General features: G+C 40.7%; 1 protein-coding gene across 6 annotated transcripts; it reads left to right on the plus strand.

The window, feature by feature from the left end:
* Positions 1–26,131: 26,131 nt before the first annotated feature.
* On the plus strand, positions 26,132–104,587 carry GOLIM4 (golgi integral membrane protein 4). Of its 6 annotated transcripts, none has more exons than XM_080654234.1 (16): positions 26,190–27,017; positions 67,987–68,061; positions 69,237–69,286; positions 70,846–70,899; positions 72,121–72,271; positions 77,693–77,775; positions 78,316–78,399; positions 80,746–80,904; positions 83,256–83,579; positions 85,053–85,312; positions 85,769–85,851; positions 88,314–88,423; positions 91,747–91,914; positions 92,243–92,311; positions 102,194–102,274; positions 102,859–104,587. In XM_080654234.1, exons 1-16 carry the CDS (start codon positions 26,831–26,833, stop codon positions 103,009–103,011), a joined length of 2,091 nt encoding a protein of 696 aa, XP_080510360.1. In that variant the 5' UTR covers positions 26,190–26,830; the 3' UTR covers positions 103,012–104,587. The 6 variants fall into 6 exon arrangements, with proteins under 6 accessions (XP_080510363.1, XP_080510360.1, XP_080510361.1 ...); XM_080654235.1 differs by having other exon boundaries at positions 85,769–85,848; positions 102,859–104,581; XM_080654237.1 differs by lacking the exon at positions 78,316–78,399 and having other exon boundaries at positions 26,132–27,017; positions 102,859–104,581.
* The last annotated feature ends 39,592 nt before the right edge of the window (positions 104,588–144,179 follow it).

Here is a 144,179-nt window from a genome sequence, read left to right on the forward strand (position 1 = left end):
AGGGATGTCCGACTGCCGGTTTAGGCCCGATCCCTGTAAACTGGCAGTAGGGCATCCTTCCAGGGGTCCCAGATTGGAGAGGGTGTGGGCCGGGCTGAGGAACAACCCCCACACCCGTGCACAAATTTCATGCACCGGGCCACTAGTTTAATAATAAAACCTTTTTTCGCCAGGCAGTACCTCTTAATATTTGGCATATCAGTGTTAAAAACAAAACTTGAGGACATGGTGTACTAAGTGATTTAATGCATTATCTGTGGAAATAATTCAGCCATAATTAAATTATTCACTATTAGTCCCCTCTCCCCCTTTTACCACTTGTTGTGGATGGAACTATATCTCTCCGAAAGATATGTTGATGTTCTAACCCAGCCTTCGGCAAACTACAGCCCGTGGGCTGGATCCGGCTGTTCTATCTGCTTCTCTTGCTCTCCCCTCCACTCCTTTACTTTGAATTTATATTAGTTCACACAAACACTCCATCCATGCTTTTGTTCCGGCCCTCCAGTCCAGTTTAAGAACCCATTGTGGCCCTCGAGTCAAAAAGTTTGCCCACCCCTGTTCTAACCCCTGGTTACCTGTGTTTGTGACCTCATTTGGAAATAGGGTCCTTGCAGATATAAATTAAGATAAAGTCATACTGAATTAGCGGGAGCTCTAAATCCAATCACTGGTGTCCCTATAAGAAAGAAGAACAAAGGATACATGGACATGCAGAGCAGAAAGCCAGGTAAAGACAGAGGTAGAGATGGGGGGGAAATCCAGCTGCAAGCTAAGGAATGCCAAGGATTACTGGCCACTGTAGGAAGCTAGGAGTGAGGTATAGAACAGATTCTTCCTCTGAGCCACCAGGAAAGAACCAACCCTGCTGACACCTTGTTTTTGAACTTGTGGATTCCAGACTGTGAAAGCATAAATTTCTGTTGTCTGAAGTCATCTAGGGTGTGGTACTTTGTTACCTCCACTATTGGTGTTACTAGGAAACTAATATACCATCATACTCCTACTTGGCTTTTTATCAATTTTCTTTGTTCTTAAAATTTTTCTTGGCACTTTCTCTCCAGTCTAGCAACTGTGGATTGGGAAAGGAGGGGTTTGAAGTCCAAAAGAATTTGAGCCTTGACAGGCTATTTTAACTCTTTGAATTTAGGCAAGTTACCCAGATGTTCTGAGTCCCTATTTTCTCAATTATAAAATAAAGAAACTTTCATTCATCGATTCATCCATTCCTTTGACAAGTACTGATTGAACAGTAATTATGTGCCACGCCCTGTGCAGGGCACACAGACAGATATTAAGTAGGCAGCTATTTAATCCTGCAAAGGAAAAGCAGATGCTCAGAGAGGGCATAACCGGACCATATAAGCTACTATTGGAGGTGATAGTGAGGGTTAAATGAGAAGACTGTGACTGTATTTAATAATGTAGACCTCAGAAAAAGGTATTATTAGCAACAGGATCAGATGGATTGATGGGAGCAAATGTCTATGTTACCACTGGTTAACCTGGTAATTATTAGGTTCGAAACAATTGTTGGTGGGGTTTCAGAAGACTGACAGGATAAACTGTTGGAGGATCATTAGAGGGAATAGAAAGCTATGAGGGGTTTGTAAATATATTCACAAGTATTCAACAAAGTAAACTTGGTCATGCTCCTCACAAAGTTTAGCCAAAGGCCATGCATCACGTATTGTAATTGACTAAACTATGTTTATAATTGTTCTTTTTTCTCGCCAAAAGGAGATAAAATGGATGTTTCTGTTGACTCATTAAATGATATATAAAGGAAATGTCAGAATATCAAGAACAGGAAGGCAAAGTAGCTATTGGTGTTATATTGGCAAAATCTGTACTAAAACAGAAGAGAATGAATTATGTTACATTAAATATCTCTGCAGTCATGCAGATGTCATAACTTGAAAGTTCAAGTCACTGGTACCTGCATGACGAAGATGCAAAAAAATCCTCCTCAGTAAATCTGCCAGGGGGTCATCATCTGATTTCTATGGAAACCATGCAGCCTTTGGAAAGACCTTTCCTCGGCATTCAGAAGACTTGACTTTTCCACTCCCATAAAGCAGCCACGAATTTTTCGTGCAAGGACTAGTGCTTTCCTATTAAAGTTTTATGAAGTGACCTAGAGTCCTCTTCTTTCAGAGACCAGGCATGCAGCTACTCTACATTAAAATTCCTAACACAGAAGTTCATCCTCTACATAAAGACTATACTGGATTTCAGAAAGAGCCAGAGAGGGAGATCTGGAGTCAATGAACAGTCAATCTACAGCCCAGCTCTTCTACTTTCTGGTTTCATGGGTCCATAACTTTCCTCCTCACTTTTTCCTCCCAAAGTAAAAAGCAATTGACATGAAAATAAATACTGAAGTAATGATAATGTGTGTTTGTGTAAATAAATACACAAAAGCATATATTTCTGACTATTACAAAAATGTTTGGGGGCTACTTTTTAAAATATTGTTTATAATAAAAAACAGACATTCTGCTATTACAGGGCTTATATCAAGTCCTACAATATATTGCAGGTTTTATTAAGTATATTACATTTTTAATATCATACATTAAGGTTTTAATGTCACAACTAAATTTTTTTCATGGTAGGAATTTATTTTTATAAAACCAACCCAGACTGGATTTCTTTCATCTATTCAAGATTCAAAGAATTATTCCCCAGACTTTGCCAGCAGTAGTTCCAAATAAACTACCTAATCAGCAAGAGGAGATTTGCTTCATGGACTCCAAGGTAATTCTGGCCAACAAACTTCACATATAATGAGCATAAAAAAATTGTGAGGAAAATATAGTGGCATAAATAGTAGTTGAGTTATAATTATATCTACCTAGAACCATCTCAATTATATTCATTAATTATAAAATCACCCACATTTTCAAAGCTTTCCTGCTATCATATCCTGATCTTTAAATTCCTTTGACACTCCATGGCAGTTCTCACAGGGTTTTGTCCAGCTAAAACTGGAGTGGGTCCATGTGGTTTGAATATGATTGAACAATAAGAGACAATTTGAGGGCTATAGTTTACTCAGAGATGGCAAATGTATATGGACATTGAGAGAAACCATAAAGAATCACAACAGGATCTAGGAGAAACCAGACACATATGCATATTCACATGCACACACTTATGTCCATGCACTTAAGAAGAGATGTAAATATCACATCAAATTATTTGTTCCAAACACCTAACTTCAATTATAAAATGTTAGTGTTGAAAAAGGCATCAAAGAGCATCCATCTCATTTTTCTTATTCTACAGTCATCTTAGTAATTTCTGGATGACTTGATAAACTACCATAAATTGGGTAGTTGCCTAAACAACCCACGTTTCTCACAGTCATGGCGGCTGGAAGTCCCAGATCCAAGGTGTCCGCAGATTCAGTTCTGGTGAAAGTGTGTTTATCTGGTTTGCAGTCTGCATCCTCACTGTGTCCTCACGTGGCACAGTGGGAAGGCTCTGGGGTCTCTCTATCTGTCCTTATAAAATCATTTAATATGAAATCATTTAATCTCCACAAAGCACTATCTGAAATCATTTAATCTCCACAAAGCACTATCTCCAAATATAGTTACAAGGGGGGCTAGGACTTCAACATATGAATTTATGGGGACACAAACATTCGCTCCATAACAACAGGTATGAAACCAAAGGCAGGAAAGGCAAATTTGCTTATTCAAGGTCACAGAGTGTGCAGAGTCCGTTGGAGATGGGCAAGCCAGAACCTGAAGAGACCGTGGTCAGGACAGAATCCTGGACGTGGGTGAGCTTGCAGAGGAGGAACCTGGCCTGGGAAGATTATGCTCCTGAAGAAAACCCTCCCCCTTTTCTCTTCTTTCTGTGCTCCAGGTGCTCATCAGCCTGTACATCACCAGTCACCGAGGGGCACCTCACAGTGCTCTCACTTTCAAAGGGTTCACATTTGCTTCTTTTTATTGGAAACCAGCAGATCAACGAACAGAAATTCCCAGCAATTCTTTACTCATCGGTGTACCTCCCACAGTTGTGAAGACATGCTTATTTTACTTATTTGATTGCATGATGAGAATGCAGTTTTTTTCATTATTTTGATTACTTTTTTCTCTTGTGCCTTAAAATGCTGCATTCTTCAAGGGGAAATGTAATTGCAAATGTATATAAATAAACTAGAGTTTTGATTTAAATGCCACCATTAAGGATTTTTTCTATCCTCTACCCAGGGCTGTTTTCTGTGTTGTTGTTATTTTTCATTCAGTATCAATATAATAAAATAAAGGCAGAGGGCTGGCGTGTTTGGGGGCCCTTTGGCCTGAAAGGTGTCTTGTCTCACTACTTTTCCTCCTGAGGCCTGGGCTTTGCAGAGGACAAAGTAGATCTGGAGTTTCTCTTCCTTCCCCAGAGTCATTATTATCCGAAGAGCAAAGAAAATCAAGCAGAATATTGCTTCGCCACAGCACTTCTCAGTCTTTCATGCTTGTTTCATCTTGTGGCAGTGGTGGCATCTTTCCAGGCTGTGGGGAAAATAGGCTCTTACCTGGAGTGCTTAAGTAAAGAGTAACTTATGGATACCAACACAGATGAGTGCATAGGAACCAAAAATAAATAAATAAATAAATAAATAAATAAATAAACAAACAAACAAACAAACAAACAATAACTAAAAGAAGAAGCCTTTAGGTGTGCTCCCAACAATAAAGTTATTATTCCCTTCAGGGCCACCCTAGGAAACATCTCTCTCAGGTGCTTGTCTCTGAAATCCCACACCTTCTACTGCTACTTCTCCCAGCCCCAGGTTACTCCTCCACGAAGCAGCCTGTCTCTGGTCAGCCACCACTGAAGATTCGAATCAGAAGCATAGAAGATGTGTTATTTCATGAACTCACATCAGACATAATTGCTCCCTGAAGATGATCAAATCTGAGAGCGGTTTAGCTTCAGGCTGACCATACAAAGTCAATATAAAAATGCCTGTCTGGTGGCAAGGGGAAAGAATCAGCCCAGCTATTTTATTTTTTTCTCAGATGTCAGAAAATGACCCTTTTCACATTTTTTTTTATTTGAATACATTTTAAGTGGAAATCTTTCTAGAGTGCATAACAAGGTTTCATGACTCTACTGATAGGGCAAACAAAGCATAATTTAATTTGTTACTGATCTCAGGATATCAAAGTGGGCCCTGGTCTTCCAGATGAAGACTTTTTAATTTTTTTGTCAAAGAGCAACGTGGCTTCTCCTCAGTGAACTGTGGCAAGCCAGGCAGTTCCTAGGTGGAAAGGGCTTCTCTAAATCTGGGCCAGTAGTCATCAGACACTTGGCACCAGAATCTTCAACTCGGGTCCTGACATGACTGTTCTCAGAAGTTCTGGGAAAGATTTCTATTTAACTGCTGCAGAGTAGACTTGGCATGCACCACAGCTCCACCCAGAATTGCAGATGGGGCTGTCTTGTGATTCTGTAGGAAGTCTGCTTCTTTCCTTGGCTTTTGCTGCACAGTGTGTCATTTTCTGCCCACAACTTGATGAAAGAGAATCTCTCTGAGCTCCTCTCTGAGCAGGTGCGTGCCATATAAAAGCAAGGCTTCTCAGTGCCAAGTATAACTGCATAAAAGGACAGATAATAAGATGATCTTTTTTCTAAGTATATTTTTAGTAAGACAATCCAAAGACTGAATTCTACCTTCAGGCCTATAGCTATTTCAAGTAAATGTAATCATCACTATCCTTGAATAAAATAGATAATTATAGGTTATAAACATATTTTAAAATACTAAAGACTAATTCAAACTCAGTCATAGTAATGACTGTTCTATGATTTGTGCAAAGGGTTAACATTTGAAGAATACAGATACCATAAACAATGAGAAACTAAGAAAATTACCAATTAAAACCCCTTCACGTACCCCTTCATATAATTGGCTAGAAATATGCTTTGCTGACAGATGCTGATAATGATATTTGAGGAAACATTATGAACAAGAGATTTGCAAAGGTGTCTGCATTATATACTAGCTTCAATTTTCTTTTTAAAATACTAGGAGAGAGCAGGTTTTTGTGGATGACCTGCTGCTCTCCCATACTGCCGGCAGTATTGGAATAAACTTGCATAAAGGATTCAACCCTGTCTCTGCTTAATTGGCTCAAGTAGTGCCAGGGAGCAAAAACCCATTGATTGTCCGGTTACACTAATGCCTTGATAGGGCCAGGCCAGATGATTTCATGGGCTTATACAGCCATGGACTGGATGTTCCAATCCCTATATAAGCAATCAATGTCTGGTTCATACTGTTGTCCTTTATCCTGGGGCTTCACCAACCTCTCACCCACCTAAAGCTGTGGTTGTTCTATCTCTTTGGAAAGTTTTCCTTATGAAACCCTCCCAAATTTCCTGAAAGATACCACAAAATTATCACATTGAAGATGTCCTATATTGCAATTGAAAATAATTCCAGCACAAGGTATCAGGAAACTTTCAAGGTAACTACTTCCTTGATTGTTTATAAATATGTCAACTTCTTGTCACCATTTTTTCCTAAATATCAAAGTAAAAATATCTTTCTTGTAGAAATTGACACTTATTAGTAAAGACTGTGGGTGTTTTCTTTTTTTTTTTTTTAATATGTTTTTATTGATTTCAGAGAGGAGGAGAGAGGGAGAGAGAGATACCAGTAGAAACATCAATGATGAGAGAGAATCATTGATCCGCTGCCTCCTGCATGCCCCACAATGGGATCGAGCCCGCAGCCCAAGCACCTGTCCTTGACTGGAATGGAACCTGGGACCCCTCAGTCCGCAGGCCAATGCTCCATCCACTGAGCCAAACCGGCTAGGGCTAGGTGGGTGTTTTCTTAGAGTGCATTGTGACCAGACTAAGAACAAATTAACGTTGTAAGCATAGATCAGCAACGACTTCAGCATTTTCCAACAGTGATTATACCAACCTACCACAGGCCCAATTCACTGTATACTGTTCTTCTTGCATTCAGAAAATAAAACCAAGGCCAACCACTGACAGGGTCCTTAGCAGCCAGCAAAGTATCTAGCTCAATTTGCTTATCTGGGTGACCTTGGGCAAGTCATTTAATCTTCTACACCCTCCCTCTAAGGAGCAGATGATAACACTTGGTCAGAACACTGAGTGAGACAATGCCTGTGTCCTATTCAAATTAACTGCCACAACCCGAGCACTGAGGCCCATAGGTTGTAAAGGCAAAAGCCTGCATGCCCTCCAGGCTCAAAGAAAAACTGACCAAAAGAGAATTCTTTAAAAAGAGAATGGCCCAGCTGGTGTGGCTCCGTAGCTGAGTATCAACCTATGAACAAGGAGGTCACGTTCGATTCCTGGTCAGGGCATGTGCGGGTTGTGGGCTCGGTCCCCAGTGGGGGGCATGCAGGAGGCAGATCATCATTGATGTTTCTAGCTCTCTTCCTCTCCCTTCCTGTTGTAGTTATATATAGAAATGTTTAAAAATGCTTTTAAAATGCCTAAAAATGTTAAGATTTTAAAATATAATAAAATAAAATAAAACACTAGGAGTATTTTACAATACTTTGATCCTCTTCAAAATCCTGTTATGGCTCCCTTTCCCTAATGAAGCCCGTATGTATTATTTTAGTATTTTTAAATTTATCCACTCTTCAGCCCCAATTTGTCTTTTGAATTTAGCTTCTAATCCTCAGTATACAAAAATCAATACTCTCATATTATTAGACAGCTCATCATTCCTTGAGAAAGCCTTGCACTGTCCTTGGGCCATTTCTAATGTCCCTTCTCCATGAAACCTCTGTGAGCCCTCCAAACAAAAGAGATGGGTCCTTAATCTGAACTTGTGCAATCCTTTGTGCTTCCCATGTGGCATTCATCATGTATTGTATTATCATCTGTATACATCTTATCTCTCTTACTAGACTTTCATGTAAGTTGAGGGCAGACTGCATCATCTGCCCATATGGACATCACCTACAATATCAAACACAGTGATTTGCTTACTAGTATACAAAATCCTATCTAATAAAGAGGGAACATGCAAATGGACCGTCATGCCACCACAAAGATGGCGGCACCCATAGCCACAAGATGGCGGTGCTCAGTCCCCTCAGCCCTGCTAGAATCCCCCAGTCCTTTCAGCCCAGCTGGGTGGGGGGGGGGGGGGGCAGCAGGCACATGGTGTGGCTGGACCTGCCCTCAGCCCCCTAGCCAGCCTGAGGAGCAGGCAAGCCTCAGATGGTGGCTTCCCAGATGCCCAGGGCCACCAGAGGCTCAGGTAACCAGGGCCGGCAGTGGCAGCAGCAGAGGTGTGATGGGGGCGTCGCCTTCCCCTGATCACCGGGTCACCTCCCACCCCTGAGGGCTCCTGGACTGTGAGAAGGAGCAGGCCGGGCTGAGGGACCCCCCCCCCCCACCATCCAGTGCATGAATTTTCATGCACCAGGCCTCTAGTATAAGATAATCAAATGATATTACATATATATGATTCAGGTCTCTTTCAGGAGCACAATAACAGAAACCCAGTTCAAACTAGCTTAGCTACTAAAAGGGAAGTTTATGAACTCATAATTGGTCTAATCAGGATGCAGCTTACCTCAAGTGTAACAGGATTGAGGAACTCAAAGAATGTTATTAGAGTTCTCTCTCTTCATCTCTCTGCTCTTTCTACATCTTTTTGCCTTCATTTCTCAGAAAGATATTTCTCACATGGTGGTCAAGAAAGGCACCAGCAGCCTCAGGTCACATGTTCAGGGGAGACAACCATTGGTTCTGCTTGCGTTTCATAAAATCACACCAGATACATAATGAAAACATAGTTTCCTAATGAAACTCAAAAGCGAACTATAAGAGTGCTTTATAGTAAACACAACTACAAAATTACACTACGAATTATAAATTAACTTAAGAATCTTACAGATTAATATAAGGGTTAGCTTTATCATTTTCAAATTTTAGTGAAAATATCAAATCAAAAAGCACATATTATATGACTGTGTATTGCTCAAGTAATACAAATGATATAAATAGAGCCAAAGTATCAATCACTGAGGAATCATAGTCTAATTGGTGGTTGATAAAACTGTTGCATGACAAATGAATGAATATAAGACATGATATTAACCAAGAGCTGCATAGATTATAACCTTAGTAATAACTCAGGAAAGAAAGGATGACTGTGAAGTAAAAGAATCATTGAAGATTTTTTGGAGGTGGTGACACTGTTTTGTTGAATGACTGATGAATAGGTTTTGAATTGCTGGAAGATAGTACAAAGGAATGAAGGTGAAAGAAAAAACAAAATGGTGGAGAGGTCGACATTCTATTTATAGAGACATAATTGTAGACAGCAGCTCACAAACAGCAATAAGAGCAGTCTGACTCAACAGACCTATGGCATTGGCTGCTTGAAATAGATAAGAAGCCTACTCAAACCTTACACACTTTGTACCAGCAGAAAACTTGTGGGTCAAGTGAACAATATCCTAACCTGAATCATAAAAACAGAGTCATGGCCTTTCAACCAATTCTCAAACTTGAATCAGTTTTCAGGTACAAAACTCCTTAAATAGAGAGGAGGCTGGGACCCCTTGAGCATAGAAGCCTGAATACTGCCAAGAATTATACTGTTAACATTTGTCTAAGCCTTTGCCAAAAGATCAATAGCATTTTCCCAGGGTAAGGAGTCCCAAACTGTCACTTTGGTCCACCAGTCAGGGAAAGGGTTTATGCAAGTCCAGGAGTCTGGAAATTTTAGTTCAGGTCCCTTTCACAGTGAGCCCAGAGGTTCCTTGAATACATCTGTGGTTACTAGCATTTTTCCAGTTCTTGGAATGCATAATTGGAGTTGATATAATCAACAGTGAGCAGAATACACACATTGGCTCCTTAAACTGTGGAATGAGGACTATTATGGTGGGAAAGGCCAGGTGGAAGCCACAATAACTGCCTTAACTAAGAAAGTAGTAAATCAAAAGCAATACCAATATTCCTGGAGGGATTGCAGACATTAGCGCTACCATCAAGGATTTGAAAGATGCAGGAGTGGTGAGTCCCTACCACATCCCCATCCAATTCACCTATTTGTTCAGGAGACAGATAGATCTTGGAGAATAGAAGTGTTGTTTTTTTAGCTTAACTAGGTGGTGACGCTAGTTGTGACTTTTGTACCAGATGTGGTTTCATTGCTTGAGCACATTAACACCTCCCCTGGTATCTGGTATGCAGCTATTGACCTGGCAAATGAGTTTTCTTGATGCTCACTAGGGAAGACCACTGGAACCACTTTGCTCTGCTGGAAAGGCCAGCAATACACCTTCACTGTCCTACTTCAGGGATGTATCAACTCTCCAGCCCTATGTCCTGATTTAGTTTGTAGGGAACTTGACATCTTCCCCTTCCACAATATATCATACTGGTCCCTTACATTGATGTCATTATGCTCACTGGACCTAGGAACCAAAGGTAGCAAGTACTCCAGACATTTTGGTAAGACATTTGTGTATCAGGGGATTGAAAAACAAATCTGAGAAAAAGTCAGAAGCCTTCTCTCTCAGTGAAATGTCTAGAGGTCCCATGGTATGGGGCATGAAAAGGTAAACATTCTAAGATGAAGTCTAAGTTGTTGCATCTGGCCTCTCCTACAAATAAAAAAGAGGCACAGTGTCTAGTGGGTCACTGGATTTTGAGGCCACGTATTCCTCATTTGGGTGTGTTATTCTGGCTCATTAACTGAGCAACCCCCAACGCTTCTAGTTTTAAGTGGAGCCCAGAACAAGACAGGGCTCTGCAACAGGCCCAGGCCACTGCTTAAGCTGATCTGCCACTGGGGCCATGTGACCCAACAGGTCCAACGTTGCTTGAAGTGTTAACAGCAGAGAGGAATGCTGTTTGGATCTTTCAGGGTGTGCCTCTAGGTGAATCCTGGTGTAGACACTTAGGATTTTGGAGTAAAGCTCTGCCATCCTCTGCAAGTAACTACTCTCCTTTTGAAAAAAGCTCTTAGCCTTCTACTGAGCCATAGTAAAAAATGAATGGTTAACCACGGACCACCACGTTACCATGCAACCCGAGCGGCTCATCCTGAACTGGATGTTATCTAACCTACCAAGCCATAAAGTTGCCATGCACAGCAGCACTGCCTCATCAAATAGACGTGGTAATATATGTAGTATGGTTTAAATTTATTGACTCATTTATATCTCAGAATATGGTCCATCTTGGTAAATGGTTCATGTGTAATTTTTTAAAAAAAGTGATTCTATTGTTAGGTGGCAACTAAGGTTCTGAAAATATCAATTACATAATGTTGTTTGATAGTGTGGCTCATGTCTTTCATATCCTTACAGATTTTCTGGCTACTTGTTTTATCAGATTCTGAGAGGAGAGTGTTGAAGGCTCCAACTGTAATTGTGGATTTGTCTACTTCTCCTTGTTCAATTTGTTTTTGCTTCATGCATTTAGAAGAGCTGCTGTTAGATGCATAAACACTTAGGATTATTCTGTTTTTGATAAATTGACCCTTTTATCATTATGAAATGTCCTTCTCTATTCCTGATAGTGTTCTTTTTCTAAAATCTACTTTGATGTTAATGTAGCCATTCCATCTTTCTTTTGATTAGTGCTCTCATGATGTGTTTTTTTTTTTCTTGTGTGTGTGTGTGTGTGTGTGTGTGTGTGTGTGTGTGTTTTGGTTATTTAACCTTTTTATTTGGAGGCAATTTTAGATTTACAGAAAAGTTGCAAAAACAGTTCTTGTATACCCTTCATTCTGCTTCCCCTAATGCAAACTGTCTGTCCGGCCTGGCAGTGTTGTCCCCTCCATTACGGAGATGCCCGCTCCACCTGGAGTCCTCCCCTGTGCTGCAGCCTTCTCTCCCGCAGTAGCTAGAGCAATCATCAGCTTTACGTCTTTGGTTTCCTCCCTTTGTAGGATTACTTTTGCCTGATGTATTGAGTCTGAACTATTGTTTCAAATATTCTGTAGAGGTTTTTAGTTATTCCAGGCTATCCTGTAAATCTGGTCCTCTTATGTATTATTTTGAACCTTGCTTTTGGTATTTTTCTCACTTAGCATTCATCATATCACGAAGTACTCTTCGAGAACACCAGTTTGGCAGATATGTCAGTGGTTCACTCATACTTGCTTGGATCCCTTTACCATTTCCTTTCCACAGGCTTGCACTGGGCCTGCACTCCCACAGCAGGTACCTGGACCTCCTGAGGCCACAAAGGGCAGGGGAATTCCTGGGAATTTACTTGCCTCACCCTAGCCCTTAATTAATGACTTCATGAAGCAGAAATAGAAATATGCCAGCTCCCTCACTCCTGATGGGAACTCTGAGGTATGCCCTACAAGCTCTTAGAGAGACTGAGCAAAAGTTAGTATGTATGGGACTACTTGTTTGCCCTTCTTTTGCTACTATTCTGATTTCCCACAAGAATGCTTCCTAATAATCTCTTTAACACAAATCCTTTTTTTAGGGTCCCTTTCTGAGGATCGCAAGCTAGAACAACCAGTTGTAATGAAAATATTTTACTTTAGCCACTTATATCAGCTTATTTAATGTTTCCTAGTAGTTCAGCTTGTACATTTTTAGTTGTTTGTATATATTTTTACAATAACAAGCTTTGTAATGATTATCTTTGGATGCAGAATGTTTTCTTGCGTTCTAGATTATTTTCTATGTATAGATTCCTATAAGAGAATTTACTAAATCAAAAGGCATGAATATTTTATGGTGTTCATTCTATAGCGCCAATTTGCTTTTCAGAAATATGTATCAATTCCTAGTTCCCTTTGTAGTGAATTTAAAATTTTTTTGTATCACATTAAGCCAATTTTAATGAAAACTGTAAAAACCCTGCTAATTTTATTAGTTATGAGATTATTAGTATTGTTTTCATTTCTTTAATTACTGAGATTGAATGCTTTCTCACATATATGCTGGTTGTTTATCTTTTGTGAATTATATTTATGAAACTTGCAACTTTTAAAAATTATGTTTTCTAACAATTTACATACAACTATAAAACTTAAAGTTTTTAAATCTATGTAATTTATGCAATGTAATCTATACAAATATTCTCTGTATGTTTGCTTTTAAAATTTTTTAGTAGTTTTTAAAATGATTTTAAAGTAATTCAGTCTAATTATTTGTTTTCCTTTGTGATTTCTTCTAAGGCTTCCCTACTTAGAAAGTTGTACTACATTTAACATCAGATAAATTTTATCTTACATTTTCCTCTAGAATTTTTTCTTACTTTTCTCTCTCTTTAACATTTATCTTGTAAATTCCCTTGTTATTTTCTTTGATATGGCATAGATCAAAGTCAGACTTCATCTGTTTGCCAAGTTTATTCTCTCACTCAATAAAAATGTATTTGGTGTTTACTATGTATCAGGCACAGTACTATACAGGATTGGCAGAAGCAAATGTTGAGAGGGTTCAGAAGTCACATCTGACATCAGAATGCACTAAACTGATTTCCAATGAGATGGTGGAGGCAGAGGGGAGGAGGAGATGTGTGGAATGGCAGCCCAATGTTGGGGATGTTGCCCTCCTTTTCATAACTTGATATCAACTCTCTCCTTAAAGAAAAACAGATCTTATGGTAAGAGATATATTCAACAATGTTAAAAACTGCAAATGTACAAAAAGCACCATTATTAAAGGGAATAAACAGATTTGCCTGAGTTATTTAAAATATCCTTTTCATCTAATTAATTAAAGTAATAAGCTATAAAATATTTTCTATAAGTATTTAACATGATTGTAATCATATTGTCTGTATGATTTTACATTCTACTTTTTCCACTTAACATTCTAAAACATTTGCATGTCATAAACCAGTAAACATCTTATTAATAATTACATATAAAAGGTTTTAAATGCACCAATTACTCTTTTCAAAGCACAGTTAGTTTTTATTCTTAAATAGATATTGCTTTTTGACTCATTATAATACAATCATGCCCATTTTTCTAGAGTACACATTTAATCAAAGTGAATTATTACAAGCACATACTACCTTAGGCCCTCAAACAAATGTCTTTATCAATTAGCTTGGCATTTTTTTCAATTTTTTTCTCTTTAGTAACTCTTAAGATCATCCACTCAATGATTTATTGAGCCTCTAAAACAGAAAATAAACTGTAATAGGGCATTGTCTTAAAATATAATGTTCCATACATCCTAATGACTGAGGCAGACTGTCAGAGCACAGCCAGAATACTGCTGCTCTGTGTCCACATTTTCTTCGGAATTCTGCTTGACTAAGCCAACTGTCAGGACAGGTTCCTTCTTGAACCCTGTTTGCTACACTAACTGTCGGGTCTGAGCCCCTCTGCCAGGGTCTGCATCTTCTTGGACGCAGGGTCTTAGATGAAGAAGCCATGAGAAGTTGTGGGTGTATAAGAATGAGTCTTTATTGTAGGAGCCAATGGCCATATAGCCATCAGACTAAACAGTTCTTCACAGCAAAGTCCTCTATAGGCAGCTGCACAGTGGCTAGTTAACAACTACATCTTTCCCACAAAGCAGCAGTAGCCTCTGTGCCTACAGCTATTACTGAGCAGCTGCTCACTGCCTCTGTACTCACAGCCTCACATAGCAGCAGCACCTGAGCTCTCTGCTCTCGCCTCTGGCCTCTCCCTTCTCTCCAGACTTTTCCTGCACACACAGTAGCTACATCCTCTGAGCCTGCCTTTTCTCCCCAGCTTCTCTAGCACACTCTAGCTGGTTAGTACCACGTATCATACATTTAGACAAAACGTATTATACATTTTAACTTCAGAAAGGCACACGTGTGCAGTATACCATGAGATTGTTATCCTTGCACCTGAATGTGGTATCTTAGCCTTGAACATTCTGATTAAGATTCCCATGTTCAGAGTGGCCTTGGCTGTCCAGCGTACTATCAACAAGGCCTTTCACACTCTGAGTTACCTTGGCTCATCTGGTGACTCTGACATGGTTCCCACACAGACGCTTCTTTGTTCCTTAGAATCTCTATTTTAATGTAGCATTTTATATCTGTAACTTAGCCCTCTCTACTAGCTCCTTTCCAAAAATTCTTAAGTCTATGCTAACCTAAAGACAGAAACTAAAACAAAATCCTAAAACCAAACTTTCTCTCAATCTAGAGTCCTCCTCAGGCTACACTCAATCTATTGTATTTCTCAGCCAAATATATTAAGAGTCCACCTTTCTCCTCCTCTTCCCTTATTTGCCTGTTATTTATTTATTCCCCAGTCTACAGCATTCTTCCACCTCAGTCCTAATCAGTTAATCCTTCAGTCTTGTTTTAGGCTTTATTTTTACTTGCCATCTCTGTAGTTCTATCAATAACACTTGCCTCTCTAGTCAAAGCACACTCTTCCCCCTACCTTTGATTTCCCTGTTACTTCTTTCACACACCTTTTATTGATCACATACTTTTCTTTTACCTCTCTTTTGGTTTGAATGTATGGTAGAAACCCTTAACTCCAGTTAACCAGCTTAGTGGAGTTAGTTAGGGGCAGCTGTTCCTTTCTCGGTAAATCAGTCCATCCCACCACACTCAGTGTGAAAACCCTTGGCACATAAATGAACCTCTGATTGGCCTGGGCATGCCTACTGAACTGTATGCTTTATTAGAGACAGGTGATTTGTTCTAAAAATTGTTTTGCAATTGCACTTGATATTTTAATTATGTAATTGTTAAAATCAAATAGTGTGTAAATTGATGAACTATGAAGGTGGAAAAAGGAGTTGTTTCCATAAAAATTCAGGTAAGTACTATGGAAAGGCTCCATATTGGCTGGTAGTCGTAAAAAATAATAGCAGTCAAATTAGGTGAACAACAAGGCCAGGAAAAAAAGTTCCTCAAATCTAGACCTACGTATTTTTACATTGAATTATCTTTCCATGCAAGTGTCTTTAAGTTCTTGCACCATTCAACCAAGCTGAAACAGGAATCTGAATAATGCTCCTGGTGCAAAAAAAAAACAACAAAACAACAACAACAACAACAACAACAAACTGAGCTCCAACTAGGAACAGATCCACACACAAAGCAAAGACCTTGTCCTGACATCAAAAGAAAATTCAAGGAAAGTGTTTATAAGTTTTAAGGTGTCTATGCATTGCTTTTATTGTTTGCAGTCTTAACTGATGCTACAGATGAACCCAATTGCCTTGTCTATAAAGCCTCCTTCTCTAGAAGTATTTTGATGATATCATAGAGCTTCTTTCCTTGCTCTGCTCTCTCCTTGAGGAAATTAATTTCCAACCAGAGCTTTCATTTAGTAAACAAATAAGGATCAAATCTTCAAGCTCTTTGCAGGGAGGGTCATGGTTCATTCATTACCACCTCCCCCACTTCCACTTTCCTCCTTGCACTGTGCCTTGCACACAAGTAACTACTTTAAAAAATTGTTGAGATTTAAAGCATAATAAAAACATTAGTCCATAAATTACAACTCAAGAATTAGGAATCTGGCTTGAGCAAGTGTATTACAAGAAAATTCCTTTGTTTTGAAGTCGTAATTTACCCCTTCCCAACAACTAAAGGAAAAAAGCTCAATTAAAATTTATGGTTGGAAAGTTACCATTTTAAATTGGGTAGCTGAAGCAAATTTAAAAACAACAACTGTAGTTTTCCAGACGCATACAGACAGGTTTAGGTGGACAACAACAAGTACCACTATATCATTCGGTTTTGTCTACATGAAGTCTGAAGTTTTGCTTCTCTCTCAGATCCAGTGGGCTTATTTTCTCTGAGCTAGGCAGGACAGATGTGATTATCTCTTCCATTTACAGGTGAGAGAACTAATGGTCCTAATAGTTGCGGACTTACTTTGGAACTTAGAGTTTATGACGTCAGTGGGTACTAGGTATCTTGTGTCACTTTTTAAATGTTCCTAAGCCCCTTTACTATCAGGCAGAAGTAAAAAGTCAGACCCCCCTACCCACAATTATCACTCACCTGTTCACTAGGTTGTCTAGGATTATGCCATTAGAGTTCAGTTTGATTTAACACATTTTGCCACAACATTCTTAGGAAGAATAATGTTGATAACTCATTCTTTAATATCTTCCTATTAATTAATACATATACAAAATTTGTTTTTCTTTGATTAAGTGGTTACTTGAAGAAAAGGGCAGCAATTGGCATTTTGAGGTAGGATTACTTATATTACCTTACTTTGTCTTCAAGAAGGAAAGCCCAATGTGTATGCATGCATGTGGCTGATGGACAGTGGGGGGCAGAATCATAGATGAGGATTCTGGAAAACCAAAGAGAATTACTAGGATATTGGATGCCAGGAGTTGAAGAGTTGAACTGGAAAATACAATATGAAGGAGCAGAGTAACCCCAAACAAATGTTTCTATGTAACAATTTTAATTTGAGATGAATTTAATGGTGAGGTAAATTCATCTTATTTGATTCATCTTATTTTTTTTAAAATATATTTTATTGATATTTTACAGAGAGGAAGGGAGAGGGATAGAGAGCTAGAAACATCGATGAGAGAGAAACATTGATCAGCTGCCTCCTGCACACCTCCCACTGGGGATGTGCCCGCAACCAAGGTACATGCCCTTGACCGGAATCGAACCCGGGACCCTTCAGTCCGCAGGCCGACGCTCTATCCACTGAGCCAAACCGGTTTCGGCAAGATTCATCTTATTTTTTATTTGAAAGTTTTCTCCAGTTTATTTCTAAGTAGAAATATTGATAGTCCCTTTGTTTTAACTCGAAATGTTCCGAAAACCAGAGTATAAAGAATGTTTATAAAGCAGATTATGAGATCCCTTAGGAATAGTTCTGAAATTGAATACTGAATTTCTGACCCAGGAGTTAACATTTGTTACATCATAAATATGACCAGCCATGCCTCATGACAATTAAGTCATTATTATAAGTACCTATCATATAACATATTAAAGTTATAATACCAATTCTATAAAATGGTTATGGATAAACCAAGCACATCTTTTATATAAAGGAATCCAATAAACTCTACATTTGGCAGGGGGAGGGCGGGAGCGGGAACCATTAAAAATGTCATGTTTCATTGGCTGCTGATCTTTTCCATGGTCTCCCTGAAGGCAGGGAGCAAGGAGCAAGTAAAAAGCTGCCTGAATGAGCCAACAGAAGATTTGGGAAGTTTGTTTCACTTCTGAGTTTCACATATGGTCCTTTTCCATTCATTCTAAAATTCTAGGAAACTATTTTCTAAAATTAATATGCTAGTTATTTCATTACATGCTAGCATAATAATGGTTTGTTGTGGAGCGAGCGCGAGTGAACGACCACTGAAGTCCAGACCAAATTAAAATTTAGGGAGCCTTTATTAGCCGGCCGGCTGGCCGGCTGCTGCTCTGCCTTTCTTCATGCAGGGAGTCCAGAGAGCAGCCCCGACCCTTTGTGCAGGACCACTTTTAAGCACATTAACTACATCCTGTTTTTGCAGAGCAAGTAACCCAAGACAAAACAGTTTTTCCTAAGCAACGTCAGGATCATGCCATTGACGACCATGTTATTCACAGGGTCATCCTGTTCTTCAGAAAGCTGACAGTGTTCTATGAAAGAAGGCCTACGTGCTGGGAAGGAGCCATGAGACCGTATCGCAAGGCCTGGCCTGGTGTCAGCACTGACAACTCTATCTGGGGCATGGTCCATGGCCTCTCTGGAATGGTAGTAGTAAGCATGCTCAAAAATTTCCACTTTCCAACAGGTTAAGCAACAAATTCAAAATAATTTCTTGTGCCACCTTACAATTCAGAAGCATTTCAGAATGTGCTAGATGGGCCTGTTTTAGAAGGTTATTAAAGAAGTTTAACAAATGATAGATCCCGTTTCTTTTGTCTAGCTGTACATCTTATGGTAAGCGGGGCCTTCTAAATCATTTCCCCATTACCAAAGTAGTTCACATTCAAAAGGTATTTATTAGTGATGTCGAAGGTAAGGTTTTTCTTATTGAAAAGCATTTTACAAATAAGGACTAAACATCAACTTTCCCCTTTACTCTCTAACTCCTTAATGTTACAAAGATGACAGTTTAGAGACGGACCAAAGTAAGGTACCAAGACACGTAGAGTGGGGTTCAATTACTTGTTGTTCATTTAGCCAAAGGCCTACCTTTTACTTTGTTAATGTTAACAATTACCACCAGATCATTAGCAAAATCTTGTGAAAAAGGAGTCTCAAAACCCCTTACCCAGAATCCTCAAAAAGAGAATACTTTAATGTAGCTTCCTTTTGTGAGAAATGCTCACCTGTCCGAATTCAAATTCTGGACTCAGAGACAGAAGTATGGCCAAAACGAGACTTTTAATACGTTCTCGAAAGCGGTGTCTGTCCGGTTGTACAGGCACATCTGGATCAGCGAGCACAGCCTATGTAGTCAGTCCCTCCTCCAATTCCTCATTGCCTGAGTACTATGGGGTCACCTGTTTCCTCATACGTGGAGTAGGTCTCGCTGTCTCCCATTGGGCCATTAAAAAAAAATTGGGCTGAGGCCTTTTCTAATTGCTCCACCCCTCCAGCCCCCCTCCCCCCGCCTCTGCCCCACGTCTTAAGGCAGGTGCCTCTGGGTTTCCACCATGATGCTGGCCCACGTGCACAGTTCCTTGCTCTTCCCTCCTCCCTACATTGTTTGCTCTGGGGAGATTCAGCAACCGTTTCCATCAGAAGCCAACCTTGCTGGAGATGGATCACTGAGGCCCACGTCCTACACTTTACCAATCAACACAGGTCAGGCAAACGTGGCAAGGAGAAGCTTGTGTGTTAATAAGTGATAGTCAAGGGAGAAGTGACAAAAAGGCAGAGATAAAGAGTGGAGTTTCCTGAAGAGAAAAGGGGAGTTGGTCTCGGCAGTTTTCACATGAAAAGGTTAAAACTGCTTTATTAATACTGAAACACCATTTAAAATTTTATTGACTTACTTTTAATTGAGATATAATCAACATATAACGTTAAATTAATTTCAGGTGCACAACATAATGATGCGATATATGTATTTATTGCAAAATGATCACCAAAATAAGTCTACTTAACATCAATCACCAGACATAGTTACAAATTTTGTAAAAAATTTAATTAATGTTCATCACCTTTTCTTAGATGTTGACTTCTCTTACAAATTAAGAAAATATTGAATTTTATTTGTAGTAAAGAGTTAATTGAGAAATTTCAGAAAATGAAAATTATTTACTCTAGGATCCTAAATATTATTAATTTAAAATGACTCATTTTTACAAATTATGTACTGGCTATATCCCTTAGCCATATTTTTCTTGCTTTCCTCTCTTTTGAAAATAAACAAATTTTACCAGAATGACAAATTTACTGAAACTGAAGAGAATGCTGAGGTTCCCTAATGTTGCCTTAGCCCTTCTCAAATGTAAGACCTTGAATCTCTTTCATTTCTGCCTACCTTAGAAATAAAATATCAAATTGGTGATATTCTTCAGGACTTACAAATTTTAAATTATATATATTATTAAATACTAGAGGCCCAGTGCACGAAATTCGTGCATGGGGGAGGGGGTGTCCCTCAGCCCAGCCTGCACCCTCTCCAATCTGGGACCCCTCGAGGGATGTCCGACTGCCCGTTTAGGGATCGGGCTTAAACGGGCAGTCGGACATCCCTCTCATGTTCCAGGACTGCTGGCCACCAACTGCTCACCTGCCTGCCTTCCTGATTGCCCCTAACCGCTTCTGCCTGCCAGCCTGATCACCCCCTAACGGTTAGGGCCTAACCACTCCCCTGCCAGTGGTTAGGGCCTAACCACTCCCCTGCCAGCCTGATTGATGCCTAACTGTTCCCCTGCCAGCCTGTTTGCCCCTAACTGCCCTCCCCTCCAGGCCTGGTCACCCCTAACTGCCCTCCCCTGTCAGCCTGGTCCCCCCAACTGCCCTCCCCTGCAGGCCTGGGTCCCTCCCAACTGCCCTCCCCTGCTGGCCTGATTACCCACAACTGCCCTCCCTTGCAGGCCTGGTCCCTCCCAACTGCCCTCCCTTGCTGGCCATCTTGTGTCCACATGGGGGCAGCCATCTTGTGTGTTGGAGTGATGGTCAATCTGCATGTTACTCTTTTATTAGATAGGATAGAGGCCTGGTGCACGGGTGGGAGCTGGCTGGTTTGCCCTGAAGGATGTCCTGGATCAGGGTGGAGGTTCCCTTGGGGCATGGGGTGGCCTGGGTGAGGGGCCTGTGGTGGTTTACAGGCCGGCCATGCCCCCTGGCGACCCAAGCAGAGGCCCTTGTATCTGGGGTTTATTTATCTTCTACAATTGAAACTTTGTAGTCTGGAGCGGAGCCAAGCCTTCTGCTTGCTCCGTGGCGGCAGCCATTTTTTTGGGGATTTATGTATCTTCTATAATTGAAACTTTGTAGCCTTAAGCGGAGGCCTGGGCCGGCCAGGGTGTGCAGAAAGCTTGGCTTCCTCCATCACCGGGGGCAACCCTAGCCTCCTGCTCTTTCCAGCTCCGTGGCTGCCGCCATTTCTGTTTGGGTTTATGTATCTTCTATCATTGAAACTTTGTAGCCTTGAGTGGAGGCCTAGGCCGGCAAGGGCAGGCGGAAAGCTTGGCTTCCTCCATCGCCAGGGAAACCCAAGCCTCCCTCCTGCTCTCTGTGGCTGTAGCCATCTTGGTTGAGTTTATTTGCATATTCGCTCCTGATTGGCTGGTGGGCGTGGCTTGTGGGTGTGACGGAGTGATGGTTAATTTGCATATTACTCTTTTATTATATAGGAGATGGCAAATAGAAATAGAATTACATGATACTATTATTAAAATAATAAAGAAACAAAAATAAAATAAAACTAAAATAAAATGAAATAAAACAAAAATAAAATAAAACTAAACTAAAATAAAATAAAACAAAAATAAAATAAAACAAAAATAAAATAGAACTAACAATGGATGTGGCAAGACTGGTATAACTAGCCCATTTATTACAAGCTCTACCCAAAAGCAATCTTATGTAAATTCAATTTATAGGCCCTGGATAGCTTCCCCCATGTTGGTTTCCCAAAAGATCTCTATTGATATTTTCAAGAAACTAGCAGCATACTTCACCTTGGAAAAGTAATATAAAGACACTGCCATTAGTGTTTTTATGTACTTCTACATATCCTTCTTGAATTTGAAATAATGGATAAGTTCAGGTAATAATTTTTGTTCTCTTTCAAATTTTATGACTAAATATTGAGTTGTGTTTTATGGCCCACATTTATTATTTTCTGTACAGCCAGCCAGCAGCTTTAGGCAAAGAATACCTATGGAGTCTGGAATCAGATGCAAAGAAATCAGAGGTTTAAAATGAGTAATCACGTATTCCGGAAGCATAAGGATTGTCCAAAGGTTCTGAAATACAACTAAATACTGCAAACTGTATAATATATAAAAAATAATTTCTCAACCCTCTGTACAATTTCTTATGCTTTTATGACTAGGATAGTTTTCTATTTAAGTATGGTCTCGGATTGTAACTATAAAACTTTATTTTCTCCCGAGTAGTTTTGGGAGGTTTTTTGTTTTTTTTTCTGAGGGAAGAGTTTAGCAAATTGTACTCTGGCAATGGTAAGGAAATTTTAGTTATGAGGAATTTAACAAGGTCACAGGAATGATCCAGTCTTGGTTTCTAAGAGTCAAACTAAAAGAGGGAAATTTAAAGCAGTAAATTCAATAACAAGTAAGGCTGGTACCATAGTCATTAACTAGCTAATATTAATAGCTAGAGGCCCAGAGCATGAAAATTCTTGCACCGGAGGGGGGTCCCTCAGCCCGGCCTGCCCCCTCTCACAGTCTGGGAGCCCTCAGGGCCAGGAGGCGACCTGGGGATCAGGGGAAGGCGAAGCCCCCAACACACCTCTGCTGCTGCCACTGCTGGCAGCGCAAGCCTCAGCTGGCCCTGGTTACCAGAGCCTCGGGCAGCCCCCGGGCGGCTGGGCAGCCGACATTTGAGGCTTGCCTGTGCTTCGGGCCAGCCCTAGGTGGCTGGGAGGCTGAGGGGACTGGGGGACTCTGGAGGTAGGCGCCCCGGCGGGGCTGAGGGGACTGGGCGCTGCCATCTTGTGGCTGTGGGTGCTGCCATCTTTGAAGGTATGACAGTCAATTAGCATATTCCCTCCTTATTGGCTGTGGGTGCTTCTATCTTTGTGAGGGTGTGGTGGTCAATTAGCATATTCCCTCTTTATTAGATAGGATAGGTAGGAAACGAAGGGAAGGCCAGACATTATAAGCATGGTCATCTGGGCAGCTTCACCAGGAAACTGCCTTTTCACACTCCCCAGAGAACCACTTGTCCATTCCAATCACTGTGTGTGTGTGTGTGTGTGTGTGTGTGTGTGTGTGTGTCGTGGAGGGGGGAGTAGGCGGGTGTGGGGGGGGTCAACAAGGAGGAAGTTGGGCACATGCGCAGTGAAGTCAGGTGATGCAGGGAAGATGCTTGCTTGTCAGTGTAACCTGGGAACAAAGATCATTGGCTATGAGGGTGGACCCCAATAGAAGCTTGAGAAAATTTAGGGATACATAGTCCAAAGACAAGGGCATGCTCTCTGTCTTGTTCCCTTTGCTTTGCTCTTGCTTCCTTGCACTCCCTTGTTCCACGGCCCATGCTAACCTGCCATGTGGCCCTAGAAGCCACATGGCCTAGGGTGATGCAGACCCCACACACAATGGACTGCAGCTGGGAACATAAGCTAACCTAGCCACATGCTGGGCTGGGCTGGACTGTGCACACCCAGAGCAGAAGCTCTGGGCAATGGCTTTGACCCTAGCCCTGCTGAAGACAAAAGGGGACATTTTCCAAGGTGGAACAGAGGGAGATGGAACTTTGGAAACCCAGGGGTTTAATTCCAAAGAATACAGCTTTCCATGAGACCACATCCTGCCATGGGGGTCTCAGGAAAATCTTATTTCTGTGGCACCCCAAGAAGTCTACTTCCACCAGCCATGGGGATCTCAGGAAAATCTTATTTCTGTGGCACCCCAAGAAGTCTACTTCCACCAGCCATGGGGGTCTCAGGAAAATCTTATTTCTGTGGCACCCCAAGAAGTCTACTTCCACCAGCCATGGGGGTCTCAGGAAAATCTTATTTCTGTGGCACCCCACGAAGTCTACTTCCACCAGCAATAGGGCAAACACAGAGAGCACCCCACTAATAACAAGGCTACATAATATTTACATGACAGAACAAAACTCTTTTTAGAACTTTTTCTTTTTAATTTTGGTTCTCCTTTTAATGGCCCAGATACAAGTTGTTAATATAACTTGTTTAAAACGAATGAGAACCTGGCTTCTATAGGAGAGAGACAGGGGAAAGGCAGGATTCTGACCTGGGTTCGAATCCTATGAGCTTCTAATTCTCCGCATGACCTAGAAGGTGCTAGAGCTATCACAGTCACTTTGAGAAACTTTGGCTTCTTTATTTGCCAAAATGTGAACCTTAATACATATGGTCCTTGACTTATAATAGCCCTTGACTTACAAAGTTTTTCAACTTAAAATCGTTTGACTTAAGACTTAGGATTTTTTGACTTTACAATGCTGTGAAAACCATATGCATAAGTTACATGAGATATTTATACTGTTATAAAATAGACTTGGTGTTATATAATTTTGCCCAATTTATCTGAGATCTTTAGGCTAATGTAAGTGTTGGGTAAGCACATTTAAGTTAGGCTAGGCTAAGCTATGATATTCTGTAGGGGAGGTGTATTAAATGCATTTTCGACTTAAGATCATTTCAATTTATGATGGGTTTATCAGGACATAATCCCAACGTAAGTTGAGGAACATCTGTACTTAATGTGTCTGTGACAAGTGAGACAATGTATGTGTACATGAAAGCATTTTGAACAATATACTGTAAGTTATTTATTAGGGAAAAGCACATGCCACCTACACTTAGTTTTCATGGTAGTTTAAATTTATGTCACAGTCTAGTTAGGTTGTAAATTCAGTTTATTTTTATGGTTTTTAGCATCCTCTAACTTCAGAGCCAACCTAAAAAATCCTGCACCAGGGACTGTCTTTATGTTGTATTTGGCTAAACAGATCTACCCTTTTTTTTTGAGCACTCACTGGCTATTACTGATGACTAAAATCTGGTTAGAATATCTTTAAAATTATGTAGTAGGTAATAAATTCCACGACACTACTGAGGCGTTTGAGAAATAATTTACTTTCTTAGAATTCAGGTCAAGAGCCGAAACAAAATTATTTATGCATAACCTCAATTTTCCCCTCTCAAGTACACAGACAGAACAAATGCACTATGGATTTTCTTTGGAGAGGTTTGTGTTTATTATGTTTATTTTACTTGTTTTTACATAGGGAACCTTTGTTGGCCTTTAAAATGTAATTTAACAATGTAACTGATGTGGTGGGTTCCTTTTTTTTGCCACCAATAAAACAAACGCATATGACAAAATGAATGTGTACTCATTTCAGCCTGTAAGATTTGTTTTTAAATTATTCTATTTGCAGTCATGGGGGGGGTGGGGGTGGGGGTGGAATGAGATCATTTCTTTCCCGTCTGCCAAAGACAAGCTGTTTTCCCCACCCCACGTGGACAGTTGAGCAGTAAGTCCTAGCGCGCTAGAGTGCTAGTCTACCCACTAGTGCCCTGCCATCTGCGGGCACAAGTGCATTCGCACTAGTAACACTGGATGGGGCAAGACTCAGCTTGGCATCGCCTGTTCCACCAAGAAGACTGTGCTGACAATGTAGCTATCCCTTGTGTCTACTCTATCCCATCTGCCCACTGGATGGGGAAAGAAAGGTCACTCCATGGAGTGTAGTTGCTCTCATCCACTCTCTCCATTTATATACTTTGAGCGCTGGATCACACACGCACTCACATGCACACTCACACACGTGCGCACCGTACCTCACCCAGTTTCAGGCCGGGACACGTCCGCGGCGCACCCCAACCATCCAGCCCCAGGTTCCGCCGCCTCTCCCCACCCACCCGCACTCCACGTGGGCGCATCCCGGCGCCAAGCGGCCTCGCTGCCCACCAGCCCCTCGCTGCCCCGCAGTGGGAGGGAAGGCGCGGCCCTGGGGTCGGACGGACAAAGCGGGCGTCCAATCGAGCCCGGCACTGCTTTCCCGAAGGGAGGGAGGTGCAGCTCGGACGGGCCCAATGAGCGGGGAGCCCGAGTGGGACTTCCTCCGGGAATCCCGTTGGCCAGGCTAGCGGGGCTGTGGGTGACACGTAAGTTGGGTGGGAGGCGGCGGCGGCTGAGGCTCCGCAGCCCCGTCAGTGACAGCGGCCCGCCATCCCCCAAACCTGGGCGGGCACCCAGCCCCCACTGGTCACCCAGATCCCGCGGGCCGCGCGCGGAGGCGCCGCCTGGAACCCGGGTCCTTTTGTTGGGCGCGCACCCCCTCCTTTTGGTGGCAACAAAGTCGCGCAGTGGGAACCGCCGCGAGGGGGCGGGGAGCGGTCAGGGCGGGACTCCGAGTGCCGCCTGGGGCAGTCGGGCCAAAAAGTGGGGAGCAGGAAACAGTGCAGGCGCGCCGGGGATCGGCCAGGACACCCTGCTCAGAAGTATGCGGAGGGCCCCCTCGCGGGCCCCGGCACTCGCGGAGAGCCAGCCTCGCAAAAGTTTGGCGGCGGCCGCCCCGGCGGCGTCGATGGCTGCGCGCCCCGCGGCGCGTGGGGGCTGAGCGGGCGCCACTTCCCCCTCGGCCCCGCTTTTGTGTCTCGCGTCTCCTCCCTATGCTGCGCCCGGCCACCTCCTGCAGCGGCCGCTGCTGAGGCGCTCGCTCGGGCGGCGGGAGGAAGGGCCGGCGGCGGCGGGCACGGCCGCGGCGCGCGGTCCGGCGGGGACTATGGGAAACGGGATGTGCTCCCGAAAGCAGAAGCGGATCTTCCAGACGCTGCTGCTGCTGACCGTGGTCTTCGGCTTTCTCTACGGCGCGATGCTCTACTACGAGCTGCAGACGCAGCTGCGGAAAGCCGAGGCGGTGGCGCAAAAGTACCAGCAGCACCAGGAGTCCCTTTCCGCCCAGTTGCAAGGTATGGTTAACGGGACGCACGCGGCCAGCGGCCAACTTTGCCCCGCGCCTCCGCCCTGGCTGGGAAAGTGGCTTTGGTGAGCAGTTGGCATTGCGGGTGCCACCTCTGACCTTCAGGGACATCGGAGGCGAGCCGTGCAGGGTCGCTGAGCCCCGAGTGTCAGGGGAGATGACATCCCCGTCGTCCGGGTTCTAAAGGCGGTTCCCTTTGAAATGGGTAGCGCCAGCCCCTGGACCCGCTGGGCATAGGATGGGCGGGCGCACACCGACTCCTGTCTTCCAGCACTTACCAAAGGCCCGGCGCAGTCGGGGCAGGCAAGCCAGCAGCCCTCGCTCCCCTTCTGCCAGCCCATCCCAGAGGGGCATGGTTCCCTGGTTCTAGCCACTTGCTTTTCATTTGACGTTGTCAGTAGCCCAAGAAATGGGGAGTTTGGCAGAGATTCCTCAAACTGTGCTATTTTTTTCCCAAGGGAAACTAAGCCATAACCCAGCAGCCCGAACTAATGGCCCCTAGTCCCATGGAAGGCTAGTTTCTGTTAACTTAGTAGGGTGGACTTTAGAGGTATTGGGAAAGTCCATACTACCACCGTTTACCATCCTGCAGGTATGTTTTTCGGGGGAAAAATGTTTGTTTTCCTGAGTAACATTTAGTTTATCACAGAGGTAGGGGTGTGTGTGTGTGTGTGTGTGTGTGTGTGTGTGTGTGTGTTTTACAGTTAGCTTTGGGAAAGTCCAAGAAGAGAAATACAGTGTTTTCACGTTACCAGACATAGCAAACACAACTTGAGCAAGACCTGCAGAAAGACTTAAAGTTCTATCCTTCTCCTTTCAAATCTCACTTAATGTAAATTTCAGAAACATAAATGATGCATGACTGTACAGTAACCACCAAGTTGTCTTCTTAAGAGCATAATCATCCTGTACGTATATTTTGAAAGCTTTTACTTGTACTTGGGTTAGTTTTCAACACTTATGCAGCCTTCTCTCCAACCAAAATAATAATGAAAAGCTGTGTGTAGTGAAATGTTGACAGTCTTTGCTGATAAGGCACATATAGCTTATTTCATATTACTGTGAGGATACGAGCCGAATAGATGTATCTGTCAGTGTGTCTGTATACAAATATAAAACAGATGCCTTTTCGTTACTTCAGCTATTTTGAGTGTTTTCTAGTAAAAAAAAAAAAAAATGAAGATGAGTGAATGATACACGGCCGATTGCTTGGTCTTTTTTGCTCTTCCCAACTTAGCAGACAGGAAAGTATTTTTAGCTTCCTGAAGCTACACAGCCACAGACAGTGAAAATATGTGAGCTGGGCTTACTTCAAAAGGAAAACCTATTTTGGTACACTCTTAACTTAAAAATTTTTTTAACTGTGGACATTTATCCATGAATAATATCGTTGGTATTCAGAGTATGGATATATATTTATTTACTTATTTATTTAGATGATACCAGGGACTTCCCTGTGAGGTTCAGTGCAGTTAGACCAGGGGGACATTTGTCTGTCTAATAGTACAAAGGCAGGGCTGGATTTTTACACTCATGGCTGGAAGGGACTTGTGTGGTGAACTCTGGGAAGTTGTTGCCTTGGTCTCTTACTTTGGGAGACCCATGAGAGCAGGTGCTATCATGTTCCTCAGTACATCCTCAGCCCTGCACAGTGCCTGACACTCAGGAGGGGATCAATATATATTCATTGAGTCAACCAATAAAATTATCCTAAGCCGTGGTGAGAACCTGAATCCCAAGCACATTAGTCTGCTTTCTCGGGCTTCACTTCCCAGTCTCTGCTTTGGAAAAAAACAAACACATAACGGCCACAAAATATTTTGCCCCAAGTAGCGCATTTGCCTCAACTGCCAATGTTGAAACTCATTGACCAAGCCCCTGCTTTCTGGGACATGGCCTTTATTTGCAGCATTCCATTTTGAAAATCAGTTTCAGTGTCTTTTCTTCTTGTGTATGCCTTCTTTCGGTGGTAGTGGGGGGGGGAGTGGTCGTAAGTGGTAACACAAGACAGTTAAACTGCACAACATTGGCTTTGCTGCAGAAGAAAAGATGTAGCTAGTGTGAATGACTTGCCTTACAGCCCATTTCTTAATTTTACTCTTTTACCATTTCCTCCTGAGTTGTGGTGCTGCAACCATTATAACATGATTAAGCATGAAGAATTGTTTCCCAAGCAGGCTACAGTGTACTCTTTTTAAAATGGATTCCCGATTGACTTCTGTAGCATTTATTTTGCATTTCACATCTGCAGGCCATGTAATGAAGCTTTTCTGACGGTATGCAGGTTTGCTTCCCTTTTCCAATGACAAATGACATTTTACTCAGCAGTGCTATGTACCACCTGCATTTGTTTTTAGGGCATTAAACTCTCTATTCTTAAGACTTGTTTAGTTCCCTGAGATCTCTTGATCTGTCTTGGATTAAGATCAGTGTTAATTATGAGTGGCCTTCTATAAAAAGCATGACTCTTGAGCCCAGCCGACATGGCTCAGTGGTTGAGTGTCGACCTATGAACCAAGCACATGTCTGGGTTGCGGGCTCGATCCCCTGGCCAGGGTGTGCAGGAGGCAGCCAATCGATTCTCTCTCATCACTGATGTTTCTATCTCTCTCCCGTCCTCTCTGAAATCAATAAAAATACATTAAAAAATATATGACTCTTGAAATGTTTCTGTAGTTTGGCCCTATAATCCGAAGGTACACATTTGTTAAGTGACCATATTTAGGATGTCTTCACTTTAAGAATGGGTTGTACTCCAGAGTTTATTTTGAAAGGCGGTTACCTCTAACACCTAGTGCAGTGGTCGGCAAACTGCGGCTCGCGAGCCACATGCGGCTCTTTGGCCCCTTGAGTGTGGCTCTTCCACAAAATACCACGGCCTGGGCCAGTCTATTTTGAAGAAGTGGCGTTAGAAGAAGTTTAAGTTTAAAAAATTTGGCTCTCAAAAGAAATTTCAATCGTTGTGCTGTTGATATTTGGCTCTGTTGACTAATGAGTTTGCCGACCACTGACCTAGTGTATTTTTTTAGTAGAACAGTTCCTTAAGTAGGAGATGGTAGGGTGCCATGGGGGACGTTCCAAGCCTAGGCAACCCTCTCCCCACTAAATATAAATATATCTATGTACTGATCTGTCTGCCATCCATACCGTACCTTAATGGTGCTGAGGAGTGGGGCAGAGGTTACATATTGTTGGCAGAGGCAGTACTAACAACTTTTGACCAGCATAGTGTTTCCTTAACCTTTTAAACAATTTTAAGCTCCTTTCAGGTGGGCCATCCACGCACCATTCTCTCCGCCTACACACAGTGTTTCTCCGTTTTGACTGGCCATTAGAATTACCTGGGCAGCTCCCAGACCAATCACATCACAGTCCGTGGGGGTGGAGCCCCCCTGGCACTCTCCCCAGGTTATTACAACATGCTGCCAAGTGGAGCGCCACAGCTCCATAATCTCAACACTGAGCCACTTTACACAGTTACTGTACCTGCTTGGCCGCAAAGACACTTAAGGCTTTTTTTTTTTTTTCTTTTTCGTGAGCATGTGATTCAAATTGTAGTTCTGCAACTTTTTATGTGAATGTGGGCCTCATTTTTCTTATATACTGGAGATTAGAATGACATATTTCATAGGGTATTGTGAGGGTAAAAGAATTAATCCCTATTAAACTGGTAGCATACTTGGCACATGGTAGGTACTGCTCATTGAAGATAGGTTGTTACTATAGACCCTGTCCCTGTTAGATGTAAGATATTTTATCTCTTTCTCTTCCCAGGTTTGTCATGGGTAAAATTTTTTGAAGTTTACAAAATTTGTTTTCATAGTGAGCCACCTCTTTTTATTGTACGTAAATGAATGAACATCGAAGAAAGCAGGTGAACTGTCAGAAATCTGAGTACTTTACTCTGGAAAAGGGGCTTGGCTTAACAATTTAAACTTGGAATATGGTTACTGATTAACTCTTCTGTGTCATTTCAGATTGGGAGAGGGTGTAACTGCTAGAGGTAGGCAATAACCTTGTGCAATGAGATCTGGGAGTGAGATAAAAGTTCAAATGTTTTAAAAGTAGCAGCAGCCCTGATCTCTGTAGCTCAGTTGGTTGGATTATTGTCCCATACACCCAAAGTGGCAGGTTCCATTCCTGATCAGGGCGCATACCCAGCTTTCAGATTCGATCCCTGGTTGGGGTGTGTATGGAAGACAACTGGTTGATGTTTCTCTCACATCGATGTTTCTCTCTCCACCTCTCCATCTCCCTTCCTCTCTCTAAAAATCAACAACAAAAAAGTAGGAGCAAAGTGTCCTTCATTCCTAAAACACTGTATGACATTATTGTAGTGCTCTTGGCCTTCCCAGTGATGACTTGAAACCATCAAGGAAAGGTTTAGATAATGTGTTCTATGCTTCTGTTCCAGATAAGTCCAGGTAAGTGTACAGCAACAATTTAAAATAAAAAACCTTCAGTGTTTCTGAGGTTATATTGTTTTTTTCAGTTAGTTGCCCTTTGCATTATGTTCTCCTAACAGGCAGGATGGTCTGCTAGCCAGAGCCTGAACACATTTTATTGTAACTGGTTACTTTGTTTTCACCTTACCCTGAATCTGCTTTAAAAAGGAAAAGAAAAAAAGAGAGAGAGAGAGAGAAAAGCAAAGAAAAGAGAAAAGGAAAGGAAAGGAAAGAAAAGAAGAAAAGAAAAGAAAAGAAAAGAAAAGAAAAGAAAAGAAGAAAAGAAAAGAAAAGAAAAGAAAAGAAAAGAGAAAAGAAAAGAAAAGAAAAGAAAAGAAAAGAAAAGAAAAGAAAAGAAAAGAAAAGAAAAGAAAAAGAAAAGAGAAAGAAAAGTCTCCTTCAGCTCAGAGCCAGGCTTTTTTAATTCTTTCATCTCTAGTGCCTGGTGCTTGGCAATATAGCAGGTGCTCAATAAATAGTAGGTCTGTGACCTTGTGGTATTTTTTTCTGCCAGTGAATGGGCTTTATATATGTTGGGCAATTAAGTGTAGTGGATAAGAGCTGAGGAGTCAGCACTTGAATTTGATTTCTTGCTCCCACCCCCAATAGCTGTGTGATCATCTGCAAGTTACTTAACTTCTCTGTGACTCGTTTTCATTGTATGGAGTAATCAGGATAATAGTGCTTATAATAGGTTATTGCAAGGATCAGTAGTGTTAGTCAGTATAAAATGCTTAGAAGGCTGTACTCTGTACTTTGGACTATTGGGGAACCTCATGTACCTTAGAATGGTTCACAGACCTCAGTAATTTAAACCCACAGGGGTGGGCAGTGTGTTGTAGGTTTACTCATTTTCAAGTGCAATGTTAGATAGTATCTAGTAAGTAAACATTTTCACTGAAGTATATCTTGCAGTTAAAAGGAGTTATTTATCAAGCTGTATTTGTTTAATTCTGTTGTGTTTTAAAAAATAGAACAGATACTCTCTCCCATTTTTTTCGGGTGTAGGGGGATGGGAGGCAACCTAATTTTTGAAGGCCTTGCTTTGGCAAGGCTGAAAAAGAAAATAGAACAGAAATACTTTCTGGGCTCAGTAGTTTTTATTTGTATGTAAAACCCTGCCTTAAAATCCATTTCCTGAATAAAAGACAAAAACTTCTAGACACTTTTTGAAAAATGTCCTCAATTACATATTCGGTTGAATATATGTAATTTGCAGAAATATTCTATTCCACACATTGCACCTGCCTTAGTCATCCCCGTAAATGGGAACATGCCACTATTGGTTGACATGTAAGATAATGTAAGAAAATTGCTCATTATCTGTGAACCTTTAGCTTAAGTACCAGCTGGGCTGAAAACCTTACCTTGAAATTAAAAAAAAAAAAAAAATCTCCTGCTTTTCCAAATGCAGTTTCTCATAGGACTGAGGTACAAGGCCAGGTTTCAGAAACTTTAGGAATGAGTGAACTGGAGTTGAGGAAATGACGACTGAAGCTGCCGGGGACCAAAATACAAAGGATTTGAGAGAAATCAGAAGAAGGGAGAGAAAAAAGGGGACTAACATCAGTTTATGATTTTCCATGCATTGAGGCATTCTTGCTCACATCTCTATGTCCTGAAAAGAAACAGGGGTTAATGAAAGGAGAATGGGTTTGGCATCAGATACAGTGTGAATGCATTTCTGGTGTTTGCCAGTAGAATGACCTTGACCTCTCTGAACTTCAGTTTCTTCATATTTAATTGGGGATAACAATGACTATCTTGCACACTTATATGGGTTAGAAATAATACACTTAAAGTGCACAACTTGAATGCTGGAGGGAATAACAATGACAATTATTGGGTGACCAGGACTACTGTTGCTGGATTAGTACCATGCTGGTTATTTGGCCATCGTTTGCTATATCTAGTACAGCAATTTTCAGCCTTTTTCATCTCATGGCACATATAAACTGATCACTGGAATTCTGCCGCGCACCAAAAAAATATTATATTTTTTGTCAGTCTGACAGAAAAATAGGTATAATTTTGATTTTCACACTGGGAGGCTATTATTGTGTTGGCTGTTGTCAGTTTTTTATTTGACAAACTAAGGGAAAAGAGGTCTGTGCCCCTGACTAAATAATAGTGAGGTATTGTATGTTTATTTTTAAATATTAGTATTACTTTTTAGAGAAGGAGGAAGGGAAAGAGAGAGAGAAACATTGATGGGCTGCCTCTCGCAAGTTCCCTACCACGGATTGAGCCCACACCTGGGGCATGTGCCCTCGCCTGGAATTGACCTGGCAACCTTTTGGTGCAGGGGACACACCCAGCCAACTAAGCCACAGATATTGCATGTTTTAAAAATTCTTGCGGCACACCTGTTGAAAATCATTCTGTCCTTTCTATTGTTTTGGCCCTTTTGGGGGGAAAGAAAAAGATCTGAAAACATTTTACATGGTTGCAAGTAAGAGTTGCTGTTTTTATTTTGACCACTAAATGTTATTTTATCATTCAGAACAAAATGTTTTTACTTCTTTTGCCAGTCAGTCGTTTGTGGGTTTTGGCTTTGTTAGGCGTGAAAGTTTTATATGTAATATAACTTTATTTTTATTTTTTTAAATATACTTTATTGATTTTTTTTTACAGAGAGGAAGGGAGAAGGATAGTTAGAAACATCGATGAGAGAGAAACATCGATCAGTTGCCTCCTGAACACCCCCTACTGGGGATAGTGTCCGCAACCAAGGTACATGCCCTTGACCGGATTCGACCTTGGGACCCTTCAGTCCGCAGGTTGATGCTCTATCCACTGAACCAAACCGGTTAGGGCTGTGATGTAACTTTATTAATAAAATGGCAAACTATATTGTCCTCCTAAGCTACTGTTATTTGAAGTGACTTTATTAAGATAAAATTTTAAAATTCATTTTAAGGAATTAAATTATTTTAAGTACATAGCGTTTATTGATTGTCTACTGTGTTCAGGTACAGGCTTTTTCTCATTTAACAGTGACACAAGCACTTTAATGTGAATGAGCAATCTGAGGCTCAGGGAGGTTAACTTGCCAGTATGAAGGTCAAATCCAACGAAACAGCTTAGAATGCTAATGTGACTTCCTAGCTCATATTCTTTCCTCAGTTCTCCATTGACCTCAAAAAATTATCTTAGTGTCTCATGACAGTATTGCTGGTTTTGAGAAAGTAGGTTAGGTGAGTCATATGAGGATTCAAGATAAAATTTAGATCAGAAGTAACAGGTGTGATTATTTGATTTCCAGAGTGTAGGACTTTTGCTTCTGTTATGAAAGATGATTTTGGATGATACTGAATTGGTTTTAGGCGGCATACAGATGCCACATAAAATAACATCAAATCATATAATAAAAAACTGCCCTTTTGAATTCCCTTTCAGTGTGTTCTTGACAAATCAAGTAGAAACTCTCAATTTGATTCTAGAACCTCTCCCCTAGATAGAGTTGCTCATTTGTTTTTTTCAAAGAGAACAGATTTCAGGGAGCCAACAGCCCGATAACTAGAATTTAATAATTGTTTTATTGCATGTAACTTTTACAGTTACCATCCATGAATGCCGTGTAAGTCAGGTTTTTCATTTATAATGTACTAGCATAAAGTTTCCTTTTTAGAAGTTTATTGTAGGGGGGAAAAATACAGGTTTTGTGTGCCTGAAGTAAGAACTCCTGTTGGGAGTACCTGCATGAAGGTTAGGAATGCATCAGCTGTTCAAGTCTGCATCTTACAGTTAAGAAAACAGTCCTGAAGCTGATGAGTCACTTACCATGTGTCTCAAGTACCCTGACTTCCAGTACAACGTGGCACTCCGCACGGTGCTCTGCTCTCTCTGGACAGACCAGCAGCACCCAGGCAGTCAGGACAGAAGTGGGAGTTGCTATTTTTAACAATGCTGTGTCTCTCTGAATGGCATATTTGTGTTCTTTGCTTTTCTTGGCCTGGGAGTGCTTATCCAGAGGACATGTCAGTCATTGCCCTTCACTAATAAGCCTCTCTAAATAGGCTCATAGCCTGGAGGGACGTGGGCATGAAATAAATTGCTCTTTATAACAGTGTGACATTTAAAATATATATATTGCTTTAACAACTTTTCGTATATAAAATGTCACAATATGATAGTGAATAGAAAAGTAACAGATACACTGTTATTCTGCAGAGTAAGGCATAATAGAATATTTGAATGACACCATTTCTTTTCCTTTGAGAGTAAGCGAATTTAAGAAAACTCTATAATTATTTTAAGAGAGATAAACATTTCTTTTCCCCATTTTGCATCCCATTTAAGCCCCTTTATATAGAGTTTTTGTTACAAACAAACAAAAATCTACAAATTAAGATATTTCAGAGAGCTTTGACATTGCTTGGATGCTCTGGACAACAGCTTGATGCTATAATATCAAGATCCTGAACATACATTAAAATTGAGTAGCTGATAATTACTTGATTATCTAGTTTGGTTAGTGTAGAACAGTTTATCAAGTTTTACATTGTTAAGATTTAATAATATGAATCTATAATTTCTATTATATCAATCTCTTAACCTATTAACAAACATTTCAAGGGGATTTTTAAAAGGACTTTATATCCTTTTTAAAGGTTTGAAACTATTAAAACATGTTAAATTGTACTGATGTCACACATCACTTTTATTAGAAGATGAAAAATAAATTATCTTTGCTATATAGTGAGCATCAGCTCAAAATCCAGAAGTCATCTAAGTTTGATCTGGATGTGGGTGAAGCTCCTTGGGTTTAATTTCTACAGCACAGTTCCTCTTCATCTGCAGGCCTGTGAAACTAAGGTGTCAAGTATTCTGACCTTGAAACAACCAACATACAATGGGGTGGGGCGGGGGGGCAGGCGTAAGATGCTGCCATATTCTTGTTCATCAAAGCAGAAAATCCAAGGTATGGTTCATCGCAATTCAGAAATCCAGCTAAGCAAATACATGGTCCTTGCGTAGATTTTCAGGCCTGGGAATAGTTTTCCATGACTGTTTATTCTTCTGTTTTGGCTATTGGTTCCACTCTCTGAATCATCCTTCCTTTTTCATGGAAGGTATTATGTGCCTGTTTCTGAGTTTTCTCAGCCTGCTTCCTGCCAGTAGAACTTTTGGGATCTATGGCCCTTTTGCATCCAGTACTATCGCTGTCCCTCTCAGTCCAAACTGGCAGTTTCTGCTGATAAAATGCTCTCAAAACTTTTGTGGGTCTTCTGTGAAACTCGTTGGTGCTTACTCTGTTAGACAAAAACCACACCCACATATTTGTTGTAGGTAAATTCTTCTCTACCTTGGGCTTCTGCTGAGACTAAGGAGAGACCACACCCTTTATCTTCCCAAAGGCCTATTGAAAGGACCTGCAAGTCACAGCCTTAAACTTTTCCTGTGGTCTGGCTGAATCATTCTCTGAGACACCACATTTCCAAGCTCTTAACAAGGATTTCAAAAGCCACACTGTCCATCTCATCTTTAGATCATGTTCTTTTTTTCTGACAGTTCCCTGGATTTGATCTTTGCTTGGAAGCTATTTCTTAATTTTAGCCTTGTTTGTAGTCAAGGGAGGTTGAGAAAGCTCAAAACCATCAAGTCCTGCCTCCTTTCTGTTTAGTAGTCCTTCCTTCTCACAGTTTACTGTAAGTAACAAGAAGAAACCAGGTAGCATCTTCAACATTTTGCTGGGAAATCTTAGGTAAACCACCCAGTTCATTTTTTACTTCTCATATACCTGCAAGCGACTGCTAGTCATGTACCTATAAGGAAGTGTGGGTATTGGGAAGCCTTCTGCCACTACATAATTTCCAGCTTCCAATAAAATTTTCTTCACTTTCATTTACGCCTTTACTAGCAATCCTTTCAGAGCCAGAATTCTGTGGACACTGTGCTCAAGGCACCTTATCCTCTACTTGCACCCCTCGTAAGGCCCACTACACAGTCCCAGTGCTGCTCCCGCCTTTGAGATATTGGTTGCAGCAGCACTTAACTTCCAAAATCTGTATTAGCTACCCTGTTGCATAGCAACAGAAAAGGAAGCTCTTTTCTGTTGAAACTGTCCAAGGCAACAGCAAATCATTCCCAAACTAAATTTCCTTAAAACAGCAAATGTTAATCTTACAATCTCTATGGGAAAGGAAATTGGGCTTAGCTGGGTGATTCTCCCAAGATCTGTCATGAATGTCACATGATAAAGCTGCTGATTAGCTTTGAAATCTTCTCAAAACTCAACTGGGATTGAAGAATCTTTCAGAATTCACAATATGGTTGGCAGGCCTCAGAAGGTCTGCTTTCAATCCTGCTCATCTGGGACTTTTCGCTGGACTTTCCATAGCACCAGCATGGAACTTACAACATGAGAACCCAAGATGAAAGGGAAAGTATTTTAATAACCTAATCATCTTGAAAGTGATAAAGCATCACCGTGTTATCATTACCAAAGTCCTCACAAGCTAACATTTATTGGACACTTTCTATGTACCAGGCAACTGTTCTAAATCATCTTGGATTATACAACCTAATGATTTTGAAAAAATGTTTTGCTACATATTAAAATGTGATTTACCATTTAATTTGAAATAGGAAGTGGCATTTGAAATCATGGCCTCCAGAAGGAAATTGTCTGGTGTCTAAAGCATCTTATCTGGAGGAATTAAGATTCAAAGAGAGGTCTAGGTAACTTTCTGAAGTACAACCCCAATTTGTAGGCTGTCAAGAGAAATCCCAAAGTGGAAGGTGTCATGTCCTTGGGGAGTTTCAAAATCCATTGACAAAATATGAAAATGTCCCACTGCTACAAAGGCCTGTATTTCATTGGCAAGTAGGCGGGAATGCAGTGCAGTGTGTTAGTTCATACAGTATTTTCACATGCTTCTGAATGTTCCTTTTGACTTTATAGACTGCGGTCCTTGGTAAAGACCTTGCTATTTAATAGAAGATAATTTTTTATGGAGTTTTACTGGTCTTGGATAACAAAACCTTTTATTTAAAGAAAGTGTAAATGGAATGACAATTTCAACTTGTTCATTCATCCATACTTTGAAAGTCAAGTTTAAAATATTGCAGTATATGAGTATTCTTTTGTGATATTGATAAAATAAAAATAGAGCAAAAAAGCATATTATGAAAAAGTCATTACATGTTTTCTGAACAATTGTAATTTCAAATTCATGGTATGACCTCACTCTTCTAAACATATTTTAGTAATTAGAAATACATGAAATAAATATTTCTATTTTCCTTTTGACTGGGCTAAACATATTTCTACTAGAGGCCCAATGTGCGAAGATTCGTGCAAGAATGGGCCTTCCTTCCCCTGGCTGTTGGCACTGCCTTTGCTCCGGCTGGAGCTGCCTTTTCGCTCCGGCCCGGCCGCCTTTCCGCCTTCCCACGCTGCCCAGAGGCCCGCCCTGCCCCCAGCCACTTGGCGCCTGCATATGCAAATAAACCTGCCAGCTTTGTTGGGTTAATTTACATACTCACTCCTGATTGGCTGGTGGGTGTCACAAAGGTATGGTCAATTAGCATGTTACTCTTTTATTAGTGTAGAAAAGAGATTGGGAATTGGATAGAGAATATTTTGTCAAAATGTTTGAGGCTATATTCCATTCAACAATTAAGGAGAGTTCTGTTCTTGTCAGTGAGAAGTGACTGTTGAATTTCTGTTGAATCAGTGATTGTCTCTCTGCCCCACGCCTATCTGTGTGGGTGCCAGGTGACTGCCATGATATTCATGGTTACTTTATGTTACTGTGGACTTCTCTTGGTGATAATCATGTGGATATCATAAATCTCCTGTGACATGTGGTCTCTGCTCTCCGTCCCCAAAACCAAAAGGGTAAAAATTCCCTCTATGTTTCACGCTGTAGTGCTAGTGTGCAGTGTGATTCTTAGGGAGATTTACAGGTTAAAATTTTGTTTTTTATGTTTTTTATTCCCTGGATTGATTAGGGTCCAAATGGACTGAGCTAAAGGAAGCTCTTTTCTGTTGAAACTGTCTAAGGAAGCAGAAACTAGGAGTTAGCTAGAATGATGGTATGTGTGAGTATACCCTAAGAAATCTTCATCTGTGGTCCCACAGTAGCAACACTTTGAGTACAGGTTGCACCTTTAAAGAAAGACTGCTTTGTTGTATTTTTGGCCTCCAGCTGTTCTTACAACTCATTCCTAAGACCACATTGTGGGTCTTGTCTCTGACCTTCTCTTCCTTTAGGGTGGCATTTTCTATTTGGGATCCATGGGGGTCCATGAACTTCCTGAAAATATGTCACTTTTGTATATGTGCCATCTTCTAAGACAGAAGCCATAGCTTTTATCAGATTCTCAAAGCCTCAGTGACCTGAAAAAGGTTAAGAACCACTGCTTTAGGGCAAATTCCTCTTTCTGAGGTATTTTTAAGTCCACCTTGGAATTTGACCTCCCCTGGTCCTATCCCATGAACCCTTTAGAAATTAGTTGGGTTTGTAATGGGGTAGCAATAGTCACTACTGTTCCCTTAAAGCTCTAACCCACACCACCCCCTCAAATTTAAGAAGAATCCTAATTAGGGACCTAAATGGCATTTAATAGTTGCATTTTTTAGAATCCATTAGTAATTGCTTCATAAATACTAAAAAGTGCCTTGCAATTACATGAGAAATTTATACTTTTCAAATTTCTTTATATTCATGATATCTCCCCCCCCCAAAAAAAAAAAACACACAAAAAAAAACAACACAACAACAACACTGTGTTATAGAATAAAGCAAAACATGCCGTATTGTGACCAGTTTAAATTTGGGGAAACGGAAGTCCCACAGCCAGCCAGTGCTACACTTGGTATTGATGCTCACATTGCTTGAATCCTAACTCAGGGCCCTGACTAATCCTCAGTTTCCAAGGCTCCCTTGCCCTGGAACTCACTATAATGAGGTTTTAACAGTAATCATCAAACAGTTTCTTTCTGACTTTGCTCTTGGAGAGAACTCAATCCTTTACAGATTCTGTCAAATAGTCAATATTCCCAGTTGGTGACTCACCTGGATTAGAGAACTGGTCTCCTGCGAGTCTACCTGCCAGCCCCCACCTCTTCCCATCCCTATGACCAAGGAAGGTGCTAATGGCTGCTCAAGCTACTCCTTCCTGCTGCAGCTCTATAGCTTTGTATGTCAGTAGCTTATTCCTTTTTGGATCGCACACGCCCTGCAGGATCCTGGAAGGCTCCATGGAGATTGGGTTCCCCTATATTAAGATTAGTAGTCACTGTGGTTAACTGGGCTTTCCCACCCTTTCCATCTATCTCTCTGGCACATTGTCCTTGATCCAAAAGTAGGGGCTTGGGTGGTTCTTTACCTTGGGGTGATTTTTTTTTTTGGACTCCTATACATGCTGGGGTGTAGACAGGGCTTAAGCTCCTGCTACTTTCACCACAGGCTGTCACCTCCTGATAGCAACTGTGGCTTCATCCTGACTCTTGAGGGGACTTTGAAGCTCACCACTCAACTGATTCTCCAGCTGTGGTATTTAGTTTCCAGATGTAGAAGTCAGATCACTCCTAAATAAATCATAGATTGGTGGGGCGGGAGAGAATGTTTGTAGAACCCAGGTTGCAAAGAGCAGCATATGGTTATGTTTTGGTTTGGACTACACAGCACTCTGAAAAATTTCACAGTAGTTGTCTACAAGGAAAACGATATTTTATGTAAACATCCGATTCCCGACTTTGAAGTCATAAGATCCCTGGACACTGAGCTGCATTCCTGCATGGTGAATGGCTCACATTTTGAACGGAACATGTGGGCTTCACTTGGCAAAAATTCTAATGGGATTCTTTATCTTGATTAGCTTCTTTGGTTTATCAATGAAGAAAGCGAGCCTCAGAAAGATAGAATGACTCGACATCTGTGCTTTCCAGTGTAGCCTTGGCCACGTGTGGCAAAAGCACTTACAATGCAGCTAGTGTGATTGAGGAACTGAATTTTAAATTTTAATTAATTTAAATTTAAAAATCAAAACAGAAGTATTGTAAAATATTTGTCTGTCCAACACAACTTTATTGTTTTGGTGACACTACATTTCCGTTAACTGTTGTCTTACAATAGATATAATTAGTGGATTACACTGTTCAGATACTTTCTACTTTTTTAAAATTTGCGACTGCTAGAAATTTAACAATTACGCATGTGATTCACAGTGTGCTTCTATTGGACAGTGCTGACCTGGCAGAGCCCACAGATGGCTGGTGGCAGGTGTGATGTTTGTCCGCAGATACCCACAGTTATAACCATATTTTTTCTCCATGACGAAAGTGTTACTCAGCTTTCCTTTTAATCCTCAAAACATTTTCATTATAATATACAATCTCACAAACTCCTGTAGGAATTTAGTTTTCCTCATTTTTATGTGGCATGATACAGAAGTGATTTTATGTAAGAGAAAATTCAGCTTTGTGTATTACCAACTACTATATAATACAGGTAATTTTAAAAGTAAAATTAATATTCATGATACATATGACTACTTTTAATTTTTAATACCATTAAAATAACATTGTATTTGATTTTGGCACAGATGTATAAGAGATGTAGTCTAAAATTAGTTACATATTGTAGCTTTAAAACTAGACAAAATTAATTTTAGATCTAATATATTGTGTTCTTATATTTGACAAGATAAGAAGGAATCAAAAACTTCACAAATAAAACACTGGGTATGAGAATAACCCAGTCAACTCTAACATTTCCTTTTTTTTGACATTTTAGTTATGGAACTATGAATTGTAACATATATACATAAAAGTGCACAAATTGTAACCATACAGCTTGATGATTTTTGAAAACATTTGTGCACCAGCAACCTGCTCAAAACACACAACAATACCAGCACCCTGAAGTTCCCTTGAACCACTTCAGTCACTGCCCCCACCTCCTAAAAACAATCACTGTTGATTAATTTTACCTGTTTTTGCACTTTAGCTAAAGGAAATCAAATAATATATACTCTTGCGTCTGGCTTCTTTTGCTTAATATTGTTTGTGAGATTCACCTGAGCTGTTACGTGCATAGATTGTTTATTTCTATTAGTATGCCATTGTGTAAGTCTATCACAATTTATCCATTCTACTATTGATGGACATTTGGGTAATGTCAATGCCTGTTGTTTTGTTCGTGTGTGTGTGTGTGTGTGTGTGTGTGTGTGTGTGTGTGTGTGTGTGTGTGTGTGTTTATTTCAAGGATTAGCAGTTTCTTAATGAACTTGATGGCTATTTTGAGTAAGGTAATACAATTTAAGGACTGTTTTGAGAGCATTTTCAAAATTGTTACCTTATTATTGCCCCTCTCCTAGTACTAATGTAATATCCTTATCCTGTCTGTATGTGTATTATTAGTATAAATTTAAAAATATGATCCAAAATAAAAATAATTAAAACTTAATGTTCAAAACACAAGCATTGGTATCATTGTTCAGCCAATGATAAGCTGCCCTAGGGCCTGCCCAGATATGAGCTGACTTTTCTCTCCACCATCATTCATGCGCATTTGATACATTCTTTTTCCATTTGTATTGTGTAAAGCGGTAACTTTTAAAGTAATTTATCTATTTTAAAAGAAATTACAACAGGTCCAGTTACTGCCTTTGGTTAAATTTATTTCCTGACGCATGTTCACAATCCCCCTAGTTTGGGAACACTGCTGTCACTGGAAGGATCCCGAGTATAACTGAGTACTCAGGAGGAAAATTATGGAGCGAACGCAGCACCTGGCGGTGCTTAAGCTAGCCTTGAGAGCTCTTCTAAGTTACAGTTTTGTGAGTTTAAATTCTGAGCTGCTAGCTTAGATGAACAATAGTGAAAATAAGAATTACCTGTAGTGACTCATGCTCAGCAATTTGTTGATACACAGTAAATTTCACAGCATAGTTTTGCTTTATTGTATACAAGTGGCAAAAAGGGCAAAATGTTCTTGGAATTGATCCATGAAAAGCTCCTAAATATTGCCTTCATAACCTGTGATAATTGAACTTGTGTTAGGCTACAGTTTGTCTTCATACAAATTATGCTAGAAAACACTAATAAAATATTTGTGTAAGTGAAAATCTATCCCTTTTTACATGAACAGATTTCTAAATATTTAGGAACATAAGAAGGAAAGATAGCCTCCTAGCTTAATGGATGATTCTTATCTATAGATTCAGGCAGGCCCTAAAAGCATTAGTGCTCAAAAGCAATACAGAGAACAGACTGACAGCTGTCAGAGGGAAGGGGGCTGTGGGAATGGGTAAAAAGGTGAAAGAATTAAGCCAGGAAGGAAGGGAGGGAGGGAGGGAGAGAGGGAGGGAGGGAGGGAGGGAGGGAGGGAGGGAGGGAGGGAGGGAGGGAGGGAGGGAGGGAGGGAGGGAGGAAGGATACCATGGTGATTACCAAAGGGAAAGCAGGGGTTGGTGGAGGTAGAAGAGGGTATAGGGGGGAGAAATAGTGATGGAAGGAAACTTGATTTGGAGAGGTGAACACACAATATAATATACAGAGGATGTATTACAGAATTGTATACCTGAAGCCTATGTAATTTTATTACCAATGTCACTCCAATAAATCAATTAAAATTATACTTATTGAACTCTTTCTTAATTCAAGAATTTTACTAATTCATACTGGCTCCCCCTCCCAGCACTGGTTAGTTCACACCTGTGAAGTTTTGAAGGGAAGCTATTTAGAAACTGCTCAAAGAACCAGACAAGTGGCTTTGCATTATATCAGATATTTAAGGAGGTGCTTTACTTTTAGTTCAATTGGAGGACTGGTAGGTAAATTGTAGAAACATCTGAGGTTACAGAATTATAACTTGGGTTTCTTTAAATATGGCTTATTCAATATTATAGTTTGTTTCTGGAAATTAGACTTCAGTTATAGTTTTTTTCTGTGACTTTTCTTTAAAAAAAAACCTCTTTATTGAAAAGATTTCTGATTCTGTTTTCTAAAATAGAAGATAGCTAAGGAAATTACTATTAGTTTAGGACAGGTAAATCAACAAGATGTGATTTGATGCAGTTAATGTTACATGAGTAGCCTTATAAAGGTACAGAGCATCAATATATTAGTTATTGCTTTGTAACAATTTTCAAAATTTTAGTGGCTTACAGTAATAAACATATTAATGTTCACAGTCTGCAGTTGGCCATTATGGACTGGGCTAGTCTGGGCTTAACTTGTCTGGCCCTAAGTATAGACAGCAGGTTTTCAGTCTCAGGGAGACTCCAAATACCTCATTTCTGTGACCAGTGCCAAAAGGGGGCCCTTCTCAGAGTCCACTCTGAGAAGGAGCACAAGAGGGCGAGTGCTGTCATGCGCTACCTTGTAAAGCCTTGCCTTGGAACTGGCTCACTGTCATTTTTGTCTACATCCCATTGGCCTAGCAGTCTTGTGCTTAGTCCCAACATTAATGGATTGGGATGCTGAAGGATACTCTGCCCACAACAGGAATCATAATAGCATGAGTGACAGGGTGTGGGTATGTGAGGCATGAAGAATTTGGAAGTTTAGCCCCATCTATCTTAGTCACTTTCAAAATTAGTACAGTGTGAAATAAAAGAAGAAAGCTAATTTTATTTGAAGAATCATTTTACAGTGATTTGATATAGACCTTTAAAAAGATTGACATAAGATGTTAGCCATATTTGTATTGTCTTGGCAAAGGGTCTGAGTTTATAATGAAGAAGCACTTAGCATAAATTGTAAACAAAGGCAATAAGTAAACATGTCCTTTTATTCAACAAACTTCCCCTGAAGCACCTACTGTCCAGAGACTTTGTTGGGATATAAATTTTATTATATAGGTGCTGGTATCAAGAGATAGAATTATGACTCTGCTCTGTCAGTAACAGAATAAGTAGAACTTCTCTATCAAAGTATTTCAACGTTCATGGTGCTGATGTTAGCAGCAAAAGTAGATGTGACAGAATGTAGGATTTATTTTTATATAATAATTTATGTGGGTAAAATAAAAAAAAAACTAAAACAACTTAGAACGTGGACCCATGGATGGATTTAGGCATTTAAAATTTTGGGTAGACTTCTTGTGGACCTATGTAATACTTTGCTTTTAAAAAAACTGGTGTCATCCTAACTGGTTTGGCTCAGGGGATAGAGCGTCGGCCTGCAGACTCAAGGGTCCCAGGTTTGATTCCGGTCAAGGGCATGTCCCTTGGTTGTGGGAACATACCCAGTGGGGAGTGTGCAGGAGGCAGCTGATAGATGTTTCTCTCTCATCGATGTTTCTGACTCTCTATCCCTCTCTCTTCCTCTCTGTAAAAAAATCAATAAAATATATTAAAAAAAAAAACTGTTGTCACTGAGATTGTTTTGTAAAAAAATTAAATGAAAAATATTTTTTCCATTAGTATTTATTTGAAAGTTATATTATCTACTATGGCAACTATACATGTTTATACTCAAAGCTTGTGGTGAGGGGGACTGGAAAATTGGTAGAGGCAGATATCCTGCCTATTATCTTTTTACCAGTCTGTTTTTTTTAAAACTTATCTGATTTTAGGCATTTCTTTAAAACACCCTTACCTTTCAAGTTGTATATTTATTAATTCCTTCCTTTTAATGTGAGATTGTGTGTTTGTATGTATGATTGTGTATATGTGTGTGTGTGTGGCTTCTTTAGTAAGATAGTTATTATGAGCCTTCTCTAGTAAGAGAATCCTAATAGTAATTTGTTTATATTTTCACCTTTTATAGTATGATTCTTCTTGGCTTAACTTGAGCATATCAGACATTTCTACTAAACATGGGAAGCTGAAGGTGGGTCCCTAGGTACACAAGTCTGGCTTTGATTTGGAATTGGATCTTTCCTGTGAGTTGTCCTGGCCTGCTTTTGGTGCATAGAATAGAAGAAGCAGTGGGAAGAGGTAGTTTTGTTTTTTGTTTTTCTCTGCCAAGTTCATTTCTGTGCTTTTTGTGAACAGTGCCTGCTCAGAAAATTTTCAGAGTAGGAACATGTAGATTCTTGTTAAGACCTCGTAGGTGAAACCCGTGAAGTCAGCCAGCTCCTGGTGTAGTTGTTTGCTCTCTAACTTAAGTAAATACTTCTTCTCATTAACTTGTTCCTTTGGAAATATGTTGATGTGGGAAGAAAATCTGGCTTTGGTTTCCTTGTCTCTGTTTTATTACTTATTTACTTTATTTATTTATTTTACTTTGCTAGTTCATTACTTAAACACTTTTTTAAAAAAAACCACACAAAACAGTCTGGTTGGCACCAATCAGAACAGACACCAAGTAGAATATTTCTCCTGCTTAATTCTTTTATAAAGAAAAAAGCCTTTTTTTTTTTAGCGCCCCCCCCCCCCAGCACTTAACTACAAGAGGTTATGATTTGTAGCTACCACACCTAAAATTATTTTTTGAATTTTGAGTAATGTCTCAGTAGATCATATCTAATTTCCCCTCTTTCTTGGTCTATTCTGATGTTATTCTGGTCACTCAAAAACCGGAATCTACTGGCATGCTGTAGGCTACACAGCTATTTTTTCATATACTAGTAGTTGTGTTGACTCTACTTTCAAGATGTATATCCTGAATCTTACCAGTCTACGCATATTTCTATTTCTAGCATCCTAGCCTGATGTACCGAAATCTCTTGACCAATGGCAGTAGGCTTCCACCTGGTTTTCCTGCTTCCACCCTTACCTCCCACAGAGTAGCCAAGTACTTTACAAAGATTATTCTTTGTTGAGTATTAATTGGGTAACGTTATTTCTCGTCCTCTTTGGAGGAAATTTTAACTCACTTGTTTTAATTCACCAAGAATTAAAGGCCCAGCTGCGTGGGCCTTTTAGCTGTCTCCGTGGCTCCCCACGCTCACTCCTGTCTCAGTCTATACCTGCTGTGCTCTCTTCTCTGTCAGGAAAGTTCTTCCCTGAGATTTCATCACTGGCTCCTTTTTATTTCTGCCTCAGCTCAGATTTCAACTCCTAGAAAGGCAGCTGCATAACAAATGACCCCAAAACTTAGCACTTTCAAGCAGCCAACCTATAAACATTAACTATTTTTCACAGTTTTCTGAGGATGATGAATCCAGGAGCAGCTTAGCTGGATAGTTCTGGCTCAGGGTCTCTCATGAGGCTGTAACCAAGTAACCAAGTGGTTGGTTGGGCTGCTGTGTGGAAGGACGGAGTGGGGGAGGGGGGCTTCTTTTGGGGAGGGGATCACTTCTGAGCTCAACTCATTCTCCGTGGTAGTTGGCTGGCTCTGGCTTCCGTTCCTCACTATTGGCCCAGTACCTCAGTTGCTCCCTATAGAACACCCCTCCACAGATTGCCCGGTGTCCTTATGACAAGGCATCCAGCTCCCCACAGGAAGAGCCCAACACAGAAGACACAGTCTTTTATAATCTAATCTTGGGTGTGGCTAAGATGCTGTTAGTCACAAAGACCAGCCCTGGTGCGGTGTCGGAGTATGAATACCAGGAGGTGCGGATTGTAGGGAACAATCTGGAAAGCTGTCTTCTTGATGTCTTAGGATCAGTACAATTATTTTGTGCTGTAATATTGTGTTCCTTGTAGCATGTTCAGAATGTAAGAAGGAAAGGAACCATATTTTGAACAACAACAACAAAAATCAGAAAACCACTAAGCAGAAATGGTAAATTACTTAGTTATATATTTTTAAAGATCATGTTGCTAAAATATATATGAAATTGTGTTTCATTATATGTGGTCCGCGTATTTAGAGGAGTTTGCCCACACATTAAATACCCCTCAATCAGTGAATCTTTGAAATGAGTTCTCTGAATAGTGATTATTTTTTCAAAGCATTTTTCACTGTTATCAGCTTCTTACTAAAGACATTCTGTCTCCCTTTTATTAAAGCTGTTTCATCTAATTTTTCTGTGGACTTGAAAGCCCAATAACCAAACTTTATAGAACTGTGTGCAATAAAAATAAATATTATTCTGTACAAAGTTTTCTTTTTGAGTAATTAAGTTTTAAGAGAGGTTTTATTTTTAGTTTAGCTCTTTGTGGCCCATTTGTGCCTCTTTCTGGTACTCACCTATGTTTTAACAACTCTTAATAGACAGGATGTTAGGTTTTTCTATTGAACTTTTGGCTCTGTTGAATATGTCATGGTTGGCTTTGAAGTCAGTCTGACTCACACGTCTGCCAGATTCTCACTTTATGTCTTGAAACAAGTTGTTGAATCTTTCTGAGCCTGATTTAAAAAAAAAAAAAATAACATCTTCCTTACAGAGTTGGTGTAAAGAATAAATTAATATGTTAAGGGCCGAGAATGTTACCTAGCATTTTCTTTCCTACTTTTCTCCTTCCCCAGTTGTTTCCCATCAGGTGGAATGGACTTCACACTCTATCATTTAGTGCCTAGTGACAAATGCCATGGACACCCTGGCTCACCTCCAGTGATGTAGGGTGGGCTGGGAAGACCAGGCCTGCCTACCAAGCTTGGGTCTCACTGCAGACTGGTGCCAATAACTTAGCCCTCTGGAAAACCCAGAGTCCAAAACTACCCATAAAAATACACCTACTTTCTAGGTATCCTTCAGAGATATGATGCCCACAAGCAGGTCTAACTGCTATGTGGTATTTCACTCCCTGCCTGGGGTTGGCAACAGCGGAACTCAGAGGCACCTTGGAAAAGAATTAGGCTGTGGGGGTTTGGTGGGGTAAGGGTGGGGGAGGATGTTTCAATCACTGTAGATACTCTAAGTTAACAAAACATTCAGAGCAAGGAATTTTTTAATTAGAGTAAGTTCTACAACATCCACGTAATTACAGTTTTCCACGCCCTAACATTCTTTTTTTCTCAGCTTACCCACCCTTGTGACTCATTCAGTAGCAAAACCAGCGAAATCGGCATTCTCTTGTCACCGAGTAAAAATGGGTCATCCCCTGCTCTCCCAGCTTCTCTGGTATGCTACCCCTGAGAACCTCATTTCAGTTTGTACCTCTTCCTGCTGCCCTATGCCCTTGTTTTCCCTGTGGTCTGGTTTCTCCTGACCATTAGGAACCAGTTCCTTTCATGGACTCAGGCTGCTTTCTTTGGAATGTTGCATTTCTTGTATTTAGTCATCATCCATGCCTTGAGAGTACTAAGATTCTGCCTGTTTCTTGCTTTAAATTCAACTGAAATTCACCAAGAATCTATTACATGCCCTGCATTGAAGTAGGCCCTGATACTTACATTATGGGTTAGAAGAATGAGGCTCAAAAAGATTGTGTCCAGAATGACAAACATATTAAAATAGAGGCCCGGTGCATGAAGTTCGTGCAATGTAGGCCTTCCTTCCCCCAGCTGCTGGCACCGGCTTCCCTCTGGGCTTCCCTCGCAGCCCGGCTTCGTCCCAAAGGTTGTCGGGAAGGACGTCCGGTCTAATTAGCATATTATGCTTTTATTATTACCGATGATAGAAGGAATTTAATGCAAATCTGCCAACTCCAAATTTAGCTGTTTTTCCAATTTATCACAACTCCCCTTTCCTCCAGGTATGCCAAGGCATTGAGAAACATTAATGATGTCAGCTGGAAGGCTTCATTGGTTCATGCTTGAGTCTATGCCACTGGCCATCACCCCTCCTCCAGCTAGGGGGACTGCTGAAAGCAATGTGTGGCAGATGTGCCCCTGGTACCAGTTTCTGGGTCCACTTTGAGTCTATAATGCCCCTGGCTTATAGGATAGAGAGAAAGCTGTCATCTTCAACATTGATAAAAAAGATTAGAAAAAAGGATTGGTCTTAAAAGTTGATTTAGCAAGTTAGAGTAGGAAACCTCCACTCACTAAGAAGACTGAAATTATTATTAAATATAACAAAGTGTGGGGAACTCCCCGACTTCATTAATTTATATATGGATTTAATACTAAATCAGAAATGTGTTACATTAGAAGAGCTTTCCCTTTGACATGATAAAGCCTTATGCTTCTGTCTAGAAAGGTCACATACATTTTTTCTTTTTTCTTTTTTTTTGAAAACTTTTTCAATAACCTTAATGAAAATGAAGGTAGTTTCCATTAGTTGAAAAACTGGCCTTTATTGATTAATTGCATTACTGGAAAAGAATATTAAAAATCATTCATCTTGGGCTTCATAGTGTGTTTTTAGAATTTACCTTTGAAATTATATTTCATGAGGTTCAAGATTACTTTGGAGACTTTAATGAAGCCATAGTGTGAATGCCCAAGGCAGGAAGATGAAGAAACTATGCACCTCCCTAAAATTTGAAATGACTGCAGACCTGGGTTTAAATATGGACTCCAGACCCATGCTGGTAGCTCACTTGGTTAGAGCATTGTCTTATACTTGCTTTCTGGATTTATGAGTCTAATGAGAGTATCTATACTGTGTCTAGTACCTGGTAGACATTTTAAAAAAGCCAACCATACCTACCTACCATTTTCATTAGTTAATACTTTTTAACTTCTAGAAAAAGAAAGTATTTATCATACTAATGGTGAGTTAGTAACTTCATCTTTCTGTACAAAAGCTTTGTAGTTGTGAACTAGCTACATTGCATAATTGCCTTAAATAACCCTAACTTAGAAAATAAAAATAGAGATGACATAAAGCTCTAACGATACCCTTTTAAGATCTCCATTAAGGGAAGTTTAGCATATTATAAGACATGATGTTTTTAACAGGCATTTTTTATTTCTCTCATGAAGTATATTTTGGAATGATCTTTGAGAGGCTGCTGTTTGAACTGTTAATTCATTTTTACTCAAAGACTGTGAACATCAAAGCAGCAAACTCAATTAAGTGAAATAGTCAGGAAATGGAATATTCTCATGAATTTAGTTGTTAATATTAAACAGAAAACTTATTACCTTCTCCAACCATATGGTTTCTGGTCTCTTCTTAAGTCATTCCATTGAGTTAGAGTTTGTATAGAAAGCTCTGTGCCAAGTGTTTTTCTAGAAAATGAAAGGGAAATAAAAACATTCTTAAAATTCTTTTTGCTTCAAGTTATATTACTGAAAAGCATTCCAAACTGTATTAATTGCTTTAGCTCATTGGTAAGAATGTCATTCAGAACATCAATTTTTTTTCCGGTTCTGAAAATGGAGATTAGATCTGAAGAAGATTCAAGGAAGTATATAGGGTGGGGCAAAAGTGGGTTTTCAGCTGTGAGTATATGAAACAGTTTATTTTTGTATTATTATTTATTAATTATTGTATTATTTTCCATACAAACAACTGTAAATCTACTTTTGCCACACCCTGTATACAATTCTATTTTTAACCTCTTTAAAATTTTCTAAACTGTTTAAGTTGGTATTTTGCATTGTATTCTTATTCCATTTTGAGTTTTGGACAATTTATATAAAAAATGGATTAAAAAAACAGAAACAAAGTTTTCTTTTTGGGTTTAAAAAATGTCTCTTATTTAATCAGCATTGCAGTATCTTATTGTGTATACAGAAAACCTAACAGAACTTTTTAAAACTATTTTATTCTACAAGGATTTCATATGTAAATAGTAAATCACATACCTGTTTTCAGAATTCAGAAAAAAATGCTCTGAAGAATAGAACCATTCACAAGCCAAATTTTAACTTTTCTTTCCTGTTTATTTTCTTACTCAGTGTCGAAGAATGAACAGTTTGAATCACAGTAATTTTTTTGTTGGTTTGCTTTCAGTTTTTTTCATCACAGTCAGGAATGTAAGCCTAACAGGAAAATGCATTCATGGATAACCAATATTTGTTTTATCTTACGTAAATTCCTGATCACTGACTTTGTAAGGAACATCTTGTGAAAGTTATTTAACTCTATACTGAAATATTATCAGATATATATTTTCATCACATATAGATCATATATATAACAGCATTTTAAAATACTGTGCGATAAGCGAATGGCTAAAGAAAGGTTGCTAGTTTTCTAAAATTACATTTCACACCCTGCACCCCCCACAAATGTAGTGCCCAGTACCCCAAAGCAGAGGGTTTTCCTGCTTAGAGCCACATGGGTTCTTCTGAACAGACCATCAGGACAGTATTCATTTTCTATAGCAAATATGAGGAAAGGAAAGAACACTGTAGTCTTATTGCAAAGAAGAGCTTAAAAATGTCCAAAAAGTGCAAAGAGGATGCAGGATATCACTAAGAATGCCCATCAAACTGGGGAAGAAGGTTTTAGACATCAGAGTTGACTTTGTCCCCACAGTTTGTCATCTTTTTTACTTCCCTCAGTGGTAACTGTAAGGAGGTAAGCTGTTTGGGGGCGGAAGGACAGAAAATGTCAGGGGAGTAAGCAGTGGTGGTGGAGGGTCGGCTGGGATTTAGGTCTTAGACCCGTAAATGATGGTGAAATAGACCTTCCCAGCAGTAACCTTCTAGCTACCAGCCACTTGGGTATTGCTTAGATTACTCTTTACTCTTCTCTGCTATGCATACATCTTTATCACACTTTAAACATGTCCCACACGGGAGGCATAATGGGCTCCTCACCCCATCCTCCTTGGTCCTGTGTCCACCTTTTTCACACAGCAGCCTACGCCAGAAATATTTGCACCATCCTTGGATCCACTTTCATAGTGCACATGGGACCAGTCACTCAGGCCTTTTGACTTCATTTCCTTAAATATATTTGCTTCTGTGCATTCCTCTCCGTCTGTCAATGATGACTGCATGTGCTTAAATATTATAGGGCAAGGTTCTCTTCATGCTGCACAATCACCCCCCAGAACAGAGGAGGCCTCGTTGTATTGGAGTCAGTACAAAGCCTGTGCTATTACTGGGTGCTTTCCCAACTGCTTCATTTTAAACAGCAGAGCACTGTGTGAGGAAGACACATGAGCCCAAAATGACCTCACTTAATGTGGTTAGATATTTATGGAGGCCTCCTGACAAAATCCTTTTATTTTTAAAGGATGCAGTCACATTTAAAATTGCATGGGCATTTTGTCTCTGGAATGTGTCCTCACAATTGCAAATGCAAAATGACTTTATTAAAAAATCTTTTTACAAAAACAAACAAAACCCCACAAAACAAAAACACGCCCATACAATCAGCAATTAGGGCTATAGGAAGCATTGATGTGCACCTATAAGGACAAGTGAAAAGTAACCTATCGTAACTTTTACCAAATATCTGTAGTTTAGGACATTTGCAGTGATGGTAGCAGTGAGAATGGGCATGCTACAGACATCCATCAGAGGAGGGACTGAACACCCGACCTGAGGTGACCTGCACACGGAGGTCGGACGTGCAGGGGAAGAATTTGAATCAAATTGTTTGGGGAGCCGAAACTGGTTTGGCTCAGTGGATAGAGCGTCGGCCAGCGGACTGAGGGGTCCTGGGTTCGATTCCAGTCAAGGGCATGTACCTTGGTTGCAGGCACATCCCCAGTGGGAGGTGTGCAGGAGGCAGCTGATCGAGGTTTCTCTCTCATCGATGTTTCTAGCTCTCTATCCTTCTCCCTTCCTCTCTGTAAAATATCAATAAAATATATTTAAAAAAAATTGTTTGGGGAGATGTGGATGGAGAAAACACATGTCTAAATATGTTTTATGTTCTATTTTACTTATGCAACTGGAAAGAACAAATATCATGATCTCATGACACAATTGTACATTCAGAGAAGTACGTGCATCATACGTATATGGCTCAGTGAACTTGCACAAACAGACCGTGTAGACTGAGAATCAGAACATCACCAGCATCCAAAATGCTCCCTCATGCTCTCTTCCAGTCCTCGCCCGCCTTACTGCCACTGCCACGTGCTCTGGGAACCGTGCCCTGTCTCCTAGCATTGCCCATTAGTTCTACTTGTGTTGAACTTTTATAAGTGAAACCATTCGGTAATTACCATTTTGCTCTCTGGCTCCTTTCCTCATCATTATGTTTGTGAAACTCACCTATGTTGTTACATCTAGTTTGTTCACATTGTTGAGTGGTATTTTATTTTTTGAACAACCACTACTTACCCATTTTGCTATGGTAGATGTTCGTCTTTCCAATTTGGGACTATTATGGATAATGCTATTCTTAAGATTCTCCTGTGTGACTTTAGGTGACTAAATGTTAGGCGTTTGTTTGGTACATACCTAGACCACAAGGCATTTCTTCCTCAGCTCTGGCAGATACTGTCAAACAGTTTTTCTAATGTGGTTTTACTTATTTGCACACCCATCAGCAAAGAGGAGAGTTCTTCCCCCACATTCTTGTCGACTCTTGGTATTTTCTGTCTTTTTAAATTTTAGCCATATTGATGGAAGCCTAGGTACTGAATTATGATTTTAATTTGATTTCCCTGATGACTAATTTTGATGACCACTTTTTCATATGTTTAATTTCCATTAGGATATCTTTAAGTGCCTACTCATACTTTTATACATATATATGTATTTTAATTTTTATTGAATTTTTAACAGAGAGGAAGGGAGAGGGATAGAGAGAAACATCGATGAGAGAGAAACATCGATCAGCTGCCTCCTGCACACCCCCCACTGGGGATGTGCCCGCAACAGAGGTACATGCCCTTGACCGGAATCAAACCTGAGACCCTTCAATCCATTGGCCAACGCTCTGTCTACTGAGCCAAACCGGTTAGGGTGCTACTCATATTGTTTTCACCCCCTACTCTTTTTCACTTCCCTAAATTTTGTATATTCCAATCAGAAAAAATAACTTTTTTATTGGCTTGTCTTATTGGCAAAATTGTTATTTTCTTATATCCAGTCAATATGGAAGTTTAACTTTCATGTTATTTTATTTTAAGTTATTCCAGTGACCTCCTGGCTAATTAATCAACTTCTACTCACTCTAAGACTCTCTACCCTGTCTTCTACTCGACCCATCAAGTTATTTTTTACAGCCATGCAGATCTGATCAAGTCAATTGCAGTCCTGTCATTTTCTCCTGACCCTGATTCTCACATTCCTATCAACCCAGCCTAAACATAGTGTTTCCAGAACTTTCCTATAAAAGTTCTCGGGAGTGAGTACGGCACATTTGCTAAATATTCAGATGATCAAGTCTCTTCCCTGGAAATTCTGGCTGAGTAGATTCTGGTTGGACCCCAGGAATCTGATGGGAACAAGTACTCCAGGTTATTCTTCAGGGAGGTGTCAGGACCACCATAAACAGGTCCTTCTGTCACTGCCTCAGGCCTCTTACCTGTTGTCTCTCCCCATATGGATTTTCTCTGTCCTTCCTCCATTGTCCTCCTCTTTTAACATCCACTGCAAATGTCACCTCTAGCTTCTGTAGGCTGAGTACCAGTAAAATTGCCATCAGCAACTACTTATTCCTGATCTTTCTCACAAACCTGTTCCGCTGTGGCCTTCCTTATCTCAGCTGCCAAGGGTCACTGGTGTATCTTCAGTATAAATGCAGAAGGCCCTGTCCTGTCATGACTTCAGGCCTGGATTTCTGCAGAAGCCTGCTACTAATTCGTTTCCCTGCTTGCATCTTGTACCAGTCTGTCCGAGTGATGATGATTTTAAATGCCGAGTCAATGTCACATGTTCCTTCTCAGAACACTCCAGTGGCTCCCCGTTTCTCCAGAGGAAAAGCCAGTCTTCACTAGGTTCTAGGAGGCCTATTGCTATCTGACCTCTTCACCCTTTTACCCTTCCTGGCTCACTCTCCCTCAGCAACCCTGGTCTCTTGCTGTTCTTAGAACACCCCAGATATACTTGCATTTCAGGGCTTTTGAATTACCTGTTCCTTCTAGCTGGACCGGTTCCCCCAGATGTTTGTAGCACTAACACTTTCACTTTCTTCAAGTCTTCGCAGTGCATCCTGCCTTGACCACACTATTTAAAAATGAATTCTGACCCATCCTTCCCACACCTCCAATTTCTTATACCCTGCACTTCCTCCTCCCACCATGACCCTCACTGGTTTCTAATATACTATTAATTAAGTGTATTATTATTTATATCTGTCTGCCAGAATATGAGCTCTCCAGAGAAGATATTTCTTACTGTTGTGCTCATGATGTATAAAGTGAGTGAGGAATATTTATTTTATTTGTTGAATAAAATATTCAGGATGTGATATATAAGAGAGCTTACATAGTATCTCTTTACAAGCCAGATTTCTGTGGAACCTTTTATAAGATACTAAAGGCCCGGTGCATGAAAATTCATGCACTGGAGGAGGGGTTCCTCAGCCCAGCCTGCCCCCTCTCACAGTCCGGGAGCCCTCAGGGGCGGAAGGCGACCCGGTGATCAGGGGAAGGTGACGCCCCATCACACCTCTGCTGCTGCCACTGCTGGCAGCGCAAGCCTCAGCCCTCCCTGGTTACCTGAGCCTTGGGAGACCCTGAGCGGCTGGGCAGCCGCCATCCAAGGCTTGCCTGCACCTCGGGCCGGCTCTGGGCAGCTGGGGGGCTGAGGGGACTGGGGGACTCTGGAGGCAGGCATGTGGAGCGGCCAGGCCTGCTTGGGGGTGGGCCCGGCCTTGCCGCGCACCTGCCGCTGTGGCGGGGCTGAGAGGACTGGGTGCCACCATCTTGTGGCTGGGGGGTGCCACCATCTTTGAGGGTGGGGCAGTCAATTAGCATATTCCCTCCTTATTGGCTGTGGGTGCCGCCATCTTTGTGACAGCATGAGGGTCAATAGCATATTCCCTCTTTATTAGATAGGATGTTGCCTGTTTTCATATTTTGAAATAAAAAGTTGTCTTCGGGAGTTTGGGTGAAGCTGGGATTGCTGGTCTGGTCTGAAGGAGAAGCCAGCGGTAGTTCAGCTCTCTCTGCCCCGGTCATGGGTGTTCTCTGGGTTCAGGTTTATTCAATATAAAAACCTCTTAGGGATTGCTACTGAAGTACTAGATTTTAGGTTGTTTCCTCTTTGCTGGCATTCCTAGAGAACTTATGAAAATTAAATATCTTTTATGTTTGCTTCAAGCACATACATTATGAAAAGTATGTGCATAAATTCATAGTCCCATTATAAAACTCTGCTTTTGCATATTTTAGCCCTTCTCAAGGGCATTCTTGTACATCCTTGCATTAATTCTGGGTGACCAGAAACCTAACCCTCTTTCTCTCTCATGCTTTATTCCCTGAAATACTGTGATGCTGTCCAGCTGAAATTTGACTACTAGATAAGAAGAATAATACTGTACAGGGTCTATTTATATACATCCAATTTTAGAATAAGTTTTGCTTCTATTACTGTGAGTCCTTAAATTCCTAATATATATACATATAATTTTATATGTATTTTTTGCTTTATGGAGTGCAGCATTTTTATGGGACCGGAGGGTATTTTTCCTCTCAGCTTACAAAGAGATTATGTTTAAAAATCTGTTGACTCAGCATGTCATTATGCCACCCCAGCTTCCCTAACCTCTGGTGATCTCTAATTGTCTCCTTACTGTTTTACCTGTTTTAGGCTCTTCCTACAATCTGAATTTATTGATTGTAAGCTTTTCCTAAGAGTAAATCCTACACTTTAGTGTCTCCCAAGGTGCCTGGAACACTACTGGGTTGTAATCTGGGCTGTAATATAATAGCTCTGAGCAGCTAAGAGAATAATCCTTTCATGAGGAGTGAATAGATTTCATCTCATAATAATGATTATTAGTGGCTCACCACTTGAAAGCATGCCAGAAAGGGGCTATATGAAGCTATATGGAGAAATATAGCTTAAGTCAACTCATATAATACTTGTTTCAAAAATCCAAATCTCAATTAGATTGTGTCATGAGGGAAAGCCTGGGTATAGTTTTATCCTAAATAGAAAAGGCAGTTAAGCACCAATTCAAATCATAGTTAAAATTTACATTTAAATGACTTTGTCAACTGTATGCATAGCAAACTTAAAAATAACACTGGTGCGAACTATTATAGGAACTTTATTGTACAATAAAAAAATACTTCAATTGCCACCTTGTAGAAAAATACCTAATCAGACTGTTCTTTGGTCTCTCGGCATTCTGAGAGCTATATTTCAGGACTACTCTTTAACTACGGCTAATCTTGTGAGCCTATACATCAACAGATTAATTTATGTTTAATCTCTATTTTTTATCTGTTTATTCTCTGGGATATGTGATACTAATTAGTTAGCAAGTATGGAAATTCAGTTGAAAAATGCTGGGACATAAAGGATGGCAGGCAAATGAGGAAAAGAATGAAATTTTTTCTTTCTTTAAAAAAAAATCTTTATTGTTGAAAGTATTACATATGTCTCCCTTTTTCCCCATTGACCCCTTCTAGCCCACCCTTGCCCCCTGCCCCAGACCTTCACCACCCTATTGTCTGTGTCCATGGGTTATGCATATATGCACACAAGTCCTTTGGTTGATCTCTTCCCACCCAGCCACCCTCACCCTGCCTTCCCTCTGAGATTCCACAGTCTGCTCCATGCTTCTATGCCTCTGGATCTATTATGTTCATCAGTTTATTTTGTTTATTAGATTCCACATATGAGTGAGATCATGCGATACTTGTTTTTCTCTGACTGGCTTATTTTGCGTAGCATAATACTCTCCAGGTTCCTCCATGCTGTCTCAAAAGGTAAGAGATCCTTCTTTTTTACTGCTGCAAAGTTTGCGGGGGGGGGGGGGGGTGTATATATCCCACAGCTTTTTTTATCCACTCAGTCTACTGATGGGCACTTGGGTTGTTTCCAGATCTTAGCTATTGTAAATTGTGCTGCTATGAACACAGGGGTATTTCTGGTTTCTTAGACCATAGTCCTAGAAGTGAGATCATTGGGTCAAATGGCAGTTCCATATTTAATTTTTTGAGGAAACTCCATATTCTTTTCCACAATGGCTGCTCCACTCTGAAATATTTTCTAAATGCCCTCATTCATTTAACAAGATTATTGAATACTACTGGGGAATTAGGAACTGGGGGATTGGGACTGAAGTGGTAGTGAGGTTTTGGGATATAGAAGAAAAGGAAAAAAGAGATAACCAATCCCATCCTTCAAGACATGTATAGTGTTTGTTCATTCATTCATTCATCCATCCATTATCTATTGAATGCTTACAATTTGCTGGGGACACAGTGGTGAAATAAAACAAACCAGAAGTTCTTGCCCTCACTGAGCTTATATTCTAGTGGGATAGAAGGGCAATAAGTAAGACAGATCAGTAAAAAATATTATAGAGTGTTAAGTGCTAAGGAGATAAATAAAATAGGAAGGGAGATTGGAAGTGTTGAGGGTGGGAAGGAAGCAGGTTGCAATTTTAGATAGGTTGTCCAGGAGGAACTTGGTGAGAAGGTAAAGACCTGAAGGAGGTGAGGAGGCCAGTTGCACAGGTATCTGGAGAAGGAGCAGTGGAAGCCCCTGGAAGAGGCGGTCCGAGGAGCTGAGGCGAAAGTGGTCCTGACTTCTGGGAGGACCGGGGCGGCTGCTGGGGCTGGAGCAGGATGAACACTCGGGTGAAGCCCTGAGAGGGCTAGGTCACTGGTTAATGAGCGCCATTGGAAGGTTCTGCCCCCAGGCTTGGAATGTGACTATGTAATTTAGTAAAGGGAGTGAACCATAAAAAGCCTTAATTAATAATTAAATTCAGCTATAAATTGTCAAGCAGACTGGAAAGGTTGAGTTGTTCTGGAAGATGTACAGCTGGGATTGCGTGAGAAGTAAAAGCTGAATTTAAGGGTCTAGGAGTTGTGTGTGAGGGGTTATGGAGACGGATGCAGTTTATGTGAGATGTTAGGAAGATTTCCTCAGAACTCAGGGAGACTTTATGGGAAGAGTTGGGTGGGGAGACACCGAAGACAGCCACAGGGGAGCCCTGGCCAATCACAGGGCTGGAGGCAGGATCCAGTGAGGTCCTCAAAATGGTATTAGTCATCTCCCTTCTTTTGTCTTTTACTTATTTTATGTCGGTTGTTTTCTAAGGAGATCTGTATTCCTTCTTAGACTTCTTATGAGGCAAATATGAAAGAAAGAAGAAAAGATAATTGGAAAACTGTGATATTGTCTTCATGCTAATGACCAACTCATTCTAGAGGGAAGCGGGGTGGATAGGTGGCTGGCCTTCACCTCACTTCCGGAAGTTAGAACACAACCGAAAACTGCTTTGGACTATAATAAATAGCTATGATTTTAGGCCTACAAAATAAGACCTCAAAGTACTATATTGATTTTAGTTTATTTTCCTTTTTGTCATCTCTCTTGCTATCCTCCTTAAAAATCTCACCCACAGTGATCAAAAGCACAAATTTGTTGATTATAATTTTTACTAGAGGCCCGGTGCACGAAATTCGTGCACAGGGTGGGGGTTGTCCCTCAGCCCAGCCTGCACCCTCTCCAATCTGGGACCCCTCTGGGGATCCTGCACCCTCTCCAATCTGGGATCCCACTGGGATCGGGCCTAAACGGGCAGTCGGACATCCCTCTCACAATCCAGGACTGCTGGCTCCCAACTGCTCGTCTGCTTGCCTTCCTGATTGCCCCTAACCGCTTCCGCCTGCCAGCCTGATCACCCCCTAAACACTCCCCTGCCGGCCTGATTGATGCCTAACTGCCTTCCCCTGTAGGCCTGGTCACCCCTAACTGCCCTCCTCTGCAGGCCTGGTACCCCCCAACTGCTCTCCCCTGCAGGCCTGGGTCCCCCCCCAACTGCCCTTCCCCGCAGACCCAGTCATCCCCAACTTCGCTCCTCTGCCGGCCAGGTCACCCCTAACTGCCCTCCCCAGCAGGCTTGATCACCCCCAACTGCCCTCCCTTGCAGGCCTGGTCCCTCCCAACTGCCCTCCCCTGCTGGCCTGATCGCCCACAACTGCCCTCCCTTGCAGGCCTGGTCCCTCCCAACTGCCCTCCCCTGCTGGCCTGATCGCCCACAACTGCCCTCCCTTGCAGGCCTGGTCCCTCCCAACTGCCCTCCCCTGCTGGCCACCTTGTAGTGGCCATCTTGTGTCCACATGGGGGCAGCCATCTTGTGTGTTGGAGTGATGGTCAATCTGCATATTACTCTTTTATTAGATAGGATAGAGGCCTGGTTCATGGGTGGGGGCCAGCTGGTTTGCCCTGAAGGATGTCCGGATCAGGGTGGGGGTTCTCTTGGGGTGTGGGGCGGCCTGGGTGAGGGGCCTGTGGTGGTTTGCAGGCTGGCCACACTCCCTGGTGACCCAAGCGGAGGCCCTGGAATCTGGGATTTATTTATCTTCTACAATTGAAACTTTGTAGCCTGGAGCGGAGCCAAGCCTTCTGCTCGCTCCGTGGCGGCAGCCATTTCTGTTAGGATTTATATATCTTCTATAATTGAAACTTTGTAGCATTGAGTGGAGGCCTGGGCCGGCAAGGGCAGGCGGAAAGCTTGGCTTCCTCCATTGCCGGGGAAACCCAAGCCTCCCTTCTGCTCTCTGTGGCTGCAGCCATCTTGGTTGGGTTTATTTGCATTTTCCCTCCTGATTGGCTGGTGGGTGTAGCGGAGGTATGGTCAATTTGCATATTACTTTTTTATTAGATAGGATTATATGTCAAATGATAAAGTTACTTGCAAATCTTAATATTTTCACAAGTTGAATTGTGTGACTTTCATATCAAGCCTCAGTTGTTGTTTTTTAAAATAAAGATAAAACCTTATGTTATTGTCAGGATTGAAAGCAAAATTCCGTGGGCTGTTGCTTCTGCCAAAGAAACATTGCTCTTTCTCTGGCTTAAGGTGTTAAAACACTTAGCAGTGTTTTCTGTCTAATTTTAGTGTTGCTTTCTAATTCTGATTTGGAGCAGTTTACCCGAAATGTCATGGATATGTATTTTGCCCATAAGTGGATGTATACAGCTAATTTCTCTGTGACTTTCAGAGGGAAGTCAAAGTTAAAATGGAAAATTGCTGTAAAAAGCTGATATGTTTTCACACTCTTGAAGGCTTTACAATGGAATAAAACCTCTTTCCATTCTCAGCTGCACGGAAAATATAAACTCCTTTTCAGTAAGCAGATGATGAGTAGTATGGACTTTCCTCTTTTTCCCGTGAGTTCTCATGATTCAAATCCTGTTCCTGTTACAGTGTTATTCTGCACTAAGGTCTTCAGTGCCCAGATTGAACGCTGGTGTTTTTATACTTAGTTTTCCTTAAACTTGTTTGGTGCTGTGAGAATATTCACTATATACCACTTTTTGTTACAAAGGTTATAGCAGTATTAGTTCATCTTGACTGATGCCCTTGACTTCAGAGTATAAATAGAAAAAAAAAGAGATAGGTGACAAGGATTGATTAGCGATCCTCCTTCTAAGCGAAACTATAAACCTGTCTGGATAAATCACTAGCTTGAAAGCCTGGAGAATGCATCTTAAAAGAAATAAGGGTAGTGTGTGTTTATATGTGTGTGTGTGTTTAATTGATAGGGAAATTTTCTAGAAGAGCTGCAAGGACACAAAGATTCTGTCTGGTTTTACTGTCCTTCAATTTTTATTTAAAATATTGGTTTGTGCCCTAACCAGTTTGGCTACGTGGTCCCAGGTTCGATTCCAGTCAAGAGCATGTACCTTGGTTGTGGGCACATTCCCAGTAGGAGGTGTGCAGGAGGCAGCTGATCGATGTTTTTCTCTGATCGATGTTTCTAGCTCTCTATCCCTCTCCCTTCCTCTCTCTCTACAAAATCAATAAAATATATTTTAAATAAATAAATAAATAAATAAATAAATAAATAAATAAATAATAATTGGTTTGTGAGTTTTACTAAGCTATTAGAATGATTATTTACTTTATCTTTTTTTAAGTGGAATTAAAAAATTTAAGAAAACTAAAATCAAGATCTTTTCAAATATATATATGTACATATATTTATTTTATTTTACTTTTTTATTATTAGACTTTAATTTTAGGGTTGAGAGGACCCATTTGAATCCTCTCAGGCACTTTTAAGCCATCACAGCAGATAAGTGAAAAAATATTTTACTATTTTTTGGTATTTACCCCATGCTGGGCAGTGTTCTAAGCACTTGACATATATTAACTTATTTAACCCTGACATCCATCCAAAGAGACAGGTACTGTTATTACCACCACACACCATATAAAGAAACTGAAGTACAAAACTCAGTAACTTGCCCCTTAAGGAATGGATCTGGGATCTGAATTCAGACGCCAGAGTCTATGCTCTCAACCATTATATTACCGCCTGCCTCTTTCCTTCTCCCCTTCTTTCTGGAATTTCCAATTCCAAGGATTTTCACTCTCACTGTCTTTTACCTCATGTGGATTCCTCGGCTCCCAATTTGGGGTTCTTTTTCAGCCTATTTTTCTTTCTCTGGCCTGATGAAGAACCGAGCTTCAACTTCCCACCAGCAACTACTGCTTTCTCATCTTCTTCCCTGGGGATCGTCTCCAACTCTCAAACCATTTTTGCATTCTTAAGTCATATTACATTAGGACGAGAAGCTGGTGCTACAATAATGGCTTGACCAGTTCTGAGTAAGATAATATTAATTAATAGATAATTACTTCATGGTTTCAACATATATCCTCTATTCCTGTTTAGCACATCATTTCTTTCTACTACATTTACAAAAACACATTCTCTTGCCTTAGTTTTTTGTGACGCCATTTTTATTTTTTTATTTTTTTGTATTTATGAATATGTCTTAGATGTCCCAAGAGCTTTGTTTTTGGACCAAAATCCACAAACGTGGTCTCCTCTTTGTGGACATCATAGAGCATCTCTTCAGGTGATTTATGAAAGTTTATAACTGTGTATCCTAGGATCTTCTGGCTCTTGAGACACACGGCTGTTCATATGTTGAGTGTATAAATTCCCATTTAAAACTGTCAGAGACAGTTGTGTGATTCAGGATGACAAATGGGTACTGTGGATCAGCTCTTGGCACGTTATCTTCCTGACTGCATTGCAGGGAAGAGGATAAAGAAAAGAATGGAGCACCATCTCCCACCGCCCCATACCCAGTGCCCTCACCCCATCCCCCACACTCCCTCTCTGTTTAGTGTAATCTACTCCTCTCCTATTGAAAATGAAATCATACCCATGAGGTTTCTGCTTCTGAAGACAAAGATAATGATTAAAGAGTCCCATATAGCATTGAGTTTGCAATAGTGAGTTTACAGTAATCGCTGCTGTATATTAAACAAAGAAGAATTTCACAGGATTGAAATTTATGAATGCAGCTTCCCCCCTCTGTCTTTCCTCTTCCATGATATATACTATATAAAATCTGAGGTGGCTGGGGATGGGTGGTGAGCAGTCCCCTCATATATATGTTCTTGAATATACTTCAGGTTTGTTTTGTTTTGTATTGTAATGCCGGGATTCTTGATCCAGCGTCTAGAAGGGTTCAGGAATCTGGAGAAGCGCTGTGTGTACATTAAGAGTCCAAAGATGAAACATAATTTTGGAAGGCATTTGGGGGGCCAGAGGAGCTTGGCTGAAGAAACCAAGTTCTCCCTTTGTCTCAGGACCCCTTGCTTTTTATTCACACAAATTGTCCTAAGGCAAGGTAGATATACACTTCAAAGGTCAGGGTTTAGTCTACAGAGTCCATTGTCAGATTGGTGAAACTGCCTGTGGCTATTCAGGTATTTGGCCAGGAGGAGGCAATAACATGTAGATTGAGATGCCCTTAGCTGTCAGGCAGCAAGCAATCCTTTATGCATCCTTTTCAGGTTTGGGGAAATGCTCTCAGCCATCTCCAGATGATTCAGCCCTGCTGACATACTGGAATTGGCTTCCGGCAGTTTTGTTTTTTTTTTAATTATGGGTGTTTCTAAGCTGAAATTGTTAGCCCCTAATGGACCTGGCATCCTCAGGAGCCCCTGGGCCCAGGAACCCCGGCTGCCCCTTCAGTTCCATTGGATCAAGGTCTTGACTACTTTGCCTGTTTCTTTCTTTGAAAGGAGTGCCCATGCTTGCTGAAATCGTCTGTAATATGTCCAATTAGTGCACCAAAATTCCCTTTTCACTGGCCCATTTATGTTCTTGTGACCGTCTACCCAGAGGAACTTTGGCCAGTGGACTGGAGTTGAGGGTGTGTTTTTCTTCTAGCTGGGGAGCTTAGGTATTCCTGTGGCATCCCATCCTTGCCTCTGTCATGTTATATCATGACAGCACTGTAATCTGTCTGTTTCCCTGTAAGTTTCCAAGACTGTGAGCCTGCAGTTCGGGGTTTGGCTTTAGTTGTTGTTATAAAATAGCACTGATCTTTGTTCTCCCTGCTTCATCCCAAACATCATGCAAGATGGTACTGTTGGTATCAATCCAAGGAAACTCTTGTTAATAGGATCCTAGAAATCGCTGAGGGATTTAAATACAGATATGTCTGAACAAACGTGATTCCTCAACAATGGACTTGCAGCCAAGCATTTTGGAGTGCAACTACCTTTAGTCTAATTTCATACTTCTGTGCCTTTCTCCCTGTGATGTCTTCCAGAAGTGCCTTTGACCTGGGCTGCTTCATCTGTCGCTTCACTCTCAAAGCAGCCAAGAGTTCACCTCCTCTGAGAAGCCTTCCCTCACCCTTCATCCCTCTCCCATCCAGAGCTCATCCCTGTCTTTCTCTGGGTTTAAATTTACTTTTATTATGCCACATGTATTTAGCTCTAATTATTTACAAATTACCCAACCCATCTCCCATGTTAGACTGCGCATCTTGGGGCCAAGGCCCATGTCTATTCGTTTTGCATTTCTACTGATAATGTGGTTCCAGGTACATAGTAGGGGCTAAGTAAATGCGGAGCTGTGTTAGATTCCTTTATAATAGCACAGGAGTGGGGTGGTGAATAGAATAGGAACTCAGATGGAGAAAAGGATTGGCGCAGCGGTTATTGTAATGACCAGTGGAGGGTTGAGGGTGAGGAGAAAGATGAAATTGGGCAGGCATGCTATCAGAGATGACACCATACAGGTTTGGGTGGTGTGGACAGAGGTGTTAGCAGAGGTGTGAGTAGAAGTAGGGGCTGTGGTAGTTGTAGATGGACCCCTGGGAATTGGAGGTTTATATGAGATGACAAGACAGGATATGTGGTATGGGGAGAAGGTGGAGGACCCAGGAGTTGATGGCCATGTTGGAGGTTGGACAGGAGTAGCTGGTAACTGGCAGCTGTGACAAGGGAGAAAGGGTGGGAAGAGAGACGGGAAATTCCTTCAGCGGCAAGAGATTGTAGCAGGTGTGTGTGGGGACGTTGCTGTGACCTGGCAACTTTGGACGGCCAGTTGTGTTGGACAGGTGTATAAGCTGTTCATGGTCGGTCAGTGATTAATGATTAAATTGTATCTTAGGTATTTGTGGTGAGCTGGGGACTGGTAAAAGAACCAACTGGCAGGCTTGGCTTAGCTTGCCAGGGAATAAGATCATATGTGGCCATAATGCTGAACAAACAGGAATCAAATGGTACATCCAAAATTTTACTTATCCTCTCCTTTCCCGCCATTGCTTGCTCAAACCACTCTGTGGGGTTGCATTTCAGTCCCCAGATGAAATCTCTGCCTGACTTAATTTCTTCTTAGCTTCTCTCAGATTAAAAAATATATATATTTCTTGTGTTATAATTATGTAGTGTAATAAGTATTGCTACATCAGTAATCACATTACAATCTATAAATGTATCAAAGTAACACTGCTGTCTACCTAAAACTTAACCAGTGTGACACATCACATTTATTCAATAAAAATAAACTTTCAGTAACTTTTATCCATAGACACAGTCTAGGCTTAGTAAGTATCTGGTCTAGTCCCGTGGGACACCGTATGTCATTCATGCAGAGGTAAACCCTCTCCCTCTCTAGCAGCTCCTTTTTGCTGGAGTGTGAAGCCCGTAGCGGGGAAGAGAGTTCTGAGAGTCGTGTTCTTCCTGGTTGTCCTCTAACACCTCTGCTCTTCCTCTCCTACTCACCAGGCAAACCCTGGTGTAGGCAGGGCTGAGAGAGTGCAGGAAGGTCACAGCACGACATCGCTCCGGCATTCGTTTCTTCTGGCCAAGGCAGCTGTGAGCCTGACTTGTTCTTTTGTGGGCAATTCTGTAGGTTCTTTGGAATGTCCTTCCCTCTTTCATTTCTGCGGCTCTTTCCCCTATGTTTTCCTTGATGTGGGGACATACACCTTCTTTCTCATTCCAGGGGTGTGCTGCTGAGGTTTTCTGACCTGCACACAGCAACCTTAATTCAAATTCAGATCATGTTGGCTTGGCAGTGATATCTAGGTGGAAACACCCTATTAGGAAATACTCAAGTGCTTAAGAGAGAGGCAGGAGTTAGAAGTACACATGTGCGGTGAATGCTATGCAGATGGTGGTTGAAGACATGAGAGTGGACATGGTTGCCCAGGAAGAGACATGGAACTTCACAGAGATGCTCATTTTAGAAGCAGGACAAGGAAAAGGAGCTGGCAAAGGTGGCCACAGCCCCTTCTGGAGTACTGGTTCTATAAAGGGGCACACTGTACAGGGGTCAGCCCAGAATTCTGTTGATTATTGCATCTATTTTTTACCCAAAATGTGGAAATTATACATACATAACATTTTTATTTTCATGGTGAAAAGATCTTAAACTGTTTCCTGTTATCTTAAAAAAATGATACTAATTTTACTTTAGAATTCTTTTTCTTTGAAAATAAAATTGAACTCTTTTATCCCGCAGTTGTGTATGAACACAGATCAAGATTAGAAAAATCCTTGCAAAAGGAAAGACTTGAACATAAGAAAGCAAAGGAAGGTAAGTAATGAAGCATCGTCATGTATTTGTTTTACAATTTTTTTTTTTTTGCTAAGAAATTGATATTAACTCAAAGTCAGTTTTATAGGTAGACAGAGATGTCAAGCAATTTGCTGTGCCTTGTGCATTAAAAAAATTTCTGCTCAAGACTGGATTTAGAATCTTTCAGTGTGTGCCACCTTGAGGTAGTTCATATATTGGTTATATATACCATTTCAGAAATAAACAGCTTTCCACTTGAATATTATACACATATGTTACTAATACCTGGAACTTCTATCTACAAACATCCAGTATGCATTGTCCAGAACATGACAAATTTTATATATACAGATGCACACACACACATATACATATACAAATTTATAACATAATAAATTGATCACATTCTATGATATCTTTTCAGTTATGAACCTGTTTTTATCTTGTGAGGGCTTTTATTGGACAGCTGATTGGTTCATTTAGAAAAAAATAAAGCATAGGCTTTCTATAGCTTATGATTTAAAGTTATCTGCATTTTTATGTTTATTCACATTTTGTGATAAATCTTGGGATTGAAATTAGGTGTTCTGTATAATTAACTCGGTGGGTAGAGGAGGGAGAACACCGGAGGGCACTATTGATTGGGATGTTTTGCTGACCCTCGGATTAAGCCTGTGTGAAGAACAGGAGTTTAACAGCACTCAGATGCTTTGATCGGATTTGGATTTTTCTTGTCTTCAAACGCAGAGTGATTTTACAGGGCCATCTAGTGGATAATATGCTTTCGGAGCCTGAAAGATGGTATTCTGAGTGATTTCAGTGCCATCTAGTGGGTAGTAGTAAATCATCTCTGTCTTTAGATGTGCTGCTTGTTTTTTTCCACTTTAATTTAAAGGCTAGTTAATTACAGAGTGTGCATTCTAAATGCAATTTTAATCTGTTGGTTTAATGTAGATATTGTTGGTGCAAGATTTACAGCTTTAAGGTAAAGAGGAAAAACATATAATAGGTTTTCAACTTTTTCTAAAGTATGGAGAGGCAAAATAAAGTATATATAACTCACCAAGTGGACTGTTTTAAACCTAGAACTTTTTGTGTAAATCTTAGTAAAGTTCGCCTTTATTCTTTTGGATGTTTCAAAATTTCACAAAGAATGAACTTACTTTCTATTTCTTCCATTTTGTATTTTCTAGATTTTCTTGTTTATAAGTTAGAAGCACAAGAAACACTAAATAAAGGAAGGGTAAGTTGTCTTTTTAGTTTTTATTTCCTGAAATTTAGGAGAGAAAATTGTTGCAAAAGCTTTTTCTTTGTTGATCATTCGTATTGTAGGGCTGAAATACATTGGCCACCAAACATATTTAAGAGGGAGACTTTAAAAATTGTTCTTTTAAAACCTATCTTTGTTTATCGCAGTATTTATGATAGCAATGCATTGGGAATAGCAGCTTAATCTTCAATAATTAAAAAACATTATTTTTATTCATTTATTTGTTCATTTGTTTCGAATATTTCTTTCCTATAGAATGTGATATTTATTTTGGTTTGCGTTTGCACAGTACTGTGCTGCTCCTGTGTACCCAAGTGCTCTTCACTCTCAAAGCTAACCAGGAAATCACCACCTCTGAGAAGTCTTCCCTCGCCTCTCTCCCATCCAGAGCTCATCCAAACACATTTGTCGAATGCATAAATGAATAAAAATGATATTGGCCTTAAAAAGTTTTCAAGTCCAAATTAACTGGAGGAAAAATAGTCTTTCTCTTACTCTAAAAAAAAAAAATAAGCTTTAGTTGAGTAAAACATTCATGTTTTGAGGTCTTAAAACTGAGAAGAGTCAGTTCGTTGAGTAGCTGGGAGGCTATTACTTGCTTTAAAAGCTCTGACCCAAACTGTGTGCATTCTGTTGTGCATTTTATACGGTAATTTCACTGTAACTTAAAGTAGTAAAGCAATGAAATAAAATGATAAAGCAAAAATGCAGTTTATTTTAGAAGCGGTACAAACTATGAGCTGGGAAATTATTGAAAGCGTGTCCTTATGCTGGCCATGCCATAGGCCAGGAGATTGGCGTGGTAGGTATGACACAGCATGGGAAAGAAAGCCCTCAGATGTCTTGTGTACTGGCTGGTCATGGCTCCCAGGACAGTGGACCCGCATGTGAAAGTGTCCCACTGGGATCCAGTGATCTGCTCCTGGAACATGGATCCGCCGTAGGCTCAGGCTCAAGTTTCAGCCCTGGCTCTGCTCCTGAAGGAAACGTCGGCCCTTGGTCTGCTCCTTATCCTTTCTAATTCTCACTCTGTGCAATGGAGTCGCACTGAGATAAAGCAATGGATGGAGAACTTCTTGCCCTCTGAAGCTCAGGGAAGGAAAGCAGCTTGTCTCTCCCCTCCCGTGAGCCAAGCTAAGCTTGTGAGACCTGGTCCTTGTTGGTTCAGCCCCACCTGCCCTTGGAGGTCCGGCACAACGTATGATTATCTGTCTTGGGACAAGCTCCTTCGTACACCTGGGCCTGAGCTCTTCTGAATGAGAGAGTGGAAGTCTTCTCCAAGCTGCTATTTTATGATTCCATGTCCTCTTTGTCATTACTAAAACTTAGCAAACTTGTGGAATGTTAAAACGTTATTTCTGCTATTATATAAGGAGATGGTCTCAAGAGACATCCTGGTTCAAGTGTAAATTCATTTTAGCATACACAAGCGAAATAAATGAAATTCTGTCATTAAGACTTTAAAGCTGTGTTTAGTAAAAGAGCCAGATTTTTAAAATCTTTATGTTAACTATTTTCTTTTCACTTTACAGCAAGATTCCAATAGTAGATACAGTGCATTGAATGTGCAGCATCAGATGTTGAAAGTGAGTGATTTAATGTTGTTCTTTGGGAATGAGTGAAAGGATTAATTAAGTAACTTAAGTGATTAAGGACAGTTACAGAAAGTTGATTTCTAATATACTATGGTATTTTAAAGTTATATTTAGCTCAAAATGATATGTAAGTATAATGCCCCATCATATTTTTACCTTAAGAACATATTTATTATACATTTTCTTATAAATCAGACTCTCTGGTCAACTACTGTTTTTGTTTTTCTCTTTATTCTTCAAGGCTTTTTGTTTGTTTAATTTTTCATGGTGGTTTCTCTTAGATATTTTCTTTATTTAGACACACTGCAGGCAGTAAACTATTCAAATGCCTCATTTGTGCCACTAATATTTAAAAAGTATTTTTACCGACCTCTTTGAGAGAGAGAGAGAAACATCGATTGGCTGCCACTTATATGCACCTGGACCAGGGATTGAACTGCAAACTAGGTATGTGTCCTAACCGGGAGTTGAACCCACAGTCTTTTTGGTATATGGGACTTTGCTCCAACCAACTGAGCCACCCAGCCAGGGCAGTAGGGCAAGTACTTTTTATTGAAACCAGAATCTTTTCTATGATCAAGAAAGCAGTACCTGAATTACAGCAGATAACCTTTCACATGAAGCATTTGGAGACTGTAGAATCTATGTAGATTGTCATTATAGTGTAGTATTATAATGAGGGGTAAGATAAATAAGAATAATTCCGTATATAGTCAATTAATGCTTCCCCAAAAGGGAAGCATCTTTTTTTCTCCCTTCTTTAAACTGGCTTACCAGGAAGGCTGAAAATCAAAGAAGGGAAATAAAAAATGGTTTTAGGAAAACAACAGATTGAAAGAGGAAGTCTAGAATATCCACAGAGGGTTAGTTTTTCCATTAGCTTTACCTTGTTTCCAGACTAATTTGAGTGCCTGGGAATTTCCCCATATCCCTCCCTTTTCCATCTCTCATGCTAACTTCTAAGTTCTTATTGTTTCCAGTGATGTTAAAAATTAGGAAGAATATTATTTTTGGCCATGATCCCAAACTCATTATTTGAAATGTAATGGAAACAGAGGTGAGCTGCCCAAATTAAAAGCAACCTGAGGAACATGAAACCTCCTCCTTCATTCGTTCTTTCTTTCTTGCAAGGGAAAGACTATGTTGTTGGGAAATGGACTCTCTTTATAATTTAGACAATCTCCATTTTTATTCAAAGTCTCATTTTTGCAGAGTCAGCACGAGGAGCTAAAGAAACAGCACAGCGACTTGGAAGAGGAACACCGCAAGCAGGGAGAAGACTTCAGTAGGACGTTTAATGACCATAAGCAGAAATACCTGCAGCTGCAGCAGGAGAAAGAGCAGGAACTTTCTAAGCTGAAAGGTATTTGGAAATCTGCTTCGCCAGTTCATATGGAAATAAGTGCTCATAGCAATGTTTCAGTAGAACAACAGATTTTTGATTTATTTCTTGTTTGCATGGTGGTTGGTTTATCTGTATTAAGTGGTCCTTTCCTAGCCACTTACTTCTTTATAACATTCCACATTTATCCGTATCTCTTTGGTTTGTTTAGGGAAGCAGAGAATAGTTAGTGTTTTTCAGTGGGCACATTGGCCAAATTGGGTAAGACAGTTCTTGCGTGTATGTGTTGCAAGACATTTGGCATCTCTGACCTCAACCCACAAACTGCCATCCATCCATGCTCCCCAGTCCTTGCAATGATCAAAAATTGTGATGGTGAAGCATTTCTTAAAATCTTCAAGGGGAAGAAAGACTTCTGAGTGGCGGTTCATAATAGCTTGCCATAGCTCAGGCTCTTAGAGTCCGCCTGCCCCGGTGAACCTTGGACTCTTCAATCACTAGCTGTGTGATCACGGGCCAGTTGTGAAATCACCACCAGCTTCCTTGTCCTCATCTGTAAAACCGGGATGTTCATACACAGTATCAGCCTCGTAGGGGTGATGTGAGGATTAAATAATTTATGAAAAGCTCCTAGAACAGCTATTGGTCTGTGGTAAACCTTCAGTACAAATAATTGCCATCAACATCAGCATCAGGTATTTTCATAGTAATATGGACAAAATGTGTCACTTCTCCAAGTATTTGTGAGTTTTGGAAATGAGAAGTAGCACATTCAGTGATTAATAAATATTAAATAATATTAAATTTAAGTAAACTATTTAAATAAGTTCAAAGTGTGAAAAATGGTTTAAAAAATACATGGTATCTCCAAAAACAGTGGTGAAATCTGAGTAAGGTGTATACTGTAGTTAATTGTACTTGTGCCAAACAATTTCCTGGTGTTTGGAGTAGTATCTACATTTATATACAGTGTGATCATTGAGAGAGGTGGGTGGTGGATACCTTGGACCTCTCTGTGTTTTTTTACTTTTAATATTTTTTATTGATTTCAGAGAGGAAGGGAGAGGGCAAGAGAGAGACAGAAACATCAATGATCAGAGAGAATCTTTGATTGACTGCCTCGTGCACACCCCACACTGGGGATCAAACCTACAACCCAGGCATGTGCCCTGACCGGGAATCGAACCATGACCTCCTGGTTCATAGGTCAATGCTCAACCACTGAGCCATGCCGGCTGGGCAAACCTCTCTGTTTTTTTATGCAACATTTTGTCTGTAAGTAATTCAAAATGATGTTTCAAAAAGGCTCATAGGAGGAGTTAAGTAGCCACTGAGGCAGATTACAAAGGGCTCAGGTGGTCTAGAGAGTTGGGCTGGGTGTCAGCAGATGATCCCCCCGAGGTGTAGACATGTAGGAGCTTTGGCTTCTTGGTGATGCAGCTGGTGGTGAGGGGTCATTAAGATAACAAAACAGCATGCATCTATTTGACAGACCTGGAGCAGTTACTCTCTGCTGCTACGGTTACAGTGCAGATGCAAGAAAAAAGGGTCCTCGTGCTTTCTGTCTGTCTTATTGTGGCAGCGAAGATTGAATGGGGGAATACAAAATAATAATGATGATAATAATAATCCTATATAATAAAAGTCTAATATGCAAACCGACTGAACAACGGAACGACCGGCAGAACAACCGGTCACTATGATGCACATTGACCACCAGGAGGCAGATGCTCAATGCAGGAGCTGCCCCCTGGTGGTCAGTGTGCTCCCACAGGGGAAGCGCCACTCAGCCAGAAGCCGGGCTCACGGCTGGTGAGCACAGCAGCGGTGGCAGGAGCCTCTCCCGCCTCCATGGCAGTGCTAAAGAGCAGCAAGCCAACCAGTAAGGAGCAGCGAGCAGGCAGGCAGTAAGGAGCGAGTGGTCCTGGACTGCAAGAGAGTGCAGGCTGGGCTAAGGGACTCACACACTATCACCCCCACCCCACAGACCCCCGAGGGTGCAGGAGAAGGGTGCAGGAGAGGGTGCAGGCTGGGCTGAGGGGACCCCCTCCCTGTGCACAAATTTCATGTACCGGGCCTCTAGTAATAATAACCAATCACATGAAGGAAGAAAGATTGAGTACAAAAGCCCTCATAGAAATAGTGTAAAGCAAGCATGTCAAACTCAAAGGCTAACAGGGCCAAATAAACAAGGTTTAAGTTTATGTGGGCCGCAAAACACAAAAGCTTCAATTTCCATAGAAACATAGGTTTATTTCGATAGAGACATGCTGAATACAAAGGGCTGAAATAATTGAATAATCATTAACATAAAATAATAGAACATTTTAATAAAAATTAATATTTTTTCTTGAACATTAACTTACCAGACACTGAATTAACTGCACAAATTAATAAGCGTAACGCAAATAAACCTATTTTTCTTGTTCTCCGAAAGTGAAATATTTCCTGTTGCGTGTACCAAACAAGTCAGTCCAAGACTAATGACGTGGCAAACCACACCTTTCAGTGTTGAGGGAAGAGACTTTGGCATAGTGGATACACTGTTTAGCATTGTGGATACAATTTAGATACATTGAGCTAAGCTGAGTAAATATATTAAATTATACTGATAATATATAAGTAGGTTCTTTAAGGAAAAAGAAAGAAATTTCGTAGGTGCCTGACCTGTGCTTGGCACACTTTACATAACTAGTTCATATAATTTTAGCAGTATTCCTAAGGACAGGTTTTCTTATGTCTACACTGTATTTACCCCTTTATTTGAAACAAAATTCATGTGTAGTACAGTTTTAACAAATTATATATAGAAGTAAGAAATAAGAACCAAGGAAAATAGGCGGACACATATGTGAGTTCTGCATACTAAGATAATTGAAGCCTAAACTTCCTGGCACCCAGGACAATAGGGGAAATACGGAAAGTTATAGAGGCTCCTGTTATTAGAAAGAGAGAATATCCTGATACCTTAGGGGGGTGGGGAGCAACATCCTGATACCTTAGGGCGGTGGGGAGCAATAGAGACAAAGTGAGAGCACGAGAGAGAGAGAGAGAGAGAGAGAGGGAGGGAGAGAGAGAGAGAGAGAGAGAGAGAGAGAGAGAGAGAGAGGACACTCTGCTACCAATTAATTAATTTCTGGGAAATATTTCTCAAAGAGACCTTAACCAAGAGGTGACAACACCCTGATGACACTTTTGTAAGTAATTTTCACACAGCAGTTTTGTTTGGTTATGATCTTTGATAAAGCTTGGAATAGTAAGTTAAAGGGATAGATGCAGCTCAGTAGTGGCAAACTAAGGTGTGTAGTCCAAGTGGTCTTTGTCGTCTAGAGGAGAGAATTTGGAATTCCTGGGGAGATGAGCTGATAGCATATAAGCTTAGATAATTATTCTTTTCATTTGCATCATCATAATAGCTGTCACTCAACAGATGTTTACCATGTGCCGGAACTAGGTGAGACTCTTCATGCAATTATCTTATTTAATTCTCATAACAACCTGTGAGGCAGGTGTTGTGTTGAACCTAATTTAACAAATGAAGAAATTGAGACTGGCTAATACAGCAGAAGCGTGGGCGCCCCTGCCATTGAGTTTATAGTCTGTAAGTGCTTTAAAAGCTAGCAAAGTTTGGGTGCTTCAAGTGTGTGTGTTCCTATGTGTGTAGACTGAAGTCCCATCCAGCCAGGGACACGTCTACAGTCCCATTGGATCACCAGTGGTCCTGTTTTGACCTTGAGAAAATCCGTTATTCCATGTAGACGGACAAACCAATCACTGGCCACATTTCCCACCTTGTTGTTGATCTCTCCCCCAAACCCAGTCACAAATCTAATGCGCAGGAGACGGCAGGGACGCCTAAGGAGTGAAGATGAACAGAAAAGATGTTGAATACTGGCGACTGGCACCGAGTGCCACATGGGAGAGTCAGGGTTTGTCTGCAGGGGGGTGGCTGCCCTTGAGGGGCAGTTTGCTCAGCATAGTCCAGTTGGCGTCTGCTGCCCCAGTAGCTCCTCTTGGAACATGAATTACACTGAGTGGCCAGATTATTATGATCTCTGAACGCATAATAACCTGGCCACTCAGTGTATATCCTATATAATATAAAAGGCTAATATGCAAATTGTCCCCTTGACCAGAAGTTTGACCAGCAGGCAGGCCAGCCAGCTGCCCATGTCCCCTCTCCCTGGTCAGGCTGGCCGGACCCCACCCATGCACAAATTCATGCACTGGGCCTCTAATACACACACACACACACACACACACACACACACACACACACACACACTGAGTGGCCAGATTATTATGCGTTCAGAGATCATGATAATCTGGCCACTCAGTGTATATGGTCAGCCTGCCACTGCCCAGCTTTCATTGAGCATTGCACATGAGAATCGGCCTAATGTTACCAGAGTGTCTTGATTTTGTAAATAGTGATGACTATTCAAATGTGGAAGATATATAAGCCAACATTGCAGCGGCAAAAATAATAATAGTCATTGTGGCTGCCAATTTATAATATCTAATGTCCAGATACAGGATGTGAGAGAATTGCCAAGGAGGTAAGAGCAGTAGGTCTAGCCAGGGGTGGGCAAACTTTTTGACTCGAGGGCCACAATGGGTTCTTAAACTGGACCAGAGGGCCGGAACAATAGCATGGATGGAGTGTTTGTGTGAACTAATATAAATTCAAAGTAAAGGAGCGGAGGGGAGAGCAAGAGAACTGGATAGAACAGCCGGATCCGGCCCGCGGGCCGTAGTTTGCCCACGGCTGGCTAGACTCTGCAAGTTGCTAAGGCTGTATCCTGAATAGTAGGGCATAAGATTGGGGATGTTTTAGGACTTCACTATGATTGCTATTGTCGCATCCTGGAAAAACTTCCCTAGAACAGAGAATTTGGATCAGACAAGTACTCAGTGGTAGGAGTTGAGTAGGAGAACAAAAATGTATTTAGAATTTTCAACAGTTAAGTAAGATTTCTCTCTGTCTCTTATTTCTTGAGTTGCCTTTATGTTGAAATACCTTTTGGGGAGGTAGAAATGATTCATGCTCTGAGAAATAGGGTTTGTGCTTTTTGATAACTGTGTCCTAAATTTCTAAAGAGACTCACATCTTAGACCACCCCTGCCCATCACATTTTATTCCTAAGGGCTTGCTAATTAACAGAAATACTTCATTTTTAACTCCCGAGTAATTAAACATTCTTTACTTCTACAGTGTATAACCTGTTTACACGTATTTAAACTACTGAACCAGATTGTATTGGGATATCCAACTGAATCCATGCCCTAACAGTATAATTTCTGTTGACTTGGAATATTATATTGTTAAAGTTCATAATAAATCTTAAAGCAAGTTGTGTGAAGTTTCAAATATGAAAATATTAGAATCAAAAGCCTAAAAATTCTCAGGCTTTATGTATGATTTTTCTTTTTCTAAAATAGAGACCGTGTACAATTTGAGAGAAGAGAATAGACAACTAAGGAAAGCACACCAGGACATACATACACAGCTTCAAGATGTCAAGGTAAAAATCTAACCATGCATTTGACAGTTTATTGTCTGCCTGATTTACTTGTGGAATTATTTAAAAGTCATTTCATGATTGACCTGCTCTACAAATCCACATGGTTTAATTAGGGCTTTGCATAAACTGCAGTGTGCCCATTACTTTCACCACTTCCGCATCGTAAGCTAAAAAAAAGATGGTCTGAAAATCCAAACATTTTCATCAGTACTGAAATGATTCTTTTGCTAGATGGTTGCATTTTAATATGCTTTTTTTATCAACAAAGGTTTATTAACATTGAAAGATTTGTTCCTTTGGTTTTGATTTCCTTGTAAATTATTATGATATTTGGGTAGCACATTCTAGATTTTGGAATACTGCCTTAATCATAGTCGTCTCTCTACAGCGATTTTGAAACTTAACAAATGCTGTGACAACAAACAGAGAAATAAACAAATAGGCAAGCAAGCAATGTTTGGGTGGTCATACCACTGTCAGCCAAAAAAGAATTTGCCTTAGAATGTTAAAACTCAACATGTAAAATTCTTTTTTGTGTAGCAACAGCATAAGAATTTACTCACCGAGCATGAACATCTTGTAGTGACTTTGGAAGACCACAAGAGTGCACTAGCGGCTGCACAGGTTAGAAGAGTAGCAGCCTCTTTCGGTTCTTTTTTTCAAGTCTGCTTAACATTTCTGAATTCCTCTGTGCATGTAGTCTCCTAAAAGCCAATCTTCAGTGAGTTCCTTAGGACCAAGCTATCCTAACCCTGAGGATCATGCATGCTTTCAAAATTCAATCAAGAGCATATTAAATAAACCTTTGACTATTTTTTTGCACTGATTGTGTAGCTCACATGACTGTTTCTACCCTGCGTCAGCCCTTCCATGCAGCATTCTCATTGTTTAAATCGTAGAAGTTATTCTGTACATATGGTCTCTTGCCACTGCCTGACCTGTGTTGACTCCTGCTTTAGAATTTATAGGATTTTTAGGATGTGAGCTACCTAAATAAATTATTGTCAGACTATTTCATTCCTCCCTTCCTTGCTGCCAGCATATCAGCCTACACGCACTCCTTTTGGGACTAGGCTGATGTGTTGTTGGTGAAATGACAGAAATAAAAGATCTCATGTCAATAGAGAAGGAAAAACAAGAGTTGTAAGTTGCATTTGTTCAGAGCCTGGAGCAGTCCCCGGCACACGGCAGGCTCTCTCATAGATGTTACCCAATGAACAGACAAACCCTGGTGTTGGACATCTTATTAAGGCAACGCCCTACGGAGCGGTTCACTAGCAGAAGTGAAGAGTGGGATTGGCTGGCTCAGTCAGTATGGCTTTTCAATCATTAGGTCTTCACTTTTCTTCTCCTGGAAGAAGTAAGAGGAAAGGGCAAAGGAAAACCAACCCTCTCCCACTTATTAGGAGACCGTGTATTATCTTTTCTCTTTATAAAATTATTACAAGTGTAGTATGGTGTGTCCTGGAGCCTGCACGTTTAACCTGACCCTCCCATGAGCCCTAATGCACATTAATGTTTGAGAACCACAGCATTAGTGCCATCAAAAATTACATATTTAGGAGGAAGAGAAAGAAGAAAGGCTAGAATGCAGGTTTGTGTATTCCTCCATATTTACCTTAAAATATTAAAAGTATCTCTACGTGGATGTCACTTGTTTTTTTCTTTGACCTCCAAAGTTGGTTGGCAAGTGCTGTGATAGATTTCTGGCCTACGGGCCACTGTTAGCCGAATGGCACACCTTTGTACAAATTATAAAGACGCACTCCGGTGAGAGACTTAGGAGGCAGACTTCTTCACCTTATTTTATTGTATTTCCCCCATCACCATTTGCCCCTCTGTACCCCCCGCTTTGTGTGGATTAGACAGAGGCAGAAAGGCGCCTCCTCTCCCTGGGGTGGGAAGCACCGTGCAGATGCTTGGGCAACAAGAGCGCCAGCAGGTTCTCGTCTTCAGCACCTGCTCTGCGGTGCACCCCGAGCGAGGCGGCCCCATGCAGGAGGCTTGTTCAGAAAAACACGTCTGTGTTTTGTGTGTCTGTGTGTGTGTACGCACAGCCTTTCTGTTTTAGGGTAACAGTGTTGGTGCATAGGATGAGCTAAGTATAAATTGTGTCTATTCGTTTTCTTAGTTAAGATGTGATTTTTTTCTGCCTTTTTAGCTCCTTATATTAAAAATAATTGTGCACACATACCCCACCACATATACACACAAATATATCTAAAAGGTATACTCCTTTTTCTACCTACATTAGTGCATTTATCACTTTATTTAAAAGAAAAGTACATTCAGAATTGAGGAATAAAAATCCAGCCTCACTTCATATTTGTGCTGTTTCTTTCCAAAAACCGCAGAGCACAATACACAATATTGGAAGTGTTTTGGAGAGTAAGGAACCCTATTTGAGCAAAAAGAGGGTGGCCTGGGTGATTACATATATATATATATATATATATATATATATATATATATATATATACACACACACATATATATATATATATTATATATATATATATATTAGTATATTCAGTTACTTATCTTAAACTTATTTTTTTTCCAATGAAAACTGTTACTTGGAAAATATATCTGCACCTGTATTTATAATTATGTGAATTTTTAATAGATTTTTAGATGCTATAAAACTGATTGCAAAGGTGTCTTCTAATAATGATATTTATACTAGGAAATTATTTATAAAAATTCTGACTTTGTTTAATGTGGCATGGGAAACTAACATCTATCTTTGATATTTTTTTCTCTGTTCCCTGTAACTAATTCTAATTTGCATGTGCTTTAAAAAGGTTAAGCATGTCCAAGTAAGAATAGCTAATGCATGGAAACAACCTTCATATTTTTTTCCAACTTGTATTTAGGTATAATATTTTTGGCGAGTCTTCCAGTGAACCCTAATGCCCATCCATGAGTGATATCTTTTTCCTCTCTTCCAATTGTGCAATTGCTATGCAGACTCAAGTTGCAGAATATAAACAGCTGAAGGATACTCTGAATAGGATTCCCAGCTTTCGAAGAGCAGAACCGGCAGAGCAGCCAAGTGTTACTCATGTGGCACATTCCCCACAAGGCGACACCACAGCACGGGAGAATCCAGCCCGGGAGCCGCAGGAGGTAAGGCTGGTAACCCGAGGTCAGGCCCCTGTCCCCGTCAGGCTGTCACCAGGTGAACTGCGCTTCCTGCACAACAGTGATTCCCAGATCACAGTGTATGTCAGAGCCCCCAGCAGGGCTGTTAATACACAGGTGTTGGGGCCCAGCCCAGGGTTCAGATTCAGATAATTGAGAGTGAGGCCTGATGATTTGCATTTCTCCTCCTCCTCCTCCTCCTTCTTCTTCTTCTTCCTTTTTTTTTTTTTTTTTTGTATTGATTTCAGAGAGGAAGGGAGAGGGAGAGAAAGATAGAAACATCAATGATGAGAGAGAATCATTGATTGGCTGCCCCCGGCACGCCCCACACTGGGGATCTAGCCTGAAACCTGGGCACGTGCCCTGACCAGGAATGAACCGTGACCTCCTGGTTCATAGCTCGACGCTCAACCACTGAGCCATGCTGAGGATTTGCGTTTCTGATTCAGCTGGGCTGGAAGCAGACTTTGAGAACGACTGCAATGCTTTCTGGGAAAGACACAGTGGCTCTGACTTTCTTCATGTGGGTTTATTTGTTTGAAAGGAGCTGCCATGGCCTGAGATTTTAAGGTTTCTTGTTTTTGGAAATGACCAAGGGTATGAGTGCTAGTGTCAGGATCAACTTTTTTGTCTTCTGGTTCTTCACGAAAACTAAGCCTTGCTTAAAATGATCTTCCAAGCAGGACCTCAAAAGTAGTGGCACCCTAATCATTAAATCATACAAGTTGACTTTGCAGTCACAGGTGTGACAAGAAGGGACAGGGTGGTGATCTTTCCCCCGACCAAGCTGTTAACAGTGAGTGTCTGAGAAGGCTCGCCCGCGTTCCCATCGTAGACGAGTCACTGAGTGATGGGTCTGCAGTCCCTGTGTTCTCCTGGACCCTTGTTCTCTGCCTGTGTCTCAGGTTTCTACTAATTTATGAAAACACGACCAGATCCCTGGCCTGGGAGTCGGTTTTATTCTTGACCCTTGTTTGGCCAACAGTCTATCAGATGAACCTTTTAACGACTCAGCGCTTCCGTGTTCCCACCTGTGGATTGAAGATAGCTGTTTTCTGCTCACACCTTTCTCACAGGGGTAGTGTGGAGAGAGATGACTGAGTGTTTGAGAGCACTTAGTGTTTTTAGAGAAATAAAACTGGGGCAGTAGTATATCACCCTTGTCAGATGTGTTGGTAAAATGTACGTCTCCAAATGTTGTCCTCAGATGTCCAAGAAAGGACTTTTCTCCCCGGTTTGTTTATTTATTTATTTGTTTATACAATCCAGTTTTCCACTTATATTCCTGCTACTTTATAAAGAGGCCTTCACATTTATTTCAATTATGGGAGAGCAATCTCACCAGAGAAGTTATTTTTTCTGGCAAAGAAAGAGGTGGGAGAGGAGTGACAGATGCTCCTATTGATGTTACATCATCTCCATTTTGCCCTCTGCTCTAAGTAATGAAGATCATATAGAAATTACTGAAACTTGCAGGGAAAACAGATTTAAGTAAATTCCTTTTAGAAGAGGGGTACTATTTAGACTTGTTGTCGTTATTCAGTGTTTTCTGTATTAACAGTGCAAAATACAAAAGCCTTCCTCTGGTTTACAAAGGAGCACCACTTAATACATTAAAAAGGGTTATATTTTTTCTGGTGTAATGGGCACTGTTTTTAGCTAACATGGATGCCCATGAGTAAAGACAGTCTCTTTCTTTTATTAGCTAATACAAAATAAACCCAACTCATCCTCTGCTTGATCTTATCCTTTCTTTTGAAATCGTTACTTAAGACAAAATTTACATGGAAGAGAAGTACGTCAACGTTTCATCCCTTGAAGGTGTTTTTTTTAAAAAATATTTTTTTTTATTGATTTTTTTACAGAGAGGAAGGGAGAGGGATATAGAGAGTTAGAAATGTCGATGAGAGAGAAACACCCATCAGCTGCCTCCTGCACACCCCGCACTGGGGATGTGCCCGCAACCAAGGTACATGCCCTTGACCGGAATCGAACCTGGGACCCTTCAGTCCGCAGGCCGACGCTCTATCCACTGAGCCAAACCAGTCAGGGCTGAAGGTGTTTTTTTCCCCCCTTTTTATTTTAAGGGAAAACGGAGGCTAGATTGCTGCTGAGCTGCGGTCACTGACAGACTGTACTTTCAGGTTATCTGCTCTGTTCTTCCCCAGATGAAGTTTGCTTCTGCTCTCTCTGTTTTATAGGTGAGCTTACGCAGTGAGAAGCGTTCACTGCAGCCATACTTTCGAGTCAGGACTCTATACGTCTAGACTCCAGGATTGTGCCCATGCTGTAACCCCATAGACATGGTTTTAAAGACAGGGTTGTGCTTGGCCTAGGTGTCTCGAAACAGTGATGCGTGGCAGGATCATGGAGCCGTGGCTGGAAGAACAGAGGAAACAAAACGTGATCCTCCCACTCAGAAGGAGGCCGAACTTAAGGCAGCAGAGCTCAACCAGCCACAGGCGGAAGCCAGAGAGCCCGAGGGGCACCAGGTGGAAGAGGAACAAAGAAAGGCCCTGGAGGAGGAGGCGATGGAGCAGGTGGGGCAGGCGGAACATCTGGAGGAGGAACACGACCCATCGCCAGAGGAGCAGGACCGGGAGTGGAAGGAGCAGCGGGAACAGAGAGAAGATGGCAGGGAAGGGCACGCTCACTCGGAGGTAGGAGCGCCTCCACCCCAGGTGGGCTCCCATTCGGTTTCCCTGCCTGAGGTGGGGGCGTGGCTTTGATTTTAAAGAAAAAAGTTTCCATATATGGCAGTCTCTAAAATAAAAATGTGACTTCACCCAGTGTTACATGCACATACTTAACTGTTCCTTTGTAATGTTAAAGCAAAGCTACTCACACACCTAAGAAAACTATTTGGAGAAAAGAGATAGAGCGGCTGGTCTGTGTCTGTGCTGTGTGCTCATGTCCCCTTTTACAGAGCCACAGAGATGAGCAACTGCCTGGGCACCTTCCCAGTATGTGCTCAGGTCCTGTGATCATCTTGATTTTCTATGATCATAGGTCTCTTCTCCCTGCTCACCTCCTCCCAAGTGTATGCTGGCTTTAGCCCATTCACCCTAAGTTATCAAAACGCTGATCACTTAAGGATACTCCACTAGGTGAGCATCTTTAACCTCTGCTCCGACTCCCCCTGCTGAGCACTCCCCTCTCCCATAAGTGAGATTTAGATACATCATTCATTATTTGTATAAATAGTACTTTAGAAGAACTTTAAAGCAACACTGAATGCAGCTAGGTACCTTTCTTCCGCTGTCTCAGCTGATCCTCAGCAATAGGCTACCTGGTCTTAGCATAGACTCCGGCCACCTTTTATTTCTAACTGAAGCCGTGCTTGGCCTTGAACTTTCCAAGACTTCCAGCTGCTGGAGACGTTGGGCTGAGTAGGTGTGCCGGCCTCTGTGGCTGGGCTCTGGCAATGCTGCCAACTTAGCCACAAGAAGCCTCCCCCAGTTTTGTGTCCTTTGTGGCTTGCTTGCAAAGCAGTTCCGCTCTGTGTATGTATCCTTGGGGATGGAGGAGAGAGGCGGAGCCTTCAGTGGGAGTAGAGTTTAAGGATCCCTGCCTCCCTTGTTCCTTTGATCGGAAGGTACTGTCTTCTCACCCATTCTTTGTTCCTTGGAATAAAATTGGTTCTCTGCTTTTGCACCCTAATCTGAAATTTCACTTTTTGGCTGCTGCTTAGCCTGCGATTGGTATAGACATTGCTAGAGTTAATTAGCATCCCTAGGTCTTTAGCCTCCAGCTCACAAATTGCCCCAATTAGTGTGAGGTCGCCAAGTTTCCGCTTATAGCAGAGCCTTTGAACATAAGTTTAATTAAGGTTCAACACTGATTTCTCCTGGTTGTCCTCTCCCATTTGAGAGGGAGCACGTTGAAAATTGGCCTTAATATCAGTAAGTCGGGCGGAGCAGTGGCTAAGAAGCCGAGGGTGACTCACAGGGAGTTGGGAAATAGGAGTCCTAGCGCTGAGTGGCCTTGGATGTCATGTGTAGTCACTGTTCGTTCACCTGACAGAGAGGTATTAATGCACCAACCCTGCCTCCTGAGTTTGTCATGAGAAACAAATGAAGGGAGAATTCAGAGGACCTGACGGCTTTTGCTCAACTCCAGCTCGTTTTCCCCAGGTGCATCCTTCAGCAGAGCCCGTTACCAAATTCCGATCTCCATATGAGGAGCAGCTGGAACAGCAGAGGCTGGCGGCGAGGCGCGCAGAGGAGGCCCAGCGACTGAGACAGCACCAGGAGGCCCTGCACCAGCAGAGGCTGCAGGGACACTTGCTGAGGCAGCAACAGCAGCAGCAGCAGCAGCTTCTGGCCCAAGAGATGGCCCGGCAGAGGCAGGCCCGGCACGAGGAGGGGCGGCCGCAGCGCCCCGAGCAGCTACGGTAGCCTCCTGATGGGTGTGGATAAGCCCTCCTCTAGTTTTCAGAAGCAGATTGAAAACAGCTTCGTGCATTTGTCATCCGTGCACTTGAGGGAGCCGGCTCCTATTGCTCCTGTAGCTGAGGCAGAATTAAATTCCAAATATTTAATTTTAAAAATACCTAACTTTTTTTTTTTCTGTTTAAAGATGACAGTTTAGGTCTCAGTATAATCTGGAAGGTTTTGTGCGAGATTTATTTTATCATTTGAAAGGTAGTTTATCTTTTTTTAAGGTATCCTTTGAAAGTATATCTGGCATCTTTATTAAACCTAATTGCATAAGCTTTTTAAAGAAATTTGTATGGCTTCTTTAAAAAGTTGAAAAATTAGTTTATTACTGTGCTTAAAGATAAATGACTTAAGTCAAACTGTGCTACTTAATTTGTGTTGCTGAGTTCATAATGTTTGTGCCCTTGCAGGCAGCAAGCTCATTATGATGCTATGGATAATGATATTGTTCAGGGAGCAGAGGACCAGGGCATCCAAGAAGAAGAAGGAGGTGGTAAGACTTCTTAGATGATGAATGTTTTAATAAAAGCGCTTGGTAATACATATCAACTCAGAGTTATATGCATCTCTGAGTACATGCAAAGGAGACTTGTGTTCGGTGTATCTTTTTTTTAATCCTTCCTGTATTTTTCGTAATCTTTCCTGAGTTTTTCTTAATCCTTCCAAACAGTGCACATTAGTAGCCAAAATTGCCCAAGGTAACGCTTCCTCTGCAACATTTTAGAGTGGGAAATAAATAGTAGTTCGAGCTTTTGTATACTAAATAGTTATTTCTGACACATTATCATAAGACCATTATGCTCTGGGAAACGTCTTCATTTTCTCCTTACCTTGGAGGCTTTTGGATCATGGCCTGGAAAGTTTTCAAAAATTAAGTCAATAGTAGCTTTCCTTTATAGTGTGCCCCTAGTATGTAATTTATCCAGTATTGCTCTCCCCGACAATAGAACTGGAAAGTAACTCTCTCTCTGACAACACTAACACTTAGCTATGTATTCTTTCTAAAGTCTAAAGGAAGGTGATTACCCAGACTCCCTCTATAGCCTGTTCTCATAGTGTATAGCCCTTATAGTCAGGAAATGGTTTTCCTTATGTCAGCACTTTAAGCTTTTTTTGTTCTGTTATCAGTAAGACTAGAGAATGGTTTGTTCACTTCTTTATTTAATGAGTCCTTGGGTGCACTTGATACCTGATGGTAAGTTATCCTGCATCTTTATTTCCTATAGGTCAAATGCTCTTCGTATTCTTAACCTTTCCTCTTATAGTTTACTTAAAAAGTTACTTGTGCCCTAGCTGGTTTGGCTCAGTGGACAGAGCGTCAGCCTGCGGACTGAAGGGTCCTGGGTTCGATTCCAGTCAAGGGCACATGCCTGGGTTGCGGGCTCAATCCCTAATAGGGGGCGTGCAGGAGGCAGCCAGTCAATGATTCTCTCTCATCATTGATGTTTCTATCTCTCGCTCCCTCTCCTTTCCTCTCTGAAATCAATTTAAAAAAATCCTATCTCAGTGGTCGGCAAATCGCGGCTCATGAGCCACATGCGGCTCGTGAGCCGCCGTTTGCCGCTCTGTTGACTAATGAGTTTGCCAACCACTGTCCTATCTAATAAAGAGGGAATATGCTAATTGACCTTCACACCCTCAAAGATGGCGGCACCCACAGCCAATTAGGAGGGAATATGCTAAGTGACTGCCATGCCCTTAAAGATGGTGGCACCCACAGCCACAATATGGCGGCGTCCAGTCCCCTCAGCCCCGCCGGGGCGGCAGGCACGCAGCAAGGTTGGGCCCATCCCCAGGCGTGCCTGCCTCCGGGCCCGTCCCCAGCCGCTCAGGGCCAGCCTGAGGCGCAGGCAAGCCTCGGATGGTGGCTGCCCAGCTGCTCAGGGCCACCCAAGGCTCAGGTAACAAGGGCCGGCTGAGGCTAGCGCTGCTGGCAGTGGCAACAGCAGAGGTGTGATGGGGGCATCACCTTCCCCTGATTGCCAGGTTGCCTCCTGCCCCTGAGGGCTCCCAGACTGTGAGGGGGGCAGGCTGGGCTGAGGGACCCCCTCTCCAGTACATGAATTTTCATGCACTGGGCCTCTAGTAAATAAATAAAAAACTTATTTGTTCTCTTTGTGCTCTAATCTAAATTCTCTTTATCAAAACATTTTCTTCCAAAAGCAGCAGCAAGTAAATGTCTGTGTGAGGATAATGTGGACGTATCTGTGTTATGGTGTGGTGTCAGAAAGCACAGGATGGGGAATGTTTGTTTTTTCATTCCACACATGGGTTGTGTTTTCCTTTACTTCCTGAAACAGTGTCAATTTCTACTTTTGGTACCTTGACATTTCCCCTGATATTAACCAAAAATTAGTTGGTAATTTTAGCTATGTCCAGTTGTCTGGGCTTTCTGTGAGAGAGTTTTGATTATTGATTTGTTTTGCAAAATGGAATGGGAATGAGGGTGAGAAATTGCAGTTTCTGTTATAAACATTTGTTTCAGAGACTTAGAATGGTGCCCTCACCCACATGATCTACTTAGACAAACAGTCTGGGAAAAGGTCATGGCGTTATTCAGAAAAGTTGGGAAGTACATCTTACTTTGTGTTGTTGTTTTTTTTAAATATATTTTTATTGATTTCAGAGAGGAAGTGAGAGAGAGAAAGAGATAGAAACATCAGTGATGAGAGAGAATCTTTGATTGGCTGCCTCCTGCATGCCCCACACTGGGGATCAAACCCATAACCTGGGCATGTGCCCTGACCGGCAATCAAACCATCATAGGTTCATAGGTCGATGCTCAACCACTGAGCCAGGCCAGTGAGAAGTACCTCTTGCTTTGAATTAAACTCACAGGAGGAAGAGATTGAGTGAAATGGTCTCTGGAAAAGCCTCCTGGTGGCTTTTGTTTAGTGAAATGAAAGTAACCTGTCTGATTCATCTTAGCTCACGTTAGTTCCTTTGATTTGCTAGCCTATGAGAGAGACAACCAGCACCGAGATGAGGCAGAGGAAGACCCAGAGAACGGCCACGAGCCTCGAGGACAGGGGCTCCACGAAGCGGACCCAGACTCTGAGGCAGACGTAAGTGTCCTCTCTTCTGGGCATGACTCTTGGAAACTCACAGGCAGAAAGGGAGCTGGCAGGTTTGCCACACACCCGGCCTCTGGCTCCAGATACGCCTGTTATTCCATCAGCATAGGAGGAGGGCAGCTTGCACCATACGATAGAGCAAAGTTGTTAACTGTACACCACGGAGGGGGTGTGTGTGATGAGAATGGGTTAAAGTTTGCTCTGGGAAAATGCCAAAGGATTCTTTCCCTGATGAATAACTGAAAATTAAAAAAATAAATAAATAAAATAAAAGCAAAATTGAAAGGCATTGAAAGATGTAGTAATCTGGAAAGATGGGGAAAAAAAGTCAAGTGTGGGAGTTGCAGAGGGAACCAGAGAAAGGAAATGAGCTATCATTGAGCTTGGTGAGCATCTGCTGGGGTGGTATGTCTGTCAGTGACCATTTCCATAAATACATGGATAAGAAGGTGTGATTCGAGAAGTGAAAAACGTTGCGCAAGTACCATGGTGTTATACTGCGTTTACCAAAGGAGGACCAAGACTCCCAGTTCAGCTGGGTTGTTGTCTGGGGCCTTGGCCTTGCCTGTGAGTATAGAGAACAAATGCTGGAGGGGCATGTTCTTGTGTTTATGTGTAAGTGCTTTTGACAACTTACTGTAGCTCTCCTGTCCTCTTTTGCTAGTAAACCAACCACTGTGTTTATAAAATTTAGTCTGTGCTGTCCCACGGGCCCTGTTTACATTGACCCCAGGGATTGAAAAAAGGCTCCCCATGTTTCCTTGATTATTGTCGAGAAAGTCTTCCTCCTGATGGCTGCCTAAAGCCACCGTGATGGAAACGGCTTTCCACTCGACTTGCACGAAGAGATGGCGAAACACATTTGCATGCCAGCCCTGGAATTAGCATTTTGAAAGAATGCCCCAGGAAACCCTAGCCCTGAAATATTTTCAGGAAACAGCAAGAGCTGGAGAGAGCAGAGTCTGAGAGAGCTGGAATGTGAAAGAGCAAGGGAGTGAGTGTGCAAAAGCCGAAAGTGTGCCTGTGAGGGATGAGGGGGAAGAATGGGGTGAGTATCCAGTCAGTGGCATCCAGAGGATGTTGAGTGTTTTGGTGACTTAAAGTCTTTTGCTCTGTTGTCATCAGTTTGTTTGATCTGGAGAACACACAGGAAACATTGGCCTCTCTTCTCCACCGTGCCTTCTTTGAATTAGAAATTGTTAGCCTGCTTGTCCTCTTTGTCTTATCTATTTCATTTATTTTTTTCTTTAATGCTTTTTAAAAATTACATTTGACACACAATATGATATATATTAGTTTCAGGTGTACAACATAGTGATTAGACATTTACATAACTTATGAAGTGATCACCCTGATAAATCTAGTACCCATCTGACACGATACATAGTTATTAAAATGTTATTAACTATCTTCCCCGTGCTGTGCTTTACATCCCCACTACTATTCTGTAACTACCAATTTGTACTTCTCATTCCTTCGCCTTTTTCCATCTTTAGGGAGGTGTAATTGATCATCTAGTTATTTTATTAGGATCCTAGAGGCCCAATGCATGAAATTTGTGCAAGAATAGGCCTTCCTTCCCCCGGCTGCTGGCACCTGCTTCCCTCTGGCACCCGGGACCTGGGCTTCCCTCCAGCTGCCACAGGCACCCGGGACCCGGGCTTCTTTCTCAGCCTGGCTTCATCTGGAAGGTCGTCCAGAAGGACGTCTGGTCTAATTAGCACATTATGCTTTTATTATTATAGATAACAACCAGGCCTGCTCAACCTTACTCATTACTTGAGCAGAGTTGGAGCTAGTGTGTATATTTTTATTAACTTTTGCAAAAGGTTTGCTATTTTCTTCTGTAGATAATGTGTGACATTTTTTTTTTCTGTTTGCACATGAATTATTGATCATGCACAAAAAGAAACCCATATGACAAGAGATGGTGGAGTACCTGGAGTTTAGTGTGCAGGTGGTGATCTCTTGGTCTCTCTCTTCCCAAGAAGAGTGTCATTTGCACTTGAATGGGGTGAATAGCCAGGTACCGATGACAATGCAGCCGAGACTGCAGTGAGCTCTCCAGCATGCCGAGGGCTCTGAAGTGGATTGAAGTAGAGTCTGTCTGGAGAACGCCACTAGAGAGGAAATCCTACTGTGAGACACCTCCATCTCTAGAGCATTTGCTGCTTCAGTCAAGTGTCCTATTGATGACACTGGAGTGATGGGGAAGGCGCGCACGCATCGCCTTTCTGCCCAGCTCAGGCTCTAAAATCGAAACCTTTATGAGGCCGTGTATTGTTTTGAAAGGCGCTTTGGGAACTTAAGTGGAAAACCGAGATAATTTTAAAGTTGGTAATATGAAGAGAATTTGTTGAACACAGGAACTGAGAACTACTTGGGAGGCAGGGTGGGTTGCTGGAGATATTTTTCAAAACATATTGCTAAGGATGGCTTAGCTCGGTTCTCATTGCCCTGTCCCTGGCCAGTGTAACTAACGTCTCTCAGGATGCTGACAGTGTTCGTTGTAAAGAAATGTCATCTGTACTGGAGCCTGATCATTGACTTTTAATATATATATATGTATGTATGTATATATGTATATTTAAAAAAAAAATCTTTATTGTTGAAAGTATTACAGATGTCCCTTTTTTTCCTCATTGACCTCTTCCAGCCTGCCCCTACCCCCCACCCCAGGGCTTTACCACACGATTGTCTGTGTCCATGGGTTATGCATGTATGCATACACGTTCATTGGTTGATCTCTTTGATCATAATAGGGGTGATCATTTACTTTTGAATTAGCCCCCTTCCTGCCTTCTTTGTAGCCTCTTCTTGGGTCCTTTCTGGTGTGGGCCTTCTTTCTCTTCAACTGCTTTTTCACCCACTTACCTGGACAAAGTTGCTTTGAAGGAAAGCTTGTCTGTATAAAAATCAGCACACCAGTGAATGAAATTACCATTTGCCCATCTAAACCTTCCCTGTTAATTATTTCTCCTACTTGGTCTTTTGATTTTTATTGACTATTTTTCTGATGTCTATTTTGTGATGCTCCCATTACTTGTGATAGTAAAGTGTTGAGGACCCATTTGGAATCCCTTGGAGAAGAGAAGTGCCAATCATATTTCATTCTGATTCCTCAGCCTCTGACAGACAACGCAGGATTTTTATCTTCTGACGGTGGGGTGTGTACTTGTGTGTCTTGGCGCGGGTAGATCTGAGCAATCCTCTGAAGGACCATTTCATTTTCTGTCTGCGTGTGGCTTTTCTAATGAAATTAAACTTGATCCTGGGTTTTGAAGTGGTGGTTGCTTTTCATTAAAATTTTACAGAGGGCAGCTGTGGAGGACATCAACCCCGCGGATGACCCTAACAATCAAGGTGAAGACGAATTTGAGGAGGCCGAGCAAGCGAGAGAAGAAAATCTGCCAGATGAAAATGAAGAGCAAAAACAAAGGCATCAAAAGCAAGGGAACGCGGAAATGGAGGAGCATTTGGTGGTAAGCAGAGGCCATTCTGGGGGGTGGTGGCTCCTGGGTATTTGAATAAATGCCTCGTTTATGCAACAGATGAGTCATGACCTATGTTGACAGAAGGTTCATCTCTTTGGCTGGTTTTCAGGCCGCTGTATGAAATGATGTGTCTGCACTCAGAGAGAGGGGGTGACGGATGGCCTGGGCTTTGTGTTGGGAACGATTACTCATTATTTCCTGGCCACTGATTCAGGGAAAGCCTGCTGTTCGTGGCAGCATGCTTGTTCTTTGTCCCAGAGTATTGTAAAGCACATCCCTGACTTTCAGTAACCCGAGCCTCCCCTTTGTGTCACAGATGGCGGGAAATCCAGATCAGCAGGAGGATAATGTGGACGAGCAGTACCAGGAGGAGGGCGAGGAGGAGGTAGGAAGCGGGATGCAAGGGACTGACTGCACTCACCCTCACCAACCCTCAGCAACATTGTTTTTTTTTGTTTGTTTGTTTTTGTTTTTTAAATATATTTTATTGATATTTTTACAGAGAGGAAGGGAGAGGGATAGAAAGCTAGAAACATCGATGAGAGAGAAACATCGATCAGCTGCCTCCTGCACACCCCCCACTGGGGATGTGCCGCAGCCAAGGTACATGCCCTTCACCAGAATCGAACCCGGGACCCTTCAGTCCGCAGGCCGACGCTCTGTCCACTGAGCCAAACCGGTTTCGGCAGCAGCATTGGTTTTGATAGGCCTTTTTCCAGAAATGTTTATGGAAAGACTTGGGCAGGATAAGAAAGGGCGTTTCAAGAGGAAATAGCCCATGGCAGTGGACACACTGATTAGAAGGTAACCCTAGCAGGAGAATAGAATCCCTTCTCCCTAGTTCTCAAGAAGACATGTGGCCTTTCAGGAATAGTGGACTTGGGTACGGATGGTCTCTGTAAGGATATTTCCTGCTGTGTCTGTCCCTCATGAAAGGGAGAAGAGCAGCGTTCCGCACATTGAGGGAGCCTGCGGACCCCGCAGCTTTCTCTATAGACATTGCTCAGTGCCTGCCATCGGGTGCCCCACAGTGTCTGTCGGAATAGGCTTCACACCCTGCAGGTGTTTACAATAAATGCATGGGCTCTGGCTCTCCTTTTAGCTTTTCCCCTCCCAAGAATCCGGTATCTTAGTTACATTTAACAATAAAGAAAAGGAAAATTATGTAAGGAACTTAGTTGAGTAAAATGCATTTGGGTAGAAATTATTCACCATTCATTTCAGTTTGTTTTTTTATTGTAAATTTCTGGCATATTCTTATCAGGTTTAGAGCATTGTGGGGCCACATTTGTGTAACACACTGCTGAGTGGTGCTGGTTGTAGCCGCTTTGTCACAGCACTTCACTGTCTGGACACCTGACGCTCTGTACTTGGGAACATGGTATGGAGGAGGCCAAGGCCCCATGTTCAGTCTCTCTCTGGACCAGTGAAGGTGTCTCTCAGCCAGGTGCCTAGCTGCTGTGTGGCTTTGGCTGAAAGGGGATGAGAGGATGGACAAGTGGCAGCCTGAACAACCCACCCCCAACCCCACCCATGGACCTGCTCAGAACACCTGTGCTGCTGCCCTCAGTGCACAGTTACCCCGAGACCCTGCTCAGAACACCTGTGCTGCTGCCCTCAGTGCAAAGTTATTACCCCTGAGACCCTGCTCAGAACACCTGTGCTGCTGCCCTCAGTGCACAGTTATTACCCCTGAGACCCTGCTCAGAAAACCTGTGCTGCTGCCCTCAGTGCACAGTTATTACCCCTGAGACCCTGCTCAGAAAACCTGTGCTGCTGCCCTCAGTGCACAGTTATTACCCCTGAGACCCTGCTCAGAACACCTGTGCTGCTGCCCTCAGTGCACAGTTATTACCCCGAGACCCTGCTCAGAACACCTGTGCTGCTGCCCTCAGTGCACAGTTATTACCCCTGAGACCCTGCTCAGAACACCTGTGCTGCTGCCCTCAGTGCACAGTTATTACCCCTGAGACCCTGCTCAGAACACCTGTGCTGCTGCCCTCAGTGCACAGTTATTACCCCGAGACCCTGCTCAGAAAACCTGTGCTGCTGCCCTCAGTGCACAGTTATTACCCCTGAGACCCTGCTCAGAACACCTGTGCTGCTGCCCTCAGTGCACAGTTATTACCCCGAGACCCTGCTCAGAAAACCTGTGCTGCTGCCCTCAGTGCACAGTTATTACCCCTGAGACCCTGCTCAGAACACCTGTGCTGCTGCCCTCAGTGCACAGTTACCCCGAGACCCTGCTCAGAACACCTGTGCTGCTGCCCTCAGTGCACAGTTATTACCCCGAGACCCTGCTCAGAACACCTGTGCTGCTGCCCTCAGTGCACAGTTATTACCCCGAGACCCTGCTCAGAACACCTGTGCTGCTGCCCTCAGTGCACAGTTATTACCCCGAGACCCTGCTCAGAAAACCTGTGCTGCTGCCCTCAGTGCACAGTTATTACCCCTGAGACCCTGCTCAGAACACCTGTGCTGCTGCCCTCAGTGCACAGTTACCCCGAGACCCTGCTCAGAACACCTGTGCTGCTGCCCTCAGTGCACAGTTACCCCGAGACCCTGCTCAGAACACCTGTGCTGCTGCCCTCAGTGCACAGTTATTACCACCGAGACCCTGCTCAGAACACCTGTGCTGCTGCCCTCAGTGCACAGTTATTACCCCGAGACCCTGCTCAGAACACCTGTGCTGCTGCCCTCAGTGCACAGTTACCCCGAGACCCTGCTCAGAACACCTGTGCTGCTGCCCTCAGTGCACAGTTATTACCCCTGAGACCCTGCTCAGAACACCTGTGCTGCTGCCCTCAGTGCACAGTTATTACCCCGAGACCCTGCTCAGAACACCTGTGCTGCTGCCCTCAGTGCACAGTTATTACCCCTGAGACCCTGCTCAGAACACCTGTGCTGCTGCCCTCAGTGCACAGTTATTACCTCGAGACCCTGCTCAGAAAACCTGTGCTGCTGCCCTCAGTGCACAGTTATTACCCCTGAGACCATGCTCAGAAAACCTGTGCTGCTGCCCTCAGTGCACAGTTATTAGCCCTGAGACCCTGCTCAGAACACCTGTGCTGCTGCCCTAAGTGCACAGTTATTACCCCTGAGACCCTGCTCAGAACACCTGTGCTGCTGCCCTCAGTGCACAGTTACCCCGAGACCCTGCTCAGAACACCTGTGCTGCTGCCCTCAGTGCACAGTTATTACCACCTAGACCCTGCTCAGAACACCTCTCCTGCTGCCCTCAGTGCACAGTTATTACCCCTGAGACCCTGCTCAGAACACCTGTGCTGCTGCCCTCAGTGCACAGTTACCCCTGAGATCCTGCTCAGAACACCTCTCCTGCTGCCCTCAGTGCACAGTTACCACCGAGACCCTGCTCAGAACACCTGTGCTGCTGCCCTCAGTGCACAGTTACCACCGAGACCCTGCTCAGAACACCTGTGCTGCTGCCCTCAGTGCACAGTTACCCCCGAAACCCTGCTCAGAACACCTGTGCTGCTGCCCTCAGTGCACAGTTACCCCTGAGACCCTGCTCAGAACACCTGTCCTGCTGCCCTCAGTGCACAGTTACCACCGAGACCCTGCTCAGAACACCTGTGCTGCTGCCCTCACATACACAGTTCCCTTGACTAAGTCTACTTTCTCCTGTTTGTTCCATTTGTCAGCTTTTAGAGCTAATGCTAAAATTTGGGCTTATGCCAGGAAAACAAAAGGATGTCGCTCTTTATAGCTGTTGGCAACATACATCTCTAGTCACATGCACTCGAACTGGCTTGATCTTTTCATTTTCTCTTTTCTCACCCTGCTGTTCCTCCTGATGTGTCTTATCAGAAAAGAGCATTAAAGAAACTCGCAGCCTTGAATATTAAGGCATTTGGCAAGATAGATACTATCTGGACTTCTCTTGTAACAGGATGTCTAGACTAATATTACTTTATATCATTATGGCAGATTCCAGGAATCTTTGAGGGATTAAGAGGAATGATTCACCTTGGTTTCTTTTTAAAAATTCAGAGGGTAAACATAAAATTTTAATCAGTATTCACTGATGATTTTTTACTTATATATTTTGTCAGTTAAGGTGGAGAGAGGATCCTGTGATCCAAGAAGGATCAAGGTTAGAAAGAGAAGACTGACAGACCCAAGGAGGTGGGGGGCGGTGAGGGGGGACGATGGTGACCAGGCAGAGGTCAGTGCCTCACCCTCAGCAGCCCTTCCCTCGGTCCCAGACTCTTTCCTCTGGGTGTAGAGCTGCCAGCGCCCTTTTCCTCGCTGCACCGAGCCAGGTCCTGCTTCTCATTGGCCGGTTCCTTGTCCAGATCTCCTGTGTTTGGCATCTGCATCCCCATTTTCTAACCCGCTGTTGCATAGGCTCCAGGCTGCCACACCCTCTCCTTTAGGATGTTGCCTCGTGAACTCTGAGGAAGCCCAGTGTGCCTTTCTTCTCCGCTGGGTAACCTTCCTCTCTGCCCTGAGCGTCCCTTGTCCAGGCTGTGTTGTCTTTTTCTCGTGGTTCCTGAGCTCATGATTATTAGATTTTCCACCTCCTCCAATTGGTCCCCGTTCTTCCCTTGAGGGGGGGCAGGGAACAGTGGTTCCCAAATACCTTCAAGGACGAGCAACAGTCAGAGACAAAGATCTCAGCAGGCAGGAGCAAAGTGAGAAAAATAAAGAGGATTGCAGAATGAGAGAATGCATATTGTGTTGCTTATAAGTGACTGTGTATGTGACACTGTTTGTGGGGCACAGGGAAACCATAGGGTACTGGGTAGTGTACTTGCTGTTGTCACCATCTAGCCTCAGGGTCTCCCAGCTGCCCCACCGACCGCTGGGATGTGCGGCTCACTGCTCTCGTGGGATTCCTCCTTCCGGAGGAAGTGCGTCTTGCTCGGGCAATACCTGTTCAGAGGTGCATCTATAGCAGATTTGTGCCTTGACCTCTGAGAGTAGAGAACCCCAAACCAGTGTGATTTTAGGACATTTGCACCGTCCCCGCCTTGTTTTGTCTGAATGCAGCGATGTCAGTCACCCCTCAAAGACAGAAAAATGATGGTTATTGACAGATTCATTGTTTATTGTTTGGGATTAAGTGAAAGACATTTATATGGTGATCCCATCCTCTTGTTGCTTACTTCCCAGATTTTTTTTTATCTATTTATGAGAAACGACAAATTATGACATTACCCAAAAACATACTCTGGGTGCTTTAAAATTAAGTGCACCCACACAAAAAAAAGTAGATTGAATGACTGCTTGACACTCTGAGTGCTCAGTTTCCCCAGTGTGACTGGAAATAGATTGATCTGAACACTCACAAGAGAGTAAGCACAAGGTTATGTGGTGCCGTTAGTGGTGGGCTGTGAGCCACCACATCAAGAAGCTGCCCATCCGGCAGAAATGCTTCTGTTGAGTATACTCAGCAAGCAGTGGTGCCCATCACTATGGCTGACATTGCTGAAGGCCTTTCCTCGGTCACATTCCATCCACCCGTTTGGATCCTAGCATTCTTGACTACTTATGGTTCAGCCTTCTGATTCCTTGCTCATCCCATTACATCTCTGATGTGTAAAAGAAAGGTGTTAATACATCCAGGGAGAGCGTCAGTGTAGCTAACCAAAACCCACTTCAGACTCAGTAGACTTGCTTTTTAAAAAAATTTAATTGTTTAAAAGATTTTTAAAATTGATTTTTAGAGAGGGAGGAAGGGAGAGGGAGAGAGAGAGAAACAGTGATCAGCTGCCTCTTGCACGCCCCCTACCAGGGATCAAGGCCTCCACCCGGGAATGGAACCGGCAGCCTTTTGGTTGCACAGAACAACACCAAACCAACTGAGCTCACCGGCCAGGGAAGTCGACCTGTTTGTTTGGCTATGGATTATATGTTGCCACATCACATAGGGACCATTTCTAAAATGCTTAAAACACCAGAGTTCAGTGAACAAAAATGAGGAATGAGGAGCAGCATTGGGAAATCTCTAACAAAATGTTTGCATCAGCTTTAACAGGATGCTAAAGAGGGCCTAATGTGGAAAACATAATTGGTGTGTCTACATGTAAAAAGGTACTAACATTTGACTTCTGAACTAGATTCATTGATTTAGACTAATGGTTATTAGTCTAAGCATATTTTAAAATTAGAACCTCTCTATCATTTTTTTTCTTTTTCAGTAATGCCTCTAAGATGAATTTGAATTACTTATGTCCCAAACATGAAGAATATATTACTAGGATAATAGGGTGTATCTATAAATCTGAAAAATTAGAAAATTTTCATTTGTGGACTCCCTAAATTAAAGACTAATTTCATTCTGTACTTCCCTCCTCATATTATATTGACATATGGTAAACAGCCTACGTTTCTACATCTCAAGAGAAGAGAAGAAAGAACTCATAAAAAGGGTGTTTATCATTCTAGCCAGAGACATTCTAGCCAGTATTCATGTCACTCGAGCGACATGAATGTCATGTCATGTCTTTGCTGTGGCTAAGAATCACCTTGGAGAGTGTGTGAAAAATACAAATACTGGGTCAGACCTTACCCTTGGAGGTTTTGATCTTTTATCTATGGTACACCTAGAAGGCAGAGTTGTACACGAGCCTCCGGCTGATGCTGATTCAGCGGCACACTATTTAGAGCCACAGTCCTAGGACAGATGGTTGCAGGTAGAATGTAGGAAGTCAGAACCTCCTGAAACTCCTGTGCAAAATGATGTGTATCTATCTATACCCATTTACTAACAACTTTCTTACCAAAGTCTTAAAAGGATCCATGACTTCCCTTCCCCCCCCCCACACACACAAATGACTAAGATTTTATCCAACCTTTTTATTTTACAGATAAGAAATTTGAGCTGCACAGAGGGTAGCTAAAATATTGAAGGTCACACAGTTTGTTATTGTTAGAACCATGATTAGAACACACTGAGGTCTGCTTTTAAAGGCTGCCACAATTAAGTATATACAGCATGCAATTACACAGGTAACTAAAATTGATATGGTCAAGTTCTTCTTTATAGAAGTCAGTGAATACAGAATGAATGATAGAAGTATAAAGTCACCATTTCTGTAAGCCCTAATTAAAACAGTTGATTTAAGACCAATCATCAATGGTTGATAGCATTAGATGAATGAAAGTCTTGGAATTTTACCATGAAGGGATCAGGCTGTCACCATCAGGCTCACCGCACCATCTTAGCCTCACTGAAAATGGGACAAACATTATGTACCTCCCGATGTGATGCAAATAGGAATTCTGAAAAACCCTTGCTTTGCAAATTGAATCTGAATTCATCCAAGCCTTAAGCTAACCTGCTTTTATAAGAAATGTCATGGCTAAAGGAATGAGTTAACTATTGCCTTAAAGAAGCAAATAAGTCCAGAACATGGGTCTTTCTATAGAACAATGAATCAGTAACATTGATTCATTGATTGAGGAAAAAAAGAGAGGAATAGCATCTCAGTGACCTGTGGCCTTGTTTGGATGATGACTAGAACAAACTAACTGTTAATAGACATTTGTAAGACAATCAGGAAGATGTAGTAAGGACTAGACACTATCAGGGGTGGGCAAACTTTTTGACTCGAGGGCCACAATGGGTTCTTAAACTGGACCGGAGGGCCGGAACAAAAGCATGGATGGAGTGTTTGTGTGAACTAATATAAATTCAAAGTAAAGGAGCGGAGGGGAGAGCAAGAGAACCCTCCACTCTTTTGGCTCCGTAGGCTGGATAGAACAGCCGAACGGGCCGGATCCGGCCCGCGGGCCTTAGTTTGCCCTTAGTTTGGCCTTAGGCTGCACTAGATGATACCATACGATCATTTGGAGGGGGCGGTTGTTTATCAGGTGAGGATATTTTTCCATTGATTTTTAGAGAGAGTGGAAGGGAGCGGGGAGAGATACAGAGAAAGATCTATGTAAGAGAGACACATCTTGACCGTAATCAAACCCAGGACTCTTCAGTCCATAAGCCGGCACTCTATCCACTGAGCCAAACGGGCTAGCAGGTGTTTTAAAGGCATTATGGTTATACAAGAAAAGTCCATTGTTTTTAGAGATATATACTGAGATGTGTAGGGGTGAAGTTATATGATGTCTAAAAATGTTGAAGAATAATTCATCACAAAATAAAGAAAAGCAATAGGTGATGCAGGTGTGGCAACATTGTGATGGTTTTTGTACCTTGCTGATGACTATTAAGAGTTCATGAAATTTTCTTTGCCTGTGCTTGAAAATTTTTATAATAAAAACAAATGGCCTCATTGTTTATACAGCCAGGAGAGTTTCGGAAACAAGGTTTTTGTCTAGGTTTGTCTGACTCCACAGTCTGTGTTAGGGGTTGGCAAACTACTGGCCTCAGCCTGTTTTGTAAATGAGGTCTTAGGGGAACCCAGCCATGATTTTTTATTTGCTTATTGTCAGAGGCTGCCTCTTCACTACAATGGTAGAGCTGGCTAGTTGCTACATGGTATGGCCGAGAAAGCTGAATATTTACTATCTGGACCTTTACAGAAAAAGTGTGCCAACCCTGATTTACATATTCTTTTCACCGTAATGTAGTTTCCTCCCGATCCCAACTAAGCCATGTTATTTTTCACTAGTATATTTTCATTATTATGGCTATAGAAGACATATATCTAATCACTGAAATTGACCAGGACATTTTAGCAATTTAACGATGTTTCAATTAGTGAGACCTTAATGTAATCTGAAATAAGTGCTTCATCGTTTTCATCCCATTGTCCGGGGGAATGTTGTTAATGAGGTTCTGTGACTAAGGGCAGAACAATGTCAGGGACCATAGCTAGAGCCTGCTGGTGCAATCTGTATCTTCTCTCTAGCTCACCCCACCAAGACATGTGACTATAAAAGATGTTCCATGCCAGTGGTCAGCAAACTGCAGCTCGCGAGCCACATGCGGCTCTTTGGCCCCTTGAGTGTGGCTCTTCCACAAAATACCACGGCCTGGGCGAGTCTATTTTGAAGAAGTGGCATTAGAAGAAGTTTAAGTTTAAAAAATTTGGCTCTCAAAAGAAATTTCAATCGTTGTACTGTTGATATTTGGCTCTGTTGACTAATGAGTTTGCCGACCACTGTTCTATGCCTCTGTCCCCATAATGCATTTATTTTGTGCCAGTGTGAATCTAGATGGTGTTAGGCTGGTAAGAAAGGTCCATGAAGGCTGAACTCTGTCTAGGGCATCCTTGAAGGGTCATCTTTGTAGGCTCCTAACAGACCAGGTTCACTCCAAAGCTTGTCTGGTAGGTTGGGGTTTATTCCTGTTGCACCTGGGCTAAGCACCTTGAGACAGCCCTTACTTTCTTGCTCCTTAATTAGAACCCCCTCCTACTTCCTTCCTTTGCCCATTTCTGGGATTTTTAACACATCCCCCCTCTGCACCAAAAGAAATATTTTTAAAAAATCAGGTCATTTTCTGTGTTATTCTAGAAGACTCACTCTATAACACTGTCCTTGGAGAGAATGGGCTTTCTTCTGGTACCAGGACAGAACATGATGTTTAATGGATGATCAGCAATTTTTTGAAATGTATTCAAATGATTCAAACCTTTTGGTATACATGCAGTTTTCGAAACAGTTAAGTTAGAAAATATTTTCTAAGATATTTCCAACTCCTATATTTTGTGGAATGTGATCACTAAATAGATATTATTTTAGCAAAAATATTTGGATGATTTCTTTGATGTGCATTTTGAAAAAATAATTGGGATCAATGACATGACATAGTGGTGATAGTATACATAATAGAAAACTATTTAAAACGTAAGTGTCATGTTAGAACACTGAAGAGATATAGGGATTTGAGGCAGTTTAATAGCTATTTTATGAAGAAATTGAAATTATTGTGTTCTATGTTCTAGATATTTTAGACAGAAAAGTTTGTTCTTAATTATAGAAATTTTTCTCCTATCTTATATGTGAGTCATAAGGTCTGTTTTCTTTGCCTTTGCAGAGCATATATTTTTGCATCGATTCATTTATTCATTCATTCAACAGCATTTATTAAGCAATTGCAGTGTGCCAGGTATGCATCTAGGTACGAAGACAGTTGAGTAAGATTTTTTTATGGTAGCTGTATTATCCACTTCTTCATAGGTAATAGACAAATCAAATCTTTTGACTTACCTTTTTTTCAAAATTTAGTTTTAGTTTAGTTTTGTTGCTGCTCTTTAAATGAACTCTTTAGAAATCATAATATGTTGTTTCAAGTGCTTAAATGATAAAAGCATCACCTGGTATCTTTGATTTGTTTTAGGTTCAGGAAGATTTGACTGAAGAGAAAAAAAGGGAATTGGAACATAATGCTGAAGAGACCTATGGTGAAAACGATGAAAATGTACGTTTAGGATGTGTACTGCTATTGCGCATGTTTGCGCATGTGTAGGAGATACGTGTATATATAGTTGGATAGATACCAGTCAGTACATCTAAGGTGCCACAGAGTTTAACAGGCTAACCTGGACCCAGGAAAATTTGTGACAATATGAAGATTAAGAAAGACTGTAGCACTGTTGCTTCTTGGAACATTTTTCTTCACTTATTTCTTTCTTCCAAAAATGAGTAACTTCTCATAATTTTTAAATTTATTTATTAATCCTCATCTAAGGATATTTTTCCCATTGATTTTTAGACAGAGTGGAAGGGAGGGGGAGAGACACAGAGAGAGAAACATTGATGTGAGAGAGACACATCGATTGGTTGCTTCCTGTTACATGCCCTGACCAGGGCGGGGATCGAGCCTGCAAACAAGGTACATGCCCTTGACCAGAATTGAGCCCAGACCCTACAGTCTGCAGGCTGATGCTCTATCCACTGAGCCAAACCGGCTAGGGCATCACCTTTTTTTAAAAGAGGGAATTATTTATCTCACTAACTCTATACCCTATCTCTTAGGTGTTGTTTTTTTCTTTTAATTTTAAGGCCGATGAGAAAAACAATGATGGAGAGGAACAAGAAGTTCGAGATGACAACCACCTCAAAGGCCGAGAGGAACACTATGAGGAGGAGGAGGAAGAAGAGGAGGAGGACGGGGCAGCTGGTGCTGAGAAATCACAGCAAAGAGCTGAAATGTAGCTGCCCGCCCTGCCCTCACCAATTTCTCAGACAGCGCTCGGTGGACAGATTCCTTACAAGCTGCTCAGAAATAAACCTGCCTACTGAACTCTAGGATATTTAATTACAAAAATTAAGAATTTAGACTTTTTTAAAACTTTTATATTAGAAATGCAAATACATTTATATAAATATATTTTAATAACCTAGGTTAGAGCTTCTTTTATATTCAAGCTAAACCCAAGCAAGAAAGAAATTTAGGCTCTGAATCTCTTTTTTTTTTTTCAATGATTATGTGATGTTGGAAAGGACATCGATTTTGTATATGCTTCAACTTGTTACTTTTCTATCTTCTAGTTTCCAGGTGTTATACATTGTTTGCCTTTGATAAAATACAGGATTTCAAAATAAGAAATACTGCAAAAAAAAAACCAAAAAAAAACCCACGCTGTTCAGAATTTACGGAGAATGGCCCGTTTACTAACTTCTCCCTTTTCGAGGTTCTAGTGTAAATATATAATCTGATAGACTTTTCACGTGTCTGTGTTACTGGGATAAGATTCATGTACAGAGTGACATTGTTTCCCAGACTTGTCACATCAGTTAGAAAAATATTTGGCTTTACTTAAAATCACAGCCCTTCTTCTTGAAATGAATTAAATTTAAAAGTGAGATAGTACTAAATTCATATGACAGTATTCTGGACTTAGATATTTCAGTATTCAAACAAGGTATGGCACCTTAGTGTAGTAACCTTTTTGAAGGACTGACATATTGTTTAATAATTAATTGACTGTGTATGGGTAGTGTTTTCTACATGAGCACCCATTCTATTATTTTTCCACAGCGACCTAACAAAATTCTTGTTTCATTATCTAGTTCCCTACAGTAATAGATATTTCCCCTATAAGCTCTATGCCTCAGTAAGTAATCTCTGATGACAAGTATTTATAAAGGCATACCAAAATGTACAATTGAATAGGATTATTTTTTAAAAACTATATGGTGAGGTACACATGGTGGTAGAATAGACCCTGATGACTTTTCTGTTTGCTGAGGTTGGGTCTCCATTATGCCCACAGAGGGGCATTTTAATGATGATAAATTATAAAAATTCCTTAAAATAATGAAGTTAAAAATAAAAATTCCCTTGGGATAGAAACATTTCAATCTTAAGCATAAAGATTTTTAGATATATAAAATCAGGTTATATAATTCATGTGTGTGGTTTTGTAATAATAATTAAAAAAACATTTCAATTTCTACTGTTGTATGAATGTAAATTTATTTTTTAGTAACCACACTCATGTATGATTCTGATTGTCCCAATTGAGTGATTGTGTATATATGCATAGGAATGTTTGTTCAGCTGTATTTTGGATTTTCAATAATCATAAATCAAATTTTACCTTTATGTATAAAAACCCTTTATGTAATGTAAAATGTATAATATTGTACATAATATTCAAAATACAATTATTTTGGTAAATTAGTTTGTATTTTTAATGTCCCAGTTGCAGTATTTAATTATTTGAAACATTGAAACTTGGTAATAGTCAATAAAACTATAAAAAGAAAGTGATCAATCTTTTAAAGTATGTGAGTTTGTAATAGTTTTTTATTTTAAACATTCTTTTTCCTAAAAGGAAAAATTTAAGTGGAGCCAATATACATTAATGAATTATACAATGCCTAATCTGTTACATTCCGTATCTCTTCCTCTACTTAATTGGTGTGTGATTTTTCCCTTCCTCTGTCCTAAAGAAAAAGCTAATAATTTTTATTTTATTTGAGCTAGTTCTGGGGAAGAAAAAAGAAACAGAGAAACATAGGAGTGTCATGTGTGCATGCACACACACATAATAAACAGCAACAAAACCCTGTCATATATATCCCCACTAAGAAGCAATAATCACAAACCATACACTCAGGATGGCACAAGTTATAGGGCCATTTCAGCTAATGTTTGGAAGAGAACTAATCAGCCAGAGTTAATCTACATTAATGAGATGAGCAGAAATAAATTTTCACTTGTATTTGTCTTGCCAATTAATCTGTGACTTCTGGTGCAACCAATAAGTCAAAGGACTTGGTACCAGTAATCTCATCAGAAGCGGAGGAGGCACACAAAAGCTACATTAGTACAAATATAATGACTGGATAGCTGTAAGAGTGATCAAAAAACTTCTAGGAGTAAGAGTATGACCTGGCCACATGCAAGTCACAATGACTCGATTTATAAAGAAAAATTACTGACGCGTACTGAATGTCATAGAACCAGGCGTGTGTTAATAAGAGCACTGTATCCCACAGTGCTCCTTTAAGGTGGATGGAGTGAGTTCCTCCCCACTCAACTGAAGAAGTTTGTTCTGTGGGATTTGACATCATTTAACTGCTTTGGGTTTTTTGTTTTGTTTTTAGTTCTTGCATTAACCTGTGGTACAACCATACCATGGCATGTTGCACAACCATTTAAAAAAAAGTGAGGTCAATTGCTATTCCCGAACCATCTTTTTGCTTCCTTCATGCTATCTGTTTCTACTTTTCTTCTTACCATCCAGGCTACTCTTTCTCGGTTTTTTGTTTTTGTTTTTTGCAGGTTTCTCTTATGCTCTCCTTAAAATATCTGTGTTCTTCAGGTTTTCCCTAGAGGTATTCTCTCTGTTTAGCCCACTTCCCACCCATATATTAGAAACATCTCCTAAACCACATCCTCAGCCTAGTTTTCTATGATCTGCCCTACTTCAGGTTCATAATTTTCAAAGCTGAATTTATTTTTCCCAACTAAACCCCACTTATCTTTCTAGGTTCTGCATCTCAATTCACTAAGTTTTCCAAAACAAAAGACAAAGTTTGTCCTTGAGTCTGCCTTCTCTCCCTATAGATGCCACCAAAATGTATTTAAGTTTGCCCATTTCTCTCCAACCCTGCTAACCCGATTCAGGCCTCTGTTATCTTTTACCTAGACCAGTGTTTGGCAAACTACGGCTCGCGAGCCACATGCGGCTCTTTGGCCCTTTGAGTGTGGCTCTTCCACAAAATACCACGGCCTGGGCGAGTCTATTTTGAAGAAGTGGCATTAGAAGAAGTTTAAGTTTAAAAAATTTGTCTCTCTAATTTCAATCGTTGTACTTTTGACAGTTACCTCTGTTGACTAATGAGTTTGCCGACCACTGACCTAGACTTGTAATAGTCCCTAACTTCTCTCCTCATTTACTTTCTCCTACCAACCTCTACAATCTGTCCTAGTGTGATCTTTCTAAAGTTAGCACTAACACTACCCCATTATTGAACGATATAATAAAATTGCTATTGCATATAGAAAAAATTCCAAACTCCTTAACATAACCTACATAATTCTTCATGATGTGGCCCTATCTTACCTCTTCAGCCTTACAATTTACCATCCAAACTAAATCATAATAAATTAAGTCATCTTTGCCAAGCACATTTCTCTCTTAATATCTTAGTAAGTGACCTTGACCTCTGTCTCTGGGTGGGAAGTCAATTTGAGCAGAGCCAATAATACCATCTCCTTGGACAAAGTACTGTACTTGGTCCAAGATGGATACATGACTTAATTTCTTCCCTGGGATTTTTTGTTGGAGGGGAATTCTCCATGGAGTTTCTATATATCTGTGACAGCTCTTCTGCTGGGCTATCTTTCCATGGATGCTTACCTAGCTACTACCTCCTTCTGAGTTAGAAATCATATTTGTTCCCTGACTAGGATAATAAAGATAATATCTCCCTTGGGGGCAAGTGGGGACAGGTTTGCTAGCAGTCCTTTTATTACAGGGTTTCCTAAGATTAGTGATCCTAGTTTGAACACAAGCTCCATGTGTGTGCAACATCCACCTTGAGTGCCTCACATTGTTCCCACGACACTTGGGGTCCAAGGGAAACTGATATGAACATGAAACTTGCATTTCCTGCTGTGCCATGAGAAATATTTGTCTCAGAGCCAGCAGTTGAGAGTCTTCTATCAGCACCTATGAAACTGTGGCAGGCTAACTTGTTAGTTTGTTAATTGGGTAAAATCTCAGACTCTGCACAATTATTTACATTTTGTCAGGCTGGAGCACATGGAAAATAGCAGGCATCTCTCTTCTCTCTCCAATGGCAAAGCCATTGCATGCCAAGCACTAATACTTTGAATAAATATGTACTAAAGGAATATCTTACAATCCTCATTTGTAAAATGAGAATGCTGATTATTTATAGATCATACAATTTTGAATAAGTGGCAGAGCTACAATTTCTTCCCAAGTGAATCTGATTCCAATGTTAATTCTAAATATAGCCAGAATTATATGGGTCATCATCCAGTGCTACATTCCGAGTTTCATACATTAAGAAGGTGTGCTTTAAATTTTACAACAAAACACACAAATGCAATGGGAGTGTTAAAAAAAAAAAAAGAAAAGAAAAGAAAAAGTGAAGTCTCAGTCATAGGGTTTTGAGGAGGAACTAAGAAATTGGAATTATTTGACCCAAGAAAGATATGGTCAGAGGAAGATGTAACAGTGTATGTCTATCTTCTTTGAAGTGTCAATTGTAACATCAGGATAAGTTCTTGAGAAACAGGTGAAAGGAGCTGTGAAATCTAGAACATGAAGCAGGATATCTCTATATATAAAAGCCTAAGTGACCTGAAAGACCAGAATGACTGGTCACTATGATGCACACTGACCACCAGGGGGCAGACGCTCAATGCAGGAGCTGCCCCCTGGTGGTCAGTGCGCTCCCACAGCTGGAGCACAGCTCAGCTGACCAACCCTTCCTGGAGGCCCAACAGCCCAGCGGCAGCCACTCACTCCCTCAGTAGGCCTGCAGGTCCAATCTCCAGAGAACAGGCCAGGCACTGATGGACTAGTGCTGCCGGCATGATCCTGACAGTGCTGCTGGCCTCCTGGAAGTCAGCCTCAGGCACTGCAGCTGCTTCCCCTCCCTAGACGCTCCACAAGGAAGAAACAATATAAAAGTGGCCGCCAGGTGGCTCCCAATAACCAGTGCGAATGTCAGCAGGACAGATCAGGATCCTGGGCCAGCAAGGGCATCCCACTGCCTGCTGGGACGGCCGATGGCATCCCGCTCCCCCACCCCAACCCCCCCTTGGGACCCCATCCATGCATGAATTCATGCACCGGGCCTCTAGTATTAAATAATCCATTCCCATTTACAAGAGGCCTGCCTAAACAGAGGAATGGATGCAATATTCTCTTCCAATTTCCTTGGGTAGTGTGACATGTGGGAGGTCCAGTTGTTATGGTGGATGAACATGGTTAGGCTACATGCTTATCCACTGATTGTCCTCTTGTCCTAGCACCATTTCCTCTTTAGTTCTTCGTGTGTAGAAAGGCCTAACCTTGTAAACACAGGGATGAACTCCAAACCAATCATTGTACTCTGTCTTCTGGGATTTCTATGCTGAGACTGGACAAGAAATATGTTTTTTGGCTGCTCTGAGGAGGACAGGAAATGTACATCTGGAGCTGCCAGGGGTCATGCTCCCCATGATATGGAGAAAACCCAGTTGCTGCAGGAAGGAATGAAGCGGCACAAAAAGAAGGACTGCATTGCAGTCTCGGTAGAGAGGGAAAGGGAGGGAGACAGAGAGGACCATAAAGAAAGAGAATGCTGTTTAAATTCCCAGGTTCTGATTTCCTTTTATTTTATTTGCCAAAAAAACACCCTCCTTTTTTTTCTTAAGCTAGTTAGAGGTTCTTTGCTATCACATACAACCTAAAGAATACTGACTGACTTTATTATATTTTTCTTTATGTGGCAGAACAGTAGAGTGGGAGGAAATACTTAAATGATTAACTATTAGTCATTTCAACCTAAGTGTAGCAATTTTTTTTTAATCCTCACCTGAGGATATTTTTCCATTGATTTTCAGAAAGAGTGGAAGAAAGAGGGAAAGACAGAAAGAAATATCCATGTGAGAGAAACACATCGATGGATTGCCTCCTGCACATGCCATGACCAAGGCCCAGGCCAGATAGAAGGCTGCAACCAAGGTAAGTGCCCTTGACCTGTATCGAACCTGGGACCCTTTGGTCCGCAAGTCGACAGTCTATCCATGAGCCAAACTGGCTAGGGCTGTAGCAACTTTTAATAAATAATGACATGCTGTTTGCCAGTCTCTTGATTGCCATTTTCTCTTGGATCTGGCTTGAAGGCCCCAATAATCTGTGATAAGAGTTTAGGGATTATTGTAATAAAGTTAAAAATACTTGTATATCCCCATTTTTTAGTCTACACCAAAGATTGACAAACTTTTTTTTTCTGTCCAGATACCATAGCTTTTAGTCCTTGTGGGCCATAGAGACTCTTTTGAAACTATTCACTCTGCTGTTGACTGTGAAAGTAGCCAGAGACACTACATAAAGGAATGAGCATAGCTGTGTTTCAATAAAACTTGATTTACACAAACAGAAAGCATGCTGGATTTGGCCTGAAGACTGTAGACACCTGTTCTATAGGATGCAAATGCTTGCTATAAAAGCAATGATTTCAACAGAAAATAGAGCGTTTTGAGATCTTCAGATATCAATGCTTTCTGGTTCTCTCCCATAAACCTTTCCATTTTAAGTTGGCAAGTGCTCAACATTATCTTAGCTGCTGCATTAATACACTATTTTAAGTAATTGGAAATGAAATACTTTTGTCCTTTACCATCTTGGCTGACCTTGTTCTCACCATTCCCTCTGTGGTACTAATGGAGCTTGAAATTAAATGTCATTTCTGTTTATCTGTTAACACATAACACAGCATTCCCCATAAAGTGAATATCTTTTAAAGAACTGATTCATTGGAAAACATGGATTTGAGCAAGATGAGATGACTTCTTTTGGTCTGGTATGTTTTTCCTCTTTTTAAGACTTAAGGTATGGGAACCCATAATCTTGCCTGCTGGTTAATATGTTAACAATAATCAAATTTGTTATCTCAACTTAGAGTTTTTGGGGTTCCGTAAGTATCCGATTCCTGTTAAGTTTATGCATCTCTGTGGAATTAGACTATTTTTTTTCCATAAAGGCAATGAAAGCACCTTTTATATTCTCTTAACCTTGGCCAATTATCTTCTGTGGTGGTTTTGTTCACGAACTCTGTGAGAGTCTTCTTTTCAAGAGGTGAAGTCTAGTGTCCCTTCCCTTGAGCATGAGCTAGACTTAGCTACTGGCTTCTGACAAATAAAATTAAAGGAAAGCGAGGGTGCGTGACTCAGAGATTAGGTCATAAAAGACAATGCAGCTTCCTCCATGCTCTCCTGGAAGCCAGCTACCATGTCTTGAGGATATTCAATCAGCCTTATGTCGAAACCTATTATCTATGTGGCACAAAATCAAGGCTTCTGGCCAACAGCCTGTGAGGAGCTGAAGACTCCTGCCAAGAGCCACATGAGCGAGATTGGAGCAGACCCCCCAGCCCCAATCAAGCCATCAACTACAACTTGATCGTAACCTCATTAGAAACCCTGAGCCAGAACCACCCAGATAAGTCAGCCTCAGATTCCTGGCTCTCACAAACTTTAGATAATAAATGTTCATTCGTTTAGGTTTTGAAGTAATTGGTTCCACAGCAGTAGATGCTAATGCATCTTCTAAGGAGTGTTTATGGCTCAAAGTGGAGAGGCCAGTGGTGAGGATGATGTGCAGCTGCACGGTGTACCTGGGCATCTAGCCAGCTGCTCTGCTGGGAGCCAGGCCCAGATGTGTTGGTGAGGGAAGGTGGGGTTCAACTTCATGATTTGAATACATTTAAGCCAATTTATTTGTTCAAAAGTATTAGATTCTTTGGGACAGATATTAGTGGCCTCCAATATAGTAGTTCACACACCTGGAGAATTTCTAAAGTAGTGATGCCTGGGTTCCATTCCCCCCAGACTCAGAATAAATTGCAGCAGGGTGTCTGCTGGGCATCAGGATTTTAAAATTTCACCAGGTGCTTCTTATGTGCAGCTAAGATTGAACTACTGTTTTCGAAATTAGAAGCTGGAAAGAGTAATGTTCCCTCCCCCACATCTCTCAACCAAATGGTAAATCACAATGAAAGCAAGTCTCAGACCAAATTTGCAAAACGCATATTCACAGGCAAACCCGATATTAAACTTCTCTGAGTCTCCATGAGTCACAGACCCCTCTGCTTTTAGGCATTCTTACAGGCACGGGGCATGATGGATTTGCTCAGGACAGAGCTCATAATATTGCAGGATCAGAATTCAGCGAAACTTCCCGTCAGGTCCTGCAGTCTTCCCTCAGGAGTCCCAAGTCCTTCTGCAGTGGGTGCTGGGCTCACCAGGTGCTCAGTCCTCTTTGTGGGAGGGTGGAGGTACCTGTACAGGACTGTCCTTCAGCTCATCCATATAATTTAAACACCATTCATTTATAGGATGAAAAAGATGTCTATAATCGCCGTCATCCTACCTAACAAAACAGTGCTAAATTTGTGTTTCTCAACGAAACCCCTCTTATCTTACTAGGTTCTGCATCTCAACTCACTAAGTTTTCCAAAACAAAAGACAAAGTTTGTCCTTGAGTCTGTCTTCTCTCCCTATCGATGCCACCAAAATATTCTTAAGTTTGCCCATTTCTCTCCAACCCCGTTAACCTGATTCAGGCCCCTGTTAACTTTTACCTAGACTATTGTAACAGTCCCTAACTTCTCTCCTACCAACCTCTACAATCTGTCCTAGTGTGATCTTTCTAAAGTTACCATTAGCACTACCCCATCATAGAATGATTTAATAAAAATTGCTATTGCACATAGGAACATTCCAAATTCCTTAATATGCTGATTTGGGCTGCAGAAAGTAGAAGAACTTGTGACAGCAGCCTCCGAAGTGTAGGCCCTGCTGAGCGCACCCATTTCCCAGCCCTGGATGCACAAAGAAAGCCCCGTCCCCAGTCTAAGTAAATCAGAAACTGAGGGCAGAGCCTGGGCATTGGTATGTTTTACAAGCCCTTCAACAAATCATGATTGACAGGGGTTAGGGTGATGAGGAGGGGTGACCCTAAAGGAACAGTACACATGAACATGAAGGCGTTTTTTAGGTAGTTGTGAGAGTGTTATACAAATTTATACATGTATGCACACTCATAACTCTGTACAACCAAAGGAAAAAAGGTCAGTGTTATTGTATGATAATTTAAAAAATAAAATATTGTAACTATTACATTCTTTTTAAAAGCTTCAGGTAATTCTAATATACAGCCAGGGCTGGGAGTCACGGAGTTAGGTTGTTACAAGGGCTGATTCACTATCAGTGGGATGTGCACTCATGGTTAGGGCACCACCAGTGTTAACCTCCTAAGTTAGCAAACCTCCTCTAACCACACATATGCACACACCCACGTATATAAGCACACATTTTACAGGAATTTATAAATACCATAATAGTGAGATATGGCTGTCTTACCAGATTCACACTGGAGAATTTCAGAACATTGCAGTGGTGAATTGCACAAGTCAATAGTTCTATTAATCTCTGTTCTTGGAGGAAAAAAACTCATAATGCAAAGGCTTTGCTTCAAAATGATGTTTCTCAAACTCATAAACTGTGGTTTTTATAGAATAACAGAGAATCCCAAAAGGAGAGGAGTTTGGCAGTTTAATTAGTTTCATTTCTGAGTAGGCTTACAGGAAGAAATAAATGCATTTTATATCACAAAAGCATGTGCATGAATATGTGTGTATTATATAAATGAAGTAAAAGCTTCAAAAAACAATTCATGCCTTTTCTTTTTTTATTCTACTTCATGGAAGTGTTGGTCATGACTCAGGATCTTGACCTCACAATGTGCTAATGTTGAGAAAAATCAGTTAAAACACTTTGAGAGCATACAACCAGGTGTGCTATGCGTCTTCCTACCGAGAGGCAAGGAAACGGATAGGTCTTCAATGCCTGGCGGCACCCTTCTTTAGCTATCTGAAGTTAGACACGTTTCTTGATCTTTGTGTGCCTGCATTTGCTCACTTGTACAACGAGAAAAAAATGGCAGCAGCCTTCAGGTTGGGGTTGGGATCGCTGTACCCTCATCTGACATGCCTAGCTCCTACCTTTCCTGCCTCTATATTTAAATGAAGACTCACTGAGAAAGAGACTGGACATGAAGACCTGAACTATTTCTTAGCTTGGAGGCCAGTAGACTGGACCTGCATTTGTTGCCTTTTTCCTTTGAATGATGTTATGTGGAAGATAGGTCTTATCAGAGCTTTCATAGGAAATAGTCAAAGAGCTTAAAAACAGTATAAATTCTTGTCCCAGCCAAGTTTGGCTCAGCGGATAGAGTGTTAGCATGTGGACTGAAGGGTCCTGAGTTTGATTCCAATCAAGGGCACATACCTTGGTTGCAGGCTCCTCCCCGGCCGGGCCCTGGTCAGGGCATGTGCAGGAAGCAACTAATCAATGTGTTTCTTTCACATTGATATTTCTCTCTGTTTTCCCCCCTCTCTTCCACTCTCTCTAAAAATCAATGGAAAAATAGCCTTGGGTGAGGATTAAAAAAACCCACAGCAGTATAAATTCTTTACTCCCCCAATGACTTGGGAAACTCTGGTTAAAGGCGGAAGAAGAAATTAAGCAGTTCTGGCCAAAGAGGACTGAGATCCAAGCCTATCTGTCCCATGCACATCCCTACTTTAAAATAACCAGGAAAGTTTCACTTACAGATTTATCTTACAGAAAATCAGTAGTAGTAAATGAGGGGAAAATAAGATGATTATTCTGGTTAAGAAACAAGATTGTACAATGGAAGGGATGACCACAGGAGCAAGCGTATGTTGTTTTCCTTGCTACTGGTTGGATTCCTCCCCATTCACTCACCTTCAAGTCATCCCAGGGCATCCTAGGACCTGGCAAGCTAGGCAGTTTATTCAAATACTCAGTAGGGCACGTTCTAAAGCTTTGGAGACAGGGAAAAATATGCTACGTGACTGGAATGTAAATCATGCAAACGCAAGTGAATACCAAGAAGTAAAATCACAAGCCCAAGCAGTTACTTCGTTCAGCCTCTGGTTTCTGTTCTTTGGGGGCAGGAGCAGGGATGGGTGTTGTCTCATGGCAGCCAGTCCTGCTACTTGGTCACATCATGGACAGTCATCCAAATTCATGAACATGTGCTGTTTACCTGGTGTCTACTCAAACCAAGACCAGGGACTTTTCCAAGACATGGAGGATAGTGACCCTACAAATTCTGCAGTTAAATTGGGGTAGTTCAATGTATTTAAATCTCCAAGCTGTCTTTTAGATGACAAAAGCTATTGAAAAGGCTAATCCTGAAAGAAAATCTGGTGTTGGTTTGCAAACTCAGGATTTCCTGTATGAGATATGAAATGGGTCCCGGTACATGAGGGCAAGGAGAGGCAGACAAAAGAGGCAGGTTTAATAAGCAAGGGAACTTACATAGGAGGCTCATCTTGGGTGGCCAAAAGACCAGTAGATGTTTGCAGCGGCCCTCCAGAATCTTAAAAGTTTATAGAGAAGCCTTAACTGCATTCAGTCAAGTATGCCATCCGGATGGTCTCAACTACACATTGCTCTCTCCAGGCTGCATCCTTGAAAAGTCTCCAGCTCTGAGAATGGCAGGAGGAACATCCATTCCAAGGACAGGGGAGGTGGGGGGAGGAGCCTTCGATTGCCAGGTCCAGCTCATGGGTCAACCAGCAGTCACATCAGCTCCATGACCTCCTCCAACAACAGGAGAATGTGTCATTTGACTTGCGACAAAATTACTAATATGGCTAAAGAGCACAATACATGTTTAATAAGAGAGAACTTTGTATTGGGAGGAAAATCAGCTATAACACACATTTAGAAAGGGAGAAAATGTTAATGTTGAACCTGAAAATGATAGGTTTAATCTGCCTGGGGCTGTGCAGAAGGGGACTGCAAAATGAAATCTTGGCTTCTCACTTTGAAATGCACTTAAATGTAATGCGCACACACACTTCGCAGTTTTGACTTTGCATACTACCATTCGTTACACCACGGGACAGCCTGGTTCAGGAACATCTCTGTCTGAATGCCCTGGGAAACTTCTCCTAGCCTCGGAGCCTTCCAAGGGGCAATGTGTCCCAGGGTTGCCTTTCCTTCTTGTTGTGCCTCCCACACAACTCCCCCCATCCCCACATGCGTGCACACACTTTTTTTTTCTGATCAGCTTACTCATTTTTGAAATGTCTTTAACTGAACACTAAAGACTTGAAGTCCTCAATCAAGAATGAACGACTTAACCCAGGATTCTGTCTGGATGAGGTAGGTGACCCACCTCCTCAGAATCTTAGGGTTACTAAAATGTGGATTACTGAATCCTGGTGATTTGGGGTTGGGATGCTGCTGGGTAAACAGCCAGAGGATGCTGGCTTCCTTGAGGATGGAGAATAAAGAAGGAGGGCTGCAGACTGATTTACTGAAAGCCTGCCCATCTTCACTTTTAATTGTGAGTAAAGTAATAAAATATTTTGCATTATCGTTCAAAGACTATGACCTCTTGCAAACCCTAGGAGGGGTCATAATCTTTTATCCTAATAGTTTGCTGACCCTGATATCTTAAATGGGTTAGTAACTTTATTCTGCACCCCGACTTGAGAGCAGGTTTTAACAGCCTCGGAGAGCCTCTTCTGTCCTCCCTCTTGACGGCATCGTGGCTCCCATTGCCGCAGAGCTGTGGGGAGGCACATGCGCACCACCGCAGCTCACGGGGTGGAGACTATGATTCTAATTCCTCTCCTCTGCTTTTCCCTCCTTCAGCTTCATATCTATAAATGCCCTTGTTCTTTTGAGGACAGAAGAGCTGAATTCATAAATATCTAGGCACATGGCGTAACAGGGGCATATGTGGCTTTCATTCTTTTGGCATTTCCCTGTGCTCGGTTCTCAACCCTTGAATTATTGTGTGTTCCCTGTTTATAGGCAAATTTGGCCGTGGCCCCTTTCTTTCCACCCCACCCCACATTCTTCTTACACAAATAGCCTGGTGAAGTCAATAGCAGTGAGTCAAAACTCCGTGTGAACAGCTGGCCCCTGGCCAACATCGATGGTTTCCTGACCTTTCTAAAACAAAATTCATATCGTAAGAGCAAGGAATAAGACAAAGTTTACACTAAGCTAGGAACTGGCTTCTGGAAAGAATGTCAATGTTATGCCTTTTGTTTTCAAATAGTTTAGAAAAGCAAACATTCCATGGCTGAATATCAGTGCTAATTTTTATGTAATGTCTATATTCCAGAGAGTTCTCCCATTTCATATAAAACTCTCAGTAGCCACTTAACATGACCATAAACATTAGTAAATGTATTCCATGAAAATTGCATGGTATAGCATCAATTTGATGTGTATCTTAGTGACTGATATAAGCACATTACCTGTTTTAATGAAGAGGTAACTCAGCAGCCTCATCCATATAGAACTGATGAATTAAGAGGTAATACAACATTTACTTGTCTATATATATCAGCCCACAATTTGAGGGGAAATTATTCAATTATTATACTGCCTCTCCAATACTTTTTTTCTGCTTAGAAACTACAATCATGAATTTACCTTATATGAGAAAAATTAATTACCTGTAATTTGTATTTTGTTGGCTAGAATAAAGATGTAGTCAGCACCTTCATCTCACATTCATATCTTCCTCTATTTCCCCAGGGATACAGTTCCAGTATAGTTTTAAATCTAAAGGTGATGCCAACAGCAAGTAAAATTTTCTAGTGATTCATACACACTTAAATCTCAATTTGAAAAAAAATTCCAAGTGTAATTACTACTTTTGTACCAATTAAAAACCATGTATTTTTCTTTGTGGCTCAGAAATGCACTTAACTTCTTAAGGGATAATTCTTAGAAAGCCAGGGAATTGTTAAAATAAAAGAAGTAGTCATTCTAGGTTCCATTTAACATGGTGATTATTTTTAAGTTTATTTGAGCTGTATTTTCAAAATTTAATGCAGTTGCCAAATGATAATGAAAAGCAAAAATCTCAATACAAATAATTTTTCTTTGTCTTTATTTAAAACTGAAAATATTACTGGAATAAAAAGGGAGGAACTTGTGTGAGCAAAGAAAACAAATGGTGAGTGCTTTTGTATAATTATAAAATGGCTTCATATAGTCAGACTTTATCAATTTTTTCTTTTGTCACCTGGTAAAATAATTGCCAGATTCATTATTCAATAACTTAACATTTCATTAATGAATGGGTTATATGGAGCATTTGAAATTATTTCCAAAGCTATCATCTCATCTTTATGAACAACCAAGAAAGGTCATCTCTTTGAAAAGACTATAGGAGTCGATCTGTTTTGCCTTTCACTGAAAGTTCTATCAAGCTAATTGTGCAATATGAGAAGCCTAAAGCACCATGTCAGGCAGAAATGAAATGATTTATTATTGTTAATGTTAATGGAGAAAATATAATATTAGTTTCATCTCACTGTATAGCAACAAATAATTAACTGGCAGAGCTTGAGATTATTCAAAAGCTTAAGATATTTAATATTGCTTGGAAAAGTAATCATTTTAGATAAATTAAGACCATGTATATTTGTAATAGAAATAAAAATACTGATATTTATAAAATCTTTTTTTTTACTAATGTCTAAACAATTGAGGCATCTGTGAACTTCTAACAATAAACAAATATTAAAATTTGACATTCATGTTTATATTACTTTGCTAAGGCTGCCATAACAAATCACCACAAACTAGATGGCTTAAAATAATAGACATTTATTCTGGAGCTTCTGAAGGAGAATCGGTTCCATTCCTCTCTCCAGCTTCTGGTGGTTGCAGGCAATTCTTGGCGATCATTGACTAAAGATGCATCACTCCAGTCTTTACATGTCATCACATGGTGTTTGCCCTGTCTGCCTGTCTTTCTCTGAGTCTCTGTGTCAGTCCATTACATTCTTCTAAGGATGCCAGTTATTACATTTAGGACCCAATTAATCCAATATAACTTCTTCTTAATTAATGTTATATTCAGAGACCCTTTTTCAAAATAAATTTACATTCTGAGGTCTGGGAAGACATAAATTTGGAAAATAGAATATTCAACCCTTTTTAATATCCTTAATATTAGAAAGAAAAACTCAATAGTTAAAAAATGTCTCAGAATATGTTTTTGGTATTCATGTGCTTGAACTGGCAGTTAAACAATTTTATTTGGAAAGTATGCTATTTCATTTTCATTAAATTTTATCTGACTAAAGAATTAGAGAATAACTTAATATTTACTATTTTTAGAAAATGTTGGCATAGTCTCCATTTACTTAATCAGAAACTATCAACAAATATTTATTGAACCTTTACTATGCCCAACGCACATCTTTGGTGACTATTGGTTTTTCATTTATTTGAAACATGATTACTATTGATTAAAATATTTATTACATTCATTCTTGGTTGTTTGCAATACATATAAAGGGCAGGGGATATTGGATATAGGAAAAAAATATATAGTACTTTCCTCAAAAGCTTTCAAATAAAGATATGCTATATTATAAAGAGGGAGGAGCAGTTTGGGAGGTGAGGGCATGCCAGGTTGCTACTTGTTAAGCCAGATAATCATGGGCAGGTTAGCAGATCTCATCTGTAAATGGAGGATGTAGTATTTGTATCTATCTTAGAAGATTATTAGGAAGACTAAGTGAATAGATGCATGAAGAGTGTTTAGAACCATTCCTAAACACAGGAAGCTTTGTATAAGTGTTAACTATTGTTACAAGGAAAATTAGCACATATACATATTTAAGATTGATGTGGGACAATATTGTAAAGGCCAAAGTATTTTTCAGAAAATGGATTCCGGCGAATACTGGGCGACTTGGTAGCTATAAACAAATTATTTGCAATAGTAATTGATTTTCTTAATCAAATTTGTAGGAATTGTCTATTTCAAAGTAATGAATGGTTTCTGCTTGGATAATGGGATAATTTATTCTGGAGTTAATTTTGCTCTTATAAGTAACTCAGATTGAAAAACTTAAAATATTTGAATAATTTGATTGTACTGGTTTTTTTTGTTTGTTTGTTTGTTTGTTTTGCAGCCACGTCAAGTTGTTTAATCATTCTTCAATACCCAACATTCTTGTTCCCTGATGAATTTGAAGCTCAATTGTACCAACTATTAAGTAGTCTAAACCCAATCTTAAAGACTAGTTACCAAAAATAAAAATAAAAAATACAGTCCCCTATGGAAATCCTCATCAACCTTTTTATGGGAAAAAATAAACTCTTCTTTCTCTAATGCTCTAACTTAGAACACAGGGCAGCAAAGGAGAAGGGAAGCACACTGGGCAGTATGCTGAAACTGACTGGTTGGGTATCTGCGGCCCAGAGGGGATTCCCCCCAAAACTGTGTGATTCATTACCAACTGAAACTAACAATGATAACATTACCATCACACAGGGCCTCCTTCCAAGAAGTTTGTGATTCACCTACACACCCTGAATTCTCATGCCATCTCCCACCAAGGCAGAGAATGGGGGCAACAAGGTGTTTTGGTTTTCTTGTTTTATAGCATGTGGGTTTGATTGCCTCCTCCTCTGAGGTACTGTAACAACTGTCATAATAGAAGTCTGGACTTCCCCTCTTTTACAGCCTAAAGAAGGCACTGTCTGGAGCAAAATAGACCGTCACCTGGAGCACAATGGTCATGGGTTTCTGTCTCCAAAGAGAATCGGCTACTGGGTGGACTTCTCAGACTTCTGGGCTTCCTGGGACATCTACTGCCACAGACAGAATCAGACTGCCCTGAAGCAGCTGAATTACCCTGATTTTAGTGTTTTCTTTTCCCAGCCCAGCCAACCTATTGTATGTCATATGAAAACCTTTTGGGTGATGATGACCTTTTCCTTAGGAAGTAAATAGTATATGGTATTTTCAAAAAAATACATTTGGAATAAGTTGAGGGTGTGGGTAAAACAGTATTTGTAAAAGGTTGGACCTAAATGTATACTTAGAAATAATAGATTCTGCATCCCCATCTCCAGTTTCAAATTTAAAAGTAAGTAAAAACCAAAGGAGGACATTATTTCTATGTAAATTTAAGTGCCTATAGATGATATTAAATTCTTTAATGAGGAACTTAATTCTATAATATAAATCCTTGGGATTAAAGGTTTATAAGCATGGCTGATAGCCCATTAACTTTTTAATAATGTTATAATACCCCAGGAGGAAATTAGCACTGTCCTTAAAGATCATTAGCACAGTCTGCCTGTTTTCCCGACATTTTTGTCATGGTGACTTTTGATTCTAAAAGTCTTTTACGGTTGTTTCAGGAAAATGGTTTATTGTAAGTCCCATTCATTTCTGAGCATAAGATCACTTAAGTACAGATTCCTCTGTTGCTGGAACTATCCCTCTTATAATTACAGCAAATGTTTCCAACTTTATAAAATGATAATGAAGGTTTAATGGCTTTCTTCACTCTCAAGGAAAAAAAATTTTTTTTTTTTAGAACATTAGAGATATAGGGACTTTGCTTTCTCTGGAAAGACAAAAACAAAATTGACCTCAGTCCTCAAGCTTTAATCTTTCAATGGTTAATTGGATATTATTCTTGTTTCTATCTGTTTTCAAGGGTCCTCAAATTTACTGATTACAAATTAGCAAGAAAAAAGAAGGAACAGAGTCATGACTTGAAGCATAAAGAAATTAGGACATCATAGCTCAAGAGAAAGTTTGAGTTATGAATAAACATGTGTTGTGTGCTATACCTACAGCACCAGCTTGAACCAGCTTGAAAAGGTCAAGAGGGTGGTGAGAGGCAAGAGTATGCAAGAGTATAGGAAAACAATGGTTGGGCAGAGTTAAAGTTACAAAGAAAACTCAGCTTGCTTTAGAATAACAGTTGGAACTTTATAGGCACTCAACAAACTGGTCAATATTTGTTGAATGAATGAATGTCTCACACTAATTAGCTCTTCTCTCAGTGTTTTGGTAATCATAACACATTGATTAGGAAATGCTATTTGAATATAGAGATAAAGTAATAATGCAAAATAGTTTTTCTGATTTTTTCTTGAGATCATATAATAGAGAAGAAAAAAAACATGCACATCCTTACTTGTTCCTTGAGTAAATCATTAAGATTCAGATTCTTTCAAACTTCAGAAATGATAATATTTGCTTTACCTTCCTCACCTGAGTATGTAAGAATCAAATGAGATAGTTCATAAGAATGTATCATAAAAGCATTTTGGGTTATTACTCTTTGAGCGAATATCAACAATTTCCTTTAGAGCACTTTTTCTCATCCAGCGAGTGATCAAATCTCTACATATGGATAAGGAGATGCAAAGCAGAGGTGCATGTGTATATTTTATTAGTGGAGTAGCATGGATCATGATCCTGAATTTATCAGTGTGCATTAGATTCACCTGGACAGATTTCACAACATACCTGAGTCTGCATCTTTCTCTAAGAAATTCTGATTTAATTAGTCTAGATAAGGCCCAGGTATTGATATGTTTTTAAAGCTCCTAAGATGATTCTGTATGTAGCTAGAGTTGAAAATTACTATTGTAGACTAAAGTTAGGGGTGGGGAGAGATAGAAGGGGGAGGAAGATATAACTTACAATTTTTTTCTATATAAATTCAGTAAGTATTTACTGAATATCTATTATGTGCCAGACACTGTTCAAGGCATTGGGCACATATTGATAACTAACATATACAAAATCCTTACCTCCTCTTGAGTTTATATTCTTATTGGGAAAGAAAGACAATAAATAAATACAAATTTCATTGATTTTAAGACACATACATTTTCCACAATTTAATACCTCTAACATCATTAAGCAGTTTACAGCAGATGTAATAGGAAATTGTTGCAACATGTATTTATTAGACAATTTTTTTCTTAGTGGTAAATAGAGTAATGATACATCTTATAATCTTTGAGGTCTTCAATTCAATGGAATATAATATAATTTTAGATAGAGTCAAAGAAACAATTTCTCCATAATCAATAAAATGTCAAGTCACATAATCCAAAAGTTAAATATCTCAATTAACAAAAAGTTAAATATCTCATTATTAAATTGCTCACCTAGATCAACACCATGATTCCATTATGAGGGTTGCTTACCTGGACTGACACTGTAACTTCTATATATTTTACTGAACAAATATTATGAAATTTTAAAATGTATAGTATCAGATTTGGGACACAATTTTCAATGAGTGTCTCATGTTTCTACACATCTTGAAAAGAGAGTCCTAAATGTGCTTTGTTTCAACTATTTTTTCAAGGTTATTTATCTAGTAAGTAGCCTTGTAAGACAGAGATAGTGTTCCCCTCCAGAGCAAAGGGCTGGCATGCTTGCTGTCTGTATAATAAAAGGTAATGTCTCCCCCTGAAACAAAGGACATGCATCTTATTGGCCATTATAAAAGTTTCAGGTTCTCTAAGCTCAGAGTTCTTCTCGTGTAGCACATCTTGCTGCATGTTCAGTTATCATCTGACCCCCTTTGCAATGCCCTTTGGGAATTGGTGTTTAGGGAACCAACACAAAAGATTCTAATACTCTGGCTACCACAGGCATACCTCAGAGTTATTGTGAATTTGGTTCCAGACCACCATATTGTAAATATAAACATAATATATATAAAGTGAATACTGCAATAAAACAAGTCACACAAATTTTTTTGGTTTCCCAGTGTATATAAAAGTCATGTTTATACTTTACTGTCATCTATTAAGTGTTTAATAACATTATATCTAAAAAACAATGAAGGTATTTAATTAGCAACACTTTATTGCTAAAAAATGCTAACCATCATCTGTGGCTTCAGCAAATCATAATCATTATTCTGGTTGAGGGTCTTGGGTTGATGTTGATGGATGATGGCTGATCAGAGTGGTGGCTGCTGAAAATTGACTGTGACAATTTCTTAAAATAAAACAATGAAGTTTGCCATGTCAGTTCACTCTTCTTTTCATGAACAATTTCTCTGTAGTATGTGATGATGTTTGATAGCTTTTTACTCACAGTAGAACTTCTTTCAAAAATGAAGTCAATCCCCTCAAACTCTGCCACTGCTTTATCAACTAAGCTTATGTTAATGATCCAAATCCTTTGTTGTCATTTCAACAATCTTCACCAGGAGATTTCATCTCAAGAAACCAGTTTCTTTGCTCATCCAGGTAAAGCAATTCCTTATTCGTTCAAGTCTCATCATGAGATTGCAGTAATCAGTCATGCTTTCAGGCTACGCTTCTAATTCTAGTTCTCTTGCTATTTCCACCGTATCTGCAGTTACTTCATTCTCTGAAGTCTTGAACCTCTCAAAGTCATCCATGAAAGATGCAATCAGCTTCTTCCAAACTCACCCAAGAAGAGTCTAACTTCTTTGCCTGGGAGTGAAACTTCCAAGAAGGCTGCTGTGAGGTTACTTAAAGAGATAGAGAACTGGTATTCCTGACCACCACATAAAGTGCATGCTTGACAGAAATCAGTCTGAGCCTTTCCCTCAGGGCTACAGATTCCCTGGCAGCAAGGTAGCCAGAGAGGCATCCTGATTAATGTAGATCACCCATATTCGACAAACAGGAACTGACAATTATGAAGACACATATTCGCTTAAGGTCAGCTCACAATAGACAAACATCACTATTATCCTCATTTATAGATGAGGAACCTAAGGCTGAAAGAAATAAGTGATTTGTCAGGGTGCAGAGCTGGGTGGGGTAGAAATTTGAATACCTTTTTGACATCCCTTTCCTTGCACTTAAAGCTGGTGAAAAAAAATATGCCAAATTTTATTATTCTAACCATGGGAGAAAATAACACCAAACCAAAAATTATGTATTAAAAACCCCCAAAAGAAATTATACTAAAATATTACTAATAATTGATGGGATCATGGGCAATTGTTTCATTTTCCACTTTTCTGTAGTTATTATAATTTCTACAGCTAGCATTTTTACACATAGAAAGAGATTTTTTCTAAACTTTATTTGATTTTTAAAAAAAATATTTCTGGCTGAAGCAAACTGTTTTATCAGTGTTCCTCAAAATAGCATATGTAGAGATAAAAATACACTCATAAGTAAAATAAAAATTCTGCTTGTGTCATAGTTCTGAAACATGTTGTTGACAGAATTTTTGAAATACTCAAATTCTCAGCCAATGTATTATTTATTATTAGAGTATTTTAATTTTTTATACAGTAATTCATTTTTAAAGAACAGAATATTGGTTTTATTGACTAAAATATAGTGTTGCTTACTATTTTAAAGCCACATCAGAAGAAATGTTTAAAAGCAATAGAAATAAATCTAACCTCTGTGTTCTACTTTAAATTTCCTTTTGCATAGTTTATGTGCATTGCAAATCTTGCTAAGGATACCTTGGATGAAAGAGGGGGGTTATATTTATGTTTCCAATTGTTGTTAATAATGGGAGAGCTCTTCAATTATATGCTCTCTGGGTTATTTTAAGCTGATGAAGTGGAACATTGTAAATATGTATATGACTGACACTATGGATGAATAATGCCAGTATAGTGACAATCATTATCCAAAATTGTTTTAAGTAGAGAGGTTGCTCACTGAGTTTTGTACTGTTACTTTACCATTTGCAAGATATTTTAAAATGGAGCTTTATAGTGATGCTAAGAAAAAAAGAAGTTAGACAATATAATTAGAATTTTGTTTGTGAAGGGGGGAGAAGATGAAATGACAACCTCTCTATTTCTCTGATTCTTTTCTCTCCACTTATACATGTGCATAATTATTTATGTTTATATATGTGTGTTCAAACTACGTTTTTATATATCACTAGAGGCCCAGTGCATGCAATTCATGCACGGGGGTGGGGAGGTCCCTCAGCCTGGCCTGCACCCTCTCCAATTCGGGACCTCAAGGGGCAGTCAGACATCCCTCTCGCAATCCGGGACCACTGGCTCCTAACTGCTTGCCTGCCTGCCTGCCTGATCGCCCTTAACCACTTCTGCCTGCTGGCCTGACCGCCCCCTAACTGCTCCCCCCTGTCAGCCTGACTACCCCCTAACTGCTCTCCCCTGCTGGCCTGATCGCCCCTAACCACCTCTGCCTCAGCCCCCGCCACCGTGACTTTGTCCGGGAGGACGTCTGGAAGATGTCCAGTCTAATTAGCATATTACCCTTTTATTAGTATAGATGATACATTTCAGTAAGTTTGAAGACATATTCTGATCTTGATAATAAAAAACAACAGCAGTATTACAATACCAATTGCTAGAATTGTGTTCTGTTGCCTACACAGTGTCATCTGGACTATTTCTAGTTCTTCAATACAAAAGTCAATTAATACATTCATTATGTTTTTAACCTGTTACAGGTGTATGAAGACCTTTCTTTGGTGGTGGCAGTTAGAAAATAAAATATGAGACAGCTCATTTGAGACTAACAGAGAAATGGATAAAATTGCCTTTCAGGGAAAGAGAGTGGAGCCTCAGTGGGGGCCAACAGACTGATGAGGGGTGTAGCTCTAGCCAAGAGGGAGCACTGAGTCCCTGCCAGAGCTCAGACTCCAGAGGTTTTGCAGCCACCTGTTACAGGCTGAGGGAATATAAGCCAGGGAAAATATGCAAAAAATACGACTGTGCAAGTAGTCTTTGGCTTGTTAGAGTCAAATATGAACACTGGACTGGCAGGGATGATAAATAATAGCTTCTCACTGTTTCACTGTAGATGCCATCATTTGAAGTTGGTCCACAGAAAGCCAATGTTATCGTATCAATACTGTCATAGAGCACTCAGGGTCCGTTGAACTTCTGCTTAATACCTACCCAACCTAAAACACAAGCCAAAAGTGAAATATATTTTATACCAAAACGAAAGTGAGGCTAATGTTTGCTTAAATAACTACATAGGAAAAAAAAACCTAAACTTTATTTAATTTTAAAATATATATTTTTGGCTGAAGAAAACTGTTCTATCAATGTTCTTTTATTTTTTAGATATAAATTTATCTGATTAGTTTTTGAACTAACCATGACGATGAACTTTGTTTTCTGTTTCACTGAAGTTTGAAGAACTTTCAAATTATAACTAATTTATATTTTGGGTTCTCTTTCAGTAAAATGGACACATTTTAAAATGTGTTATACATCTCTTTAGTGTGCACTTAAAATAGCCTTTGTGTGTGTACTGCATTGTTAGTGTTAGATGAAAATTAATCTTCAATTTCCCAAGGATTTTTTGAATTGCACTGTCATAATTAGTTTTTTCATATTTCATTCTGAGTACATTGAAAATTCGTCGAGGGGAGAGATTATTTCTGAATTTTAAAAATTTCTATGATACCAATGCTACAGTCCTGTATGTAGCTGGACTTCAATTAATAGTTTCTAAATTGAATTGAATTTTCACATTAAAAAAGAAAGAAAGGAAGAAGAAAGAAAGAAAGGAAGGAAGAAAGAAAGAAAGAAAGAAAGAAAGAAAGAAAGAAAGAAAGAAAGAAAGGAAGAAGGAAGAAAGAAGGAGGAGAGAGAGAGGGATTGAGAGGGAGATAGAGAAAAGTTGGAGAGAGGCAGAAATAAGCAACCAAGATATTAATAGGGGGAAATTTTTCTTTTAGAAAAGGTCAAAGTTTCTTTTGCTTGTTAAAGAAACAACCTCCTTACAGGCTTCACATGTAAAAAATTAAGATGGGTTTCCTGTGCTGCAGGCAAAATTGACCTAAGATGATGAAAAATTTCTTGACCAGAAAAATGGTTAGAATGATCACACAGAATAAATATAGAAAAAGGGCAGTGATCTCTGTGCTTTTGACAATCATTATCGATTAGGGAACTAGAGAGAAATTACGTTCCAATGTTAGTAAAAGAGGGAACAAGGGAGGATTCACAGAGGAGGAGGCAATTACAATGGGACTTGAAGATTATTATAGATCTGGGCCTCAAAAAAGAGAAGGCACTGAGGCAGAAGGATTGGCATGAGTGAAGGCCTGGGACTATGTGGTGATGGTGGTGGGTAGGGGTAAATAGGGAATAGCTGATATACAAGAGAGTCAGAATCTGAACGCAGGCCTGGATTTGAATTCAGGTCTGTTAGACCAATGTTAGTTCTATTCCGGAGCTTCAAACCTTGCCCTTTAGTGCTCAGAACTCCTTTTCAGCTGTGAGACCCCCACTCTCTGTCCCACCCGAGTCTTATAGCATCAGAATATGAAGGATATAAAATGACAACCACATTGTCTTTTTTTTTTTAATTTAAATTCTTTATTGTTTAAGTATTACATGAGTCTCCTTTTTCCCCCATTGACTTCTCCCTGGCCGCTCCCACCTCCCAGCACATGCCCTCACCCCCCTACTGTCTGTGTCCATTGGTTATGTTCATAGGCATGCATACAAGTCCTTTAGTTGATCTCTTACCTCCTCTCCCCCCGCCTTCCCTCATTGGTTGGACAGTCTGTTCAGTGCTTCAATGTCTCTGGTTCTATTTTTGTTCATCAGTTTATGTTGTTCATTATATTCCACAAATGAGTGAGATCATGTGATATTTATCTTTCTTTGCCTGGCTTATTTCACTTAGCATAATGCTCTCCATCTCCATCCATGTTGTTGCAAATGGTAAGAATTCCTTCTTTTTTACAGCAGCATAGTATTCCATTTTGTAGATGTACCACAGTTTTCTAATCCACTCATCTGCTGATGGGCACTTAGGCTGTTTCCAAATCTTAGCTATTGTAAATTGTGCTGCTGTGAACATAGGGGTGCATATATCCTTTCTGACTGGTGTTTCTGTTTTCTTAGGATATATTCCTAGAAGTGGGATTACGGGGTCAAATGGAAACCACATTGTCATTTTAATTAACAGAGACTTTCTTGTGTAGAATTTTGAAACTGAGAGAAGGGATAGAGTGGGAAAGTTGGGTGACAGAACCTCCCAGGGGTTCTGGTTCTCCTCTCCCCTATAAAAGTGCTCCTACTGAAACTCAGAGAGGTTAGAGGATTGGACAAAACAAGCAGCAGATTAGATCCAGACCCCAGTGGTCTGCCATGTGCTCCAGGGAGCTTTCTTTAGGGAGGGGCACAGTGGTGTCATGGGAAGAGCCCAGACTGTGGAAGGCAGGCAAAACTGGATTTAAGGCCTGCCTCCATTCCCCATTACTCTGCGAACTAGGGGACTTCACGGGCTGCTATCAGCTCTTTAATGTACACCTTGATCTTGAACTCAACAGCCTCTAGAACTCTGAAAAATAAATGTGAGTTGTTCAAGCGACCCAGTCCATGGTATTCTATCAGAACTGACTAGACAATATTCTCATATCTAATGGAAAGAAAAAAGTACCTATTTATAGGATTGTTGTAAGGATTAAATTGGTTAAATCCTCAAAAAAATTGTTAATTCATGGAAGAGTTTAGGACAGTGCCTGACACATAATTACTGCCTATTAGATACTGGTTATTATAGCCATCATTATTAGAGTGAGATCTAGGGCTTGATTCATGGTTTCATCACTTCTTATCTATATGACGTTGGTGAATTTTCCTGCGCCACAGTTTCCTCATCTATAAAGTGATAATTAAAGTATCAGCTTAATAGGGTTACAGTGGAGATGGAAGAAGAAAGAAAGAAAGAAAGAAAGAAAGAAAGAAAGAAAGAAAGAAAGAAAGAAAGAAAGGGAAAGAAAGAAAGAGTTTAGAGCATGCCTGGTATAGACTGAGCACTCTAAAACTGCTAACAGCTTTTGTTTGCAAACCACTGACAGAATATTTTGTGGTTGTGATTTTATATCCAAGTGATATAATTTTATGGAATCTACAAAACTATAGTGACAGTTTTGTAGATTCCATAACAAAAAAATTATTTCATGGAAGAGTTTAGGATGAGTGTTAATGTAAATATGGAACTAAGTTTTATGACCTAGTTTAATGAACTAAGGAGAAAAGTTTAACACACCAAGTTCTGAGTAAAGAATGATGCAAGTCTCAACTATTGACAAAATGCAGAGAGATGGCATTTTTGAAAACATTAAACTTACGTAGTTAAATTCCAGTTACCAGTAATTGTTTATTCTGAGGAACTAATAATTGCTCCTCTTCACCCCGCGACTCTTTTCTTATTAAGACTGAAACAATCGTAGCTTCAGGGAAGGTAGATACTCCAAAAAAACAAAGAAGTAATTGCTCAGCTTGAAGCAAGTTTTAAATTATAATTTATATATATATATATATATATATATATATATATATATATATATATATATATAGAGAGAGAGAGAGAGAGAGAGAGAGAGAGAGAGAGAGAGAAAGAGAGGGAGAGAGAGAGAGAGGAAAAAAGGTATATCTTAACAAATTAAACAAATGTATTTTTAAGATAAAAATGTATTTATTGGCATTTATATGCTTTATAGTCACATGGTTCAAAATTCAAGAAGTATAAAAGACTATATGGTGAATATTCTCCTTCTCTCTTCTGCACCTTATTCTGCACAATCGGTATTATTGGTTTTAGTGAAACCCTCCAGATATATCTTGGAAATCTTACAAATCAGGACATAGAAGCCACTTCCTAATTTTTCATGCCCTTATAATATCCCATTGTGTGAATATACACCATTTTATCTGGTCAGTCCCATATTGATGGGCATTTGATTACAGCTGTTGTATAAATTTCTAAAGGTAACACTGCTATTCAAGGCCCTGGGTGTTTAACATTTGTTAAATACAGGGGTGGGTAAAAGCAGGCTTACAGTTGTTCATATGGAAAAAGACATGCAGGTTATGATTATTACAATAGATTTATTAACTCTGTGCTTTGTGTACTCACAACTGTAAACCTACTTTTGCCCATCCCCTCTATTGCCAAATTATTCTCCTTAGAGGGGGGTGGTACCCATTTACATGCCAACTGGACATGTATGAGAACTGTTCAAACTAGCCTTCTTCAAGTCTACATCAAAATCACTTTTTTGGGGGGGGGGCGGGGGGGGGGCTTCTCCAATGTGAGTTAAAATTCTGGGAAAGGAGAGTTGAGGACAATGGAATCATCATTTGAACAGAAGATTCAGTCTGGTGCTCATTTGCCCAGCTGCAGATGCGATGAGGCTCTGAGTTTCCAGGATGATACGCTTTGCATTCCAGATTGCACGGTGGCAGTTGCTGAGGAGGGGCAGGGAGAGGTTCCAGGGCGGTGGGTCTGAGAGCAGCTCCGAAGGGCCCCCTCACACCAGTGAGGCATAGAAGAAGCTCCTGTGAGTTCCCTGGGCCTACAAAGGTTTGGAATTGCTGAGAGAAGCAGGAGAAGAGAATACTGGTTTGAGATAAAAAGACTAGAGGGCAGAAATCTTGTAACCAGCAATGATAGCCAGGTCTTTTGTTATCAGTAGCAAGTGGCACCCAAAGACCAGCTGAGACCTGACAGGTAGCCATGTAGATTATCTTCTCCTGAGCCAAATGAGGGGACAGAAGACAAAGCAGAATGAGACACTGGCCAGAGACCAAGACAGACCAGACACCTATCCTCTCCCTAATGACAGGAATGTAGATAAACTTGAATCCCACCTCAGGATAGAGCAAGGATGCCCCTACTATCCTGCTTTATCTCCTCATAGATATCTCTTTCCCGATTTGCCCAATGCCTGCGCCTTGGATCTCTGATTTCACTGTTTCCTTAGGTAATTTACAACTTTGGTTGCAGACCATAAAATCTACTCCAACTAAGTTAAGCACAAGAGACTCAGAAAACATTTTTGGGAAACTCACAGGAACTCCAGGGTTCATGGAAACTAGGCTGAGATATAAAACCAGCAGCAATGCAGCCTGCAGAAAAGCCCAGTACAGCCATTCACCTCTGCTCATCACTCACACTCCAGGACGCTGGGGAAGAAATGCGAAAAACTCTGCCACTGTTACTCCAGAGGACCAGGCACCTGCGCCACCATGCCTGCCTCACTGAAAATTACTTCTTCCTGTGACTGGCAGCTGTTCACTGACACATCAAAAATGCACACAGACTTGTAGGAACCAGGTCGCACATGGAGCTCTAGCTGAAAGGATGCCCGGAAATGACTTTGTTAGGGTTCTTGGTGAATAAGACAAGAAGACAAGCAATATATGTGTCAGAGCGGGTGTTGCAAAAACCAAACCAGAGCATCTGCCTCTCTCCACATTTCAGCTGTGACCTTTATGTTGAAGAGTTCCACATATATACGGATCTGAGCCTCAGATCTGCATTTCCAACTTCCTGCTAGACAGAAAAAATGACTTGTTCACACCTCTTTTGAAACAACACCATTTATTTATTTATTTATTTTTGGTGATTTTTTTCTCTCCTAAAGTTAGTCTTATCCTCTTATATTTAGCATTTTTGGATGAGATTTCCGGAGACCTGTTGTCATCATTTTGTTTCTGAGATTTTATTTGGAACAGGTTGCCCTGAGGTGCAACCTTTCTGCCGCATCCAATGACATGGTCACCATGGTCCAGCTGGAAATGAGTGAAAGAATGAACAATTGTTTTTCAAAGTCAAGACATTTGGATTCTGAACCAACACACTAAACATAAGATGATTAACCATTTAATGCTCTCCTCTGACAGTAAACACAGATGTATTTATTTCTTGTGGTTTTTCTGTGTGGGAGGATTTAGAGCTTTGAGATCCCTTGATAACACACACAACAGCAGTTCCCACTAGGTCTGACCACTTTTCTAGAATATCCTTTTCACAATCCTTTTCTGCCGGTTATTTGCTGGTTTACCATATAACTTTGCTTATTTTCCTGTTTTCTTCTCAGTACTTTGTCTTCATTCACATGTGTGTCAACATAGCTTCTATCCATTGTTTACTGATCTGCTGTCTTATCAAGGGAGACAATAGTATTTCTTTTTCAGTAAATCCTTATTGTTGAAAGTATTACATATGTCCCCTTTTATTCCCCCATTGACCTCTTCTAGCCCCCGCCACCCCCCACTTCCAGGCCTTCACCACCCTATTGTCTGTGTCCATGGGTTATTCATATATACACATAAGTTCATTGGTTGATATCTTCCCACACATCCACCCTCCCCCACCTTATTTCAAACAACAAAGGCTTATTTCTCGTTCATGATACATGTCCCATATGGGTTGGTGGAGTTCTCTGCTCCACTTAGTCACTGATGGACACAAGTTTCAGAATTTGCTGTGGCAGGGAGACAGCTGGAGGGTTTAGTCACGGGTTCTTCCATGCTTCAATCTAGAAATGATACAGAGCTATTTGCGCCCCATTGGCCAGATCTAGTCACATCGCTCCCTCTTAGTGCAAAAACGCTGAGAATACTGGGGAACAGCATTAGTTATGTCTCAGGTCATATCAGAGAGAATGCGGGAAATTAGCATTCCTACTAATGCCCTTCAGCCTTATCATCCTTCCTTTCAGGGCCTTGCACAGAATCAGAAACCCGTAGGGTATCAGATCTAGAGAGTCCAGATGCAGAAGATGAGGCTGAGAGAGAGTCTGTGATTAGCTCAGGTTACATAGCCTTCTCGCTGCTGCCCTGCCTCTGCCAGCTGCTTTCCAGCTCAGCAGGGACTCTCAAGCTCTGTTTTTCTTGGTCTCTCCTGCTTTGCTCACTTGTTCACCGGCTCCTTCTTCTTTGTAATTTTTGTTTCATCGTGTTCCTCCCCTCCTTCTGCCTCACCACATATTTCAACTGTGACCTTTATGTTGAAGAGTTCCAAATATATACATGTATCTGAGCCTCAGATCTGCATTTTCAACTCCCTGCTTCTGAACTTCTGGTGGTTCAGTTACTCCGAATTAATTTTTTATGCATAAAAGGTAGGAAGTGATCATATACTGCAGTTAAAGGAATCTTGTAAGATACGTGCGTGAAGGGAAGCTTTGCTTTGACGGCTGGACCATGGATTTCCAGAGTCAATGTCCAGAGAGCATGGTTATGGGAACCCACAAAGAGAGCTGGAATTTAAGCACATGTGGAATTTCCTTCAGATGCGAGAAATTCAGTAGCTTGTATTAGCTGATACAATGACTATCTTGCCTCCGTTTTTATTTTAATAGATATTACAGACTTTCTAAGCACTGAATATGGTTGAACTAGATAGAGGCTTAGGTGACACAAACTAAAGGCTACTGGTGGTTGTGGAATGTTGACTTTCCCCTCTTTGCATTTTACCTTATTTCATTTAAAGAAAATAGTGTGTATCTTTTATTTGGTTTCCTGCTTGTAGCTTTTGGAAAATGTATTCTAGCAATTCCATTGGCATTTTGCCCACTTGAGGCCTCAAGTTAAATAACACTTTATGAAATGCACACTTTCTTGTTTAATTTTCTTGGCTAACATTTGCTGCATCTTCACTATTTAGTAAACTTTGTAGGAAGTTACATAAGGCTTTTGGGCATTAGGAATAGTGCATTAATTATTTCATTTTAAATAAACAAGTCTTGTAAAAGAATGGAACATGAGTGATTTCCATTTCTCATTATTTTTTAAAGCTTCTCTTGAAAATGCCCTTTTCTCCTTAGGCATAGAAGCTCATTGTTTAAAGCTACAAGGGTGAGCGATTTTATTTTCACCCCAGGACTCCTCCTGCAAAAGCTAGATATTGATTCTCTTGTTAGATGTACAGTAGTCATTAAAAAACAAACTTGTTTCTTCTTTTTCTTTAAAGATGGGCATTTTAAATGCATGCTCCTGCTCTTTCTGATAAATCACCACCCAAATTAAATTCTTTACATCATGTCATACTGTGTGTGTGCGTGTGTGTGTGTGTGTGTGTGTGTGTGTGTGTGTGTGAATAATGAGGAAGGAATTTGGGGAAGTAAATACAAAAAAGATTTCTCTTGTGTCAAATCTCATGAATATTTTTCCTAAGGGTTTTGAGTGAAACCATTTTGCACAGAGCACTGCTAGTGAGATTAAAGAAGTTGCAGGAGAGATTTTTAGTCAAGGAAGGCTTTCACTTAATGAAACAATCCTGAGTTTATTGAGGAGTAATAGAAAACAATGTTTCTCTCTCACAGAGAACAATTTTATATTGGTTATAAAAATAAGATGGTATGCATTTAATTATAAATATTTTCTTCATACACCACTGATAGTGCAAACTGGAGCATTTGTGAATGACAATTTGGCATTCTCCATCAAAATTTAAAATAAACATGCCTTTAGATGCAAAAATTCCACTTCTAGCAATTTACTCTGCAGACAGACTTACACTTGGTGTTAAATGACCAATGTACAGTTTGATCACTCGGTACCGCTGTCTCCCAAGTTAAAAAAAGAATCTACATGCTCATCAGTTGGGCTAAATAAATGATGGCACATCACTAGAATGGATTTCCTTGCAAACATACAAAAATGAATGAGAAAATGTGGTATGCATCACTACAAAATGATTTCCAAGATCTTTTAAGTAAAAAATCAAGGGGCAGAACAGTATGTATGGAATGTTACTATTTTGTCATAAAGGAAGAACAGTATGAGTGGGACGTTGGTGAACACTTGGGCCACATGATACTTGTGGAGACTGTGGCATATCTAGGCAACCTGAGATGTGCAGCTGTGATGCAGAGGAGAGGATAAAGGGGAAGATGGAAATTTGGGAGCGATCTACATAGATATTATCCTGTGGTAGCAATGAGGTGGGAGGAATTCTCCAAGAGAAACTGAATATAGAGAAAAAGGAAAAAAGGCTTTAAACATATTCTCAAGAATCTTAAAGTGTAATTATAAATTGATGTTTCTATGCCTTATTTCTTATATGAGTAACCGAGAGAGCCTGAATATTTATTTTCCAGCTTTTCAAGTTAAGCAGAAAGGAGAAATAATTATTTTAGGCTGTTTGCAGCTTGCAACATGATTAGAAATTAAATAGTATATTTATGAGATATGGATGTTTTGTTTGGAGAAATGCAGAAAGCAGGTCAGACAGAATAAATAACGCTATAATTAAACACATGCAGTAGGCAACCCCAAAGCATCCTGATTTTAAAAATCAAGCCATTAACCATCTAATATTTTGTCAAGAAGAGAAGACGCAAAGGCCAAATGAGATTTGTAAAGAACAGATGGATGTCCTCAGGTGACAAATTTTTAACATGAGCCATAGCAGGAATTTCTCAGTCTGTTGAAAAGATCTTAATGACCTAAAATTTATTTTAACTCTCTCTGCTTCAATGAAAGAACATTCACCGCCTCCCCAACCTCCTCAGGCAATTTATTGTGATAAATAAACCTTTAAAGATACAATATTAACCTAAACTATATTGACAAGGTGGAAGAGAGTTTCCAAATTTTCTCTGTTCATGGGGCCCCTTGGCATCTCAGCATTTTCCCCCTACAGCATCCTTAGTCCAAAAGAAACACCAGTGTATTAGGTGGTTAGATTCAAACAGTTTCATAAGTATTCATGTTCTAGTAGCTCTGTAGCCATTTGAAAAAATAATATATATAAATGGAAAGAAAAAATACTTTTTTCATTCTTGAATAACCACAATTACTTCCTAATGAGAAGTACAGCTGTTGAGCACTGCACAATTTCTCAAACCTTGGAATCAAATTGGATGCCACTACCTTCATTTCCTGTTCCACATAAATTTTTGTGAAGTATTTGCTTTTTATCATAACAACTGCAGAAAACTGAGCTTCTAAAAGACATTATGTCATCCAAAGAAATGTTATGCGGTCTGAAAATTACCTCAACCTTATAATTTATGGGCCATCTGAGAGACACTAAGTATCTATGTGTTTCCCTTAAAAATATAAAATATCCACAGCTTCCTATGAATTTTATGCATTTACTGTGTGATGACTTGGCATAAAGTTGGGAGATGCAGCTTTAGGGAATTTGGAGGTAATCAGAATCAAAATGGGATAAGGGCACTGAAAAGCATATAGGAGGTCATCTCCTTGGATGACCAAGTGATTTCTTCACTGTGCGAAACTAAGATTCATTAGTTTATAAGAGGACTCGTAATTTGGTACTAGTTATGCATCAACATGAGTTTGCATAACTTTCTTTCTAAAAATATAATTAGTTTTCAAGATAAAGCAATGACCTCTTATCTTAAGATGGCATCAGAATTTTTTGAGTCACCTATGTCACTACTTTGGTGGACAGAATCCAGGAGCCATGTAGGCCTGACAAGATGTGACTTGTTCCTCTCTTGGAGTATATTGAGCTGTTCCTCTGGCACTTTGGTTAGGACACAGTGTCGGAACTATTATCTATTAGAAGAGCCAGGAAATCACTGCATCTAATCACTACCAAGCCTGGAGATACTTTATTATATGAATGAGATATTAGGCTCCTACATCACCTTAATTGTGTTTCAAATTGGATCCCAACATTAAATCCTTGTGTCTTTTCTCTAACTGCTAAATTTGCTGTTCACCTGCTATGACAACATATTCATTATGAGTTATCATTTATCAACTCCCTAATGTATTCATTAGACAGGCCATCGAGATTACCTCTAGCTCCTAGGACAATTATGAAAAAACTCATTTACCTTCCCTCATCTTCCCCAGAATAAACCTGATTCTAGAATGTGTCACCTGTGAAAGAAGAAAAGGAAACAATTACCCACTGTTTTCTAGTGACTCTTCTGTGCTATTCCCTTTAGCTACCTTAATGAATTTAGAACTCACAAAACCTCAGGTACATAGAACAGTCTCCTTTTTACTTGTGAGGAAAACCCCCCTCAGAAGTAGTAAGTGCTAGAGAGACAATTCAAATATCAATATCCATGTTGTTTTTACTATACACTGTCTCTTTTTCTTTCTAGCACTCTTGGCAATGCAACCAGATAATATAAAGCCCATGTTTCATTTGTGTTCTTCCATTCTAATATTGCAAGTCCAGGATCAAAGGAAGTTAGGGGTAGGGTTAAGGCCAGGGTTGGGAATGTCCCAATGGCCACTGTAAAGAAATGAGCTCTCTGAAGCTCTGAAAATGGATTGGTATTTGATCATGCCTACATGAGGAAACCTCCATTACATCCCAATGGTATGGGGTTCAGGGCATATCATACCCCACCTCCATGGGGACAGAAGCTCCTGCACTCAGGACCCTCCCAGATCTTGCCCTATGTATCTTTAAATCTGGCTGTTTATCTGTATCCTTTATAATATTCTTTTTTTTAAATCCTAACCTGAGGATATTTTTTCCATTGATTTTAGAGAAAATAGAAGAGAGAGGGAAAGACAGAGAGAAATATTGATGTAAGACAAACACATTGATTGGTTGCCTCCTTCACGAGCCCCGACTAGGGCCTGGGCCAGGGAGGAGCCTGCAACCAAGGTACATGCCCTTGACCAGAATCGAACCCGGGACTGAGCCAAACCAGCTAGGGCCTTTATAATATTCTTAAATAATCCGGTAAACATAAATAAGTACTTCTTAAAGTTCTGTGAGCTGTTGGAGCAAATTATTCAGACCTGAGGAAGGGGTCATTGTAACTTCAGATCTATAGCTGGTAGGTCAGAAGCATAGGTGATGACTTAAGTTTAGGATTGGTGTCTGAAGTGGGAATGGGGAGGGGCAAGCCTTATGAGCCAATAGCCTATAAGATCTGATGCACTCTCCAAGTAAATAATGTCAGAATTGAGTTAAACTGTAGGACACCCAGGTGATGTTGGAACTTGCTTATTGCTGTGTGTGGCGGGGAAACCCATATTTGTTGACTGGAAGTGTCAGAAGAGTTTTGTGTGAGTAGTAATGTACCCTCACAGGAAAGAGACTCATTGTAGGGAAGAACTGGGTTTTCCTTTCCATGTCCCAAACTGTTAATCTAACAACTCCAGTATGAGAGGTGGGAGGGGCGAGTACACAGCAGCGTGTATACACATTGTCGGAGATTTATAGGTGATTTCTTTATCTTTTTCTGCTTTTTTAGTATTTTTCAAATTAAGTAGAAATAATAAAATTATTTTTATCACTAACATAGAATCATGTTAGCCCTTTGATGGGCTTCTTTTCAATATCTGTTTAAATCTCTGAAACAATAAAATAATCTCATGGCTCTTATAATTTTAGGAACTAATAACAATTGAGTATTGAAGTAAAGCTATGAACCCTCTTGCCAGAAGCCAACATACACCAAGAGGGGTTTGCAGGGATTAATTATCTGAAGCATATCTGGTTTTAAAATGCTGCTATAAAGTAAAGAAACTAATTTGCTTTTTTAAAGTGGATAAACAAACCCCCAAATATTCCCACTTATGCTATAAAAAAGCCATTTAAAATAATGATAGTTAATAATAAAAAAATATGCAGGTTAAACTTATATTTATTTTTTCTATATTTGGAGATTATATTAGCAAACATCTATCCCTGCCTCATAAGTTCACTAAGTCTTGATTGAACATATTAAAGTAGTTTTTAGGTCATTCTAATATTTTAAAGTGGAAAATCACCCCCTCCTTGGTTATATGGAGATGTGCTTTATATCATAATTATTCAGATATCAGGATATAGCCTGGATTTGATTTATTGGCATGCCATCCTGTTCAACTAGTAATGCATTTTGAACGTGACATGCATATAAAAATACTCAAGATACAAATTATGTATATAAACAAAACAACCTTGTAAATCAGCATTCCTGTTGATAATAAGCTAAGATGGTTTGTAAAAATAATGAATAGACTTTCCTTCCAAAAATTAGCAATGTCAAGAATGATTAAAGTAAGAATGCTGTTAGGATACAAAATATAGAAGACAATATGAAAAGACTCCAATTTGGCAGAATGGATTTATGTCTAAGGTGAGGGAAGTTGAATAAGACTTTAAATAAATTTTAACATTCATTTTCTTGGAAATGTCAGTTATCAAAAGTCATTTATCATAGGAAGGTATTTAATGCCTCTTAATTAATGATTTTCTCAAAATGATGTCTTAATCTCAAAAACAGTTCTATAGCTTATGACAGTTTCACTTTGCTGAGAAGGTGTGTTTCAGTTTCATTTCTCTAGTTTTTTTTATGTAGTTCATTGCAGATTTATGGACCTACTTGTATGCTATGCCATTCTCTATTGCCCTTATCATTCGTTTCTGTTATTTCTTGAAATCTTAAAATACCGGCAGTTTTAAATTTAATAGGAAATGAGAACCAAAGAGTGTATACAGCCCTTTCTCGGTAATGAGGAGGATTAATCCATGGCAATCCCAATAATGTCATGAAACATAAATGGAAATTATGGAGTGTTTGAGATAAGGCTAGCTAGCCTAACATTACATGTGTATGGGTTAGCTGTGGATCTACTTCATTGCTAAAGATGAATACCACCTGGGAATAAGCACTATTTTGCTTCCCATATGCACAAGTGCACATTTGCCATCAATTTTAGAATATGGCTATCAGCCATACTGAGCATTGGCTCACAGCTGGGATTAGGTGACACATAACTATTCAGTTGATTTTACAAGCGTGACTTTCTTCAGGTGGCTTGGTTTGTTTGTTGCATGAATACCACCTTGGCTCTGTTCTTTGGCAAGAGTACTTTGGTTTTTCAGTTAGCATGTAAAATTTTAAATGCCATATTCAGGGGACATTTATAGGAATGTTTCCTGCTGTCACCATCATTTTCAACCCATCATCAAAACTTGACAGGTAGCCCTGTGATGAATGCTTTAAAGGACTGAGAAAGTTCTCTTTCACTAAGAAATGCCACCACGAGGATAAACAAGATTTTTGGGGAAAAAAATCAAAGCTTTAATAATGGATGAAATCAGGAATACTATTTATATCCAGGATATGCCAAAATATCTTGCTTGGCATATAAATGAATAAATTAAGTATATAATGGGTTTCATGGAGAAGATTCTTATTTCTTTTTGAAATATTGCTTTATGTGATATCAATAGCAGTAATAATGGTGAAGAAAGATAACCTAAGTTAAGCATGTACTATATGAAAGACTGCTAAATGTTTCATAGGATTATTTTATTTGATAAGATCCATCTTATCAAATACATATTAGAAGGTAGATAGTGCTATTACTCTTATCCTATGTAATAAAAAGACTGGATCAGAAAACTATGGTACATCTACACAATGGAATACTATGCTGCCATAAAAAAAGGAATTACTACCATTTGTAGGCACCTGGATGGAATTAGAGAACATTATGCTAAGTGAAATAAGCCAGTCAATGAAAGAAAAATACCACATGATCTCACTCATTTGGGGATAATGAAAAACATTATAAACTGATGAACCAAAAGAGAGTTACAGAGGCAGTAAAGCATCAAACAGACTGTCTAATTACAGCGGTAAGGTTAGGGAGAGGTGGGGGAAATAAGAGATCAACTGAAGGACTTGTATGCATGCATATAAGAGTAACCAACGGATGCAAAACATTGGGGGGTGAGGGCATGTATGGGAGTGGGGTGGGGGGGGCAATGGTAAGATATGTACACATATAATACCTTAATAAAAATTTGAAAAACAAAACAAAACAAAACAAATACATCTTAGAAGGTAGATAGTGCTATTACTCTTATCCTATGTAATAAAAGAGTAATATGCAAATTAACCATCACTCTGCTACACCCACCAGCCATGCCCACCAGCCATGCCCACCAGCCAATCAGGAGCGAATATGCAAATAAACCCAACCAAGATGGCTACGGCCACAGAGAGCAGGAGGGAGGCTTGGGTTTCCCTGGCGATGGAGGAAGCCAAGCTTTCCGCCTGCCCTTGCCGGCCTAGGCCTCCGCTCAAGGCTACAAAGTTTCAATGATAGAAGATACATAAACCCAAACAGAAATGGCGGCAGCCACGGAGCTGGAAAGAGCAGAAGGCTAAGGTGCCCCCGGTGATGGAGGAAGCCAAGCTTTCCACACACCCTGGCCTGCCCAGGCCTCCGCTTAAGGCTATAAAGTTTCAATTATAGAAGATACATAAATCCCAACAGAAATGGCTGCCACCAAGGAGCAAGCAGAAGGCTTGGCTCTGCTCCAGGCTACAAAGTTTCAATTGTAGAAGATAAATAAACCCCAGATACCAGGGCCTCCGCTTGGGTCGCCAGGGGGCGTGGCCAGCCTGCAAACCACCACAGGCTCCTCACCCAGGCTGCCCCACTTCCCAAGGGAACCCCCATCCTGATCCAAGACACCCTTCAGGGCAAACCAGCTGGCCCCCACCCGTGCACCAGGCCTCTATCCTATCTAATAAAAGAGTAATATGCAGATTGACCATCACTCCAACACACAAGATGGCTGCCCCCATGTGGTCAAAGATGGCTGCCCCCATGTGGACACAAGATGGCCATCACAAGATGGTCAGCAAGGGAGGGCAGTTGGGAGGGACCAGGCCTGCAGGGGAGGGCAGTTGGGGGGGACCCAGGCCTGCAGGGGAGAGCAGTTGGGGGGACAAGGCCTGCAGGGGAGGGCAGTTAGGGGTGATCAGGCCTGCAGGGGAGGGCAGTTAGGGGCAAACAGGCTGGCGGGGAGCAGTTAGGCATCAATCAGGCTTACAGGGGAGTGGTTAGGGGGTGATCAGGCTGGCAGGCAGAAGCAGTTAGGGGCAATCAGGAAGGCAGGCAGGCAAGCAGTTGGGAGTCAGCAGTCCTGGATTGTGAGAGGGATGTCCGACTACCCGTTTAAGCCCAATCCCGGTGGGGTCCCAGATTGGAGAGGGTGCAGGCTAGGCTGAGGGACACCCCCTCCCCCATGCACGAATTTTGTGCACCAGGCCTCTAGTTTCATATTAAGCAAATAGAAACTTTGTGTGTTAGTTTTCTATTGCTTCATAACATATAGCCACAAATGTAGTAGCTTAACACCCATTCATTAATTCACTCACCGTTCTGTGGGGCAGAGGTCCAAGCACTCCATGACTTGGTTCTCTGCTCAGTCTCACAGTGCAAAGCTCAGGGTGCCAGCTGGGCTGCTTTCTCATCCAGAGCCTCCAGGAAGAATTCACTTCCGAGTGCGTTCAGATTTTTGGCAGAATCTAGTTTCTTAAGACTATGAACTGAAGTCCCAATATCCCTGCAGGCTCAGTTGGGAGTCATTCCCAGCAAGGACAGGCTGGCCACATTCCTTGTCACGTAGCCCTTTCCATCATTTAAGAAAATATATTTTTATTGATTTCAGAGAGGAAGGGAGAGGCAGAGAGAGATAGAAACATCAGTGATGAGAGAGAATCATTGATTGACTGCTTCCTTCACGCCCCACAATGGGGATTACGCCCGCAACCTGGGCATGTGCCCTGACCGGGAATCAAACCGTAACCTCCTCCTGGTTCATAGGTCAATGCTTAACCACTGAACCACGCTGGCCAAACTCCCTTCCATCTTTAAAGCATGTAATGGGGATGTCAATGTCGTGTATGTATCTCTGACTCTGTCTCTGATTTAGAAGGCTCATGTGATTAGGTCAGGTCCATCCTTTCTTAAAGTCAACTCTGCCATATGATGTAATGTAATCTTGAGAGTGACTGTCCTGTCACATTCACAGTTTACATCCATAGTTAATGAGAAGGGCATTATACAAGGGTTAAGTCATTGCAGGTGATCTCAGAATTCTGCCTACTATTCTGATTGCATAAATAACTTTCCTAAGTAACATAGCTGAAAACTGGTGTCACTAACATTTGAACCATGTTTGTCTGACTCTAGAGTTTTGCCCATTTTCTCATATAGGCCTTGCATATTGAATTTAAAGCTAAAGATAAGTGAGGAATGTCTGACCATTATTATTATTATTATTAGAGTGATCTTGACTAGACTGTGTTCTCTCTTGCCCCATTCTAAATCCATATCTGTTTTATAATCTTAAAATTTTATCACCATGATACATACATTTATTTTAAAATGTCAGAGGGTACCATAAAGCTTATTTTTGTTTTTTATTTTAAAATAAATTTAACTTGCTGAAAAGCTGCAAAATTTAGAAATCCCATACACCTATTACCTAAGTTTGCTAATTGTTAACATTTTACCACATTTATCTAATTGTTCAGCTTGGCATAGACTTCTAAGTTGAATATATTTTTCCTCTTGAAAGTTTGAAGAGATATTAGCAATGTTGGGTTAATTTCTGTTTGTTTGTTTTTTTCTTTTTTATGAAATAATTTAATAATTTTTTTCTATGGGACTTTTATGCTTACCCCTTTACTCCTAGTGCTCTGGAATTTCACGAGTCTGCACTTTGTGGGGATCATTTTTCCTTCACTATGTTGGATACTCAGGGGACCCATTCCATCTGGAAATTTTATATTAAGCTTTCTATTTCTGAATATTGTTATTTTGGATGTTAAACCTCTTATGTCATTATTCTATTTTCATTTTTCTTTGTAATTTCATTTTTTTTAAAGCTATACTTATGTATCCTGTGAGATTTCCTCAACTTTATCTTCTAAAACTTGCATTAAAATTTTCACTTCATATATATATGATTAATTTTATGTATTAACTTAACTGGACCACAGGGTCCCCAGATATTTGATTAAACATTATTTCTGGATGTGTCTATGAGGGTTTTTTGAATGAGATTAACATGCGTATCCATAGCTTGCATAAAGCAGATTGCCTTCCCCAATGTTGGTGGGTCTCATTCAGTCCTTTGAAGGCCTGAACGGAATTAATGGTTAAGTAAGAAAGAATTCTCCTTTGCCTGATTGTCTTTGAGCTGGGACATTGATCTTTTCCTGACTTTGGCTTTGGACTAGAACTTACACCATCAGTTCTCCTGGTTCTTAGGCCTTCAGACTTACACAAAAACTACACTGTCAGCAATCCTGTGTCTCCATTTTGTGCATCCCATATCTTGGAATGCTCCAACCACCATAATCACATTGGTCTCTCCTAGAGTTTGATTGTTTTAGCTTCTTTATATTTATCAGAGGCTCAAATGCCTGATAATGTTTTCACTGTCTGTTCATATATAAGGACCAGTCACTAGAATACTGATTAGAAGTATTCATGCATGGGTGGCTTAAACAACTGGTAAGTTTAATATAAAGTAATGTGAGTATCCCTAGGTGTTTTTTCTTGGATTTCTCAGTTTTCCCAGAAAGGGAAATACCTTGCTTTCCTCTGGAGATGAAGCCTACTGCCAGTCTTTTGAGAGCCAAGCTATGAAAGAAGTTAAAAGGAATTGTGGTCTAAATTTCTGTGTTTCTCCTAAATTCATATGTTGAAGTACCAGTCTCTAATGTGACTTTATTTGGAAATAAGGCCTTTATGGACATAATCAAGGTTAAATGAAGTCATACGTGTGGGGCTCTGAT

Source organism: Plecotus auritus (assembly GCF_963455305.1).
Source record: "Plecotus auritus genome assembly, chromosome: 2".
Taxonomy (NCBI): domain Eukaryota; kingdom Metazoa; phylum Chordata; class Mammalia; order Chiroptera; family Vespertilionidae; genus Plecotus; species Plecotus auritus.

Coding starts and splice junctions, on each gene's coding strand:
- GOLIM4 (XM_080654234.1), top strand. CDS start 26,831: ATGGGAAACGGGATGTGCTCCCGAAAGCAGAAGCGGATCTTCCAGACG. Junction 68,062..69,236: donor ACATAAGAAAGCAAAGGAAG/GTAAGTAATGAA, acceptor TGTATTTTCTAG/ATTTTCTTGTTTATAAGTTA. Junction 91,915..92,242: donor AAATGGAGGAGCATTTGGTG/GTAAGCAGAGGC, acceptor TTTGTGTCACAG/ATGGCGGGAAATCCAGATCA.